General features: G+C 41.9%; 1 protein-coding gene and 1 long non-coding RNA gene across 5 annotated transcripts; one reads left to right on the top strand and one right to left on the bottom strand.

The window, feature by feature from the left end:
• Positions 1-79,122: 79,122 nt before the first annotated feature.
• IRS2 (insulin receptor substrate 2) lies at positions 79,123-111,361 on the bottom strand. Of its 4 annotated transcripts, XR_012833045.1 has the most exons (3): positions 107,300-111,361; positions 105,893-105,988; positions 103,238-105,200 (listed from the first exon to the last, which is right to left on the bottom strand). XR_012833045.1 is itself a non-coding variant. In XM_075740317.1 (2 exons), exons 1-2 carry the CDS (start codon positions 110,814-110,816, stop codon positions 81,579-81,581), a joined length of 3,522 nt encoding a protein of 1,173 aa, XP_075596432.1. In that variant the 5' UTR covers positions 110,817-111,360; the 3' UTR covers positions 79,123-81,578. The 4 variants fall into 4 exon arrangements, 3 of the variants coding, with proteins under 3 accessions (XP_075596432.1, XP_075596413.1, XP_075596424.1); XM_075740317.1 differs by lacking the exons at positions 103,238-105,200; positions 105,893-105,988 and adding an exon at positions 79,123-81,583 and having other exon boundaries at positions 107,300-111,360; XM_075740298.1 differs by having other exon boundaries at positions 103,238-105,988.
• LOC142599478 (uncharacterized) lies at positions 110,164-142,529 on the top strand. The gene is made up of 6 exons (XR_012833048.1): positions 110,164-110,258; positions 127,778-127,919; positions 128,685-130,101; positions 134,152-134,267; positions 135,776-135,900; positions 142,296-142,529. It is a non-coding gene; the product is annotated as an uncharacterized LOC142599478 (long non-coding RNA).
• Positions 142,530-144,179: the final 1,650 nt, after the last annotated feature.

Genomic DNA, 144,179 nt, shown 5'->3' with positions numbered 1-144,179 from the left:
TCGCATTTTATACTATTTCAAGGAAACAGTTCTAATGATCTCAACTTTTATTCTTTTCCATGTTTTCTGTCTCTTCCAGTAATCTCTTAATTAATGGTTTATTTGGCCTAGCTTTGCAAGGCCTTTGCAAATGGAAAACCAAGCAGGTTAAAGAAAACACTTCTGAGAAGTTATAGTTCAGCAGAAACTAACTTCACAACTCCATCCATGAACTGCTTCTCAGGAAAGAAACAAAATCCCAGATATTTGCACCTGAGAACTGCTCTAGGAAGAGACATAGCTATGGCTATAAATGGCTCACTGGAAACCTTTTTAACATATCAATCAAAAAACCCAAACACACAGCTGAGCTGCAGAATCCCTTTCACTGAAATGATTATAAATACCAATTATACATTGGGGAGGGGAGGGGGGGACGTCTGGACCTAGGGTACCTGTGGTAGTAGGAACAGGCAACACTGAGCAACAGAAGATGGTTGGACATGGACCACACAACTGCTGCTGTGTTAAGTGACCCGAATACAACCCACTGGTGCTCCAGCAACCTGAGGAACGACAGCAGCTCCCCTTTGAAGGGTCCAGCGTGGAAAGAGAAGGAAAGGGGAAAAGGCAGGGGAGATAAAATATGCAACAGAGGAAAGCAGAAGGATCAGGGGACTATGGAGATGAGGCAGCCATGAGAGAGTGGAAGGGAGGTGGGAGTAAGGGGTACTGCTTTTATTTAAGTAATTAACACTCAGAAAGGTTAAGAAAAAAGAAGAAAAAAGTGATCAGCCAAGTTTCAAGCAATCATTTTAAATCCACTATCAGATTTAGGTGATTCAAATAATTCAAAGTTTCTTGCTGTGCTTCCCAGATTGCTCCTTGGAACTGCAGGCTGATCTGTTCAGAGGGCTGTTTTTTATTCTCCAGATATCAAATTTGTAGTAAACAGAAAAACCTTTTGCATAGTAAGGGCTATTTAATTGCAACGTATCAGTAACAGATAAGCGCCTACACAGAGATTACCATGCTCAAAACACTGTGGAAGCATTAACTAATTATGTTAAGTATTACTACATCCATTTTGCACATGAGGACATTGGGCTGAGAGAGGAAATACCACACCCAAGATATCAAAGTTCGAAGGGTTCGTAAGTCTTTTGACCTTACTACCTCTGCGTTTTACAGATCTGTTTACTAAAAATACGGAACATTTTTGTTTATGAAAGATGAGGATTAATAATTTACCTGGGACATTAGGCCCTTTGTACCTGTTGTACAGCAGCATGCGTTGGAAGTGTTTGAACTTTTTACACAGAACTGACAAAGTTTAAGTTGGCATGCAATGCCCCAGGCCACGCCGGAGCCATGTATGACCTCCAGCTGGTAAATGCACATACGTCTTGAGGGTACTTGTTGAGGGATGTTAAAGACAGAGGGAAAATCTTCAATTAAACTGTGTTCGCTGTCCCATTTAATAATGGCGATTGCACGCTAAGTTACTCGGTGATCTGTACTGTGTGAGGTTTAGCTGCACCTGTCTTGTGGGTAAAGAGGATTATGAGCTTAAACATGCAGCATCCTTCTGCTTTCTTCTTCCGTCTTTTTGCTGAAATACATGCAGATACCAATAACAATATCTATTTCTAGTTATCTGTGTTAAAAGTGCACTTGCATTGTGCATCAGCTATATTGAAACAAACTGCTTTATTTCATTACCACAGGCTTTTCTGTCAATAAATTGTAGCTTAGATCAAAAGAACAGGGTTGCCCTCTGTTTTCTAATTCATCTACTTTGTTTGCTTTCCTGAAGTCTTAAAGGATTTCAATAGGATAAATTATTTGTATATTATTCACTCTTCAAGATGCCAATATATTCTAGTCAAACAAGGACTTTATATGTGTGTATATATGTACTTGTGTGCATGTGTGTGTGTACGTACATTACAAATAATATTATTTTGGTGACTGTCTAACAAGTGATCCCAAAGAGAACATTTTTATTATGGAAAGAAAAACTCAAACATTTTCTTCATCATCTGCTTTTCTCATCATATTAAAAGCCTGATTTCTCTAGATGTTTAGCTGCTTCTCTCCAGAAATTCCAGTTTCCTACAACCTGGAATTTGCCTCCTTACCTGGACTCAGTTGCTCCAAATCTGTCTGTCTGAAGTCACTCTTAAGTCCTAGGTGCTTTCCAAAATCAATAGCTTTTAATAGACCTTCTTGCATATTCTAGGCTATGTTGCTTGACCTCTAAAAACCAAAGAACAGATACTACAGTTATCTATTATAGTATTGCATGTGGACATTTTCATCAGGCTCACTCTTTCTCTATCCTCTATGTAAATTTTTTTTTTGTCTGTCTTGCTGTTTTTCTCTAAGAGTTAGAAACTTAGAGATGAATACTGATCTCCTGTATTCTAGCTGTTAGTAAACCAGCACTGGCAGGTTGCTGGATCTATTTTGTGATGAGTACAATATTATGATGGTGATATTTTATAAATCATAATCATTCACATCATTATTTATGCATCACAAAATGCTCTTCCAAGGACCATTCTTAACAACATAGATCTTAGCTGTATAACTTAGGTAATGAAATTTCTGAAAACCATCCCATGTAAAATCTGTAAAGAAGGAGCAGCCCCACATGAATCGTGGCATTGTGACCACCATCTCCTGTTCAGTATACACACACACGCACATTTATACACATACAGATATAAAAAAGCTTCTTGACAGCATATGTTCCTCTCAAAGTCCCAGCTCCTGGAATCGAAGGACTACACGAGCATTTCAGCTTTCAATTCTGACACAAAGTTGCAAAGGCAGACACCATGACCAAAATATTTCCTATGAATATTAGATTCCCCAAACCAACACAAAATAAAATCAAATAGCATCTCTGAGTTCTTTCTGTTCTTAGTCACCCAGTGCATGAGCCAGTCACATGATTTAGAGACCTTACTTAATACTATGGCATGTTTAGGGCCAGATATACTGTGGTAGAACTACTGCTATGCCTGAAGTTAAGTGTATACTTTAGTATTTTTTAGGTTTACGTCTTTACACATATCTGCACATGGTAAACTGTACTAGGAAATGAGCAGCTGCACTGCACTCTGGCTATCCTCAGGGAAAGAGCTTCATTTTCCCTTCTACATCTATTTTTCACATATAGACAGCCAGCTCCAAGGTGCCTGTATACTAGAGGGAAATCTTGGGGTTTCTTACAGTCACAGGGATGAAGAGCCAGAGGAAATCCTCAAAAAGCAAGGCTTTTTTCCACTAATCATGTTGGGAAGAGGGAAGGAGGCTGAGAGTCACCCCATATGGCAGCAACCACTGCCCCGAACATCCTGTTCTCAGTCTCAGCAGCAGCAAAAGGAGAAGACTCTCAGACGGGCAGAGGAGGGAGATGAGTAGTTAAGGGTAAAACGAATGTTTCTTGTCTTCATCAGAGAAAGCGGGCTTCAATACACTTGGAATTTGCTTTCCTGAACAAGCGTGTGCCTCTGGCAGAAGCACAGATGGAGAATGAGGAATTTATTTTTTTATTACCTGCTACTCTTGTACAGGGACAACCCAGATGTGACCGGCTGAGACACAGATAGAGGACTACGTGACACATCAGTGCTGCTAGTAAAGATGTTGGAGGAAAGCAAGGCATCTCAGCTTCGTGGATTTCCTCAGTAAATCTGGGCTTGTGATTTAACACCTCTGTTAATGGTTGCACCAGGTGGGGAACTTTAGACATCTGCATTGTCAACATCTGTACCAGAGATAGACAGTGTAGGCTCCCCTTCTATGCAATGAAATGCAGTGAATTGTGTGGGCGGTCCTAGGCCACAGTTTCTCTCACCAGATACTGATGTCTACCTCTGGTCAGATGAGTTGCACCCACAACACCATTTTACTGTCTAGTACTTATTTAGAGAAGGTGCCTCAAAGCTGAGAGGCAATTTATAGGCACATAAGCTCAAGACGCACGGCAGGTGGGGTGAAAAGGGTGCCTCACTGGGGAGGGAGCCAAATCAAAAGGTGATGCTGGTGTCTCATCCCACCCTCCTGTTAATCACCAGACTTTGTGTACATGGACCATGGAGTCACCTAAGAGTCCTCTACTGCGTACTGGAAACAGGTCCTAGTGTGTCATGTAAGGAAAAAGGTGGGAAGAAAAGCGAGTCTCTCTCAGGCTCTAAAATGTCTCAGCTATGACCTTGAAGATGCGCATGAGATGATACCTAACCTTTAGTAATAGCTTATCTGCAGCAGTACTTGTCTGACGAGTCTCAATATCTTATCCCACAGAGTAATTAGTGCGTTTGTGACTACAAACTATGAGCATGTTGTAACTTGCAGTGGGATGCTAGAGCTCAGAGCAGGCTGACCTCAGATGCAAATGAAGCTGATACTGCGCATTAGGAAACGATAGGCACTGGCTAGTAGAAAGAAGGTGAGGAGGCTAGCTCCCATGGGAGGTTCTCAATCCTTGCAAGCCTCCACATCCACCCAAAGGGCCCCTCTCACTATGAAACCAGACTATTACTGATTACAGACTAGGGTTCATAAGTGGACCTGCCTGAATACTGAAACAAATGTTTGTTCACAGTTCGCGATCAGATGAAAAAAGAGTACAAAATTGCTACCTGAATCTTGATTAAAAAGTCAGATAACATCTACACTAAGAAAGTTATGGTACATGACTGCCTCTGATGATAAACTGGTACAGTTGCCTGAACTTTTTAGGTTTACAGATTATTTCAGTGGAAATAATGGCAGTGTATTCTTGTTCATAATACTTTTCCACTGTATTTGATTTTTTAAATCTAAATCTAATTCATAGTGGCAGGAAATATGCCTCATAAAAAATAAAAGCATGTAATTAATCTCCCACTTTTATACAGTGAAATTCACTGAAGAATGGTATTTTTTCCATCAGACACCCCTAATTACTTAATGCTGTGTATTTAAAAAATGACACCTAACCCCTTTACAGGGTTTCTGATCACGATATGCCAGTAAATATAAAAATAAGTAAACTTCAACTGTTCAGTGTGTATAAGAAGCAAGTAAACTCTGTAATACCCAGACTTAGAAGTCCCTCACTTTTTAATGAGCTGTGTACATGATGGAAGGATGCTGTCTGAAAGCAATTACATTCTTAAGCCTTGGCAACATCATATCGACGTTCTGTACTAGCTACACATGCTGGTTGTTGTAAATGACAGTCTCCTCTCACCCTGGAAGCAACTGGTCTTGAATCCAGGGGATTTGTATGGAAAAGGGGAAACACGTTAGCTTTTAGTTTTTCCGTCTACCTTTCTGGATATTTTAGCGGACTCACGTTGATCTTTGTGCAAATGTTTGCCTTCCACAAGCAGCTGTAGACTGAGCAATCTTCACTCAAGAAACTGGTCTGAGCGTAGTAAAGGGAAATATAGTGTTACAGAAGAGGATTCGTGGAGTTGCATCAAAAGTAAGCAAGCAATGGATCAATGTCAAAAGAAGACTTGGCTCCTAATTTTGAGTTTTCAACTCAAGCAGATTGGATGAAAGTTCATTTTATGTCTTTCAAAAAAAAGTCAATATTTTCTTGAAATACTTGAAACATCTCAAACATACTATAATTTCTGTTCTACATCTCAGCAAACCATTTTTTGCAAAAATTGTTTTCTGTTCTCAAGTAAGGTGTTTCAGGAGGAGATGTGAAAGCAGAAATGAATCACGATTTAGATGATTCTAGTGAATATCAGTGTCCTTGCACATGAACATAAAAAATGGAGAAATTCAATGAATAAACCATATTATGAGCCTCTGAATGGTGCACACACTGCAATTACAGCTAGATTTTTTCACGTGAATTATTAATATAATTTAGTTCATTTGAATGAATCAATTTTCATGCAAAGATTATCAATGTCAAATGTCCTTTTCATTTCAGTCAGGTTTGGCCCAGACAAGTCTGCCCAAATATAAAATTGGGTTTTCAATACTAAGCCATCCATTATTGAATTGGCCTTTTTTTTTTAGAGAACGAGCTCTATTCCAGCACTTACACAGGTTTAAAACCTAAAACAAGAACCCTCTCCTTCAAGACTCTTCAAAGTATATTTCAGCTCTCGGGCTGAAGGTTCCCAACCCCTTGTGTAACAGAGGATCTCAAGTGAGGAAAAGGCTAGAAACAAATGCAATTAGCATTTGCTATTCAGATGGAAGTGTAGTTAAGTGAATGCAGCTTGTGGATGCTGAATTCCTGAGGAGCAGCAGAAAGAGCACGGGCCTCTTTGAGGCCACAGAAGGAAATTAATTCATCTGCTTTATTTGAGGGTACTCGCAAATGAGAGAAAAAAATTCCACATAGCAGGCCACCGCAGCCTGACAAAACAAGACAGACTAAGTGTAGTACGAGGGTCCAGATAAATACCAGCCCTAAGAAATGGAGCATTACTGCAAAATATGCAAGACGTATTATCCTGCTGCAGGTATTCTCCTGTTCCCAGATGTCTGCTGCATACCATAGCTACAAAATATGTGTCTCTATTTCCATGAACCCACTCATAAACGTTTTTGCTTGGCTGATTTTTCAAGTTAATGATAGTCAAGGCACTTGGGAGAAAGATTTATGTCAGTGATACACAGGTTCAGCAAATTGTCAAAGAGTTCTGCTGTCCAATTAATCATCTTTTCTCCATTACAATTTGTAAGTGCCAAGCATATACACAGAACCATTTTTATAATATAGATATCACAGGTGTGTAAGTATCATATGAATCAGCTATTAAAAAAAATAAATAAATACAAAGAGTGCTTGGTACCACACGGATTTGCAAATCTTTCTCTGCATAAGACACCCCTCCAAAATTGTGGAGGCTGTCGCATTTAACTGTCATCATTTTTATGACAGTACTTTAAGCAGATCTGCATCTCAGTTATATCTGTGCTTCCCAAGCTGCTTCATCTAGAATTACGTACATAAGGTGTTGGGGTTTTTTTCCAGAGGGAAGCCACTCCTAGCGGGGAAAAAAAATTACCAGCAGCAGCCCTGAAAGATGCCTTGATTCAGAAGGAGCTTCCCAATTTTTTCCAATGCTTTCTGTGAGATACTTTGGCGGCTCCAACTTGTTCTTTGAGAAGCAAAAGAAGCTTTCCTCCTTTTCAGGGAGAGGTACTCTTACAGTCCAAGGCCCAAAATTAGACTTCTGAATGGCGTAGATACAGATTCCTAGGTCAGCCTGATTAAGCCACCTGCCTGCCACTGTTTCACCTTCTTTTAGAAGTCCTCAAAGTCAAGCTCCTTATTGCTCTGCATCAGCATAGGCTCAGAATGCAGCTTCTCATAAAGTGTGCTAATAAAGTGAGTAAAACTGCAGATTGGACATCCTGACAGCCACGGAGTTCCAGGAGAAGCAGGCTCATCTACAAAGGCATCAGTGCTGTGAGTGCTCACTTCTTCCTCCCTCCCATCACTTTCCCTCTTCACGCCATTATCTGACAATTACACTCATTTTAGAAGTCACACCCTCAATAACTTATTGCAACTGTTATGCGCAATTTCTTTTTGGAACGCGAGAATACAAAATATGCAGATTATTAGTGTTTATTACCCTAGTAACTTTTGGAAGTCGGTTTTATAACGTGTATACTACAGCATTCCACACAGATCAAAGCAAACAAACTGCTCTAATTGGGTTTTGAGATCAAATACACCAGGCTTTACATTCACTGAGCTGCATGTGGCTTAAATTATCTATATGGTACAATCCTGGACTGCATATTTCATGTTGTACAGTAAATAGAGCACACGCTGTTTGGAGTGTATCTGCTGTATGCATTAGTGCTCATGCTATCCAACAGGATCACCTAAATGCACTGTCAGGAGCCTAATAAAAGTTGATTGTGATATCCAGATTCAGACCTGATGTGGACAGACCCCGATTCATTGATTTCAGTGGGGTCTGTGGGTGCTAAAAGTAATCTTGAGCCTTTTATGCAAGGCTTCAAACACCCACAGACAAAGAATCAACACAGCACAGAGCAAGTTTTGGCCTCTCTTTCATCAGTGTACTGAATTACTCTGGATTTACATGAGCAGAACAGGTATCAGACTATGTGCGTGCATGGATATTTAGGTTGCAGAATTCCGCCCCTTTTTGTTTCAGCCTTTTTTGGTACAAGAAATACAGAGTTCACACCTAGATATGAGTAGTTTTTTATATTAATCCCAATAAAATAAATATATTCAAGACTATGAAAATTTTAATTTATTTCAATGGATAAACAATTATTTTATTGTGTTTCATTGACCATATTTCAAGAAGATACAATGAAATCACCTTGAGCAAACTTGGGTACCAAAAGATACTTGAACTACCTAAATAAATTAACATTACCATTTTGATATTTTTTGTAGCCATTTGTTGTATTCCAGAACCATATCAATTTGCCCACAACATTGAAAATTTGAGTGTTTTCAACTACTCAAAATGAGTAATATTTCAAACATTACAGGAAATTGTTGATTACTAAAGTGCAGCAGAATGTAAAGCCTGGCATAGCCAGAATATATGAGTGCAATTTAACCAGTTTTCTCACTTTCCAGCACTTTTGGCACCAATAAACCTAAAGGCACGCTTGCTAGAGAGCTGTCACTAACTTGTCTCACGGTAACAGCCTTCACAGCTGACTCTGGTGAAGTCTTTGTCAAAGCATCTACTGACACGTGTTTCTTGACGCTGCACTGTTTGGAAAGAAGTGTAACAGAAACAGAAAGGCTTGGGATGTTTTTGAAGAGGGAATGCAGAGGAGATGCACAGCTGTAACTGGACATCTGCTCGTGCAGCAGGGTAACATAAATGCAGGAGATGAATTCCTCATTTTTACATGGTGCATTATGCAGGAATTAACCATACAGCCAGCAACGCTAAGGGACAAAATAATATTCTAGGTCAAGCTATAAAACATTCTGCTACCATTAAAATAAAATAAAAAAAGCCAGAAAGTGGTGAAACCTTTCCTGGAAAGAGTATATTTTTCATGTGTTCTTATTTCTGAGCTAGGAAAAAGACTGGCAAATACCAATGTTCCAATACTTTCTGCAATTTGAGATGGAGGAGGATATTATGTGGGAGGTTGGTGCGTTTGAAAGAAGTGTAGATACGCTCACCAGCAAGCAGGCTTGTTTTTTCAGTCAAGGTGATCACTCTCAATATCTACTGATTTCAGCAGAGATGGAGGTGAAATAGCTGAATATCCTACAAACAGTTGAAGCTTTTTGTGCCCTTGGACGTGAACTGAGGGAACGCTTTAGCATTCCAGCAGAGCCTAAGGGATTCACCTGGAGAGAATGGATTTAAGCACCTGAGCAAACCAAGTACTCAGCCACTTTCACAATTAGAACTGTGCTACCTGGCTGCAGTGCTGGTTTCACTGATTATAACCTGCTGATTGCTTCTCCCTTCTACTGACAAGACTCAGATAAATCATCCTTTCAAACCATCTGGACATGGAAGAGTCAATAATGGACTTCAGGCTGGAAAAAAAGAAAATGGTAGTTGTCTTTGACTATGTCCATGCTGCCAAACGAAGGAAAGGGCAATCCACAGCACTAAAATCAAATGGCATGGGTTTACCCATGCCCTCGCTGTGTAAGGCTCTTTCTGCATATCAGACTGATTTCCTCCACACAGCGCAGTAAGTGGCCCAGCATCCCTTCCGGCTCCTGAGTGGTGTCCCAGGCACCCTAAGGCATGAATATTATTCTAAATGAGTCTGTTTGTTAGTTCCAAGGTTTCTAAAATGGTGTGATGAGGGCTATGTTGCAGCCCACCCGGGTGAGTGAAGCTCAGGGTAGGTGTTGCACGACCCAGGGTGTGACAGGAGTTTGAGACTTCTGGGATGGTGTTGAGGGACAGACTGATCCACAATGCTTTGTTTAAGCAGCCCTTGGAGCACAGTGACTATCGTCTTGGGCGAGCTAGCTGGTCCAAACCAGAGCCAGAGGATGAGCTGACCATTAGGCCGTCTGGATGCTTGAAAGGCCTGTGCTCCAGAACGCTGCTTAGCCTGCTTTTATTCAGTAAATTTACTTTATTCAGTAAAGAGCTGTATGTAGTAGGGAAGTATATACCAAATATCATTTAATGACTATCATGCTAAATAAGGAGGGCAGAAGGGCTCTTCAGTGGCAGGCGGGTGGAAGCGTCTGGAATCCACGTCCCAAGAATGCAGGCAGAAGGTTACGGATAAATGATGTAGCCTTTTCTCTGCTGCTGGCTCACCAGGGATTTATTCTGTCTCTGGAAACACTTATGTTAATGCATTCTTCTGTAATTCATTTTTGTATATATTTTCCATATTTTCTCCCCTATTTTATTTTGTTACCAAAGGTTACTTACATGGAAACAGAAATATTTTGAGGGTTTCTATTTAAATTTTTCTGCTAGTCCTACATCAGTTTTTTTGCTTAAACTCTCTTTTAAACTCTTTGGCTATCCCAGCCGGCTTGCTTCTGAGACAAGAGCATTCCTCACAGACAACTGTCCGACAAAGAACAGGATGGCTTAGTTGCGACAGGGACATTTACAGAGGAGAAGCTGTACGCCAGGCAACAGCAACATCAATCCCTGTATCAGTTTGCCTTTTCCTGCGTGGGTCTGAAGCATTAGAGCTCAAAGGGCACTTGAAATTCAGGAAAATTTGTCCAACCAATTTCAGCAGATATGGACTTAGCAGGCGGTGCAGGCAGGTTTGGGAGTCCCTTGTTTCTGCTCCCTTCTGCTGCAGGTGGAGAGAGGCCACAGCAGCATGCAGTCAGGTGGGGGCTGTGGGGCAAGGAGAAAAGGAGAGAATCTGCAGGTGTATCTGTGTGTATCTGGTTCTGCTCTCCACAGAGTTAATTTTGTGTCCCAGTAGCAGGCTTTTCCAGCCTCGTTCCCCTCTCAGGTAGAACTACATCTGCCTTATTTCTCTTGTCCCTTAGCAAAAGACAAGAGAAATGGTAATGTTCTTTTCCTGATATCTGCCCCTTGGCTTGTATTGCATTACAACTCTGTCTTAATATATGTATTTACTTTTCTTTGCTCTTTTCTAAAATGAAGACTGAAAGCAGTAAGTGTACTAGGTCAAACACAGTTGGGAGGAAACAGCAGTGCAGATACGGGTGGCATCCAGAAAAACTGCAGGAGTCATGCTCAGACCACCTACCTACCTTATGCGTCAAGACTGCTGCAGCATATAAATTCAAGACAGCAGCATGCAGGTCCTACAGCCTGCTATCCAGAGCTGCCTACTATAGGTCGCTCCTGTATATAATTCTAGGCTAGGGTTAATACGGCTAGGTTTTATACAGCCCTCTGAATTTTTACTGGTGTTGAATTTGTCTTCACTTGTATACAAGATGAAACACTCTAAGCCTCCCTTTCTTTGCTCCAGTTTATCTTTTCATTGTATTGATTTATTTCATCTGACAATGAAGAAATTAAAAAACACCCCTTAGCTTGCTTTGTTGCAAAGAAAACTAAGACATGATCAGTTTTCTTTTTTCTTTTTTTTTTCCTGCTAGCTGAAGTTTAAGCTTAACTGTCTCTTTAAGGTTTTTAATAGTAATTTTTTATTAAACCACTTGTTGTTTTTTTTTTCTTGAAGATGTTTACTGGTTCAGTTTTAGAAGTGTGACCATGTCTACCAGTAGTTTATTTTAGGAACTCTAAAGCACAGGTCTCTTCGGCGAATCCTGCTACATTTGTAGTCAAATCACTTAAAAAGCTTCATTTTAGCTGACTCAAAGCTAGGCACTTAATCTAAGCTAGTTGAATCAACTCTCTTTACAGTCAATGAAAAAAGTCAAGCATATCCAAGAGACAGTTCACGTCTCTATCGATTACAGAAATAGTAGAAGAGTCTCTACTAGACTATAAACCAAATTTTTAGTTGGCTAAAAGAGATCCCTCACTTTATAAGAATCAGGGTGCAGTCATTTTGAGAACAAAGATTAGGAAAAAGGAAGTTGTTTTCTGAAGAAAGGCTTTGATTTAAAACAATTGCACAGGCTCTGACTGCAATATTGCTGCTCATGCATATACATTTCATTAGAAATAAGTGATTTTGTAGGAAGAAAGAGTTTCAGAACAGAGATATGTGCAAAAGTCCTATGAAGCTCTCTTCCATTCCTGAGATATTTTACTACACACAGAGTAGTTTCTCCTGAACTATTACCCACTGCTTCCCTTTCCTCTCACAGTACAAGATAGCAGTCCTAAATGGGATAATGGCAGTTTGGAAGGTAGCAAGACTGACATGGGATGTTTCATCCAGCCGTCATCCTGGGATTTGGAGGTCATGCCAGATCAGATTTCTGCATGTGTCCCTACCGGAAATATTTGAGAATTGCTAGAGCAGTTCATTACTCCCATGAGCAGTACCATCAGACTGAGAGAGACTTCTCACAGCGTAAAAGGCTGCACAGCACGCGCAAGAGTTTGTTTACTGTTATTATTTTCTTGCTATCCACCTGGAGTTGACCCTGCCTTCCTTCATACACTCCCTCTCCAGTCTTGTCATAGGTATTGGGTCTCTGACTGCAAAGCTTCTGTGCCTGGCCCCAGAGCATTGTGGTGAGAAGATCCCTCGGTGTCACCTTCTAGCCCTTCCCATCTCTCTGCTGCTTGTGCCACATCTTTCATTGTGCAGAGAACTGTGAAGCAGAAATGACAAATGATACCTCAGGAGAAACTCAGCACCCCAAAACCTGCCTATTTGTTTATACTCAGTTCAAGGTTAATTCTTGGACTATTCTTGTCTACCCCACCATCATTTCTTCTGACTCCAGAAGCCCTAAACATACTGACACGTTATTAATCTTTCTTAAACCCAGATTTACACAATAGCAACATAATCGGTTCCAGAAGTGCTATGGGATGCACCTCATTCACAATACTTAGCTGCACATACCACGTTACTCATAAATAAGGGGACAGTGTCCTTAAATACCAGATAGTGAACATCCTAGACTCAAATAAACAGAAATTGCCAAAAGAATTCATATAAATGGCAAGCGCTTTTGTATTTGAATGTTAATGATTTCATTTCCAGTAGAGCAATTGATTCTGCAGATTTGATTTATTGTTAGCTCAGCTCAATAGCATTGATTTAGGTATTGAGCATGATATGTGCCACTGCAGTTATTGTTTCCCTGAAATAATTTGTTTTGATATATATACATTGATTATTTTTTTACTATTTTAATAGTACCAGTCATCATGGTACTGGCATGACACATGAAAACACAATATACTGGTCTTTATTTCCTGAGCTAGTGATATGACATGGGTCAGGCTTACCAGATGCTGTGCTTTTTACTGTTCTGTATCACAGCAGGCAGCAGGCAGCACCCACTGCTACACCAACGTCTTATTATTTTTGAAAATCAAATAGAAATCACACATTCATTACCACCTGATGCAGCCAGTTAATACAACCTGATAGAGCAGGGAAGACAACTTGACAGTCTCCAAAAGGAAAGTGTTCCCTCCCTTTTGTAGGGCACATTGAGTAACTAATGCTTCAAAATCCCAGGTCCTCTGGTGTTCTTCTCAAAATGTCCCCCTCCCCAGCCTGACTACTGCCAGGGCATCTGTCCCCTGGACCTGCACGTGTTGTTTATCCATGTCCCTTTGCCTTCCCGGGAACTGGGGAGGGAGGTGTGATTTTCACAGGCGCTTGCATAGCATTCTGGACAGTACCAACAAACTCTCAACTTTGATTCTTTTCATTGTCTTCTCATTACTTATGAAAGGAGAATACACACAGTTATACACACATTTTTGGTACAACTAAGAGTGATATAATAGATTGCCAATTACTCTGTCTTTGAAAACTGGAATTGTTTCTAGGCAATCTGGAACTATTAGTTCTAGCATGAAGGGCAACCAGCTTGTCCAGATACTCCTTGACTTCTGATTTCCTTACATCACCAGCTTTTGCAGCCACTTTCCTCACAGGGTGGGAGTCATCAGATTTTTTCTCTTTTCAGACAATTCTCTGAACTGATGATCTTTGTGATATTCTGTGTATGGCTCTCTAGTAATTTGCCATGTCTTTTTCTGTATTAAATAAAGAGTCTGCAGGGTTTGCTTGGGATTTTCTGGTTTTTGCTTTGCAAAGTTTCAGCTGTTGCTCAAAATGGAGTCCCTTCCCCTTGACAGTGTCGTGCACCTGCCCTCACATTTGCTACAAGCAGGTATTTGCCCTTGTTATCTGACTCTCTCTCTTTGTGTGCAGTTTCCATTAGCTGCACCTTAACTGTTCTTAAGCACTTGCACTTTAAAGAATACAATCTTCACTGCAAATCTTCACTTCTACCTGTTCTGAGCAACATCATGTCCATTTCTCACAGGGAATGCTTTGCTTTGATCTTATTGCCAGTTCTAATGCTTTTAATTTGATCTCTAATTATTCCCTGTAATAACTGTTTCAGTTCATGTGTCTCAGCTTTAATATAAGGGTGATTAAGCACTCAGTGATCCTGCTTGGCAGCCACCTTCTAGTAAAGAAACATACCATTCCCTGACAACGTTCCTACAGGAGTCCAAGTGCTCTTAAATTTTATAATGATTTTAGGAATATATATCCTTCTTCATGTTCCCAGGGTCTAAGGTATAGCTCACCCCTGTGCTGAGCCCGCCATAAATACCCACGTGAAATACTTCTGGGCTCTGTAATTGCACTTGCTTTGCAGTGCAACCGCTTTTTCTTGATCTGCCTTTCCAAGTTGTTTTTAAACATTAAGAAAGATTGTGCAACACATAAGAGTGCTCGTTTAGAGAGAACTTTATATCCTGTTTTTCCCAACCTTTGATGGACCGAGATTGCAAAAGGTTATGGCCCTCTCACCTGGTGGGAAAAACTCCACTGACTATTGGAACACTACGAAACATTGAACTACTTACATTGTTATAGATGGGAATACCATAAAGAATTGAATTAATTATATCTTGTTAACTTTGTCAGTGCATGTTTGTGGAGCCGTAGCTAATACTGTATCTTTGACATAGAATAAACAATTGTAAGTTACAAATGGGAATTGAATTTGTGCAGCTGTTAGAAGGCACAGAGCTGTAATTTAGACACAAAATTGACTCTCTTTTTTCCTTTTTGTCTGGAAAGTGGTTTCAACTTTCAAAGACAGGGAGAAAATTTCACTTTAAGGATGTTTTCCCTTGTAAGATTTAAGAAAATATAAAATTCTTTTACTTAAAATTATAAGCATAGAATCACACAAGTCGATCAAATATATTTATGCAGATCAGAGATACCTTTATGCAGAACTATGCCAAAAATATAGATAAGGGTATCAGTACACATATTTATTTTTTAAGAAATCATTTTGTCTTTATAATCATTCTAAGGTAGATGTCACTGGATTCATATTGACTCTATATCCTTTCCAAAGAAATGATTTTTCTAAAAGCTGCAAATCTATTCGTAAACATTTTGAAACACCATCAAAGGAAAAAGTTACACATTCTAACTTTGATACACTCTTTTTTTTCCTAGCTCAGCTGCAGATTTTAATTCCCTTTGTTGATAAAACCCTTTTGTCAAACATATCCAATGGGAATTTAAAACAGACACTTATTTCAATACAGGTTTATGAGGATATGATAGGTCAAGGCAAATAGATTATAACAAGAAATAATATTGGATTAATGGCACCTGTTCTCGTAGATGAATTCCATGTTTGCATCTCAGGGATCAAGATAAATTAATCACTTCTTATACATTCTACACATTTCTACGTGTTCTTTTCAAGGGAAGACAAGAGTCAAGATTTGTCAATATTTAATTGTTTCATTGTTGCTGGATATTTCCCTCAGTGAAGACTGTACAGCAGGAGAGTTGTAAGTACGGCAGTAAGCACCTGCGCCTGCTGCTTCACCAAAACTCTTCGTTACCATTTATTCCTGGAGCCACAGGCAACAGACACCGTGCCCTTGTGGGGCTTCTGTCTGTCATCCCGCTCCATAGCCAGGTGATCTTCCCTCGTAAGGTAGCGCGTGTACCTCCTCACTCAAAGCCGTGGGGTGCTTTACAAGTTGAGGCAAATCCTGACCCTCTTTTCCAAGCCTCTGTCAGAGGGAAGCTGCAGCCCTGAGAACAAACACAGCTTTTAGTCTCTTGCCAGCAAAAGCAAAACACTGAGACTCAGAATCAGAGGTCAGTTCAGCAATCGGTGAAATACTGGAATATATACATGCTTTTAAGAGGCATTTAGATTATAACTGCCATGCTACAAGGACCATCTCTTTGTTCTGCGTTCGTATGGCGCTCAGCACCACAAAGTCCCAGCCCATAATAGCAGCCTGTAGATGTACAGTCTGTTGCGATAGAAGGGTAATTATTCTCTTAATGACAAGTGCCCAAATTGTCCCATTGACCTTCCTCAAAGCAAATACATGGATAATATATTGCTGCTCCAGTCTTTTAGAAGGGATGGTGTCAAGGGCAGTCAGCACTTAAGGAAGGAAGTGCAAAACTAGTCCATGAGGAAAAAGAGGTACATAAAAGGTGATTGCACAGGCCAATTAAAAGGGCAGGTAAAGATCATATCTGGCCTTGGTTTTTACAAGCCTATTCTACATGTAAAGGCCAGTATTGATGACCACAGAGTTGGCACAGTATTGTAAAAGAGTGGCACACATGTAAATGTTTCCAGAGAAGAGCTCACAGACCCTGCAATGGCTGCTGCTTAAAGGAATCCTCAGTTAATCTTTAAATTTCACCTTTGCAGTAGCTGCCTGGAAATGTTCTCATATCCATCTCTTTGATGAGTGTCTGGATTTACAAGAGCAAACTTCCTCTTCCTTGGGAACTTCCTGGTTGGGCAGGAAACTTTCAGACCCATCATGTTGGGATATGTCTATTATTTTGACTAATTTTTCTCTTTGTGATAATCTCTCGCCCATTCTTCTGCTTTCATCTCTTTTGTCAGCTTTATGGAGCACATCTCTCCAACAGAAGAGAATTTCAGTTCTCTCTCATGGCTTTTGTGCTTCTGCAATTATTTTGTCCCAGACCTTTGCACCTCACCTTCCCATTTATGTCCTGTTGCATCGTGTCATTTCCCTATTTTATATACTAACGTGCAGGTTGATTTCCCAAGGTTTTCATAAGCTTCTTTCTTTCCACATCAGATTCAGGTTCCTTGCTTCTGTCTTTGAGGTCATAACACTCTGTCCTGTGACAAGCCTGGTTTTACTTTTTTTCTCTTCCTTTCCCACTATTTCACTTTCTTATCCTCCTAGCCTGCTTTTCAGCTTGTCCATGTTATTTTCTCATGTGTTACAGTTTATTTCAAATTCAGCTGGATAGGAATTTTATCTTCCTGTGGTTGTAAACTGCTCTTTACAGATGGAGATATAAGCAGTGTAAATATTTATTAATACTAGGTGTTACTTATTCATCACCTGCATGACCAAAGTCTTCTGCATTAGCAATACCAGTAGGTCCTGTTCCTCTTACAAGCTGCAAATAAAACTAGCTCATCATCAAATTTTTTTTTCTACAAGTCTTGAAAATTTTAATTTCTGATTTCATCCTAAAATGACACCTCACCTTTTGATACTAGCTTTGTAAAGTTCAAACCACAATTGCATTCATATGCAACCTGACTCAAGTTTCACTTGTCATGACTATTTTTGTGTTCTAAATTCATCCAGAGAATGTGACTGTTCTGAGCAACCCAGCAACAGATATCATTCAAGTGATCCCTCATTGCTGTTCAAGTAAAATTTCCCATATCCTTTTTTTTACAGTATCTGTCTAACATCAATGCATTAAATTTCAAGGAGATAGGTATGAGAAACAGCCTCATCTATTTAAAAAGATGGTAATTTGTTTGTTTACAATGGTTGGGTTTTGAAAAGGAGTTTTCCCCAGGTCTGCACCAGTCTGTCAGAGAAAAATGAACATGTAGATATTTTCTAGTGAACAATATTTGTTTGCCTTTGTATATATGTGTATAAACAGTCATGTCTGGAATAAGTTTACAGTGTGCCTGCAAGGCTTATTCTGAAATGTATGGACCCAGTCTGGGATCACTGCTTAACTGCAAGAGGAATAGTTTTGCAGCTAAAATGACATCTCTAGCATTTTGCTAGCTAGCTTTCTAAATCTATATTTGGTTGATACCTATGCCCTCTTGAAACTGGCAGAGAGTTTTTTGAGTGGGCACAGTGCCACCCCAACAGATGGTCATAGGCAAAGGCATGCCAGAGAACCAGTATGTGCATCACATTTGAGTATTAAGTGATGGATTTCCATCCAAGAATGTCAAAACAGCAGTCAATGCAGAACATCTGAGCCTATGGTTAAGGGGATATGCTGACTATTCCTGCTCAGAACTGGCTTAACTTTCAAAATCATGATTTCTTTAGGGGGTGGGAGGGGGTTGGGGGAAATATATAAAGAAGAAGAGAGAAAACCTTCTCCAGCTGTGAGATTTCGGCAGTAACAAATCAAGGATAGAAGGAAAGAGAAGTATTTCATGAGATACCCACCTTTAACAGCTCCTACACATCAAGCACCTGAAATTTCTCCAAGTAAATAAAAATAGGCTTCCATGGCATGGCTTAATTTCCTGGTGAATAGTCTGACTGATGGCAGAAATTAGACCTGCAGATTATACATCATGGTAGCCACGTCTGCTTTCTGTTAAACACAGCCCAGTCCTGTTCAGGGTATGTCACACATCATGTCAATTCAAATTGGCACATACTGGGGAATAATACTGTGCCAAGAAGGTTTAGTGCATCTATAACTGATGACACTCTTTGCACTGGGAAAATTAAAATACTAGTGTAAAAAGATTAATTCTAAATTACGTATTCTACATCTTTCTGTTCATTTCTTATACTCATCTATAGTAGAAGTAAAGCCCTGAAAGGAAAGAAAGGAACATATTGAGTAGTTTCAGTTGGATCAGGATTAGCACTTATTTTCAGAAAATAAAGACGTTGCTAATAAACAAGTTGTATGGTTCTAAGGATTACATTGTGAAGGCAAAAGCTGATGCTGTTTGGGGAGAGAAATATTAAGAAAGTTTGCATATTCTTCTTGCAGGACTTGCAAACGAAATTATTTTGGGATTTTATTTTAAAGTCAAATCAAATTTGTGGGTAAGAGAAGATGCTGAGTGCAAGGATGAGAAGAAGCTGCCATTAACTACTGTGGAGGCCTACAGCCACTGAGGAAGGGGGGCTACTGTGCACCCTCTTAGGCTACCAACCCTGCATCTTGCCTGGCTTGTTTTTTCTGGCATCTCTGACATTTTAGGCTGTATCTACACAGGAATATCATGCTGATCTATTTATTTCAATCTAGTTGTGGCAGCTCAACTCTAATAAACTGTTCATTTCACTTTGCTATCTAACTTGATCTACTTTCCTTGTTAATCACAGTGTCAATGAAGTTTTGTGATTATGCTTCTTAATTGCAAGGCCTTTGAAAAATAAACAAACAAACAAACAAACAGAAAACAAACAAAAAAAAAACCCCAAAACAACCAAACAGTGAAACTATTTGGTTCTGCCAAAAATCACTGCTTTGATTTTTCTTGCCATTAGCCTTAGCATGGGTACCTACAATTATGCAAAATTGAGGTAGAAAGTTAGGCTAACAAACTGCCTGATTGCCATTATTTTTGCCAATATCATTTCTGAACTACTAAAGTGTAGTGGAAAACAACACTCTGCTGAATGTCATCATCAGCATAATCATTGTTAAGAACTGGATAGAGCATTCAGGTCCGCTGAGAGCAGATTTTTTTGCTACAGAAAGCAGAGGTAAAGTATTGCTTTCTCAATGTTAGCCTAAACAATTAAACAAGAACAGGATTCAAGGTTTAAAGCGTAGCAGGACTATGGGAGGGAAAAACAAAAAAAGAGCACTTGCAAACTCCTGTTTGTAATGTATCTTTCCCATTACCCACAGCGTTAATGTTTGGGGTTGATACTAAAATAGACATCCTATAGGACAATTCTATAAGGTGTGATCTCTGTATCATGCAGGTTAAGGGAAAATTAACATTAGGTTTTGTCCCATGCAGGAAAAGGTGCTCCAAACCAACTGTTTACATAATTCTCTTCTACCTCCAGAGTGATGCAGGCATTTTTCACCTTTTCCATATTCACTGGAATAGTACCCCTTCACAATCCCGCTTTCACAGTGGTCTGCAACCCTGGCCACCTAAGTTCCTAAAACAGCTCTTCAGCTGCTTTTCCTCCTTCCCTCCTTCTCTCCCCTACAGTTCATGCTGTTTGAGATGCTCTCTATGTGATAACTCTCCCCTTGCACTGATTGAGGGCTGGCAAGTAAAACGGCAAGGAATTTGGAAAAACAAGTACCCATTCTAACTCCTTGTGGTGGGTTGACCCTGGCTGGGGCCAGGTGCCCACCAGAGCTGCTCTATCACTCCCCTCTTTCATTAGACAGGGGAGAAAAAGTACAATGAAAAGCTTGTGGGTCGAGATAAGGACAGGGAGAGATCACTCGCTAATTATCGTCACGAGCAAAACAGACTGAACTTAGAGAGGGAATTCATCTAATTTATTACTAAGCAAAACAGAGTAGAGGAATGAGAAATAAAATCAAATCTTAAAACACCTCCCCCCACCCCTTCCATCTTCCTGGGCTCAACTTCACTCCCGGCTTCAACCTCCTCCCCCCTCAGTGGCACAGGGGGACGGGGAGTGGGGGTTGTGGTCAGTTCCTCACACGTTGTTTCTGCTGCTTCTTCATCCTCAGGGGGAGGACTCCTCTCTTCGTTCCCCTGCTCCAGCGTGGGGTCCCTCTCACAGGAGAGAGTCCTTCACGAACTTCTCCAACGTGGGTCCCTTCCACGGGGTGCAGACCTTCAGGAGCAAACTGCTCCAGCGTGGGTCCCCCATGGGGTCACAAGTCCTGTCAGCAAACCTGCTCTGGCGTGGGCTCCTCTCTCCACGGATTTACAGGTCCTGCCAGGAGCTTGCTCCAGCCTGGGCTTCCCATGGGGTCACAGCCTCCTTCAGGTGTCTCCACCTGCTCCGGCGTGGGGTCCTCCACGGGCTGCAGGTGGAATCTCTACACCCCCTCATCCTCCCTCCATGGGCTGCAGGGGGACAGCCTGCCTCACCATGGTCTTCACCACGGGCTGCAGGGGGATCTCTGCTCCGGCACCTGGAGCACCTCCTGCCCCTTCTTCTGCACTGACCTGGGTGTCTGCAGAGTTTCTCACATCTTCTCACTCCTCTCTCCGGCTGCAAAAGCTCTCCCTAGGTTGTTTTTTTCCTTCTTAAATACGTTATCACAGAGGCGCTGATTGGCTTGGCCTTGGCCAGCGGCAGGTCTGTCTTGGAGCCGGCTGGCATTGGCTCTGTCAGACACAGGGGAAGCTTCTAGCAGCTTCTCACAGAAGCCACCCCTGTAGCCCCCCCCCCCCCCCCCCCCCCCCCGCTACCAAAACCTTGCCATGCAAACCCAACACACTCCTGTTCCTAGGAAACATTTGCATTACAGTCGAAAGATGCATTTACAGATAGATACACGTGGAAGTAGTTAACACAGGTACCAATTCCAATGAAACGCTTCATCCCAGCAGTCACTGTAGGAAGGAGACTGACTTTTAGCCAGGGTGCAGATGAGATTTTCAGCTGAGCTCTGTCCTGCCGCACAGCTTGCCATTTGCCGTGCCTGCAATAGCTAGGCTACATGAGCTGCTCCAGCACAGGCATCTGCCTCATCTTTTTGCTATGATGGCAGTTTTCATTTCTATAGATTTGGCATGCTATTTCCTACTACTCCAGAGGTGATAATTTCCATGTTAATTCTCCCAGGATAGATTAAACATTTGGGAAATTCTGTTGATTTTAGATAGATGAGATAGTTGGAAGCAGCAAGACAGTAATTGCGTACATAAACATATAAGTTGTCTTTCTGCAGGAAGATATTTATTACCCAGAAAACATAAAAAGATTCAGACAAGGCTTTCAGCTCTCCCCAAAATAAGCTGAATGCTTAACAGAAGTAGTTTTCCTTGCAGTTATGCTGTGAAATAGCATATAAATAGTAGTTTTCCTTTGCAGCAGTGTCTACAGAAATTTGAATGTTCATATTCACATTGTATGAAAAACAGGGCCAGGTAGCATTTGTCCAGTGGTCTACTGTTGAAGATAAGGGTGAGAACTGCTGTCTTATAAATGTCTTCTAGAAGAAAAGAATGAAAGATGCGAGATGAATATGAAGCCGTGGGAACTGAGCTGCAAGGAGAAGGAAGCTCTGCTCTGGGTTGAGTGTGATTGCCTGTATGCAATATTTCTGTAACATCCCGAGTTGCTGGGGATGTAGTTTTTGATTGCTCTGACAAACGCTCTCCTGTCATATCCCCATGTCGTGGTTTAGCCTGGGCTGGCAACTAAGCCCCACGCAGCCACTCACTCACTCCCCCCCCAACAGGACAGGGGAGAGAATCAGAAGAGTGCAAGTGAGGTAACTCGTGGGTTGAGATAAAAACAGTTTAATAGGACAAACACAAAAAGAAAAATAATATTAATAATAATAATAATTACAAAACAAGTGATGAACAGCACAATTTCTTATCACCTGAAGTCAATGCTATGCAAGACCCCCAGCTGCCCAGCCTCCCAGCCCACACGCACAAGCAAAGCAAGACAAGGAATTCATTCCCCACTTCCCAGGGGCAGGCAGGGGTTCAGCCATCTCCAGGAAAGCAGGGCTCCATCACATGTAACCCTTACTTGGGAAGGCAAACACCATCACTCTGAAGTCAATGCTACGCAAGACCCCCAGCTGCTGTGCCAGGGCCCCAGCTAACACACCTCTCAGCCCACCCCAGTCATAAATGGGACATGACATCATATGGTATGGGATATCCCTTTGGCCAGTTTGGGTCAGCTGCCCTGGCTGTGTCCCCTCCCAACTCCTTGGGCACCCCCCCTTCTCGTTGGCAGGGCAGTATGAGAAGCTGTAAAGTCCTTGACTGCTTGGCAACAACTGAAAACGTCAGTGTGTTATCAACATTATCCTCATCCTAAATCCAAAACACAGCACTATACCAACTGTCAGAAAGAAAATTAACTCTATCCCTGCGGAAACCAGGACACACCATATTGAATAAAAAACATTGAGAAAGCTGTGGGCAGCTTGTTGAAGGCAGGCATTTTGCATGGGGGGCTGACTACAGTCTCTGTCCCTGTCACAGCACTCTGCTTTGCAGATGGCAGCATTTGACAAAGAAAGGTCTCCAGTTCCTTGTAACAGGCATATTATCAGAGCTCCTTTTCTGCCCTCTTCTTTCCTAATTCTCTTCTAGCCTTTTCCTTGCTCTTCCTGCTCCTTTCAAGCAGTGCCTAGCTCCAGGGGTGCTTCCGCATCTAGGTTTGCTTTGATATACCAGCATCCACATCCTACTGACTCTGGCCTAGATAGGACTGAATGAACAATTCTCAGAAGCCCAGGACTTCCAAAATAGCCTAGGTCAAAGCACATGGGAATTCATTAACGCATTATATCCAAAAAAAGGGGGTTTCTCGGAAGTAGTTGGCAGTTGTACACTGTTATCTGTGAGTCCCTCTGAGTTCTTTTCTTTTTCACCAGTTAGTACATTGTGCAGTTTTTTCACATCTCTACTCAAAACTGAGCACCCTGAAGTAAGAAGACACTTGAAAGAGCAAACCTTGAAGGTTCAAGAGCTGATATTAGCCTTCTGAAACTCTTCCCAGAGATTTGACTTTTGATGAGGACATTGTCCTCAAATCAGATACCACTCGTCATTTGTCCAGTGTCCTAATGTTAAAAAGACAAGAGCTACTCCAGAGAAGTGCCTCTTTCTGGAGGGAAAGACTGAAAGAAGAAAAATGAACGTGAAAGAGAGTGCACTGAGCTGCAAAAGGGTGATTTCAGGATGTGTGTTTGTGTTTCTGAGGAGCTCAGAAAACTGGAGAAAGGAGTAATTGAGTAAATGCAACTGCTCTTTCACTTGGAATAATGGGGGGTCGTTTTTTCCATAAATAATAAAAAGATCTGATATAATGGAAGCACATATCTGTTTATCTTACTTTCATGTGTTAGACAGAAAATGAACCTGGCTCCCCACTGCAAAGCTCCAGTTTTACAATAATATAACTCCACTGATTTTTCAAGAGGTTGGTAACACCCTTGAGTAAAATGGTTGTGGAACAGATCCAGGGTATGTATTATTTATTATCCATAAAGGACTGTAAATGGCAGCGTATACATCCTTGCAGAGAGTGGGGCTGTGTAAAGATTTGAATAGTTTTCATAACATTTTCCCAGTTTTGTTTCTTACCTTTCAGGATTTTTGTATTTCAGTAAACATTCACAAAACAGTAAACTGCCTGCAAATCCCTGCGAAGTCAGAAAGATCAGTTATAATGATTTAACTTGAGAGCTGACACACCTCTGCTGGAAATGATCCACTTTTAAGATGAAAACTATGCAAAAGTGGAATTCATTTGCAACAAATGCCAGTATCCTCTATGTTTGAGGGGTTTGAAACTGAATCTGAGCAAGGACTTTCCTGCAAAATTTGTGTATTTACTGATCAAACTGTGTACATGATTTCCCTACTCCTCCCTTGTACCTACTGATACTTTTTTTCACTACAAAAATAAGAAAGAAACATTGTATCTGTGCTTTATTTATAGAAAAAATAATATAAAAGCAGGTGTGAATCTCTGCTGGCTACTTTTTGGGTTTTTTTTTTCCCCAAGAACTTTTGGTTGCTAGTTTCTGAGCCATTTATAGTGTAACCTACTCACAGCACAGAATCACAATATCTAAATCCTGATATGTGAAAAAAAAATTCACTTCTAAAGGCTTAAAGTGCCAGCATGCCTGAGGGTGAGGAAAACAGTATGGGTCCAGTGATTTAAGGGATAAGAAAGTTTTTTTCTGGATTAATATGTAGTGTATGTTTTTTCTTCCAGCATTATATGCCACTTGCCAGAACTGTTTGATGCTGTGAATTAGCTGGGATTTTTAATTTCATGAATAATTCACAACTCACTGCAGTGATTCCAGAAAGTCGTAACACCTTATCATACATTCATATCAGTGCTCAACACTGAAGGGAATACTGTTTTGTTTCTAGAAAGTGTTGTGATATCTTGGAGAGTAAGTGTAGTTCAGTTAAACATTAATAAAAATTCTTGTGTGTTTACATGCATTTTCTTCCATCTAATCTTCTGTACAACCCACAGGTAAACATCTTTTTTAACCGCAGCACCCAGTCCGAAGCTACTCCATGGCCCATGCCCAGGATTTCATCACCTGTTGTGCACTTCAATGGCATTTCATCCCTTTTCTTGAGTTACCAGAATTTTGCCTTCAGGCCACCACATAGTCAGGTACTGTAGTAGCTAAAGTGGGTTTTGCACATCCCATCTGAAACTAAATTGAACTTCAAAAAACATTGCTGTCACCTTTCCTTGCAGACATCAACAGAGAACGAGAGACCCAAGTAAGAAGGCAGCCTAAACCAGGAGAGAAAATGATCCTGAAGTAGAAGTTTTACCAGTGACAGGGCCAAAATTTTATCTCTGATAATGATAGTCTGAGCTAGTAGGGAACAGCTCTTCAAATACCCAAACAACGTTTCTAAGCCTTCCTTTGTGAGATACAGAAAATCCATGCTGTTCCAGGGCAGGAGGAGACTAGATTCGTGCAGGACAGGACAGGAAGCATCGCCACAGAGCGTGTGTGAAATGAAAACTTACTAAATGTAGTTATGGACCAAAGGGAGAACCCTAGGAATCTGCACCCTCACAATACTTATTTGTCCGATATCTTGGACAACTCCCAGAGTAGGGAGGCAGAAATGTATTAACTCAGAGCAACTCCAGACTGATGGCTTCAGGGACCACAGATGGGGCTTATCACCATGTGTTGTGACAGATCAGCTCCCCACCACAGACGACTTGCTAAGTTCACAGTAGGTCTCAGAAGCCTGAAAGTGAGAGAGTCAGCTTTCAGCATTCAAAGAAAGACTTGTTTTTAACTGCACATCGGGGAAGAAACATGGATCTGTCCTTCTGCCACAATACCTGCAAATCAGGGTCAATGGGAAAAGTACAGAGGCCAGATTATCTGCATTTTGCTGAATCACCTACAACTCAGCAAAAGGAGGATAAAAGGCGACTAAATTGGAATGGTAGCATTTTGTGCTCTTTTTGCACTGGTGCCAAAACAAAGTACAAATAAATAAAGGGTTTAGTCCAAGATATCTAGCTAAATACCTGAAATCATTAATACAGTATCTTAGAATCTCTTAGTTGTTCCTAACTCACTGTTGTGAATAGCCTTTTGACTGTTGTCCAAGGAGTCCCCTGTGTTTGGGGGGTCTTTCAACACTTAAAATAGTTTTGATATGGTATGATGCTAACACAATAAAATAAGGAAAGTTAATGGAATTATTTGCCATTGATGACTATGAATAAATTAGGCGCTATTTGGAGTAACAAATATCCATACTGGTGGGTAAATGGTAGTGAGTTTCAGGGTCCATGTAAATTAATTGATGAATAATTAGGAGTTAGACCACATTTTTAGTCAAAGCAGACACAGGTTTGTGTAAGAAATTCAGAAATGCTAGAAGAAATCTACCTGTAACACTGCAAAACTGTTCATTGGAGCTAAAAAGACTGACTCAAACCAGCAGGCAATTGAACTATTATTCCTTTGAAAATAAAGGATTAGAAACTCGTGCAGCCAGATGTGGTTTTGGATGAAACAGGGAGACAGAATTTGGTTTGATAGACAGGGAAGGGAGTGCCTCTCTGTTCCTGACTCTAAGTTAAATAAGCCCTTAGAATAGCATTCGCGGCAGGTTTTCTCTGTGCCTAAGACAGTGATAATGATGAGAATAATACATTTCCCTGGTAGGGTTCCACTTAGAACACAGCGTTCTGTTCTTGTCAATTCAGATTAAACAAGACATTTCAGGATTTGAAAAGTATAGGGGGAAAGTGCAGTGAACTATAAAGACGGAATTGTACAAAAACAAGTAAACACACGTGTCTTAGAGGTTCGGGGAAAGCTAAATAGATAACATCTTGAACATGTGTACAGGAAATCTGACAGGTGTGACGATACAGCTCCTGTAGCCATGTGTGAATGTACCCATCCATAACAGTGTTCTATAAATATTATAGACAGAAACTGAATACAAATTATGTTTAAGGTTGCCCAAATACCCATTATAAGGTAATGTTTTCAGTGAATTACTAAATGAGCCATTCAGATATACAGTTTAATGTTTTTTTATTTTTTAGGTATAGATTATACACTTGCCCCATGAAAGTATCAGGGCATACTTCTGCTAAGGGTTTGACGGTTTCCAAGAGCAATAATACACATTTTTCCCTATTTAGAAAATAATTTTAAAGTAATTTTACTGTCAATCTCTAGTCTCTTTCATGTACTTCAGAGTGAAGTACCTGAAATGCATTTGAGTTGAGTTGTTCTGCTATCTTTTGCTATCCCCAAGAAAACTTTCACTGTGATAAAAGAATCGGGGAAATTTTGATCTTAAGAAGACTGCATTGCTGAGGATTATGATGGAGTTCAGTAGCTTTGGATGGACTAAGAGTCCATTTTCACCGAGCTTTTCATCACAGGTCCTCCACGTGGTCAAACTATGTTTGCACCATTTCGCAGAGCAATGTAACCGCTGGGATCACGGCTGGACTTTCACCTGCAAGTTGGGTTGCTGCACTCCGCTGCAAGAGGCAGTCCCTGGTACAGAGTGAGCTCCCATTCCTTCTTCTCTTGGTGCCCTCCAAGTGTGGAGGAAAATGCTGCCAGATAAGGGGTAGACAAGCGGCAAGTGGAGAAGCTCTGCACATGGAGATGTGAGCTGGGGGTGGGAAACAGAGCTGGGGAGAAAGGCAGGGGGGAAGAGTGGAAGAAGATGGCCAAAAGTGGGCCAACAGGGAGTCTGATTTGCAGAGAAGGAAACTGAGGTGGAGAACAGGAGTGATGTTGAATGATCACTGGGTAGGAGGAGGACAGGGATGGAGACATGCTGTTTGCATAGGAAGGACTGCCTATGGCGTGCTCTTTTTCAGAGCTAAAAACTGAGCCCAGAGGACACATCTGTGCAGCGTGTGGCAAAATACATTGTCCTGTTCCATACTAGTCTAATCAGCTTCCTAAACAGCCGTTAAGGGCTCACAGTTGCCACTGGCCTTTTCATTAGATGATACAACAGAAACCTAGGGAGCCAGGACTCTGAACCCTGCTTAGTAAATCCCAGACCAGAACCCAGTATTATTCAGTCTGATGATTAGATATCCATGCAAAAGGGGCTGCTTTTTTCCTGTGGGTGTTTTATCTGCTTATTTTCAGGTAAAAAAAAAACCTTACGCCTTTTAAAGAATATTAAGCTTGCAAAGTCAATTCAAAGGTTAAGAAACCTTCCAAGAAGCAGAACTAACACTGCTTGTGCAGTCTGATTTTTACAATATCTTTAATTACGGGATCACATATCATCTTCTGCAGAGCCCTTGTCTCAGCCAGGATGGACATGGTATGTGGATGAAGGGGGCTGTGTGGGGATTGAGTTATGGTGCCATTAGTGTCTGAGTGTGGATTCAGGCCACCCTGATTGCAAAGCAAAGTACACGCATTTAAGACTCTTGCTCTGGGAGCTGAAAGATACTTAGTGATGAAGGTTAAAGGGTGAAGATTAAGCCAGCAATGTATAGTAGATACCTTTACTTAACAGCAAATATTCCCATATTTGAATTAAATTAATGGTGTACGTTTCAGTTTTATCACCAGGCCGCCTTCCTAACCATCATTAACCGTCTCATTTCCAGAGTCACGCCAGCAATTGTTCCTGTGGAGAGTTTTTAAGAGGATATCCCATTATACGCAATAGCAAATGTCCATTAAGTCACTAATTGAGAAGACTTCTATCCAAATTGTTCATTTCTCTTGAATGAACTAACTGTTTTACCTAACAGATCCAGAAACCTTTACCCAAGTCCTGCATGTATAAAACAGGTTTTCTTCTCGCTTGAAACGGAATAATGAACTCCAGGAGCTGAGTTCAGCTTCCAGTTATCTTTTCTAAATTAAAAGAAATCACAAATTAAAAGAAAACACAGAAAGAACATAGAAACTCATTTCTATTTTCTGTCCCTTTCTATCCACCCAGCTGTATTCGCAACTACAGCTGGTACAGAGCCCGCATAAATGTTGCTGCAGAGAAATATATCCATTATAGCGGAGTAGCTTGTGTGATTGCTCATAAATGCTTTACAATAATGACAGCCACACCTCGGAAGCTATCATGGTCTTTTTCCCTGGAGAGCAATATGTGAACCATACTTAGTGTTTAACCTTTTCTGAGAGGGCAAATGAAGCAGGAGTCAGGCATAATCAAGAATTAGAGGGGGGAAACTATATAATCAAACATTCTTTTCAAAAATGCCATTCAAATAGTTTTTTCTGGTTTGTTTCAATGGGTCCTTTTCTTGGTTTTGGTGGGGGGCACGGGGGTTGGAGACACGGACGCTAGTTGTGAAAACGCTTCTTGACAGATCCAAAAAAATAAAGCTTTTCCACATTCATTTCCATATTGACCAGACAGTTACCTCACTCAGCTGAATCAGGGACCTCCCTTTGGAAGGTCTTTTCCCCACACGAGGCAAAGGGAGAATATCAGTTTTGTACAAACACATGCCCTCCACCTGCGCGTGTCCAGGTGCTACAGCACACTGGGGATCTGCTTGCGCATTTGGCCTTGCAGCAGCAAAATCTTTGGCAGCTCTTGCAACTGATTTCAGTGCACGCAAGATGAAACCACTCACAGGTATGCAAAATACCCATGGACATCTCTAAACTTGAAAGAGCTCAGCCCTTAAATAAGTGAACCTAGATTCATTTGTAGTGTACTGTAGTATCCTACGTTAATGGGAGTCTGTCTTTAATGCTAAAGAGCACATACGAGTTTCTAATCTGAATACAGATCCTTTATTAACTCACTACTGAGCATGAGCCTTTGTGTCTGGAACAAAGTGTTGCTGCAGCAGCCAGATACATATGAAAGACCTTTATGCTATAATGGCCACTGCTAGTGTGTTTTACCCTCTCAAAAATCAGAGCTATTGCTATATATTTAGCGCGTTACAAATACATATCTCACATCTAATTTGACATTAAAATTGTTGTAGTCGTTGTACTGGGGGGATTTTATTTTTTTTTCTTTAAGTGCTAGGGAGGTAAATGAGAACATAATTACATTGTCAAAGTCAATAATAGCGAGCAGCGTCTGTCAGGTCTTGCTGTGCTCAGCACTGTTTCACAGGAACTGCTGGGGAGCTCTTCCGCCACCAATCCATTTGGCTCCATTTAAGAACTGAGTACAGGAAGGTAGTTATTGTACAAGATTAGTTTCCTGTATGCTGCAAATTGGCAGTAGCAGAAAAATACAGGATGAATTTATTAGCTTGCAAGGTCAGCTAATAAAAAGAAAACTATGTAACTCGGACTGTTGTTTACTTTAAGTCGGCTTGCTTATGAGACTTCATGCAGAATTTAAGCTAGTTAACTCCTGCATTTCCAGCCTGCAAAATCATCACAGAACAAAAGCAAAAAAAGCTTTAATATAAAACCTAGTCTGGATGTTCATGCTCAAGGAATTAAGCAGGGTTATAATGCCCTGCTCTTTAAAAAAATCTGTACTAAATATACAGACCTTAAGATCCACAGACAACTGCGCCAGTTACGTTTTGTCACTACTACATAAAGAATACAATGATAAAGATGTTCCTATAATATTTCATTTGTGCAATAAGCACTAGTGTCAAGTTTTATATTTGGGAAAGATCGGTGTTGCTAATGAGATTGAGATTTTGGCCTAGAACTCATTTTTAATTCAAGTTCAAGGGGAAAAAGCCCCATCATTTTCAGACAAAAGATTGTATTTGAAGATGATAATAGCGTGGTGATATTCCTGGGGAATAATATATGATGTAAATTTAACTTATTGGTGCCTTTTCTTGCCACAGACTGTAAATGGGCTATGATAAAACAGTACCACTGTTTTAGAAAAAAAGTAACTCTATGCTTCAAACAGCAGATAATTGGGGTCAGATCAGCTTGAGTTTTCTCCAGAATCTGAACACACACACACACACACACACACACACACTCTCTCTCTCTCTCTCTCACACAAGTGGAAACCTGGATAAAAAGAGGGATTTTTAACTCTGTTGTAATACCTGTACAATGAATTTACTCCAGATTAGCAGTCAGAAATTCCAAGTACTTAAATTGCTTAACTGGATTTTTTTAAAGCTCCTCAATATCCCAGGTAGCCATGGCAGTTAAGTGCCCAACTTACTTTGAAGCACTTTGAAGTATATGAGGCACCCATTCACATCACTTCTAGGGGGAAAGTTTCCTAGGGGGAAGATTTAGGCTGAAGCCTTTAGGCATCACTGATGTGGGCACTTTTCAGGGGCCTGGCGCCTAACCAGTGCTCCTCACCGAGGCATTGCGTCACCTGCTCGCTGGGTAGGAGGACAACAGAACTTAAACTTTCCATACAGCCAAGGAAGGACCAGCAAGCACTTCTGAAGACACTGATCTGCCTTAGTTAACCACTGATTTCTTGCTGCTGGTTATAAGGTGGAAGAATAGGACACGTTACCTGCTTCCCTTTACTGAGTCCTTCTCTTCTTACCCAGGGATCAGCACTCAGGTCTCTCTCTTTTAAATAAGTAGGTCTCTGCCTCCTCTGCCTAGTACAGGCATATTTCCCTCTGCGTGTCATGGATGCATCCCTGGAAAGGGCAGTGGTTAGAGTTTTGACAGATAGAAAATCCTTTTTTTCTTTTTTCTTTTTCTTTGTCTTTTTTTTTTAAATAAGAATGTAATACAAGGGATGCGTGCAGGAACTTAATGCACGGTTTAAATACACATGTGATGGAGAGGCAGGATCAGGATCATCAAGACCGTCAACTGCCAACTCAACATCTGATAACAACACAAGAGTTGTTAGAGGTGCTGGTTTGTGGTCATCGGCTTTGTGGTGGCCATAGTGCACTGACTGCTTTTTAAATGAAAAGACAAGGAACGCCTGCTTGCAGGCCTAAAATGTTGACTGGTAGAAGTCTTAACTGCATGAGATCAAATTTTGCTATGCCCTGGTGATCTTGTTCAACTGATCGTGCATCAGAAGGTTACTGTGAAAGGTGTCCTGACACCAAACACCCAAAGTCAATCTTCAAGAGCAAACATTTTCTCTGCCTCTTTCTAAACAGAACCATCCAAACAGTTTGTCGTCTACCTCAGAAGCTCACTGCTCGTCAGATTCAATTAAGTCAATGAAGGGTGAAGGATGGAAAAATAGGGTTATGATGACAGCTAGCAGATCAGAGTACTAAATGAAAGCAGTAGATGGTGTGGGTTACTGTACGTGGCATACTCTTTAGCACTGTGGGAGACTGAGTTTTCCCCTTCTTTAGGCCCCATGTCCCAGCAGGGTGTTATAACAGGAGCCAGAGCACCCTGATCCATCTTTGGGAATGGAAAGCTGGGCACCCTGTAGCCAAGACAGTGAGACCCAAGGCAGAGAAGGCAAAGACAAGGCTGACTTTCAGTGGGAAAGAGTAAACCCAGGCTATTAACCTCTGCTTTCTGGGTGTTAGCATCAAAATAATACAGTAAAACAAAACCAGACATTTTCCTGGGAGTAGGAACCATCTCCCTTTCTAGCTGAGAAAAGCTGAGATTTCAGTTGCTTACACCACTGTCTGGTATTCTGTTCGGTGCCTACCATTAGGGAAAAAAAAAAACAAAAACGAGTGTGGTGAAATGCAGGAGGACAAAGGCACAAATTCCTCTGTCCTGTTTAAACACACTCCTAGGCTGACTTCCCATAGCTGATGAAAGCACATAGTCTTCCTGTAAGGTAAATGTGCACCTTCCTTGCCCAGGCAGCCTCATTCAACTTTACTGTCCAGCCACATGCAGAGGATCTTCTATGTGCCCAGTTACAGGGGCATGCTGTGGCTGTGCCCTGGCCTCATCTCTGACTAATGCCCACCTCATAGTGACACCAGCCTGCAGTCAGATGAAGGAAACCCAGGTGGGACCCACATCATCAGCGAAACAGAGCTTTGATGTGCACTGTGGTAGAGCCAAGCAAGTAAATCAAGACTCATCCTCAGGAACCCCACTAACCCTCCAGAGACACTCCCCGCTCACCACCACTGAGGTTCAGTGGTGAGGCCTCCCTGCCTCACTTAGAGGTCCTCTGAATCACCCTCCCCACCTGAGCCAGCCCCAGGGTGGGATCCAGACCTCTTAAACTGTGACTGGAATTGACTTCATCTTCTTTCCAGCACTGCCCCGTTCCCCGCAGACCCCCACTCCCACGGAGGCAAGGCAAGGGGAGGGGGTGGTTATTTTCCATCCATCCAGTCTCGGCCTGGGTACCCAGCAATGAGAGTGGCAGGGGCTAGCAAGAGAGTAAAGAAGGCACTGTTCCAGTACTGCTTGTGCATTTCTTAATTAAATGTCACCAGATAAAGAGCATCAGGAGCAGGGGCAAGAAACCAGACCCTCCCTTCTCCCAGAGGAGTACCTTCAACCTTCACGGCTACAGTCTCAGATGCCTTCTTGTTTATTAATCTCTCCCTTCAGCTCCAACAGTCCTTGGCTGCCTCAACCATGAAGCCTCAGCCATGCCTCATGCACTCTGCGTGCCCACCCTGTATGATTTAGTCGTGAAGACTTGGCCAGGCAGTTTCAGATTTGCTGATCTCCTGTGGCAAATGAATCAGAGCCAGAGCGGAATGCGAATCTGTGGAAATAAGTCACCTAAAATGCAGTTTTCTGAAATGTTTCAAGCCACCTCTAAAAAAGGCAAGGAAGACGAATGCAAACTCTTTTGAGAGTAAGGAGTGTAATGTACAGCATCAGATAGAGGGGCTAAAGCAATTTGCAGCACATAAGACTTCAGTGCTGAGTCTCTATTATCTGTAGTCAGCAGAGGCAAATGCTGTGCCCTTAGCACTATCGTACTGTGAAACTAGATATTAAATGGAATGGTGTCAGAACCAAATACTGACCCAGGATTTCAAATTGTTCAGCAGACCAAAAGCACCAGTCACCTAGGGTTTCTCATGGGCAATCAGCAACTTACTTAATTCAGGATCCAAAGATTACAGTAGTCTTCAGCAAAATGCAGCTTTTCCTTGTCCAAGTCATCTCTAGGAAAGGTAAAAAAAAAAAAAAAAAAGAGGGAAATTCTGTTTGGTGGCACATAGTTACCATAGATCAGATACAAATTCACTGACATAATAAGATTATTCACCAATGCCAGTTCATACTACCTTATGATCTGGACTGGGTTCCTGGGATGTCCAACGCCTTCTGGAAGATCTTGAGTGAGTCACAATGTGTCAAGAAGATTTCATCAAAAGGGATTTTGGAGGTTACATTTTTAATGTAAACGAAGCAGATTTAGGGGCTTTGGTAAGTGAGAGCAGTCAAGAAATGAGGTAACTTTCATTTTCATGTGGGTCACACTGGGAGGAATATTGAAGAGTGTTTTGCAAAAGCTGGTCCTGACCCAGAAAGCTTTTACTTACATACATAGTCCTGCTCACTGAGGTTCCCTACCAAAAATAAATGAAAACACTCATTTGAGAGTTACCTCTCAGAAGGAGAGTTGCCCACAGCCTGCTGTCTGGCAGGGCGGTGTGGAAGGCAGGAGGCTCTGGAAGGCAGGAGGGCAGGTGCTGCTGCCTGCTTCTCTCCATATGGCAAAGCGGGAGCCTTGGAGCAGGACGGGGATGAGCAAGTGTGCTCTTCCTTCCCCCATTCTCTCCCAGAGGGAAGTGAGGTTGCATCTTGAAACCCTACCTTGGTGGCCCACTAAGGCATATAGGATTTTAACCTGTAATTTGATCTGGGTAAGGTTTAGCAATGCAGCTGAGCTGGTCTATGGCAGGAAGTAGGGTAGGTTGCCTTGAGCCATGGTGTGCAACAAAGCAATTCCCTGTTTGGGTGAGAGGAACTGGTGTAAGTCTGCGTCCTTCGGAGAGGAGAGTCACAAAACAAGTGGTATTGCCTGGTTTCCAGGATGGTCAAGTAATTGTGAGCAAGCCATGACATGATGCTGAGCAGGAAAGGGTTTGTATTCACCTGAAAGAGGATTGCACAAAGCTTCCTTTCTACTTTTTAGTTATCTTGGTCTTTACAACTAAAGTAAGTGAAAACAGGAGCTCTGAGGGAACAAGAATTTGATTTGGTTTTTAATCCTAATACAACCTGCCTTTTAAATCACAAATCAAATCCAAGTTTTATCAATCTCTGCCCCACAGTCTTGCTGAGATTTTTCACATTCCTTTGCCAGCCAGTTTAATTAGAATTTTAAGGCTTTCATGTTCAAAGTGTCCACTTTGAACCGATGGGGTCAGAAGAGTTCAAAGGAAAGGATGAAAAACCTCCAAAGTCTGAAACAGAAACAAGCCCCAAGCCTTATCCCAGCTTCACAAATGCTGAGAAAGTTTGGATCTGGAGGCAGAGATTGCAGTTTGAGTTTGTAGGCAGAAGGGAAAGTCATGTTTTTCACACCATGGGGCATCTCCGCATGTTGTGAAGCTGATCAACCTTTCCACAAGTCCTGAGCCAACAGGGCTGCTCCAGAAATACTTAGTCCGGAAAAAAGAACATAGCCACTTCTCTTCCTTGCTTAGTCCACCATTAGGCTGAAGATTTACACCTAGAGAGTTTTGTTAGGACTACTGAGGTACACATATTTATGAGGGGGCACTTGGATATAGAGGGTCATCATATGTGAGAAAGAGCGCTATCTTCTTGTTTGTAATTACGACTTGTCATGTTTCCCACAAAAAATGAAAGGTAACATTAAAAAGTCTAAGAAATCATTAAAAAACAGAATATAAATACAAAAATTAGCTTCTACAATGTAGTGCATGTTCAGCGACCTGTTTGCACACACATACCCAAATTGTTACAAGTTGCATGCCTGGTTTTGAAATTCCTTATGTTTATAGAGTAATAAGGGTGAGTATAGAGTGATAAACTCAGGTTACAGCATTTCTATCTAGTATTATTCAAAGAATACAATATAAAGATTTATTCCTACCCACTAGTGCAGAAACACAGAGCTAAATGAATAAAAGAATGAATACACACACTGTAAAACACTCTTCCCTCCAGGCGAGATTAGATGTCTGGTTAAACTGTTCTGCATGAAGTCCATCATGCATAGCCATGCACGCTCTGCATACAAAGAAAACACTCTCCATCTCCAGCAAAGAGGGGGCTGAACCCTACCGGCAGGGTCTGGGTCACCACCCAAGACAGTCAGGTTTGGGAGTTTTTTACCTGTTCCCAATCAGCCAGCCTGCCAGTTAGAAGTGGATATACCTTGTGTTTACTCCGAACCAAAGTACATGAGGCAAAGTACGAAGTGCCATCAGTACATAAAGACCAGTATGTTACATCAATATACACTTGCTGTAAATGCTGAAGTTGTAGCAAATGTTGCAGTGGAAGAGTAAAGTTACACCCCAGAGCTGGGGTCAGAGCAAGTGTGGCCAGGATCAGTGTGCGTATGCTGAGGCTTTTTGGCTTTTCCTGGCAGGGTTGTGTCCATCAGATATAACACTTGTTGCTGCCAGAGGTGTTTATCTGGCTGGAGTCCATAGTGTTACCGGGGTTAAGAACAGAACAGCCATACCCAGGTCATCTATCCGGAGATGGAGAACACCCAGAAAGCTGCAGTACAATTACTGTCATCCCGGTTTTCCTGATCAGAGGGTGTATAAACTCTCCCAGCTTGTGAAAAGAAGGACACTCAGAGGAATGCACCTTCTGGCCCTGAAAACATACACAGCAGCCAAAGCCCAAGAAAAGGAATTGGAAGTCTAAGGAAAGATGTCGATTGAAAAAGATATTGGGGAATATTTGGAGCAGAGGCAGACTGGCAGAAAGGGAAGTAGAAATACTCTTGTCACAGTCTGGACTGGTCACATAAGACCAGAAAAAGGGATGAGGAAAATATGTAAATGGTATTGGGGAAAGGGATATGGTTTTCTCCCTTTGGATCTATTATTTTCCTCTTCCTTCCTGTGTCCTTTTTTTTGTTTTTGTTTTCCTTTTTTTTTCCCAATAGATTATTGTATGGACGTGATGTCACAGATCTAAATTTAAATAAAAAGCCAAATCAAAGCAAGGTTTCAGTAACTGTAAAACCGATCTATCCTACTCTGTGGATAACTCTACATCAAGCTGGCCCCCCCTAAAAATACAGAGAGCTGTGAATCATGCTCACAAGCATTGGCTGATCAATGGAAACTTTGATGAGTCTTTTGTAGGTATTTGTGTATGAGAACATGCACATAAGAGAGACAAAGAGCAGGAATGTGTTGCTATTAGATACCTCACTGTGTCCTGATGAATCTGATGTGTGAAGGTAGCACTTATTCTGCACTCCAGAAGGCATGCTGTGTTATTCCTCTGGTACAATTGTTTTGGTCCTCTTATCAGAGCATATGTTAATAGCTTTATGCTACTTTTACACTGAGAGCTGGAAATTGCTAAGAATTTCAAAGCTCCATCAGGGAGGAAGTAAGAATGGTAGATGCCCCAGAAACACCCTACAGAGAGATTTAGCTCCTAGCTGCATTTTTACCTTTGGACTGTTTTTTTCAGGCACTTACTATTTTCCCTCAACCTGCAGAGACACCTATTTTCAGTAACATCTCCCAGTGCAGGAAAAAAATGCTATTCATATTCACTTATATTAATTAACTGAGAGTAAAATCTGCTTCTGAAATAACATCAAATTAGTAGAGCAGAATAGCATATTAGCTTGAACACATCAAAGCGCTGAATGAAGCTGTTCGGCATCTGTAGTAAAGCATCCTATATGCTTGCTTTGTAAATCACAATAAAGAAAAAAATGATTTGTACAGTACTTTTGGCAGCTTTTGTGTTTTCTGTCATATATTTCACCTCTTTATTCCTGTCACAGAATACTGTATTTATATTATTGAAGCCTTTAGAATAATGAAATATGTATCAGGAAATATCAGTAAATGCAATTAAACACTACACAGTTGCATTAGAGCACTTTTGCAGAGAATTAATGAAATAATGTGATGTGCAATGGCATATTTCTTTCTGCCTTTTCTTTTCAGCATTTCATGCTTCTTGATCACTCACTGCAAAAATCATCCCCGGGAGGAAAAGAAGAAAAAAAAAAAAGCTTCTTCAAAAAGTGATGAATTTGTGAGACATTATAACCCCTCTGAGAGATTTCACGGATGTGAGTTTAGAAACACAGTACAGGCTAACAATGTCAGCTGATGCAATATGAAAAAAACCGGTTAATGATTCCAATTCTGTCAGGTTTTAGGAAAAACTGGGAGGCACATGAATGCTGTGCAAGAGCATTATCTGTGACTGCGGTGGATAGAACAACCTCACATGCAGCTTCCTTGCATGGATTACTTCTTCTCAGTGCAGAGTAGACAGCGTTAGATCAGGAAAATGGTTTTCTTCTCAGGTAGCCTGTATCTCTGTTCCCTTAGTTGGCCTTCACAATCTCCTGGTTTGGCTTTGGGTTTGAGTGCACAGGGGGTGGGGGGTGGGGGGATCCACCCTCTTGAAAGGCAAAAAATGGGGTGAATTGCCATCTCTGCTGAGGTCATGCTGTTTTACCAGAAATCTTCTTTGACCAGGGTCAGCAGCAGGATCAATTTGCTCTCTTTTAGGAAATCCCTACATAAACTATCAAATGAACCCTCCTGGGGCCAAGTTCAGACAGTTGTGGCTTTGATGCACTGTCCATATTATCTGACGCAAGAAAACAAATGCCACATCAGGAATTGCTACAGCAGGGGGGTGAGTAACAAGTGAAAAGAAAAGGGTTGCAGACATGCCCTCAGGTAAATCTGTACCTGATAATTGATCTCCTCCACCTATAAAAATCCATGTCTCCTCCATGCTCGATAACATAAATCCATGACACCACTGCATTTTGGAAGCTCCATGCAATTCCAGGCCATGCCCCTGAGAAACGATGAGGTGGCCCAGGAAAGGCTCTCGGAAGGAAGACAGGGACTGGGAAGGGTGTGGAAGGGCTGCTCTGCGAGAGGGAATTAAGTTGTCTGTGACATCTCCGCCTGGGAAGGAGGCAGAAGAATATGACAGTAGTCTTAGGAGACAAGAGTGGCATAAAGGACTAAAGAGGGAATGTTAGAGAACAAAAGCTATTGTTTCTTCAAAACAAGTGATGTTGGTTGTTTTTTTTTTTTCCATGTGGCACATAATTAAACTGTGGGACTTTTGGCTGCTGCAGGATGGTAGAAAGCAAAAAACATACATAGATTTAAAGCTAACTTTGCAGACTTACAGAAGGAAAATCTATTGTGAGCTACTAAGAGGCAAGAGATGGCCTTTGTGCCAGGTGGACCCTAGCCCACTGCTGTTGAAAGGTACATATCTAAGGACCATTCATTATACTCTGCTTGTTCTTACACCCTCCCCTCATCATCAGTTACTGGACTGTGTCAGAGAGGGGATAGGGAGCCTATCAGACCCCTATGGTCTGTCTCAGTACAGCTTGTTCCTTACATCCTTACATTAGCTATATTTACAATGCATGAGCTCGGCTCCAGCCAGCTCCTGTGTCAGTAAAGACTGGCTGTTGCTTGCACGCTAAATGACCAGGAGGCATTATATCTAAACCCCTACGTTTTTGGCTCTCATACCATCAGAAATTTCTGGTATTGAGAAACATCTGTATATATACCACATATATACACCATATATGTCTATATACCAGTTACACCTTCGACTCAGAGCAGCTGATGAGTGTGTATGTAGCTCCAGGCCAAGCACGGGTGCCTGTAGTCCATCAGACAGCAAGCTAGATCAGGTGAGTGAGCGCTGAGAATGAGGAGACAGAAGGTGATGTAGTCACAGCAAAGCAAGGGAAAGGATATGGGTAGGAGCTGTGGAACTGCATTTTGAGGAAAGCAGATATTTGATGAGAGTTTGAGGTTTTGTGGTAGGAGGAGCTAGAGCTTGGAGCTGGAGTTGGAGAGTTTAGTTTGTTGAATTAGTATATTTGCAATTGGATTGATATTACTATCGCTAAGAAAACAGGACCAAATCCTAAGAATATGGAATTTATCACCAAACCATTGGCTAATTTAAGTCCATTTAACATCTATCTTCATCAATTACCCTATCTGTGAAAATGAAAGAATTATTATACCTCACTGTGACATCATTCTGCTCAGCTCCTATCTGTTTTAAATATTTTTGAGATTTATTGTGTTTACTAGCATTGAAAGAAGCTTCATGCAAGTGTAAAATAACTAAGAAGACAGTTCAGAACTTTAGAAAAGAGTATGTACTTTATTTTGTCCAAACAAACACTTTGATACATTTCACATTAAAAAAATAGCTTAGTAACTTCCCTGTTCAGCTCAATTTTCTTTGAAATTAAAAAGCACCAGAATACAGCTGACAAAATAAGATCGAGCTAGTTGTGTTTTGTTTACATTTTATTTATGTGGATCAGCTGCAAAACAGAGTGTTAATGCTATCCATCTTTAATGAACCTTTGTACTAAGGACAGGGAGTTTATGAGGACTAAACCCTGCGAATAATATTGGACTTCATAACTAAGTCAGCACAGTAGGACTAAAATGCTTTATTGGATCTTATTCACAAGAGGTTTATACTCTACCGCTGATATCTTCCATTCCACTTAATCACTTTTATGAACACGAGCCGAGCCCCTACTGCAAATTGCCACCAGAGAGCTTAGAAGTCTAAATGATACTTCACTGAGGCTTAAGAAAGTCTCTTTGTTCTGCAGAAAACATACTAAATCACAGCAACCTAACCCTCTTGGTTTCTTATTTGCTTTAGAAGGTATTTGTCTCCACTCTTCCTTGGTGGGATCATATGCATGAACAGAGACGTTATTGAAATGTATCTGTTGTTCATCTGTATTGCCACAGCCTGCATTGTCTTTAGGTAACTCAGTAAGCGCAAGGTCATTTATTTGCATTTCCTCAGGGCAAGAAGTTTAGTAATGAGGTTTTGTAACCTAGGTGACTTTATATTAGCAATATTATTGCATTACTTTTATATTCTATAGGCACCATTATGGCACTTGTCATTGTCACAAGTGTCAATAGTTATCTCCCAATTTATGACAATAGTTGGACCTGTAAAGTAGTTTTTACTTACCCAGGCACTCCTTTACATCAGTAGCAACTTGACTCCTTGTGTGAGCCCGGGTCTGAGGGATTTGACAGGACAACACATCTGTACTAGGGAATTAAATATGCCATGAGCTGTACTCTGGCATCGAAACCAACTGGCCAACAACTGATTGTGTTTATAAACCTGAATGCTCTTGGCCTCCAGAAGAGCTTGCCCACATCCAGACTGCCTATGGGAAATGATCCCAGCCCCATACAGCTCCCAGGCGGTTCACAGAGACTGGGAGAGTGCCAGTTGATTTAGCCCAGAACCAGGGCAGGAATCATAGAATCACAGAACTGTTTGGGTTGGAAGGGACCTCAGAGATCATCTAGTTCCAACCCCCTGCTACAGGCAGGAAGCACCCTAGCAATTCACCGGGGCAAGCAGGTTCCGACTGCTAACAAAGACACGAACTTTGGTTGCTCTGAGCTTGTGCCTCGGTTCTCTCTTCAGGGATCATGGTACTTCACAGGAACATTTTGAACCTCCAGATAATGAAGATCATGAGGTGCTCAAATGCAATAGTAATGGGAAGAGGCAGCAGGGGCATAGAAGTACCACAAAAAATAAGACGGTCTTTCCATTCTGACAAGAGATACACTATGCCTTGTAAAAGTAATTGAGAATAGCAATACTGTCAGCTTAGAGCTTCTTGGTAGGATAGTGAAAAGCATCAGCACGCTTTAACTTGCGCAAGGGTGCAGGAATGCATCTCTAAGGAGCTATAGTGCATTCAGATCACAAAGGGAGTACTTCATGCAGTGCACCACTAAAAGATTTCATTCCCTGTTGAAGGGCAAGAAGAAAAAAAATGTGTACACTATCGTGAACAGAACCTTCTTCACAGAAGTATTCATTTTAATTGGCTTTTCGTATTCATTCTCTTCAAACAACACTGAAAGTGTCTTCTGACAGTAGCAAAACTGCTCCTGCATTTATTAATTGATGACAGTATAAAAGAAAGTAATTAAAAATTCCATGAAGCCATTCATCCTGACTGTCCCACGTGTAGCAAGACATTCTTTCCCACTGTGCTAAAATTAACTGTTTCAGAGAAACGTATAAACAACGTGAACTACAATCAATAACATCCTCGTCTGCCAGCAGCATTGCCAAGTGACAGACAATCTAGCCAGCACTGGGACTGACTGCTTAGACTGCTTTCAGCAGATTGAGTTCTGGTGATCAATACCAAATATTTAACACTTGTACCTCCTGCTTCGCTCAAGCACTAAGAGAAAAGACTGAAACTAGTTTGCGGTATGGTGCTCTCTCATCTCTGTATGTATTTAGTCACGAGCATACGTTTTTGGTTCCCAAGAACTTCCCAAGTTTGATCCCCACATTCCACAGATTTCACAGGGAAATAGCTGGTGAAATCTCTAAAAAACCACATGTGTGAGGATTATTAACATATACTCCCAAACCCTTATGTGTGCTTCTGTATGCACTGTGAGTAGCATGCACTTTTTATTTATTTATTTTTTGATAGTAATCCCATTACCTTTTCTACTGATCAGGGCAGTCTGAGTCTGCCCAGCTGATTAGCTATTATTATGTCAAAATACTTTGTAATCCTCTCTGATCTCTTCTTAGCAGCGATGCCAGGGCAGTGATACTCTCGTTTGAATATGCTCAAACATACAATCATAGGAACAACGCAGCACGCTTACCAATTTTCTATTTTGATTTCTTTACGTCCAGAATCAAAGGTCAGCCTAGAAAACAGTATTTGCTGCTTCTGACTTTCCACAGGGGCAAGACAGACTGGGAGGCTGCTCCAGAGCTACCTGGGCAGGAGGAGAGGGGACTCAGAGCTCCCTAAGTCTCTGGTCCTCAGCTGCCCAGGTGTTCCCTTTCCTTGGTTAACAACGTCTGGGAGATGCTACTCACACATGCATTGCCTTGGTGTAGAGCTGGGCTCCTGCTCCTGGATCCGGGATGTGGGAAGTAAGCTCTGATTCCCTAATCCTTAGTGTTTATATTTCTTGTGCTTCTGTGCTTCAGAATAAGTAAATCAGTAGCTGTCCTGCCTGGAAGTTACTGTTGGGTAGCTGCATCCTGGGTCTTATCTTAGCCACAACAGACAAAAGATGTAACACAAAGGGAAGAAAACAAACAGAAATTAATATTAAATTTAAGAAGACAAAAACACTGCAGTGCCAAATTCTCCTTTGGTAAATCAGCACAGATTCATTGTTGTTTACATCAGCTTAGCAGAAGAATGGAAACTGCTGACAGAATGGGAGCTGAGAGGCACATGAGTCACCATTCATTGAATTTCCATACTCTCGTGACCTAGTAATGCTGTTGGGGCATTCAGCAGAAGATGCTGCTTAAGATGTTTTTTCTTCCCAATAAATGATTTTTTTGCATTCAGGGTGCATACAGGAGATTTCCAGAAAGCTTTCTAATAGTGAAGAAACGAGTCAGACTATCAGCTTGGAATCAGTCAGCCTGCATCTCAGGCAAAAGCTACTTGCCAGGGACATCTGCTAGGGTAAAACAGTCTCCTGAGGGAAGCAGTGGAAATTTCATATCTTGACACATCACAAGCTCCCTTGGATAAAGCACTAGTACATACACAAGAAGAAACAATCTTGGTTTTCACAGGGAGATAAGTTCAAACATTGAGCTGCTGAGATACTTTGGAGACAAGCGTGATGTGACATCTAAAATAAACAGAGCACTTCATTGCACTATCGGTAATGAACTGTAGAGAACTATCCTGGTTGCTGTACTCTGCCAATAGGGTTCTATCCTGTAAAATAACAAACACCATAAATTCTTCTTAGAGAGAACATACAGTATTTTCTAGGGGAAAAGAAGAAAAATCTCTGCAATAAAAAACACCACCAAAAAATGACTTAGGTAATCACACTTCTGGAAAATAACTAAAGAGCAAACACATGAATTGAAAAATCCACCACCAAAAGAGTGTTATTTTAAAAGACACTCTTCTCTTTAGTGTACATGTCGGTTGCCTTCATATATACAATTCAGTTGCCCTTAGTTTCAGCATGTTGTTTCAAATGGGATTTATTGTCAGCATGAATACATTTCAATACCTCCTTTTAACTGTTTCATAAAGATTCTTTCAATGCACAAAATGTTTGCTGTAATTTGGGCTCAGCGTTCACCATTTTTAGTAGGTCTGACTCTAAGTACCTCCAGAAAAATTTCTTCTGCTGCAGAAGTTGGAATAAACATTCCAGCAGTTTCAAAAAATTAAGTGAATAGACTTTGAAGGTAGAATATTGGACTGGCTCCTGAAGTACTTACACATAGTTTGCAGAATTTCTCAATTTAAAACATTTATCCTAAAATCTGCAAATCCATACCAAGTCCTCTGTTATTTTCTAACCTTCAGTAATGCTTATGGTTGCCTGAAAAGCCTTTCAAAGAACATGGGCAAGACAGAATAACATAACTTTTGCTGTAATTAAATGTGAAATCAGGAACTTAAAAGTTTATATATACACAGGAGAGAAATCCCTTTCCATTTGTTCTGCTTTGTCATCATTTTTCTTCAGATAAGAGCAACCTTTCTTACCAAATAATTCATCAAGGATTCTTTACTTATACTTCCTGTCATAGGCTTTGGCACATACAAAGCCTACTGTTCCAACGTAAAGTTGTAACATAATAACTTCGCGCATATTGTGAAATAAATAGAAGTAGCAGTTAGGCTTCTCCTTTGCATCATTCATGATGAATAGAGAACTTCTCTGCTAAGGAGCAAGAGACTGAAACGGAAAATATTTCTGAGATCCTTTCAGCTGCAGCATATAAGGGTACAATCCTTAACATTTCTATGCCGTCATCACGACAAATTGAAATAGCCCCTGAAATCTTTCAGTCTTGCTCAAAACTGGCTTAAGCAGTTCCCTCCTTCCCCATCCCAGACCACAGTTCCCAGCCTTGCACTAAGGCTCATTACTCCCCTGGTTGTGTCTACACCACTGTTTCTGCGATGACAAGGTACTGCAGTTGCGTCAGCAACATAAGGACAAGAACTAGCAGTAACAGTCATGTATTTCTATGGCTTGAGGCATCCGTAGCCACATTAAAAAATATTCTCTCAAGTAAATCTTTAATTACTTTTTTTATTGAAAGAACACTAATATCATGTTTGCAATACATAAAGCCCCATCCCCAAAAGATGTATCATTCTAGCCATACATGAAGCTGGGAAGTTAGTCCTTCATATTTCCCATCACAATCAAGTGCTCTATTGGCATGACAGCGGATGAAAATATTTTTATTGCCTTTCCAGCAAAAAAATTTTATTTACTGTATTTCGACATTTCTTCCTATAAATTTTTTCTCAACTTTTTTTTTGGAGTCACATTAGACGTATTTTAATCATCTGCTCCATTTGTATGCAGGCCTACATCTGACAGTCTGCTGTAACCAACTGACACACTTCTGTATATATTGTGATACGTCTTATGATAATCACTGCTATCTGATCCATGCAAAATCACTTCTCTGCTCCTTCCACAAAGTGACAGCTTCTGCCTTTTGGTGGGTAAATCCTGGTTTCTCATCAGAACGTGGCCACTGAGTCAGTGGTCAGTCACCAGTCCACAAGAGACTATAAGAAGTCAGCCAACTGAAAATACAGAAATTGTGCCTCAGCTCAATCTCAGGTCCCTGTCACTTCTGTCTGGTTTGCATTGCACAGGACCAATTTATCCCAGATACTATATATAACAGCAAGCAGCCAGTATTGTTCCAAGTTTTTAGCCTGTGTTAGACGTGTGGAATGTGGCAATCTCCACATACCAGAAGTTGAGCATAGAGGGGAATCTAGTTGCAGTTCTCCTGGGCAATACATTTCTAGTTTAGCTTTTCATAGTTGGGCAATGATTTGATCATTTCTGTATAAGACCTGCAAAAAAATATAACAATTTCTGGGTTTAAAGGAGTTACATAAAATATAAACTGCTTTTGGCTGTGATCAAATATATAGACCTTGATTTCAAGCCATAATGTGAGTTTGATAAATGAAATGGCTTAGATCAAATCAGTCAAATGCTGCTCTGACTGAATGAGCACTCCTAGTACCTCCCTGGCTTACCCCCTGTTCCCCACCTTGCTCTAGCCAGATCCTTCAAGCCGCATGTCAGCGTGGAAACTGGGACACCCTGACTGCATATTTATTTTACAATTAATGTTTTACCCCTGTCCTCTTCCACTCTCCCCATGTCATTGCCTGGAGATGCAGGGGAGCCCATTTCTCTCTCCAGCTGCACCCGGAGCTCCAGACCCTGCAAGGAGCTGCAGTTCTGCCCTAGCCATGAGCTAGAGCCAGGTGGAGATTTCCAGAGAGCCCCAGTAAAGATCCTCTCTTAAAATATCCCAACTCTGACAGAAAAAGCTGTCTGGACACCACATGTCAAAACTCTACCTTGCACACAGTACTCGCTTCACAACTGACCCTCAGTTGCCCTGGTTTGCTCTTTATACAGCCATTAACATTTTTTTACTTTTTTTTTCAGAAGTTTCCTTGCTTGCATGAAATTTCTTGTCTGGATTACAAAGCAGAACTGTGAAGCAATATTGTGTTTTAAGCAACAATCTGAAACATGAAGCCAAATCCATGATTATTTTTTCCAAAGCATTTAATTCAGTGTAATCTTCAGACAACACAAAAAGAACCTCATTTCTTCTCAGCTTGGTAGTTACTTTTTGTTAAAGGATTTCTCCAGGCTGAATTTTGCACTTAGAGCAACATTTAATCAACACTTATATTCCTTAGCATTGCACTGTGAATGTCTGTTCATTTGACTGACTAATCCAATCTTCTCTTTCCCTGTGCAACACTGAAATGAGGGACATCTTTGAAAACAGGGGAAGGCTAGGCCCCTGAAGGGCCCAGTTCAGAAGAAAAGGCCAATCTCTTAGTACTGGCAGCCCCCCAAGAGACTCAGCTGGAGCTCTGGAGGGCACCCCACCTGAAGAAGGCACAATGTCCTCCATACCGTAAGCAGACTGCTACAGCAGCAGCACAGAAGACGTGCTAGCTCTGTTCCTTAGCAGCCTACAAACTTCTGATGGTGGTCAGGAGGAGAGGTAGTGGGAGAGACCTCTTACTCTGCCTTCTCATCCTTCTCTCTAAGATGCTAGCATCTACTGCAGCGAAAGACTGGTGTTCATGCAATTTACAATTAAACAATTCAGTTCTGTCTGCCTATGGAATTTTTTTCACCCGGGTGATGAATCAGACATACAATATAAAGTGGTTTGGAAAACTGACAGACTCCCATATGCACACTTCTGTACAGGCACGTAGAATCACAGAATTGCACATGTAGGAAGGGATTTCTGGAGACCATCCAGTCCAAACCCCTGAGTTTTGATTATCTCCAAGGATAGATTTCCCAGTCATCGGGAACCTCCCCCAACTGCCATGATCTCTCAAAGATGACAGAGAGGGACCTCACAATGACACCAAACTGCTCCACGAGCACCCTTGGGTGCTTCCCATCTGGTCCCATGGACTTGTGTATATTCAATTGGCTTAAAGGCTCTTTGTCTATATCCTCCTTTGTGTTCACTGCCGCAGACTCTGCAGGGAAAGGAAACAAATATTTCTTCATTATTCCTTCTGACGTAAAATTGGGAGGACAGAGCTGTGAATGGGTTCAAAAAGCGATTAAACAAAGTCATGGAATAAAAATCCACCAGGACTGATCCATGTTGAGATGCTGATACCACCACCTGATACCAGGCAGTCCTTATTCCAAAGATTGCCAGACAGTCAGATGCCAAACATGGGAAACCTCACAATACGGTAGCCACACTGCTTCTCTTTTCCTTGTGCATCTGTGCCTGGTCACCATTCTTCTTGGCTTACACTGAAGAAGAAAAGATCTGAAAGACTTCCACGTCACCAGACAAGATCCTGGATTAAAGGACTTTTGGTCCAACCCAGTAAATTCTTACCCAGTGTGTTTAATGCTTTTTCTCTGAAATTTAAAGCGTAAGTTTTAAAGCTTGCACTTCGGGTGAAGAGTAGTATATTACAAGTACTCCAGTGATACAGGCCTAGATGTGAACGCCTGGTCACTCAAATGAGCAATGCTGTTAAAAAATGCTTTTATTGCCATAGCTGTTCACCAACACACGCTACATGCTAACAAGATTATAACAGTAGAAAATTCAAAACACTTTAAAAACAGGTTTTAAACAGCCAACATAAACTGCACTTGCAGCACATGCAAACACTGAAGCCGATCGCGGTTTGCTGTAGCCTCTTCCGCCACTTTCTCCTACCCTAGCAAGGCTTCTCGCGTACGTGTTATCAGCCATTTGAGTGCTAGGTAATTGCAGAAGGATCTTGAGTCTTTAAAGCTATCTGTTGATGCCTGACCTCAGCAAAAACCACACAAGATTTAAATCCATCTCCGCTTTAAAATATTGTCATAGCCTCAAGCAACAAGTGGGAAGCTCTTCTCATCTCAAAGCTAGTGGTTTCGTGAGGATGGCAGAAAGTGGAATATGAGGTTGCGGTTCATACAGATAATTATCTGAAGTCATAGTGACCTTTGTTGAAAGCTGCACTGAAGAATAAGGCAGCATTATATAAACCAAGCATCCTTAAGAGAAGGCAAAGGTACATAATGGCATCAAAGTCCATTAATTCCTAATAGATCCTGTCACAAAGGGGACCTTTGCTATTAAGTGACTAATTCAGTCCACTGAGTTATTTTTATCTCTAAAACTCTACCTTAGCAGTCATTCTCATACAAAAAGACCTATTACTTCTGATTTTCAGGATTTTTTTAATGCGTATATTTAAAATCTCATTAATATTCTGAGGGCTTCACATGTGGAGGTCAGCAAGGGACTGTGCTAGCACTGCCCTCTTTAATATGTATATTAGCCACTGGTGGTTGGGGAGATTGCGAAGTGTTCAGCATAAGCAATTTGCCGAAGCCACAACTCTCTGCTTCCCTGCCATCGAATGTAGATGAAACAGGGGTTTTCTTTACCCTGCAAAACAGACTCTCTCTGAGACTGGAAGTCAATCCAGCTAAGGAACGGGTATTAGAAAGCTGCAAAGAAAATGACAGTGAAAGACGTACAATGAAAAATAGAAAAACAGTATTGGTGTTAGTCAGTTAGCTATATGTTATTTATTCTCTTCAGTATAGGTTTCATTGCAACATTGACGGAATACAAATGGACACAAAATTCATGTAAATTTATGTAAATGCATATATAAATGAGTTGCAGCCCTCAGGCTCCTGGCAAGTTGCCACAGTGGCTCTGAGCAGAGCAGAGACTTTGCACCACTGTAGTACTCTGAGAGGTATTATTGTGAATTAGAGTGCGGTTTTCTGAGAAACATTAGCAGCTTTATCAGTTTCTACATGGAGTTTGCCAGGGGCGAAAGAAATACCACTTTGTGAACTTTTGGCTTCTTATCTGAGTTAGTAATAGCACCGAACCTAAAAAGAGCTCATGTGTGACCATTACAAACTCCTTCACTTTCTCAGCAGAGTTTATAGTTACTATGAGACAGAAACATCCAGCTCATGAACATGATAAACTTCACTGGCATTTCTTTGGAATCTGTAATAGCCATGAACTCAGAAATAGCTGGTTCATGACCATTATAAACTGCTTTGGCTTCTCAGTGGAGACTTTCTAATAGCCATGAGCACAGAAATAGCTGGTTCACAACCATTAAGATGTTTCTCAACATGTCCATCGGGAACATAACGGTTGTGAGTTCAGAAACAGCTAGTTCACAATTTTTACACATTTTTTTGGCTTCTGCACACTGAAACACAGCCATGTAGCCAATAATTTGCCAGTAACAAATAATGCCATCATACGGGCTTACTTAGGCATTCAGGGATAATGCAACAGAATAAAATATCATACATTAAGGTAAATGACAGGACTAGATTTAAGCAGCTTTCCAAAGCTTGAGGCTAATATCTGATGATTTTCCATCTATCTGTCATGGTATTCATGAAATCCAATCCCATCGCCATTCACAAGGGGAAAGGACAGCTCACAGACAACACCAAGAGCAAGGATGGGGTGCTGGCCCAAACGCTGTTCAAGGGGGCAGCTCTTCTTACTTTTCCGTAAAAAGGATCTCAGCATGAATATGACACTTCTATGGCCTGTCTACAAAATTACCTATGGCCAGGTCTGTAGAGGTAATTGCTGGATTATTTTAACTAAAGACCCATTGAGTCAAGCTGGTTGGTTGTTGGCCGTACAGGCAGATTCAGATAGCTGACATGGTAGCTGATAGTCTGCATGCAAACCCTCACCTAGGCCCTTAACAACCTACACACAAAGCCTATGCTCAGCCATGGCGTAACTGGAAGGGAATCTGCTCACGGCCCTCTTCAGTCTCCACAAAACACCTGGTCTTTCAAAAGAGCCTCCTCCCCTTCAGAAGTCTTCTAGAGCAAGTGTGGGAGGCCTTCGGGGTCCTCACAGGCCCTTCGCTTGAAATTCTGCATATTTACAAGCGCCTACATGACAACTGAGTATCACTTGCAGGTTTCTACCACATGAACAAAAATACCACAAGACCTAACTTCTAAATCTCAAAATAGAAAGGAAGCGTTGAAGCACTTTTCCTTTGTGACCCTCCTCACAGCCTCTGGCTCCACACCATTTCCTTCAAATTCCCCTATGTGACCCCCTTGTCACTGATTTCCCAGGGTTCCCATCCAAAAACATCTCTTTTATCAGAGAGAGGAGATTTTCTGGGGGCTGAAAGTCTCTCCAGTTAAAAGGACTGAGTGGGGACAACAAGGCATAAAGGTACTGGTGGCACAAGGGGAAGCATTTAAGTATTTATACACTCTTCTCCTTACTACTTCAGGGAATGTATTATTTGTTTTAATAAGAAGTGTTTGTAAATCAGCCCCTCTGAGGCCATGCGGTTGCAGTCTTGGGACCTAATTCTGTTCCCACTGAAGTCAGTGGCCAAATCTCTGTTGATTTCAAATGAAGCAGCCCCGGGCTCTTCGGTGTTTTCTCTGTATTTCCAACTAAGATACTGTTTTCTTTAAAGCTCTGACATCACATGATGCAACCCACTGTAAAAATGGTGCTCGTGGTGTGTATAGATGTACAGAAATGGAGGAGTGATTTTTCAGTTGTAATGATAATTCTCTGTGGCACAGCGAGCATGGGAGCTGAATCATTGCAGGATAGAATGCCTCTGGAGGAAGCATGTACTAACACATCAGGCTTCAGAGAAGAGTCATGTTCTAGCAACTAAACATAAGAGGAATCAACCATTTTAATTAATTTTACCTGAGTTTTCACTGTTTAAAAATCCCCAGCTTTTGGGAAGGAAAAGGACAAATGGGGCTTTCAAGGAAGTTACGGGATGAAATAAAAGATTGAATGGGCAAACTGGCAGGAAAACAATAAGAGAAAGAGATGCCAAAGAGTGTTGTTATGGTGGTGCTGGGAAAGGACATTAGTTCCTAGAGAAGAGAGGAGACGATCAAGGGCCTGATCCTACAAATCTGTATTTGCTTATGTGAATGATCTCATTGATCTTAGCTGGACTCTGTGCCTGGGACACTATTTGTGGAAGCAGATCACAGAGTGTTAGAGAGCAAATGCTACCTCATTCATTGCCTAACCTGCAAACATTTAGCCAGAGGGACAGATCAGGGGCTGGAGGGAGAAGGAGGAGGAGGAGGAGAGGGTGTTGGAATAAGAAGAGAAAGCACAGCAGGAGAGATTTTGCTCTCCATGTTAGCAGAGCGATGTCACTGATGCCACCTTGCCACCCCTTGATCTGAAAGAAAGGGGAGATCCAGGTACTTAAGAATGTATTTTGAAAATTAAATGCAGTTCCTGGGTTGAGATTTACTTCACCCAAAGCTTAGCCCAAGGAAAGGTCTGACATTAAAGTTATGAAAATCCTCAAAAAATAAGAAATGTTGATACAAATATATCTAGTCTGGTGTAAAAGCCATATCCTACTGGTTTATCATGCTAGGTTATGATGTGTGATGAAACTGCTAAAAAATAAATATCTTCTAAAGAAATAAACCTGTCAAAGTAAAATTTTTGTGTTAAATATTCATTTATTGCATTTCCCTTGTACTGATTACAGTAGCTGCAGAGTCCCAAATTCTAAAAATGTATCTGAATGCCTGATTCCTACTGAAACCAGTAGGAGTTAAAGCACTTAAATGTCTTTGAGGACTTGAATTCTAGTTCACTAGTATTATAAATTTAACAGTGCTCTACCTATTTTCCCCTAATGATGCTTCATCCAGTTTCTGATTGTTTGTTTTGTTTCACAGCACTGGTAGCACATTAATAATAGATATTTATATACAGGAGCTATCAAAAATGTTTTCCAGTGAAAAAGATTTTCACTTCCAAAAGCTTTGGACTGAGTAATAAGTTACATACACATTAGTTACTGCAAAAAAATTGTATTTACGGCAATTGGTTTTTCTCTAGGACCATGGATCTATATTTGTTGTTAGGTGCTAAGGTGCTCCTGTCCTTGATGATGTAAGAGGTTACTTTACCAGCCTTTAGAGAAAAAGCAAAACGGTAGATGCAACGTCTTCTATTCTATTGCATAACCTGCTGCTAATCACAGAGCAGCTTAATTGCCACAGTGAGAAAGCTGATGCTTTTAGCTCTAGCATTATAGACACAGCTGTTTTTCAGAAAAGGTTAGGGAAAGGATTTCCAGAAATTCAAAGCAAGAATAAAATTATACAGAGGTTTTTCTTAACAAAAAAATCTGAAAGTTGCTTAATTTGACTATAGGATCTGCTGTGCAAAAATATATCTATACTGAAACAATTGCAATCACTTGCTGACGTGCAATCAGATGAAAGGCAGACAGAACAAAACTGTATCAACTATTTATAAGTCTGGGAAATAAAGAATACGCACTTCTAATCTTTTCCGTGTTGTAGGCAGGTAGGAAGGTAGACAGAAAACCAGGAAAACAGAGGTAGGTGACAATAGCAATTTCTTTTAATGTCCTGAGCAGTATAATTTTTTTTTTCCACATGTAAGTTTAGTTTCAGAGAGAAATAGCTCAATAATGACATCATGCCAGAGAAGTCTGTCCTTTCACCACCTGAAGCATAATTTAATCTGTCTAATGCCATAAGGATCAGATCTATTTTTAGTAAACATAATGCTAAATAACTTTCTTTGCTTTGATCGAGCTCATTGGACTAATCACTAGAGAGAGGAGAGCAAGGTACAGTTCCTTAAGAACTATGACTGTTGTAAATATTGGCAATATTGGCTGTTTTTTTCTAAAATAGAAATGTATACTATTATTGATTCTGATCTCTCCCTGGTTTTGCATGAATGTAAATGTAATTCTGTGGCCTCACTAGAATTTCTCCACTTTTACTCCAGCATCAGTAAGATCACAAACAGACTTGTTTGTTTACCATTCTGAGAAAAATATCTGGCTTTTCATAATGGCAGATTTTATTTTTTTTTTTAACCAATATTTTTGTGACTAAACTTCTTTTATGAAATATTTAGGGTCATACCAGGAGGTGCAAAGTGAAACCCTAAGACACAGTCATCACTGAGATCCCAGAGCTAGAATCATATCTAAGAGTCGTACCATTTCCTGTTATTAATGTGAATAATTATTTGGCTTTCTCTTCCATTATAAGGTTTTGACTATTCAGATTCAAGATTGTCTAAATGCATGAAGTCTGAAAAATGCAAGAATCAAATTCTGACACATTTCTTTCCCAAATTCTTGTCATGAGGTGTTTTTTTCTTAAGGTAAATTTTGGAGGTTTTCCCCACCTCACCTATCTATCTTCCCTTTACTCTTGCCAATAATTAAAATATTTTGCAAAGGCTCTGTAGGGCACTTGCCCACGAGTCCTCCAATTTAGGAAGGGGTGCCCACCACATAAACACAGGACAATGCGTACTTGCAACAGATGCTCTGGGAATAGTAAGCAGGAGCGGGTGCAGGGTGAAGGGATGGTGAGGGATAACCACGGTAATAGAGCAGCTTGCTGTTTAATTTCTGTGAAGGTGTATCCCAGAGTTCAAAGGGAGACACGGCTCCAGGAGCCCTGGCTGTGGTAAGTATCAACACCATGTTCAGAGTTGGTGGCACAGAGCAGAGCTCCACGTGATTGCCACCAGAAGTAGGCACACAGGTAGCAGCTTTTTTTTTTCTGTTGCCTAATAGGTAGGACACAAAATGACAAAAACGGTGAGTTACGCATATGCAGAATAGTTGTCTGTTGCCAGTCATATTGCAGGTGAGGGGAAGTATAAAATAGCAGATTAGGCTGAAAAAGCAGGTAAGAAGGTTGCGCTTTGAGGGTCAATATAGTGACCAACTGTGCACTTAAGTGCTGAGAACATCCACATTTCCTGCTGAAAGCTTATTCGGATACCTGAAATGTTGCTGTTCCATATGTCTAGAGGGGCCGCCATTGTCGTGGTGACTGGCATCCGCTCAAAGGCTCTTCGGAGATCACTTGACTAAGCACCAAACTCTTCTCTGGGACCCAATCCAACCTCTCCCCACATGTCCCTCCTTGACTACTCAGAGGAAGAATTGATGGTCCCCAGGCATTTTATTTTTTTTTTTTTTAATAGCCAAGAAGTTAGACTGCCTTTCCAGCTTTGTGGCAGGAAATTTGGTATTCTCAGACCCTACTTAATCAATACAGTTATTTGCACTTATTAAAAGAAGCTCATTGTGCTGAAATGACAGAGAAAGACTTGTGCTGAGCAGGAGTCTCCACCTCGAATTAAAAATGTCTCATTCTCTCTGCATGCTGCATAAATCTGACGTGTATTTTGGAAATACCTAATATGTGTCAGTTCCAGCTGAAGCTTGTAAGGTAAATAGGCATAAGAACATTTGGCAGATAACCCAAATTACAGCTTCGCCACTGCGATTTCATTAGAAAACAGATATATTAGAAAACTAATCTGCTAGGAGGTGTGGAACAAACTGACACTTGCCTTTAAGCTCTTACAATGCCTGAATTATAGAATTTAGTAGTTGTAGTAGTAGTATCTTAGCATATTTAAATTAAAGTCAATCAAGTATGTATCTGAACTCTGGAATGAATTATTATCACTGTGTCACTGCCATGAAATCTGTTAATTATCTAGGAAGGATCCTTTTGGAGACTTGCTGCACAGATAGATATGTACCATACGCCTGATCTAAAGACTTTCACCTGTCATTTAAAATAAGATTAATCTCTGGAATACCAATACATGAGTGCAGGGTCATGAATCTGAATGAAATGATTCTAAGGCAAACTCATAATAAAATTAAATTCCAGTTTCTTTTTCTGGAGGCTAAAACGATAAACAGACTTTGCTGTCAGGTCTGATGTTTGATTTAATCAGTAATAAATAAACAGCCCCTATCACAAGAAGACCAACTGGCTGCCAGCTCAGACTCTGCATTGGTCTAACACCTGTGTGCAGAGTACACCTATTTTCAAAGTAGTTTGCAAAGAAAGTAGCTTATAGGACATGTGACAAAGAGGGATAGGGAATTAAAGTCTTGCAGGGATCTACAGTATCTGGGGACATTAACCACTAGAGAAAGACTGGGAAACATCTGCTCCGTAGTGCAGTTTAGGACATCCAACAAGCTAAGCATTCAAGGGGAAATCCCAACTCCAGTCAAGTCAGCAGCAAAGCTCCCTCAGACTTTTAAAGGCCAAGATTTCCCCTTATCTCGTTATAAGGATCTGTGAGCCCAACTTTGTAAGACGATGAACACCCAGAAGTAATGACTATTCACAGTGACTGCCGGAGTTATGACTTGATTTCTTGTCTCAGGCATATCTGAGACATTTCTTCATACCTTATAGGAGAAGAGATGCTCTGTACATGTGAGAACAGGTCCTTTATAAACTAGCAGTAAAGCCTGTCTTCCTTATCAGGGTGTTGTTTTGTTATCCAGAGAGAGGAACAAAGCCTCAAAGGAAGGAAAATCCCCTACACGCATTTCTTCCATCTACCCCCTCTACACAGGAGCAATGACAGAAGTTCCTTTTGTTACCTGTACAAAGCAATTTTTGTAAGAACCTGTATTTTGAATTTTCCTTTAACTAAGTGGAAAAGGAACCAACAAGACAATTTACATGGTTGGTTACTAGTCTCCTAATTAAAAAGAAAAAAAATAAATCATAGGACAGGAGTACAGTAAGGAACAAGGAAATAAAGCAGCCCAGCAAGGAATAACAAGCAATAAAATGTTCCTATTGATTTTGTAAAACAGTTCCAATTGTTCTTGGAACCTGATTCAGGGTCGATTGTGAGTTATGGGAAAGAAAAAAAGGACAAAGTCCTAGTAAAAGATAGAAAACTGTTTCAAATATGGTCTTTAGACCCCGGGAGAAAGGGGCGGGGGGGGAGCAAAGGATATTATGCAAGCTAAGAAATCATGCATTTTATTTAAAGGAGAAATATGATGGGTCGATTTCATTCATTGTTTATATCCCTGGATTAAGCCAGCAGGATTCTATAGATGTTAATTCAAAGCCACGCAGAACCCACTTTTAAAATCCATTAATTTTTTTGAGTGGTTTAAACAATTTCCTAGTAATATTGTAATTTCCTGCTAACTCTCTCCTGAACAGCTTTGTCAAGAAGATGTGCAAATGGGGTACATTTTTTTCTGCGTTCCTACTCTCACATCTTCGTCTGCTCTTACTTCCTGAATGTTCAGTCTTATCTCTATTCGTTAAATCTTTATCTCTATCTCATCTGGGGATTTATAATCACAAACACCAAAACTTTCTCTTCTAACAAGGTGTCTAATGTGGAATATTTATAAACACAGGAAGATAGGAGCTAGAAAGAACCAGAAAGCAGTAGTAGAACCAGTTTTGACCAGTCATCGGCAAAACAGCAAAACCTCTCTCCCAGTCACCACTGGAGCAGCTTTCTAGCACCTCCTCCCCTACAAAATTACCTTCAGTTACGGACCTTGCTAAAATCCTATGGTAAACTAGGTATCACCCAAAGTAACTAGGCAATATCCACGTCTCCCCACATGGTTAATATCTCCTTTGCCTTACAACAAAACGTTGATTCTGTTATGTTTCTGCACGGGTTTGGCTAACGTGACCTGGTAATTCTGCAGTAAAAACACACCTCTCCGTCAGCGGCGACAGCCTTAGTGTTTTATGTTCTTTCCCATCAGAGCAGCATCTGAGCGCTCTCCTTGTCACATCAGTCGCATTAGGAAAATAAATCTCCTGTGAACCACACAGTTGCAGCCGCTTTTTTTTCCTCCTTGCTTTGAAGTTTTGATAGCACATACTTTATATCTTTACTAGCTTTTGGTGATGACTTGCATGTTTCTCAGGACTTGAAAAATAAGTCTTCATAGCCCAAGAATGCCCACAATAGTTCAAAGCAGCAGACCATACACATCTTTAGAAATAGCCAAAGAAATTCTTCCAAGAACTTCTAAGACAGATGAAATAACCTTGCAGACACTGTTTTTTTCTGAATTCCACCTAGATAACAGAGATCCTAAAGCATTAGGGTGTCTATCTTTGATCTTTTTTAGTCTTTACAATGTCACTACCATGGTTCTATTATTCATAAAATTACAAACCATATTATGACTCCTTGGAAGCTCTTGGTTTCTACAAGAAAGAACTAGACAGACCTGTTCAAACAGAGAGAAAATGAAGTCTAACCTCCACAGAAGCTTTCCAAAATGATTTTGCAAAGGTTCAGGTACAGATCAAAATTTAATCTTAACTCTTTTAATAGACATTAGTATATTGAATAGTGTAAGATAGCATTAGAAATAGTCTGAGATAACAATATCAGTACCAACTTAGCAAAGCATCCGTAGCAACTGTAAACAGTGTGTGCCTAGCTTAGCTTTAGTCATGGTAACAAGAAATAAGACGTCTGGAAAGCATCAGTAGTAAGAACATTCAGATTTTTAAAGCTGAATGAGAGCTTTCAATGGATGAAGGTCAGAAAGCAGCTCTGATTGCAAACAAGGGAGAGTTCTGTCCCCTCTGGCACTGAACCTGTACTCATAGAATCACAGAACGGTTTGGGTTGGAAGGGACCTCAAAGATCATCTAGTTCCAACCCCCTTGCCATGGGCAGGGACACCCTCCACTACAAGGATTTCTATTCCTGATTAGATTCCCATCTGCACAGGCCCTAAAACCTTCTTGAAGCTCAAACGCTGAACTGAGCTTGTTAGATAGAATGCATCCTAAATGTCATGATTATATATATGTCCATACTTTAGATCCACTCAAAGACATTTTTCTTCTTTGCTTCAAATACTGCTAAAATGCTCCATGCACACTATTCTTAGTATGAAACTCTTATGTTTCAGAAGAAAATCTTATTGAAGGCAAAGACTCCTGTTGAGGTCATATTCAAACTCAAACCTTTACCCCACCACAGATATCTGTGATCTGCAATTTAATCAGAGTGATAATTCTGACACTTCTCCTGAAGGGTTATTGGCCCTCCCTGCCTAACTCTGAGACTTATTAACGTCCCATTCAGATAGCAAGGTGGAGTTATCTCTCCATAAGCAGGAACTTGCTTGGGACTGTTTCTGTATTTAATACAAACAAGTCATTAACCCCCTGAGGACACAATGTTCCCTCCTGCCTGGTGTTCAAAGAATTCAGCCTGCAGTGTGTATATTCTTTACAAATGAAAATCTGTATCTCATGCAAACATCTAAGCTGACAATTGTATTTTATACAAGCATGTACATTATAGCGTGAGGTGGCTTGTTATGTGTTGTTGATTGAGGGTGGACATAATACTAGACAAAGATACTGAGTTTGAAGGTTTCCTTAGTCTGGACTTTGGAGAATATCATACTGTACTTCACCTTCTCCTGTGCCAAGCAATCATGGCTATGATAATGAGCCCTTCAGAGAATCATAGAATCATAGAATCACAGAATCACAGTGATTCTTTGGGTTGGAAGGGACCTTAAAGATCATCTAGTTCCAACCCCCCGGTCATGGGCAGGGACACCCTCCACTAGACCGGGTTGCTTCCTTCATTCCAAACTTAGAAAACATTCTTTATTACATATTTTCTAAGTACAGGTCAGTCAGGTGTAACAAATAAGGCCCACAAGCTCCCACAGCAAAATTGCTTCTTTGTTCAAGTTGAATCCCAGAAAAGGCTGAACTGTTCCCAACTGGCACCAGTTCTCAATTTATATGATCAAAGCTGAAAACATAACTGTCACCTTGATGTCCTTAGCCTTTTGTGGTCACTGTAAAAATTTGTACTTACATCAGTGGTTAGAAGTTCTGCTTCATCTGTTGCTGAACATTACGCATTTGTGTTCAGTGCAGCCTTTACCGTCACCAAAAACTAAATCCACACGACTTAGACATTTGTTTTCTCTAGTGGCAAAGCAGCGTAAAATAGTTCGTCGCTCCCCTGTCCTGTACACTTGGTTCCCTCCTTTGCACGCTCAGCTGGCACACTCACAGCTGCAGGTCAGTGCCCTCCCAGCTCTGCTGACTGAACGGGCTGTAGGGCTGCTTCGGGCTGGGCTCTGATCATAATCACCAGAAGGATATTTTTTAATTTATTTTTTTTTAAAACTGCTTTTGAAGAGGGATTTTGATCATTTCAACAATCCAGTTTGCAACACATCTCTACAAATAGTTGTATCAGCACAGCTAAGAAAGTATAGGAGAAACATGGCAGAGAGTGGGAACAGGTAGAGGAATAGGAAAAATCGGAACCTCTTAAACTGCCTTTGCTGATGGGAGAAATGTTACTGGAAAGATGTTACTGGGATGAAGGTTTTGGGGTATGGCTTTGTTCAGTAGGATGAGCTGAATAACTGTTTTGCAGCAGGAAAAGAGAAAGCCTGTAGTCCCTCGCCACATCTGGACACCCACGCCTGTCGCTTAGCTTGTGCCAGCTGTGCTGTTTGTCCGCTAGCACGGAGGGACAACCAAGAAGTTGAGTGAGAATTCCGTTGACTAAAATGATACTAAAACTCGGTGAAACAAAATAAGTAGGGTTGTTGGGGTGGGTTTGTTTTTTGGGTTGTTTTTTTTTTCCTGGCTGAGGGAGTTAGCTTAAAGAGGAAAAGGGAGTTATGAGTGGGGAAAAAAATAAGAAGATGGGGGAAAGAGTCAGGGCAGGAAAAAGAAAGAAGTGGAGAAGGAAAAGGGTGAAGTGAGGTCAGCCCCTTCAGGGACAGCAGTTATTCATTTGGCTCAGCTGTGTTATGAAAAAACAGGAGCACTAATAAGAAGATAACCATTGCAACCAATAACAATTATACACATTGTAGTCGGGCTGCTTGTTATAAAGACAGAAATGGGGCATCATTATTAAGCAAAACTCTTATGTGTGATGTTATTTTCACACACGTGTGTTTTCATACTGCTGGCACTTCAGCAGGTGGAGATGAGAGGCTGCACCAACCCGGCCAGGCTGGACTGTGGAGCAGGGGATGCATCAAAGCTGTAAATGTGTCCATTGCCTGACATAATTTTTAAATCCATCTGAAAGGCAACTTTATGACACTGAATCATCCTTCAGGGACTCGTCTTCCTTTCAGAACTTCCCAGCATACAACATGCATTGCCTTCAAATCCTCCTAACTTTCATTTAAGCCAGTAGTATTTGTTGCACGTGGCTCTAAAGCAAGAGCAAATAGCAGGATGCCATTGCCAGAAATCACTGCAATGCTGCTGTTCAGAGAGGTTTTGTCTCCTTTGCATTATCTACACGATTCAAAATAAGGATAGAACAGGCTTTTTCCTTTGCAATAGTAACAGCCTTGCATAGGAAAAAGGAGTAAGAAACCTGAAATCACTGACTTCTCACTGATAAGAGAAAATGTTATCATTGATAAATTACTAAAATTCCTGACTGATACATACCTGCCATTATATGAAAATGCAGTTGTTTCTGATTTTTGCCATTTTCATAGAAGAGACTTTTTTTTTCATTGGCATGCTTCATTTTTGTACTCTGTTGCATTGGAGTGAATCCCTGATGGAGCAAACAGTAGTCAAACACACAGTAATTTAGCATGGGGTTAAGAAACCCAAAACAGATGACAGAGCCTGAGAAATGAAACTAAAGCTTTGTTTCCACAAAGAAGTAAGGCAAAGAGCAGCAGGGCCAGTAAATTACTGCGTCCTTTAGTAGGACTGTGCAAAACAGCTTTACCTATTGGCAAAATTGCACCTGCAGCTCATTAATGATAAATCTGGGAGTCATTCCCTAAAGCACTACCTCATCCTGCCATTGGGCTTGATTCTGAGAGCATCGCCTAATGTTCTGCTGACCTCTTTGAACTTGGGGTGCTCAGCACTTTTCTGAGCAGAGTCATAAGCTGGGTAATGTTCAATGGTTTTACTGCAAACAAGCCTGTCTTCTGCTGGATTATTATTATTGTTGTTGTTGTTGTTGTTGTTGTTGTTGTTGTTATTGTTATTACTGTTATTATTGCTATTATTAGCCTGCATCCTTTAAAAAGATAATTTTCTTCCTGGATGAAGTAAACAAATCCCAATAATTTCCTCTGTTAGGAAAAATGTCTTCATTCTCTTTCTTTTGTCAGCACGCATCTGACTGCTGCTGTGGCTGACACTGATAGCCTTTGCTCTGTTTACTTTAAAGAATAAGCCACTGCTATTTGATTTAGTTTTTCATTTTTAATGCCTAAGCCCTCTCTTGATCCTTCATTCCAGAGAAAAGGAACCAGAATTCCTTTAAATATCATACAGGGTGCCTCTGAATTGTTGTAGATGTAGAGTTGTAGATGTAAATCTCCCTAGCAAATTTATATAACTGAGATTTATGGGGGTTGGGGGGGGGGGGGAACAACAAACCAAACATGTGAGCACCAAGTTCCCCTGGCAGCATTAATGTGACAGGTGTACCTCAGCTCAGCAGTCACTTTTCATTTAACTGTCAGTACACTTGTTTAATGCTTCTAGCTGCATTGCACCAGTGCAGCTTTTTATTCTAAAGGTCAGCCATCCGCACCAAAGTTCAAAAAGACATTTAATGCAAATAAAAAATTAAATCAAAGGTGGCTTTCATCAGACCTGACTCGAACTAGCTAGGCAAGATGAGGTTCATTAATACATAGGTTCCAAATTGTAAAGAAAAAGTTCTTGTCAGGGCCATATGAATTGCAAAATGAATAAAATATAAAGAGCTATGTTCATCCTTATGCTTGTATCTGTTTAAAGAATCAGAATATCAGTGTTACAGAAGGAGGGATTTGTATATTTGTATATGGAAAGAAAAAACACTGAAGAACAGGACTTAACATTTCATTCTTAAGGGAGAAATAAGGACCCTGATCTTCTCTCAGGAAACTCAGTGCAGTTGATTAGTGTGGCCAGAAACTGGTTTTAAATTATCATTTATGAACCCCCAAGCCCAGGTCCCTGATCTCGAAGGCACTCTCCAAGGCATCGTACTGGAGGTGCCTAAGGAAGCTGTGACGGCGGCTCCGGCATTTAATAGCTGGATGATGAATCCAGAGCCCTGCTATCCGAGGCTGCCAGCTCCTTCCCCCGTATCACTGAGAGAGGCAGAAAACGAGCTGCAAGGGCAAAGCTAGATGTTGGTAGAAGATGTCTCTATATGGCTCACGTAAAGCCAGTCTAGAAGGAAAAAAAATATCCCTTCCCCTTCTCTTTCCTTTCTCATCCCTGGAAAGAGGTGGCAGAGGAAGCAAAACAGCACTTCCCAAAACCTGGGGACCCCGCTAGGTGAGAATATTCCTTCTCTGGCCAAATTGCCTGGGGTTTACGCTGCCAGATGAACAAAGCAGCCACTATGTCCAAGAGAACTGGAAACAGGGTAACAAATGTGAAATTAAATAGGTTTTTGTTTTGGTTTAGTTTTGTACAGGACCAAAATACAGCAACAGCTGCTCGAGATGTAAACACAGTCCTTTTTAGCATGGAAACCACTTATACAAGTTGTTTGAATTGGCTGATCTTCGGCAAGGGAAAGAAGATGTTTATATAAATACTACACTTCATCCCAGATAACAACATGGCAACATCTTAATCCAAATGACACGGGGCCTGATCTTTCAGACTCTTTGTGTGAAGACCTCCTGATGAATTCCCTGTGTCAGAAACAGGTTACTCATCTATTTCTAAGTGCATTCGTCTGATGCAAATATTTACGGTTCTTCATCGGGCGGCTCCAGTCCTTGGGGCCCTTAACTGATTTCATGATACCCTGCCCACATGGTGATCCTGGAAACACTTGTAGGGATGTACAGCGATCCCTGACATGTATCTCACTATGCTAAAGTAAAAGGAACAGATTTTCAGGTGGGCTTTCCAGTACTTTAAAGCTTATGCGGTCATTTATAGCTCCAGAAAGCAGGCATTGCAAACTGCCCTTCCTAAGAAGAGTAGAAGAGTCCGAACAAATCTGAATATTTAACTCAACCAGGCTGAAGATGGGGAATTGGACTCTGTCTCAGGAATCACCGTATCTGATCTTCAAACCTTTCAGGCTGTTTTATATACCGCAAAACAGGAAAACACAAACAGACAAATAAACAAACAAACAAACAAAAACTCAACAGATCTTTTTCTCGTCATTTTTCAGTTTAGACCTAGGGTCAATGGTCGTCTTTTTTTTTCTTCCTGGGTAAAAAAAGAGTTCAGCTGCAATTTGCTTAATTTTTCATGTGTTGTGAGAATGAAAAGAAAGATTCCAGTTGGAAGCTTGGCTTTGAGGAGTTTATTGTTTTTCTTCTTGTGGAATGTTGAATGATATGAAATTTTGCTATCAATTGTAAAGCCATTTCCGATTAAAAGCAACTTTTAGTGTAAAAATGTCACCAGTTCCCTTTTCAATGCAAATCTTCAGAAAGTTTATACACCAATTCTGTGCATTTCAAGGTACAGTCATATTTCTTCACGTCCTTCAATAAGGCTAGGCAACGGCTTAACTTTAAGTGTTTGTTCAAGTGTTTTGCTGCAGAGGAGCCTCTGGGACCTCGATGGCAGAAGGCATTGTTGTGGTGATTTCAGACCTCGAGGCAGGAAGGAAATTGCACATGGGGCATCTTGCGAAGGGCAGAAATAACACTGGCTTTTTGGGAAAATAGAAAAGCAGGCTTTTCCTTGGAATCTAAGTGTACAAATTAACGGTCATCAGCAAAGGCAAGGAAAGAACAAGAAAAATGATAGAAAATGCAAATAACAGAAGAAGAGATGTATTTCTCCCTACAGGCTTTACTGAAATGCTTTCTAACTATTGCCTTTGGGTCAGGAAGAATTCCTGAATGATTTTGCAAAACAAAGTAGAACTGCAAACGAAAGCAACACTGACAATCAAAGGAGATATTTCCCAACTCAAATATAGTAAAACAGAAGGGGGGGGCGCGGAATGGGAGCAGGGGGAATGTGGGACTCTAGTAAAGAAAAGAAATAGAAGGAGGATTTTAGAGGACTGGAAGTGGCTGTAAAGATGGGAAAGCACTTTTATTTCCTGACGTTTCAGTGGTATTCCTATATTTGCAATGTTTCACAACCCTAACATTGACTGCTGAGGTTTGTAAGAGAATTTTTGTTTTCAACCTGCTGCCGCTATTTTGCATATCAATTAAAGTGTTTTCCTCCAGCCTGATATCCATACGCTCATCTTACTGAACAAAGCCAGAGGACAAGACCAGTCTCCCACTGGTGTCTACAGAAATCCAAACCTGTTTGCAATGCCTTCAAACATATCACCTCCGTGCATCTGAGATGCCTGCACTTCAGCTGAGCTGCACTGGGCTACCCTCCCACCCATCGCTCAGCCCGCCTTTGCTAGGGGCTGTCTGCCACCTACGCTATGTCCTCTTGTGAACACGGACTCACTTCTTCATTACCTTCTTAAACCCTTACCCAGCCCATAAAACCCATGATCCATCCCTAAATATAGGTCATCATCTGGATTGTTTTTTTAATTTTTTTATTTGGGATTTCTGAATGAGTGATTGTGCAATGTTTGGAAGACTTCCAGTCTTGTGCCCAACTGCACATGTTTCCACTGAGGACATAACTCATACGCGGTCACCTCCTCTCTCTGAGGCCTTGTACAAACAGCTCTAGTCTAACTGTGTGGGGCAAAAGCTGTGTTTACCCGCACATAAACACCACTAGTAAAGCCAGTGAGTCCCTGAATCATAACCATCCAAGCACCTGACAAAACCGTCTGCTACTGCAGACCCTTGCATTAAACTTATTTTTCCTTTTGAAGTGGAAGACCATGGGAAGAACCACGGCGAGAAGGGCAGCAGCCAGAGCACCTTTCAGAAGGGCGGTCACTTCTGCTGCTCTCCGGTTGTCTCCTGCCTGCTACACACATGCAAGCACACCACACCGTAGGCTTCGCACTGGGAAATACCCAAGACCCCAGCAGTCATCACCACAGGTCACTGCTGATTCATGGGGACAACGAAGCTCCCAAAATACTTGCCAAAACCTATGTGTTGGTCTGCAATATCTCAGTTTGGAGTGCGAGAAAATGGAGTTCAGCCTGACTCAGTCTGGAAAAGACTTGCTGCAGTCAAGCGTTATACAAACTTCCTCAAAAACAATAAAAAAGAAATATATTTATTGCCTGTATTCCAGGAACCTGACTGAATAAGCAATGGATGTTGCTTACCGTAGGCCAGAGAAAATTCTCTGCCAGAAAAAGATTTTATTTGTGGTTTAACTATGTTAATTCAAGAGATCCAGACCTGGCACTCAGAGGCTTTAGTTCCACAAACACTTTGGTCCAGCACTGAGGCCAAAAGAAGCAGACCCATTCTCCCATTGCCTTCATTTTTTTCTGACTCAACATTGCCCGCTCCCTTGTTCTGGCATCAGGAGGTGGGTGTTGACGCGGTGGACCAGAGCGGGGAAGGGGCCCACATTAGAGCTAGCCAAGCCCCTTTTCCTGGCACAGCTTTCTCCTGGATGGGTTCCCCTGCCCAGAGCACTGTGCAGCTCCATGAAACCTCGCGGTGGCACCATGGACGGCACGGCATAGGGTTGAGGGGGAAATATGCACAGGGGCAAGGAGAAAGCAGGACTGCTTATTCCAGCGGCAGTGGCTTCTGCTAGCTTAACTTGGCTGCGAATGGCTCTGTGGTGTCTCTCTTGCTGTAGCCTCCAGATTCACTGACCTGTTTCGGAAGTGGATCCTCCATGGTGCCTTGCTGTAAATGGGTAAGGGGATGTTACTTATACAGGATATTTATTAAAGTGACTGCATACAGCTTACACAAAGAAAATATACAGAACATGCAGAGAGTATGCAGCATACATATTACAGAGGTTTATAAATGGTTTTAACTATGTTAATGCTGAACATCCAAATCTGGAACTCAAAAGGCCGCATTTTACAAACACTGGCACAACAATGTGTGATCCAGAATGGAAAACGGACCTAGGTTATGACTGATCATTTAGTTCTCCCATAATCTATGGCTACCAATAGATACAGCAGAACTGCTGCTGAAAAAGACCTAGTGACAAATATATGCCAAAACAACTAATCTGATTCTAACAAACAGTTTAAATAAAGAATATTTGTTTTTCTCAGCTAAGTTCTGGACAGTCTTTAATAAGGGGGAAAAAAAGAAAAGCAATATTTTTCTGGGACCAAAAAGCAGCAGTTCAGCTGCTGGCGAGAGTCCCTGTAGAGTACACAGAAGAAGAGTGAGGCATTAGGCTATGCTATTTTAAAAGGCTGCTTTCATTGACTCAACTTTATTCACTGGACTGCAGTGCATTAACACCAGGAGAGCATTTGACAATTTTTTGCAGTTCTTAGAACTTTCATATTTCCTAGTACTAGTCAGACTAAATATTATTTCCTCGGTGATACTGATTGTTCTGCTGTGCTTCTTCCTTTGCCCAGGATGGACCGATCTGTTGACAACCAACTACCTAGGCGTACACTTGGGTTTACACATTGCCATCATCTTTCATAACACAGGTACTACCAAATGCCATGTTGCAGGTGGCTCCCGGTGAGAACAAGAGTTTGGTTTCTCCTCATTGACACCTCTGTTTTCCAGAAAATGGGACTTTCCTGGCAGACTTCACTCTGGAGTAGAGACTGGAGGGAAGTAACACCATGAGACCTGCACCTCCAGTGCTTTCTCTTCTTCTTCCTGTCTCCTTCTCTTTTCTCCCCACACCTCTTTCTTTCTCTCTCTCAGCCCAAGGCTTACTGAATTCCTCTCTTCCAACCTGGCCTTCTGCTTTTCTCCTTCTTCTGGAAACATGGCCCACCTTACCCCCATCAGTCCCTCTGTCCCTACAGCCTCGGTCCCCATCAAGACTGATCCTGGCCCCCCGCAACACCCTCTTGGAGAGTGCACCAGTGACATGGTTGGGGGACAAGCAAGGGCACCCACTTCCAGTCGATCCCCATCATGCTTACAAGGCAGAGGACTGCACAGGATACATCTTACAGACTCAAAGGTGTAAGACCAAAGGGGGTAAGGGTGGGGAGAATGGCACTGAGGGCAGGCTGTGTGGCTAGCACATCACAAAGCAGCAGACTGGTGTTGCAAAGGCTACACAAGCATCAGCACCTAATAATTTTTGTTACTACTTGATGCCATGCATGTTTAGAGCTGCAGCATGCTGCCTAACACTTCTGGAAATAGGGGAGGGGGGAAGAGTTGTTGCTATTGTTTGGGATTTTTACTGTCTTCTAACTGTTTTTTATTTTCCCTTGTAGTGAGGAAGTAGAGTGCTTACTGTACAACATAAGGCTGACTATTAAGTGACAAGTAGGCACACCAAATCTGCTTCTTGTCCCCTCAGGCACTGGTCCCTAACTCTTGGCTCGGAGACAACACGTTGAGCATCAGATTCCTCAGTGTTATTTGCAGCCATCAGGGAAAGCGGAGTACAGCATCAGACATCATTTGTGGTGCATTCCTTCTTCAGTACATTATCCCAGGCTAGTGGAAGCTGGGGTTCTCTGCCTGTGATTAGACATTGGACAAAAGACATCAGAAAGAGAAAATAAGAGAAGATGGAAGAGGAGTTGGGTAATCACAAAGATAATCTTGCCCAGTACCTGAAAGCTCATCTTTTCACTGCAGCAAGCCCCAAAAAGAAGACTGGGCAATTCTTCGCTTCCAGTGCCTTCCAGAAACTCCTTCCTCAGGTTCATGAGAAGAGACATAACATCTCTGCACTAGTTACAGGCTCCTGGTGCCCCACTACATTTCATGGGGTAGCTAGGAAAGCCACGTCTTTGTTTATAACAAAAAAACCCCAACCAACCAAACAAAAAAAGTCTGGAAGCATAACAAAGACATTCAGATTACACAGAGCTATTATAAATTATTTAAAACATTCTGGAGTTTGGACTGGCCCCAAACATCTATTTATGTTTTAAGTTTGAGCAGAAAAGAAAATTATCCATGAAATACCAATTTGGTTGCAGTGTACTGCTGATCCACAGCCACTGATACGGCAAATTCCCACTGACCAACTATATTCAAGTACAAATGATGATGGAAACAGGCTACCTGTTCCTCTGGTGTAACGGGCAACAGCAGTAATGCCTATTCAGCAGAAATGAAGGGCTGTCCAAGCAAAGAAGACAGATACACATGTTAGCCTCGCAGATAAAATAATCCCAGTCAGCCAGACTTGAAGTGAAACACACATTTATGGACGGCATTGTGAGCGTGCATGTGCCTGACACTCTCCAGATTTGGATTATAAAGGTTACACACAGATGAGTTAATCCTCTTCACTGCACAATCCGATTGTGGCTAAGAGAGAGATGATCTATCTTAAGGGATCTTAACTTTGAATCTCTACTCTGCATTCAGGAGTACTCCCCAGGCAGGGCTAACAATCTTGTATAGATCTCCTGCATGGAAGAGGAGGAGAAATACCTTTACTGGCTTCTTGCAGCTATCTCACTTGGGTCAATGGCTCTCTTCTCAAGCATAATGGGCTCCATCAGGTTCTCCCTAATACACCGACGATGTGCTCTCCTTCCTACCGAGTAACTTTTTAATATCCCACTCACTCCACGCGTCTCCTGGTTGTGCTGCGAGCCGAGTACCTGCAGCAGCACAGCTTGCCTTGCAAGTTGCCAAGGCTACCCTGAAAACTCTTCCCTCCTTCTCTCTGCTTCGTGTATCCTTTTCCTGGTACGCAAATGTCAGCAGTTGTAACCTACTGTAGGGAGGCATCTGGCAGCGATGGCTGCCACAAAGGAGGAGGCTCCTGCCGAAGATGTACTGCCAGCAGCGTTACGCAGACTCCCCTTCTCAATTCACATTTTCTTGGCACCTACACCCCTGTCTGACTGACTTTTAAACAGGCAAAGAGTCAACCCAACAGATGGGCCGGGTGGCAGGCAACCAAGATGCTATGAATGTACATTGTCTGGGAGTGGAGAGTCAAATTGCCAGTCAGGAATATCCAAGTAGCTGCCCATCACACAGCTATGTGACGACAGCGCAGAGATATGCCGTGAATAGCCAAGTTTGAACGTCTTCCATAACAGCAGCAGTCATAGACAGAAAACGTACAGTGAAGCGGCGTTGCAGCTGACCACACTGGGGAAGAATCCAGGAAGGAATTGCGATGGAGAGGCGAGTCCAGCGGAAGAGCGACTTTCCTCTCACGGAGAGACTGTTGCCGTCCCCCGTCACGATACCTTCCAGCATCACAGGAGATTTTTATACAGGGCAAGGCGAGCAGCAGAGAAAGTTTATCTTTTGTCTCTCAGGAGCCCTTTAAAATTAGTACAAAAATCTAATGCATTAAATGTTTTTTTGCTAAACGGCTCAATAAGCTTTGGACTGTATGTGGTGGCCTCTGCATGCATGGTGTGAGCAGACTAGCCTAGCAAGTCTAGTTACCAAGGAAACGGGTTCTAAACTTGAAACATAGGTAGTCAGGATGACAAAGAGATCTTACACTTTTTTGGAACATGTCTCTTTTCTGAGGAGGGAATGTGGAAGCTGGCTTTCAAAATCCTCCTCGCTGTGGTCACGGGGCCAGTGGAAAATGTTGTTGCATTGCCAACCCTGACTCACTGATCTAGTAGAAAAGGAAACAGAATATATAACAAAAGATCATTATGCAGCATCGCCTAATGCTTTACCTTAAAAGAAAGCAAATGGGGGTGTTAATTAGACAAGGACTTCCTTTCTTTGAGAGAGCCGATCAATCACATTTTTTCTGTCCTGAAATGAGGAGATTTCTTCTTTTTTTTTTTTTTAACATAAATCTTTTAAGCCCCAGTGCTATGGCTTTATAAGAAGAGGAAATTGATCTCAGCCATTCCCTGACAGAGTAGCACTGAACATAAAGTGTCTTTCTTCCAGAATGTATTCATTAGTTCCTTCTCTCAATCTGCCCTTGAACGCATTTGATTAAATGATTAAAATAATTTCATCCCGAAACGACAGTTTGTAGGACAAATTTAATTAAGCTCCGGGACTAAGGAATGGAAAAGTGTATGCTACGCTTCTCGCTTTGTATGAACTCCTACGCTTAAATGACTACGTGAGGGCCATTGTAAGCCCCTGCAACACGCCGGGCGCCTGGCCTCCCTGGCTCCCCTCCACCTGAGGGGCTCTCCAAGCCCAGGCACTGCCCCAGCCACCACTCCCTTCCCTAAAAGCAGCAACTCTACCTGCCCTGCGAGCAGAACCGCTCCTCAGCATCTTCTCATTCCACCGCCCCTCCAGAATACACACACGCTGGCCATGGAGAGCTTGAAAAATCATTTGGTGCTTGTAACAGAAAGGGAAGGGATTCTGCTAACTTCATTGTCATCTCATCATTTAAAAATACAAAAAAGTGACACCCTCTGTAGGATAGCGCAGTGAAAGTTGCAAAATTATTACTTTCTCGGCACTTTGTTTGATCAGCCTGTCTGCACCATCAAAAACCGGAATCTGATTTCTCTGCTAAGATAGCACCACCGCTTCTGGCAGTAGTGTAATATTAATGCAGATTGCAATCTCCAGCATTGTTTCTTTTAAATTTCTCAGGTTGTTTTATTCTGGCAGTTTAGAAATACGGAGCTTCATTTGCTAATGTTCACATTGCGTCTAGTCCTGCTGCAGGGCCATCGATGCTGGCAGTGGTGGATATATCACATAAATACACCCTTTTGAACAAGGCTTGAGAGAAAATTACAGTGGACCTTAATACGATGCTCAGTCATAACTAAGCAATTCTATTGACTTCAGTGGGGCTGCATAAAAATAACTGTTAGCAAAACTTGGCTCAGAAACTTAAAAAAAAAAAAAAAGAAAAGAAATCCTTAAGCCACAAACAGTATGCGGTTCATTTTGCAAACAACTACTTAACTCACCAATATACCAATGGTAAAAACAAACCTCCCCCATTCCCCAGCCAACAACAAAAAAATAAAGGACTAGGAAAGCAAAATTGCTTATGCAGGGTAAACGACACACAAATAAACTAGAACAGGAAAAACATATTAATGAATCTTCCTTTAAGAAGTAAACAAAATGCTGGCTTCTCGCCAAGGAGGCACGCATGGAAATGAAGCAGGGGATCCCAGAAAGCGCAGCAGAGCAGCCGATACAGCCCCTTTAGCGCTGGAAAGGAGGCAGACACAATCTGAGCGATGGCTATGCCACTCTCACACACACACACACACACACTCCCACCCCCACCCCCTACCCCCTCCCCACCCACCCACCCCGGAGGAGCGAGCGGAGGGGCGAGCAGCCCATTTCGGTGAGAGCACAATGGTGGAAAGAGTTGGCCAAGGCTGAGTTTGATGTGTTGCGACACTCATTCCCCACTGGCACGGCTGGTTGGAGCTGGAGCAGCTTGAGCGGAGCCTGGCAGATGATGCATCCGTCCCATTAGCCCTCCCCGTCCTGGTGGCCGGGGGTGGGTGGGGACGGACACGACACACGTCCACGTCTGTACCCACCACCACCAAGGGTTCGGGGTTCCCTATATGATGATGATGCACGCCGCTCTGCACTTAGCTGGAGGTTTTTATTTCTTCCCTTGAAAGGCCTGAAAAAAACCTGAACAGTGTTTTTCCCTTGAAAAACCTGAAATGCAAAAGGAAATACAAAAAGTCACACTTTTGCTCTAGTCAGTCACCTTCCAGAGCCACCTTGCAGATTCATGCGGTGAGACAGGGGTGCAAAAAGAGCTTTGCAGAGCCCTTGCCCTCACTACGTCTCATCACATGGATTAATGTGACAAATTAAATGGATGCGCTAAGAGGCGCACAGCCGGTGATTCAAGCTCTGAGGCAGAAAGATGAAGTCTTTGGTGGCTGACAGGCTGACAAAAGTTGGAGGTCTGTCTGAAATTTCTGTTTTCATTCAGGGAACAATAGATTTTCACATTCTGGATCTTCTGTGCTAGAGGACACATACAATAGTCACCCACTCATTAGCAAAACAAACCAACCAACCAACATCCTCCAAATACATGTCAATTGGTACACCGACATCTGTCAAGCTATATTTGAATTCACACAAAACATGAGATTTCTGGTGTAGTAACAAGTATAACTACACTTTTATCTCAGTATCCATTGATAAAAATGGAGTGCTGCTTCTGCAGAAGAGGAGAACCAGAGCATTTCGCTGAACAGCATGGGAGAACTTCACCCACAGAGTAATGATACACCTCACACATTGAGAAGGTACATCACTGCTTTACACATCGAGTTGAGGACAATCACAGTGTAAAATGCTGGATCTTATGATTTGTAGTAGGACAGGCAGTTCAATGGCTGGAGAGTCTAAAGGCAAGTCCAAATGTAAATGAGGTGCTTCTGACTATGATCTCCGGAGTCCTGTGGCCAGTTCTGGGCTCCCCAGTTCAAGAGAGACAGGGAATTACTGGAGACAGTCCAGTGTAGGGCTACAAAGATGATGAAGGGACTGGAGCATCTCTCTGATGAGGAAAGGCTGAGAGAGCTGGGTCTGTTTAGTCTAGAGAAGAGAAGACTGAGAGGGGATCTCATCAACACTTACAAATACCTAAAGGGTGGATGTCTAGAGGAAGGGGCCAGACTCTTTTCAGTGGTGCCCAGTGACAGGACAAGGGGCAACGGGCACAAACTGGAACACAGGAAGTTCCATCTGAACATGATAAAAAACTTCTGCACCTTGAGGGTGACCGAGCACTGGAACAGGCTGCCCAGAGAGGCTGTGGAGTCTCCTTCTCTGGAGATATTCAAAACCCGCCTGGACGCCATCCTGTGCAACCTGCTCTGGGTGACCCTGCTTTAGCAGGGGGTTGGACTAGATGATCTCCAGAGGTCCCTTCCAACCCCTGCCCTTCTGTGATTCTGTGATTCTGTGGATGTTTCTCCTAATCTGGATGTCTGTAAATGAAGAGCAAAGATGACAGATATAACCTGCCAGTGGAGTTCTCCAGGTATATCACATAATAAATGTGCTTGTTAAACAGTAAACAAGTAGGTTTCCAAAATGAAAATTATGCTGTCTTCAATTCTTTTGCAGTACAGCATTTCTAGTTTTGAAGGCATTGGCCTACAGCTGCTCAATTAGAAATCTCATTTTCTTTCCTTTAGAACAGAAAAATCCTGGGGTCCGTTACCTTCTGAGAAATACAGACAAAGTCAATAAAGTAATGAAATGTTTATATTGTCCAAATATTTCCTGTGAAATAGTAGAACCATTATTTGATTAAAATAATATAGAATCCAGCACTGGGGTATTAATCATGCTGCATCAAAGGCAGAGAAGGAAATTATTATTCCTCTTTTGTCAAGTCTGTTACTAAGAAAAGACTCTACTCAAAGTAGAAACACTTCAATATTTGTTCTTTAGATAAATAAGATTAAATTTTAACCTTTACTCTTCTGAAACCCTTAGAGAAACATTCATTTACCTGCAGCTGAAATTAATATTGGATTGCTTTATTGATTCATTGGCTAAAGGCACAGACTAGCCATGAAAATTCCTCTCTGCTTGCATTGACACATTGAGCAGCAACAAAAAAAAAAGTCATTTAAAAGCAGTTTAGCCTTAAGAAAATGGGCAGTCACTGAGAGGTTTTGCGTTCTAGAAAAAAAAAAAGTTCTTCATGTATCCCACTTAAGAATCAAGATATTTATATGGAACGGCTTGATAGACATGATAAATAACTGACTATAATTACATTTCTTGAGGCATTGCTCGAAGGCAATCTTTTACCACAACACAGAAAAGCCTTCAGAGGACATAAGGTTTAAAAAACCCCAAAATATCAAAAATATATAAACAACCTCCCAAACGACTCTGAGTCAGAGCTTCAGTTGCAGTAAATCACCATGAATGCAATGGTGGCATATTCCTAATCGGCGGCCACTGAGACCGGGGCCCCAGGGTTTATCTTTGTGCAGCAGCTTGTGATATTTAGACCGCAAATTGGCAGCAGTAAAAGGGCAATTGGTGGGTGTGTTGTAGGTGATCCGGGTGACCCTGCTAAGGGGTGAGCTTGGTGTGAACTTGCTTCCCAGTCTCCGTGTTTATACCCTGATCTCATGGCAAGTGTGAGATAATTCGAGGTAATCACTGCTGCATAGGGAAGGGGTAAACACCTCACAGTTACCTGAGTCAGATTAAGTAAAATGATAGATATGGCAGTGTAGTTGGTGTATCCTTTATTTCTCCCCTATCTCCATAGCTTGTTTAAGTATATACACATTTACATGAACCATGACAGCTCCACCTAGGTTTATCACACCACTGAAGCAATGGCATAATACACCACCCCCCGCACTTTCTGGTCCTTTTGCAGGTTGGCAATATTTGTCTGAAGGTTTGATGAGGACAGGCTGCTTTATCACACAGGCCAGCTTCACTCCTAATGCCCAAGGAGGGGTGGGAGCCCTGCTCTGACCTGAGTCTCCTCGTCAAGGAGAAGTTGCCCGTCTTCTGTAACATGTGGGATGGTTCCTCTCCTGACATGTGGAAAGAATTGGTGTCTCCTGATATGAAATGATACTGCCCGCAACTGTCAGAAAAGTCAATAGTGGTGTTGCTTTGGGTTTTTTTGATTCATCACATTGAATAAGGAGTTTCATCTGCAGTTGGAGAAGAGCACTCTTGAGCAAATGATCTGAGTTTTAATTGAGAGTAACCAGTCTCACCAGTTCCTTTGTCTTCAATATCTGCATCTGAATCAGGTCAATTGCCAGTAAAGGGCCGATGTTGTAGAAATTATCATTATTTTTCTCCAGGAGTAACTGCTCAAATAAGGTCATAATGTATTGTAGCACCAAAAATTTAGACTACTTCTTGGAGACCTTTTAGGAGATACCTGGGAGACCTTTCTACAATCATTTAGTGTACAAATTTGTCCAAAAAGCCATTATGCCTGGGTGAAAGAAAACTTTTAAAAGTAATTAGGAGCACATATTAACTCTACTGTTTTAAGGTCAGACTTTTCACACAAAAATATTCCAGGGGAGATGTAGTAAATTCATCCCTTTATACACAAGCTTCATCACTTGATCTGATATTTTGAATTAAGGGTACACTTCAGTTCACTTTTTGGGGGAAAATCTAAGTCGTATTACAAGATCGAAGTCTGGACCCTTTTGCTTGGGCAAAATTTCCACATCGGAGTTTGTCTGAGGCAGAATGGTAGGCCTGGATGTTCACCTCTGCAATACAGCTTACTCAGGCTAATGAATGAATGGGGAAGTAATAACTGCATTGTTGGGTACACCCACACTTTCAGACAGGATCCTTACTTAATGAGAAGGAAAACTATTTTTAGGAGCAGTAGCAGAAATTTCAAAGGTTGAGACAGAATAATATATTAATGTTTAATTCCTGTCAAATGTGGGAGTTCAATGTGCCTGGTCCATCTGCAGCAAGCATGTTTCCAAGTAAGGGAATCCTGTTCCTTTATCTAGACCCTCCTCGTATCCGTATTAATGGATATTTCACAGTGTGTCTAATTCCATCTTCTGCCTCCTCCATTTACAGTATGTAAACATGGCCTGATGTTTATATCCTCTTCCTTGCGTAAGAGCTAGTATTTTGGCTGTAGTGCCCCTCACCTTCTAGACATGCCTTCTACATTCAGTTTAGCACTTACGGGCGCATTTTTATGATTGTGTTTATTGCTCACTTTAAGCAGAGGGGGAAAGAGAAGATGCAGAGAGGCCCTGCAAAGAAATACCAAGGATCAAGTAGACTTTTCAAAAACTTTTGGCAGCCACACATTCAACACATGGCACTATATTGCCTAATAAGATGAAAAAAATTATGAGGCTGTGGCTCATATGAACCAATGTTATGTGTCAGATCCATCCCATAGGCCATAGTTTCTCCATCCCCAACTTCAACATTGTAAAACATATGTTTAGTCTGATATATAGATTGGACACATTACAATAATAAATAATAAAAAAACCCCAAACCCAGGGATCTATATTTTCAAAAGTGAATGGTGACATTTTCTGTCCCTATTATTTTTGTAGGCCACTGAGATAGTTCAGATTTCAGAAGCCAGATTCCCACTAAATGTCAGAAATTGTACACTTAAATAAGAAATATCTAAGATCAACTGTACAATAAATATTTAGGGCTGCTAAAAAGCAAAAATCTCATTCATTAAATATAATGTCTGTCTGCAGACCCTTTCAGAGGGTCCCCCAGGAAAAGCCAGGCCCAAGTCAGGTAAGGCTTGCAGTGCATCTTGATGTCTCTGCAAGACCTGGCTGAAGTTCCTCAAGGTGGAAAAGCCATCTGGGAATGACTGAAGCAGTAGTAATATAGTAAAAGATTTGGTAAGTGATTTGCCTCCCACAGAGGAAGGCTTGCACCTCTGGCCAAATCTGTTCCTGTCGCACTATTCTGCAATGGCTTGCCCAAGATCAGACTTAAAGTTGCATTTCCTCAGAACACTCACAAATGAGTTCAGGATTAGCATAGCAAAGATGTGAACCCTTTCTTCTTCCCATCCTCTTTGAAAAAAGAAAGCAAGTTGAATGGTAGGAATAGGTGCTGAAGAAGGCAACTTGCTTGTCCCGTGTTCATTATTGAAAAGATGATGCCTTTTATAATAGTCTCAAGGGCCACTCTGAACTGGAGAATTTGGGAGTGCTTCTAAGCTCCAGGGCACAGGTAAATGCTCAAGATAACCTCATTCCACGTTGGGGTGACACCTGGACATGTATCAACCCTTTCCTGAACCCTGTACCACAAAAAGTAAACCAAGGTTCCCAAGGAGGCTGGAAGCCATGGACTGCTTTGAGGTCCTTGAGAAGGACAGTCACTGGACAGAGACTTAAGAGCACCACTCTCAGGTCAGTGCGAATGTCGCTCTGTTTGGAAGCAGCCTACAACACACCAAACTGTGCTGTGGGTGGTTTCCTTTATGCTCTGATTATCAGAAATGGAACCCACCAGAGAATCCGATACTGGATTTCCAGATGTCTTATTAAACACATTCTTCTTCTTCTATGGTATCGTAAGGTACCACTCACAAACCCTGCTGACAGCCCAAAAGGAGAAGATAGTTTTGGAGAGCTGTATTTCTCCAGAGCGATTTCAAAGACTAAAGCAATTGCTCTTTCTCTTCAAAGTTGTAGGCACCGTAAGATCCACAATATTCCAGTTTGCCTCCCCTAGCTAAGCCTGCAGCTAAGATGGTCAAGACAAATGAGAGAAGGAACTGAATGTTCTCTCTTGAGCAGCATACACATTATCTATGATTTATGTCCGCACTCTGTGGCTTACATGGACACTCCAGCAGCCACAAGATGACTCTACTGCAGCAACAGACAGAATTGCTCTTTTCCATTCAAGCCACTTTCAGAGAAAGAACTTGAGCTTGCCACAATGAGCCAGGTTTTGTCCTTTTAAGACAAAATTGTACAAGTATGGTCCTTTAACCATCCCCAAAACATAAGGTAACCATGAAAGTACCAGCCCACTTACCGGTAGATGTGGCCAGGAGAATATAACATATGTGTCCCAAGACAGGATTTCACTCCAAAATACTTTAAACGTGGTACACGGAGAGATGATGTCTCCTCCTGCACCAGCAGGCCTTGCATGTCATCAACAAAGATGTGTCACTCAGACACTCCTCCGCTGAAGCAAAGGAGATTTCAGCAAGGCTCTGCTGTGAAACGGACACCAAGCTTTTTATGAACCTACTGTTGTCGTCCCCTGCCCTTCATCACCACAATCCCTGTCACAAGTCAGGGATCCTCACACAGGTCATTTAACTAGGTGCAAGGACCATTGCACCTAGGCGTAAGGGACATTCCTACTGACCAGGAGCAGGTCCGGCTATGGTGACCCCAAGGTGTCTACAACTGTGCCCCAGAGCCCCTGCACACAAGCTAGCAGATGAAGATAACTACATAGAGCATCAGGTTCCCATTCACCTTGTACCAGTGTAAGTAACTATACAGCACATATAGGGCAACTCTGTTCCCACTAAGTAGGCTGCCAGAAGGACTCCCATAGTCTTCCACTCACTTTTAAAACTGGAATTAAAAATTAAGACCAAATTCTGCTCCTAGTTATTTCCTCAAATATACAAACTTTGCCTTTATAATAGTGATCTTTTTATTCTTAAATAAGATTTAAAATTATTTCATGATTATATGCATTAAAAGGAAATCAGGTAAATATGTGCACAGCAGTAAGATTTATTGAGAAAAAAAGTATTTCTGTTTAAAAAAAAAAAAGAGAATAAAGTCATTTTATGTAAAGAACCAGAAAAAATACCCCACCCCTAGAGAAAACAGGCACACAAATACTTTACTCCTTTCATAAATAATGTATTTTATTGCATATGGCTATTAAGGAGAGCATCCATGATCAATACAGACTAAATACAATACACTACTCTAGTTCCATTTATTCTGGTCTCCAGCAGCATCACATTTATCCTTATATACAGCGTGTACATTGGAAGACACAGCAAGATAAGTTAAGTCTCTTGTCATATCACAATAGCAAGAAATATATTTAACATCTTGATATCCAGAAACAATACGTACCCAAAAAGAAAACACTGCTTAATAACTGTTAAGGTTATATAGCAAAAAATATTTTAAATTTAAGGTAAGTCAGGCAAAATGTACAAAGACCCAATATACATTGTGAAGTTTTAGCAAACATAACATTTATACATTTTGGTTCCATTCTGTAAACTAAATTAAGAATGTAAGTATTGCATATGCCTTTGTGAAATATACAGGATAGAGAAGAATTGACTATATTGTCAAGTTTTTGTTTTGAAGTTGCCGTATGCATTTTAGCCATTTGTTTTAGTGGCATGATTTCTTAATTGGTACAGAGGGCTACTTCAAAATAGAAGTTCAGAACATTTAATTCAGCAGGTACCGCACTCAGTGCTATGGGGGGTTCAGACAGAAAATGTCAAAAGTATTTGCTTTTTTAGTTCCAGACTTGAACAAGCAGTATTTTAGAGGGTCTTAGAACCATTTATAGTATTATTATTAAAATTAAAAAACCAACCTCAAACAGACAGATTAGATATTTAAATTTATTTTAGATCTAATATTGTATTAGCCTATGCATTGCTGTGATCTAAGACCCCAAAAATTACACTGAAAAATGAAGTGTGTTGTGGGGTAGGGAAGGAATTAGTTTACATTCATCTTTGTCTTGTAATACAATCCTCAGTTCTAAAGATTCAGCATGTAAGCAGGAAGACCGCATTGCCATTCATTATATTTGTAAGACATTGACTCTCGTCTTCCTCAGAAAAAAAAATCCCAAAAGATAATGCATTGTTAATAGTGAAGTACAGGTTCCACCTAGCACAATGATTTAAAAAAAGAAAGAAAAAAAAAAGTTTCACGTAAGTCAAATAACTTAGTAATACTTACATGTCTATCAGAGCAGGCACTGGGAAGGTACCCTTAAAAGCGTACACAAACTCTTCAACAAATTTATCGGAGGAGAAACAAGGTGGCATGACATTCTGCTAGTCTGATGCAACAGCTGTATGTGATGTTTGTGACGGTAGCCACCACATCACTCGGATTTTCAGGCTACTGGAAATGCGATGCACGGGTAGCCTCGAAAAGAACTCAGGATAAGTGACTGCAGTGGTTCTTCTTCCCTGTGATAATGCCTGCAGCTGCAATGGTGCTTTCCTGGTAAAAGGCAAACATCAGGACTTTCTAGATGGCAAGATAATACTGTGTTAATATTAGCGCTTGAATCTGCCCGATACCCCTTATCATCCCTGCATTCCTAGCATGCCTATGTGGATTTTTGGTTACAAGAAACGCAGCTAAGAACAGGGTTAGCTGACAAAAGTGAGCTTGTAAATAGGAGAAAAGGCTTTTGCAATCTGAAGTACCTACATAAACACCTACATAGAGAGGATTAAACAAGTGTGTCAAAGGTAAAGAGAGATACCCCCAATACAGTTTGATGGTTTTAACTTACGTTGCTTCAGTTACACATTGTTATTTTTTTTATTTTTTTTAACTACTCTGAATCCTCCATCCAAGTCCGATTCACAGAGTTTCATCCCATTTTAGGCTTTTCGGGGCCCTGGTTCGGCTTTGTCTGAGAAGTAAACCCTGCGGCTAGTGATTCACGACCCAGCAGCAGCAGCTGTACGCGTTGCAAGTTCAGTAAGGCTGACGACCGCTCTTGAGAGAGACTCAGCATAGAGATAAAGGAGGTTCTGTCGTACACCAACACCGCAAATCTGGCTTTACTTTGAACTGAGGTAGTACTGTGGTAGGCTTGAAATTACGCCAGTAAATACCAGATCTTACTGCTTGAGCAGGTGTTACAGAATCCCCTAACATGCCGAAGAATAAATACAGTTTGTCTTTGCAGAAAAAGGAAATGAAGGCATTGGCCATTTGTTAAAGAGGCCGGCAGAAAAGTTTCTACGATCTAAAGAGCATCTCCAACTTCTGTCGAAACAGCAGCAAAATGATACCGCAGATGCCGTGGACACGTAATGAGTTAGGCAGGTTGCTTTCCCTTCCTCCCAGATTTGTTGCACAGTTTAGTCCACGACAGTTAAGTAACTGTCCAGACCAACAATAACAACAACAACAACAAAAAGTAAACCTTAAGCAGCTTCAGTTACGGGGGGGGGGGGGGGGGGGGAAATCAACAAAAAACAAACTAACAACAACAACAAAAAAAGTATATGCCGAGCAGCTTCTTTGAATGTTGTACTCTGTTGTTTGAGGTCATGGTGAGAAAATTAACTCCTTCACTCTGAAAAGAAAAATGAAAGAAAGTCAATTAAAGCTTAAAAAAAAAGTAATAATCATATTTACGATTTAAACACCACAAAAAATAGCATAGAGAGATTATTCAGAATGGGGTTTCGTGGGAAAAAACAACTATGCAATAACTGCTGTTACATTTGTATACATTATAAAGTATTGCAGAGGCAATAAAGGGAGCACTCCCCAGTCCAATACCACCTCCTTTTTTTAGAACTTTTCAGCTGTGGCTCTTCAGACCAGCAAACCACAGGAGACAGAACCGGTTAGAAAACCCGACACAAAATCCCCCCAGTTCAAGTTGTGACCATCACTGTTTGCATCAGTGGAAAGGAAAAGGGGTTGCAGAAAGTAGGTACAAGATCAACTGGGGATTTTTTAGTCAGCTAGGTGTTATCAAAAGCTGTCCATTTCCAGACATTAAAACCAAGTTTCTTGAGACTCTATTGTCTTTAGGGAAAGAGCCTTCTAAAAACATAAGTGAAGTATAGAAAGAACCTTCTTCTAATTCAGTTATTTGATTTACTAAATAACTATTATTCCAGACGTAAAAGAGTGGGTAGGTATGCAAGTGGAAGGAATCTTCTTCAGATTACTGACTACAAAGCTGCTTTAAACAGTCAAGGTGAATAATGCAGTAAAATAGAATCTGATTACAAAGTGACCCATCCTATTTTAAAGAATGCAGCTGGCTCCTTTCGTCTTTTTTCACTGCAAAGAATTAACGGATAGTATGTGCCACCACCATAAAGGGACATTATTATATTGATTAACTCACAACATTAAGATGATTTGTTAATGTGGTCATTAAAAAAGAAAAATCAAATTTTCCTTAGCATGTTGCTTATTGCTTAGATTTTTTCCCCATTTGCTATAATATTTGGAAAGCAGCAATGCACAAACAGTAGTGATTAAAACACTGAGACTGTAAATTTTACATGACAAAGCCTTGACACCTCATTTCGAAAGGTGCCAACTAAGTGGTAAACCCTGATACGACATCAGGTTGAAATGTTACATTCACGCCAAGTGCTATTAATAGTGTCTAGTTCATTTAATAGTTTAGAGCAATTTTTTTTGTTGTTGTATGTTGTTGTTCCCAAGTTTACAAGTTAGATGAAAATATTAATTTGAAGATGTATTGCACAAGTTTTCCTAAAAATTTAAATTATTTGGAACACTTTGGGAACTAATATTATTACTTAGAAAAGTCTATAAAGGGCATAACCCATTAATTTTGACTGTATTGATACAAGAAGTCAGTATTCCTGTATATTTTTAATTCCTTTGGGACCATAAACCCAAAATAAATTATATATGAAACCTGGATGTCAAAGTAAGCATGGTGCATATCTGTGCAAGTTTCCACCCATACAAGCCTCTGATTAACCAATACAAAGGCTTTTCCTTCACGTCTCCACAAAACCAAAGGTTGACATATCTTGGCATGTATGTGAGAATTGCTAAATTGCTATTGAATCTCTCAGAGCTAAGGTTTACTTAAGAAATTAGACCTGCTGGAGTCAATTTGAGCCACTATATGATCAGATACTTAGGATATTACTTAGGATTTTATTTCACTACACAGCTCGAAATGAATTAATAGCTTGCCAAGACCAAAAGACTCATTGTCCCCACCCATTGACATTTATTTGCTGCCACTTTTCTGATCAGAAACTAAGTCAAATCTATCCATTCCATCTTCAGAAACGAGCTTTCGTTGTTTGGGCTGGGAGAGTGTTTCAAATTAAGAACTTGAACTGGCTTACGATGCAATCAAGGGAGCCCCAAAATTGCCATCACCATCCAGTAAGGCTGTGTGGGAGAACGCGTGGCAGGATGGATGGCTCTCAGAAGGGAGCAGAGATTCCTCGTTTGAAGAAGAGCTGCCTAACAAGCCACTTTGTTCTGACTTTTGTTCGGGGAAACAGGATAAATGCATCATGAGTGTTTAAAGAAACATGCTGACTCCGTGTTACTGCTTTCCTCCTCCAAATGGAAACTAATCTAACAACTAAGTTTAGGTTCCCAAAAATGGCCACATCATAGTGAAAGCCAAATAAAGTTTAAAAAAAAGAAAATAAAATCAATCACGTGCTCAGATAGGGAAATCGGAGGAAGATATTTTTGTACGTGCAACGAACACAAACAAGTATCTTTCCAGAAGTATGTCAGCCTAGGGCGGTCATCAGGGAGGATTACTAGCAACTGAGTAAACCTGCCATAGTTCTTACAGCACAATAGGTACTTTCCAGCCAGAATTAAACTGGAGCAGATGAAGTGGTCAGTGCTTCAAAGCACTTACAAACTTGGTTCACAGGGTTTTGTAGGTGGACGATGGGACTGTAGGCACAAGCCTAGGAGCCTATGATGCTATAAACACGTCATCTGATGAGTCTGTAATGCTGACCTATAATTCAAAAACTAACCCAAACATAGTCTTCAATAATTAAACAATTTCCTCTGACTTCAACAAGCTTTGAATCAGGTTTCAAATAAGCTTTGAATCAAGAAAGGAAAAATAACTATTCCTAGCACTTAATCCACGTAAGAGCAATGTCAGGTTCAGGGGAAGCCTACTTGCAAGAAATAAGTTCCATGCTAAAGTAAAAAAAAAAAAAAAAAAAAAATTACATCAATATCACTGTTAATTTTTACTTCAGTGATTAGTATCTTTTACTTATTTCAAGTGTCAGGTCAACATTCCACTTACACAGCAAGTCACACCATACGCTGTATTATCCAAGAACTAAAAGAAATTCCTACAGGACACAAATACATTCTTTGATAACTTCATTCCCCATGGGCCCACACAAATCAAAATACAAAGTGCAGCACTGTGTCAATACTGAAGTTTCCTATTGGTTTTGGACTTTATTAACAAAAGGATCCATGATCACTGCTGAGTTTCCAAAACTAAAGTCATCTGATTCTACCAGTGCTTCTTGGGGAATAAATCAGATAATAAACACACAGACAAATTGCTAGGAAACTACCAAATACTCAAAGACTTGTTTAATATACTGTGAAGAGAATACAATGGTTAGTCAATCTAGTCTGCTTATTAATTTTCAAAGTCAGTAAGCAATGAATAAAAATTTTCTTAATTCCTAAAAATAATTCTCATCTGCTAACAAGCACGCAGACAGAAACAGCTATTCATGTGGCTCGTGGCAAAACGCGTTGCTGGTTATTCATAACCAGTAAATTTATTCCACTGGCAGCGCGACTGCCCGAGCAGATCAGGCATCGGGCACAGAACACCCAGCTCCGCCACGAGCTTCTGCCCCGACTCCGGGCAAATCACTCGGTCCCTTTGTTTCACCTCCCCACGCTGCCTGCCAAATCGATTAAGGCTCTGATCCCGCTAACTAACTCTTCCTGGAAGAGCAAGCCTATTGATACAACAGAATCTGGAGATGACACCATGTACATCTGCGGGCATCAGGCCAGGCCACTAGACGGCACAGCCCAAGGAACCGAATCCCACCCACAGGGAAAGATCTTTGCCCCCCCCACCCTCACCCCCCCCCCGACACTGGGGAGGAGGTGCGTGGCCCTGGGCGAGGCAGTTGGCCAGCCAGAAAAGGCAAGTGAGTCCCCCCCGCCAGCAAGCCACGCTGCCCTCCCTACCCTCCAGCGCCGTGCATGGTACCCGGCCGGGCAGCCCGCAGGAGATGGCGCAGGGGCACCTCAGCAGCACCGTCCCTACGCCCAGAGCAGTCCGTGCCAGCAAGCAAAGGGGGCAGGGAGGCAGGGGCTGAGGGTGGGGAGGGACGGCACAGGTCCCGATGTCGGTAACACCGTGCCGACCCGGCACCGACAGGAGATGGTCTGAGCCGCAGTCTCCGAGGGCTTCTTTACGGGAAGGATTGTAGGATGCACACGTTGTAAGGTCACAAATTTGGCCAAGCATCCCAATGCGAATGCAGCCTGCCTGCTCCTCGGGGTGCTACCGGGGAGGTGCACAGTAAGGAGCCAAATCCTGACCTGGCTCTGACTCTCACTGAGCAATTTAATGATTTCTATATTTTAATATTAAGCACATAGGTAACCCTGCTAAAGATAACAGAACTCCTCACGTGCTCAGCTATGGCTCTCCACAAGTAATTCCAGGGAATCTGAGCTCTGCTCAGCGGCACTGCTCGTACCAAATAAAGCCGAGCGTGGCCATCGTCACAGGATAACGTTTCCATCAGAGCTTAAACATTCGCCTTAACAACACTTCGCAGGAAAACATAAAGTAGCACGCTCTAACAGTTTACAAAGCTTATGAATAATATCCATCCAAAGTAAAATGTTTCCACATTGCATGGGAAAACCAAGTTAAACCATGAAATGAAAAAAGCCATGTTATTGTTATTATTTTAAACAAGTCATGGCTGGTCATAATTGGAGACATGCTGCCCCAAGTAGCTAGGCTCTTCTGGTATATTATTCCACTAAGAAACTACGTAATGTTATTTAGGTACGTCTCTGTTGTTTTATGAATTTAGAAAAGTGAGCATTGGGTCAACATAGATTCTTCATGACTGGAAAAAAAAAAAAAATCAGTAAATTTCTTTAAAGTAGGGATTTTGTGGCCACAGTTATCTATATTAAAATGAACTTCATAGTACTTTTAACTCTTGTGTCAAACAGTTAAAAATCATAACATCTTGAATTGCATTAAGATAACCCTGGTGAAAGATATTGTCTTCTAAAGTGGGAAACAAAAAACTAGATTATCTGAAAAAGATGCTGCGTGTCAGCACTTTTTTTTTTTTGTCCTAGCATAAACATGAGAGGCTAAAATCTTCATCTGATAGCATGAACAAACCCCCACAATTTATAGTGAGTGTCAACTTTTATACAAAGGTACTAAAAAAAATAAAATAAAAATCAAAGTAATCTGTATTTTACACCATATATTTACACAACTAACACTTACTTTAAAGCCTGCGATCTTACACTAGAGTTTAAGCAGCTGAGTCTACAGTAGAAGTACAGTTGATGACAATGGCTGTGCTTAGTTGATTTCAAAATTTGGTATAATTTGTGTTTCATATCATTTTGTCAAGGTTCTTATAGATTTTGCAGTATGAATAACTAAACATTAAAATGTAATTATCTGGAAAATAAAGGATTAAATTTACAAATGTCATTATAATGAATTTATAGCTAAAGTGCTGGTCCAGAAATACATTTCCCATATCAATTATAATAAAAAATAGGCACTTCAAATTTAAAATTAAGAAACTAGACATGTTCATTTTTCCAGGATTAATTTAATACAGTTGCTATTATATCTCTTAATTTCAGAGCTACAGCCACTGTGTACTATTAAACAAGTTTGCGTAGATGTGATTTAATCCCATGATTAGGGATAAAAACAGACAAACCCCTTCAACATAGTACTATCTGAAATTTGTTCAATTATCCTCTCCCTTGCAAGTTGGGTATACAACCGTTCAAAAACATCACATGAAACTAAACAAAATCAAGCTGCTTTCACTGAGCAAACAAAATGCTAGAAAAAAATGTTTAGTCCTTTTGGCCTTCCATTGGGAGTTTCTAAGAGGGACAGAAACACACACGCAGAAGCAGATGTGGAAACTATACAGAAAATTTGCCACGAAAAGATTAGTCCGTGGCAGCCAGCCAAAGAGCCACTCGACAGTTCACACGCACAGGATTTAACCATCCTGGACCACGAAGGCAGGTTCTTGGTTGATGACCACTATCACACAACTGGAATTGCCTCCCAGCTTAAAACCATCGCACCATTCCTTTATCAGTTCGGATTCAAAACCCAGCACTGCAAACGTGGCCTCAATTAGGCGGTTGGCTTGATTTTTACAGCTCCTTCCACCACCCCAAGGAGAGAGCACAGCTCTCCCCAGGAGCAGACTGACAGCAAGAAGCACACTCCAGCGACACCACTTTGCATACAAAGCGAGGCTGGAAGTTTCTTGAGAGACACAATTTTTGCAAAACAAAGCGCTCACCTTACAAGCGATGAAGGGCGAGGGAGGAAGGGACTGGTGACTAATACACTCAACTACCTACCAACCTCATCTTTGGAGACACAACAAAAACAACTGAATTAGCACGTCTGCTCCTTCAGCATACACTAGGCAATACTCAGCTAATTCTGCCATCCCCAAGGTGTACCTCTACATCTCTGACCTACTCACCCTACGAGGAGCTAGTCATTCTAGCTCCTTACAGTCAAGAAGAAACAGGCACTTCTAAGCAACAATCCTTCTGCCCTATTTCATGTTAGGCTCAGATGAATAAGAGTTATGAAAGATCTCCAAGTCTGTGAGGCGTATGACTTGGCATTCATTTTAGGAGCTGAGACCATATGCTTTTACAATTGCTGGGAAGTTTGCTCAGCTGGGATGTCAAAGCCGTATTTGTCCCTCTTCTAATACATATCAGTAGTCATTAACAAGGGCAACAAGGTCTGGCAACAAAGAAGAGCTCTTGTAAGTAGAGCTTGATATTCTCATACAACTGTCAACTGCAATGTCGTCAATGTTGGTGGACCTATTTCAGGCTGATAATGGCAAGGAGGGGGGTGGGAAGAAGTATAATCAGACTTCTGGTTAGATCCACAAGCAAGAACCTGACTGCTATTCTAGATATCAATGGCCAATTGCAAAATCCAATAGCTTCATCTGAGCCGCTAGGTTACCTCCATCCACACACGTGAACACACAATGTTAGAATGCTCTCAAAGAGCTTAAAAGCATGCTTTTTCTCTCTCTCACTTGGGAGAAAAAGCAATCTTTTCCAGTGATTAAATTGAAGAATTATTCATATTAAAAATTTAAATATTCATAGGAACAGGGATAAGGACTCATGTAAGTTGTGGGAAGTCATGTTCACTCTCCCTTACCATTACAGTGGATATCTAATTATTCCATGAAGACAGCTTCAGTAAGAAAGAATGAGAGCATTCGACCAAAGAATATATGACTAAGATGTGCTAGGGATGGGGAGGGGGAAAAAGAGGATTGAGATTTCTTTTTTTTTTTTTTTTTTATCAGCCAGAAAGGTACTGGATGCTGGTCAGTCCTGGTTGAGTGCTCTAGCCATGTAAATATTGTGGGCAGAGGAACAGAAACACTTCATCCAGGCACTCTTTGAAAGACTGCTCCTGCCTCCATCATTGCCAAAAGGGCTTAGGCACCTAATATCAAAAGAGGTTTGAGATTTACAAAGATTTATGGAGACTGGAGCATTCCTCCATCCTAGAGGAAGACATTTATCTTTCAGAGAGCAGCATGTTTTACAATACAAGGCTCTCCTCAACTTTCTTAGTCAACTGAGAAACCCATGCAAACTGACTTTCAGACTGCTTACCAAGGAGACCTAAAAACCCCTGGCATTACATACATTCCTTTATGCATCTAACTGACATCTAAACACACTGGATGGTCCCATGCTAAACATTAGGCTGGCTGCTGCAGCTTTTGGACTTTCAATTTAGGAGATACATCCAGAGACATGCTGCTTCGCACAGAAGAGATACATGGGGAGCAAAGGGAGAGAAAAAGAAAGCAGGGAAGGGCTAAGAGGGACAACCTGGCGTGCATGGGCAGGCCATCTTTTCCCTACTGCTTTCTCTTGTCACACCCTCGCTTAAAACTCTGAGCATCTGGTAGTAGGATAGAAAAAGATTTTAAAGGATTATTTTCAACTTCTGTCAATGCTTTTCTAGAAATCTTTTGTGTTCTCACCGTTGTCAATGTGAATCAGTATAGAGAGGTGAGGGAAAGATGAAGCTAGGCAAGAAGTTGCAGACTTCACGTGTGATGAAAAGACACCACCACCCCCTAACCTGCCCAAAACCATTTAGTGAAATGAGCAATACAGCACAAAACAGCGACACGGAAGCAGGCTAAAGATTCCTCTAATCCAGTTTGCTCTCTCAGACAGTGGGTCAAAAGCAGCTGCTTAAGCAAAACTATAAAACCCAAAACAAGCATATGGAAATACTTCCCAAAATTCTCATGTAGCTTCTAATGATTTACCTATCAAGGACCTCTTGCACTTCACCTCCCTTCATGGAAACCTTTAGTACCCTGTAGCCTGGAGTTTCACACCTGAACGACAGGGTGCAAGAAGAATGATCTCCTTCTGCTTGTTCTGAAGCTGCCACGTTAGCTTAATGCCCCCAATAAAGCTGAAGTCTTACTTTCCACCTACAGTTTAGTCTCACAGTCCATATATCATGACACGTTGTCCTTCTTTTACTCTATATATCGAGACACGCAGCAACGGGAACTGCAATTCCCCCCGTATGGACGTTTCCTATCTACAACCTGAGAGCACAATGGAAAGGCTCAAAAACATGGTGCCCAAGCATTTCTATACCACCCTGCAAAACTGGGATGAAAAACCCTGTGCAGCTGGCCAATGCTTTCTGCAGGATTCTTGGGAGAAGAAAAACTGTTACCTGAACAGGTTTCTAACACTTTGATGGGAAATCAGTTGCACTGTGTATGTGGACTGCAGTAGAGGAAGGGAAAAGAAATTCTCTGTGAGATGAGAAAAAGAAGTATCCACAGATGTGCAGTGTTACTCAAAGGTCACTATTTTGGCCATTTCCTTAAAGTCTGCTCTTTAGAACAAGACACAAAAAAAAGGGGGGGGGGGAAGAGGTGTTCTCTTTTTACATAATTTCCTAATAGGTTCTCAGTATTTGACAGAGATAGCTCCTACAATTTATTTTCACTTTAACCAAAGCTTTCTCAGTATGTTTTCACAAAGAAGATTGGTTTTTTCTTTTTTTTTTTTTTTTTTTTGGGGGGGGGGGGGGTTTGTTCTGTCCAAGTTTAAAGAAATTTTTTTCCATGAGACCAGGTTAGGATCCTTTTTTCACACTGAAAGAAGAATGAGCTGATGTGTTTTGGGTAATATTGCTTAGAAAATGTAAGAACAGTTTACTTTCTCAATTTTGTATCTTTTGAAGTATCATTACTGAGTCATTAAACAGCTACATATTTCACTTTATCTATTAATCTTGTTACATGTAATATTACCTCTGTTCATTTAAAACAGTATCTCATAGTTCAGAGTTGCTAATACAGTAGTACAAATCAGGTTTAACCCTTCACCTTTTTGCTTTATTAATTCCACTTAAACAATAATTGAAGCTTCTATATACAAATGCTTGGATTAAAAAAAAGTAAAACATTTCCATGAATAAAGCCAGAGTCTCCTTATTTTAAAGGTTTTTCATTCCATAAATTTTAGGGGTTTTATACTGCTGTTGTTAGAAACCTCTATTAATGCAGCCTATAGTTCCAGGCACTGTACATGCACAAAAGCACAATATATTTTTCTACTAACCACAGTAAATTAACTGAATAGCATTGTGATTATGCCTTATCAAATATATTGCTCCTGTTAGCAACACATAAAAGAACTACAAAAACACCCCAACACTCCACAAAAGTGCTTAGAAACAAAAATGCAAAAAGAATTTGGAAGACTGAATTTGTGAGAAAAAGCTATTCGAACAAAACCTTGTGGAAAGGTGAACTTCCTCCTACTACCAGACCACTTACAAACCTTTCACAATGAGGGGGCACTAAAACCAAAGCACAGCCTTACCAGTTCATCACACATTAGGGACGCGGCTTCCAGCTGCCACCCAACCCGTAACCAGCAGGTTTTCCTCCAAGCAGAGCAAGCTGCTCCTCATTGCATCACCCCTGAGCATGTTCCTTCACTTCATTTGCAACACACCTGGGTACTTACTCTGCTTGTGACACCCAGCCACCAGCGATCGCCAGGTTCAGTACTCTGGCACGGACACACTCACAACACCAAGATGAGAAAGTACCTATTTTCTGTGAATATTTTTTTTTTTTTAAGCCTTAAAATATTTCTGCAGGAATATTATTTCTAACTGTTTGAATAACAAGTTTAGCTTATCGCTGGTCAAAAAGATTTCTAGATCTATTTCTGCTCGTTAGAGTATTACAGTTGCTATTTTATAATGATCTATGTGTCACCTGAAACGAGGCAAGTGGGCTTGGCCAATAGCCCTGAAGTCCTGAGCTGTAAGGAAGGTTACTCTGGGAAGCCACCAGAGAACCCACTGTGGTGCTCAGGGACTCCCTCCCTGCCTCAGGTGGGGTTCCCCCGTAAATGAGTATCATCAGAGGGGCTGGGAGATGATGCAAACCTGGGCCTTTTTCTGTCACCTTCCATGCAGTCAGCAGGTGACTGGAGTGTCCATGCCATGAACCCAGGGCCTGGAAAATGTCCTGGTCCCACAGTTCAGACATGGGATTTGGGAGACAGATCCTGCCCAGGAACAAAGGAGTTGAGTTTAAGCAAATACTTTATAATACCTCCATGGAGATCGATCAAAACATCTTACCCTTTTCTCAGGTGCACAACAGGGCTATGATCATCTCTCCAGATAATGTTTATAAAAGGACTCACGACCATGAGCAGAGCTCTCCTTAACTTTCCTTGGGACTACAGGCTTGCACCCACAGCTACGCTTGGCACCACGGTTACTGTCTGAAAGCCAGATTCAAATATTTAGCCAGGTGCCCCGTCCCTGTTGATTTCAACACCTTCGTCCATTTGAGCCTTAATACTTACCACTCTACAGCAACCCACTAAGTCTCCTTGAAAACTGCCACTCTTTCTCTAACACAATCCCCAGCAGATATTTCCTGCCATTCCTTCAATAAACAGACAAACGCCCTAGTAATCAAAGCAAAATGATGTCTCAAAGAACATTATTTGTAGATTTCTCATTTACAGACTGGATTGTATTCTCCCTTGCATCAAATGCATTTCTGAGAAATGCTAGACAAACAAAACAAACATTTTTATGTTGCATTTTTAAAACCAAACAGGGGCTCCTGTAAGTTCCTGCTCCGAGTTTAATCTTGAGATGAATTGGCATTTCTTTCTGAAGCTGATACGGATTGTACTGCATAGAGAAGGTAGTATTATGTTAAGACATGAAAGGGGAGGATGTATTTTTCTCACATGGGCATCATAAATATCATCCACATATCACTCCTGGAGGCTAACATACTCTGTTGGAAAGCAGAGGCAAAAAGCTTAGTAAACTGTTTGGAAAAGTAATTTTGGTGGTTAAAATTTATCTTCCGAGAACACCAGTTTCAAAACCGGAAGCTGATCGTAAAAATAACTTGCAATAGTAGAAAGCATATAAAGTAATTACCTCCTCTGTCTTACTCATATTTTACTTTCTTTCTCAAGCAAGAAACACAGATTGTACTGAATGAATGAGATCGTTCTCAGCTCCACTGGATGTGCCTTGAATCCTCCCCATCTAATAGTGTACTGCAGAAATGAAGTGAAGCAAGCCCATACTCAGTAGCTCCGCAAGACCAAACGGATGCTAAAGCTTCACTTTTAAGAAAGGCAGCTAAAGAAGGTGAATGCAAAATGCCAAGTTTTACCTACCCTAAGGAACAAGAATATCTGAGGCATGCAATGAATGTCAGCTTAGAAAACAGCACTTATTTCATTGTTTTTCAGCTGTGAGACCTGCAGTACAAAATGTTACCTTCCCCATGGAAAAAAAATTTGTTAAAATACGACAAATACTATGCTGTCAGAGCACTGTGCGATTTCACAGCACTTTTCTCAAAACTTCCAAGACTTTTTTAAAAAAAAGACCAAAAAAATTAGCATCATTTACATGCAATATTGCTAACACCAGAGCAACACACGCTTTCTTCTGTAATTATGAGAGCTTAGTAAATATTTACACAGAGCTGTGCTCTACTGTTTCACCAGTTCTGTTTTTTCCTCCTCTCCCAAGTGCTCTCACACAGGTATCTTTGTTTTGTTTTATGGCTCCCCCGATTTGTTGCCAGTAAATATGTTTATAAGCAACCAATGACACTTAATTTTCTTAAAAAGGCTCACTAGTACCTCATAGAGCATTTTTGAAAAATACATTTTACTTACAGCAACATATCTGACCACACGACTATATAACTGACACTGTCATCTTCTTGAAATTGTATTATGTTGCCAGGACTGTTTCTGTAACACAGATTAAAAACCATCTTTGTCACTTAAGACAGGATACTTAAGAGTTTGGCTCTAGCCCCGCGATGCTCAGCAGAGAATTCTCCTAGACTTCAGGGAGGCTTTCCAGTACATGTAGACCTGCATGTATTTTCTCCCATTGCCAGCATCCCAGCTCTTTAGAGCTGCTTAGGCCATCTCAAATAGGTGTGATGAACACTTCAGGATGTCACGTTAAGGAACTATAACTTTGTTTAGGATACCGTGCGGTAGGTGAGACTTTATAAAGCTAAGATGCCATTCTAGAAGGATGCTTTGCAAAGAACAGAATAGAAAAGATCACAGACAATGCGCACGAAGAAATACTTTGCAAAATACCAGTATTTCCCCCAAGGCGTCTGCGCCTTTAAAGCCTGAGTTTGCTTCCAAGTGCTCAGGCCCTGATACCGTTGCATATTTCACGTATTGTGATTGACCAGGAAATACATTAAGAAGCGCTCAGCCAACAGTGCAGCAGCTGCATAGCTAGAGAAAACACAAATCCCTTTTAATTTCACATTTACTGAACAAGTACAATACATCATCAACTAACTAGAGCACAGTCCAGGTCAGGCAGGAATACTTAGCTACGCCAGCTGATCCACACATGAGTATCAGTCTCATTTCAAGTCCTTCTCCTTAAAATAGACTCCACGCAGCAAGTTTGATCTCACAAGCCACAGACCTCTGGAAGTTGGATGTTCCATTTATGCCAAGCGTATAGGCTCCGTCTATAGTCAAGGAAGACAGGTTTGTGCACACCTCCATGTCTGGCTTTGACCAGCCTCTTCAATACTTACAAGGCACCTATATCCTTCAGTGACTACTTATGGAAGCCACATCCTTATTTTAAGACCATTTCGACAGACTCCTAATGAGGAGCAAAGGAGGCGTCTACAGACTGGGCCAAACCTCTCAGTTCTACGTAACATGCGAGAACACTGGCTAGATGAAAAAAAACCCACCATATTCGTGGAAATCTAAAACAGGAAGACAGACCCTTAGGACATGGTGGAGACACTTGAGCTGGAATCTGCAACACAGAAGGCATTAAGCAGCTTTGCTCAGAACACCCACACTAAGGTCCCATAAGATTTTGAAGTCCTGTGGTCATCCTGTGGCCTCAGATGAAGATATTTTTGCCTTTTAATTGTACTCGTGTCCATCTGACCAAAACAGGAGCCCAGCATAGCTGAATTCCACAAAACCTGTTTGGAAAAACACAGATAAATGGCATCCTCTGAAATATCTTTCCTTGGCTTGCAAATAATCCCATCCCATCTGTGCTAAACAATCCTACTAAAACTTTTCTGCAGCTATCACAAGATGCCTGCGTACGAGGAGGAAAACCCAATCAACCAACGTGAGGCACTAAATAAAAGGCACAACAATTTTAACAGTGTCTTCCACTTTGATGCCTTAGCCTCTACAAATGTGATCAAAAAAGTCTCTTAAGTAAAAAAAAACCAACAAAAACCGAGATTCAACTACGTTTGAGACAAGAGACCACAGACACACTTCCCTATGCAGCAGGAATAAGACTTGGGCAAAATCACTTAACCATTTCCATAAAACACATATAAAATAAACCCAGCATGAACAGGCTGTAAATGACTGTTCCTCCACATCGCAGCTTCCCAAATTACAGTCCACGGACTACTTTATACTGTAGCAGAGGGCCTTACTTCCAGTAGCTATTTTTAATTAAAGTACACTGAAAAAATTAATTGAAGTAATTAATTATTACTATTCCAAAAAGGTATTATGTGGTCACAAATGGCCCAAAAAGGGACCTAAGACAATCCATGAGAAAAAAGAGAAATGGTTGCAAGCCTCCCCTATTAATATCTCATCACTCCTATGAAAAATCTTGGAAACCTCCATCAAATTAAAAGTTACCCCATTACAGAAGCAGAGGAGAAGTTTACGACAGGTGGCACCGTATACACCAAGACAAAGACACATACTAGGGAAAAAACCTCCAGTAGCATCTGATCCAATGAAGAAACAGAATTTCAGACTTAAGACAGATGGCAATGCTGTTCATTCCAACAGTTACACTCATAGCCCTACTATGTTGTATCCTGTACTAATATGGGTACCACTTATTTCCAATGTTTTTCCTAAATTCAGTCACGGGAATTTGGACAAGTGTGTCCTGCTCCTGGATTAACTGACAATTACCAAATATAATTCTTTTTAGCACAGTGCTTTTTTTAACTGATGAGAGATGTATTTTGTATCAAATACACTTTATTCCTTTCTTCCATGTAAGAATTTGCTTTGTTTGTATCTGATGCATATAATGAGTTAATATATTTTGAGACATGCCAAAATGTGAAATGTTTCTTTGACTACAGAAGGAAAATTAAGATCTTGCTTATGTACACACACATACGCACAAAACCACAGCTACACTTAACGAGTAAGATAAAGCCACTTCACAGTCCAATAAAACAATGGGTTTATGTGATTAAAAGATTGCAAAGAAGAAATTTAACATACAGTTTCAAAAAAAGACTTATTTGTCTACTGTTTTGCCATCTTCAGCAGCACTTTGCCTCCAGAGTGGAATGAAGAGTCAGCTGCTCAGGTAGCCCTTTGCAAAACGTACGCCTCAAAAAGACAAGTGAAAAATCAGTGCCTGATAAAGGGGCTGGGATCTAAAGCAAACTAACAGGAAATACCAAGAACATCTTCAGTGTTAAGATACCCGACTAAGGACAAGATGTATACACTTCATCCTGCTCATGGTGGAGAGTCTAAAGTTGTCTCCTACACATCAGTCCTCAAAAGAGCTCACTATTTCCCAGGTAAATGTTCTAAAGTCCCAGCACCCTTTTTTATTTTTATTTTAAAAAAAACCCCAAACTTCAGCATTCTGCTCCTCCTATGCTTAGTTAAGGAAACAGAGCAAGCTGCACTATAACAATATAGAAATTATTAGTAAAAATCAATGCAATTATATTCTTTTGCAAAGTAAAAATAAGTAGAATACAAGCCTGAATCTAGATGATCAAAAATATCATGTAAATAACTCTCATAAAATAGTATGGTTGAAACATTATCACCCTGCAAAAGTGACAACAGCCAATCTATGAGTACAAAGAAAATGGAAAACATCTACCAAGGAGTGAGAGGAATAGAAAATATTGCAGTATTTTCTCTTAATATGACAATGTAGCAGCCACACGGCCAGTATGGCAAGTTAAAGCTTGCCATGTTTGTGACCGATGAAGCAGACTCAAGACTTAGGGAATAATTTCAGACTCGCAGAAGAGTCTCTAAATGACCTCTCGCAACGACTCCATCAGCAGCAGCATGGTATCTAAACATCCTACATAGCTCTTTCACAGCACAGACCAGCTCCCTCTGCATTCAGACACACCAGTTTGACCGTGCTCACTCACGCTGCAAGATCCAAGTCTATTGTTTCCACTTCCTAGCATAGTCGAGTATACATTTATTAAAATAAAAACCAATCAATTTATTTCCTGAGGGCTGAATTCTAGTTCTACTAGAAATCAATAACAAAAAAGTCCAGCTATTTCACTACTATCAGATTCTGACTTTTTTTTTTTTTTTAAATAACAGATGGACTATCTCATGTCTGACAAAGCTTTTTGTTTACTGTCACTTGAACGTTCATACTAACAGAGAAAAATTAAGAGAGGACCTGGACTAGAAATTACTTACAATGCTGAAACACATTGGTGCATTTGTATCTGGAAATCATCCTATTGGCTAACATTCAACAAGCGAGTACTACCAATTTATTTGGAACCCACGCAATCTACCATTTATTTAAAAATACACCAGTTATGGTTAAAGTTAAAAGCTTATCTTGACAGGATTTTCATTTGACATTTAAAGATTGAAACAGAACAGTGTACTAAGTTACCCTTCTGTAGATATCCAAAAGAAAGTAGTATTATCATAGCACTCATTGGTGCATGTTAGAATCTCTCGCTGGTATTTGTGAGAGTAACTGCTACCTATTGGGATTATAAAGTCATAAGTACTAATAATTTTAAATTTATGGCCAATTCTCTCAAGTATTCTGTGCCTCAGGATCATATAAATATGGACACATATGTTTATCCCTAATAGTCCTTCACATAGTCATTTTTCTGTAACTACTGTTAAAGTCCTGAGCACTAATTCTCTAACTTCACCCTTGCATTAAGTTATAGAAGTTTGATTTCCAAATCCAAACATAAATGTTCAAAGTTTTACGCTAGATCAAAACTAATTAGTTGTAAATAATTTTATTATAAAGTGACTTTTTATAGTTCACAACTTTGATAAAGATTTTGATGCTGATTAATAGTTTCTGTACAAGATTGTTACAACAAAGGCGTAACTTTTCTTTTTGTTATGTTAAAGAGACAGTACATTATAGTTATATTTCATTAATCTTGACAGAAATAATTGTTCAGGACTGAAACCTGTTGTAAAAGATGCAAGTCCACCCTCTTATCAAGTTCTCCAAATTTTTACATTGTAAAAATGAATGATGTTACAACATGACTGAGTGCATCTGCCTTACAGAAGAATTCTACCTCCACTTTCTAGAGCCAAATCTGGTAATTCCCTTGCAAGAAGTCTTTTTTGGGGTATCAATGAAAATTTTGGTTAGACACGTCACCTGACATTTACATGCCTCTTAAAGTAAACTAAAACCTCTCACTGGAGTTTTTAAAGAAATTCAGTATAAGAGAAACTGGCAAAAAGACTACAGAAGAAATTCACACCATAACTTCTCAATAATTCAAGCACTGGAGTGACCACGATAGTTGAAGCAGTCAGTTTGGTGATGTAAAGGGGTTTTGCATGAACTAGAAAACTGAGGTTTTCATGTGTTTGTCCATCCTATTCTTATTTCTTTTACATAGTGCTAAACTGTAGCATTAGCAGTTATTATACGTAACTCTCTATAGCCTGTTATCTCCATCAGCGAAGGCAGACTAAGCCAGCATCATTATTGTTTTCTTGTTCTTGAGCAACTGTTCAACACTACTGTCTCCTACGTAAGAGTTAAGCCTAACTCTCCCCCAAAAGACTGTCAGATGTCTTGCTCAATCAATCTGGTGACTTCTGGTGAGCAAAAGCCTAGATCCAAAGGGAAAAAAAAAATTTAAAAATCTTCAGAGTTCTCATTCCATACATTAGTTGATTCAATGAGGGGTTGAACTGGACATTAGGACTGTATTAAACACTGTTTCTTAAATAACATACTGTCTGGGAGGACAGAACACAACAAGCGAATCTAAAACTGCTTAGATCTTATTTCATTGACATGATTTTCCACTGTTACTGGAATGATTTACTGGATTGTCTTTGAAGAGAAGCAAAGTCCTCTGCCTCAAGTTGCACTGAGAGTGTTGTTCTTACTCTAAAGTCTCTGTGAAACAGATTTGGAAATTGAGACCAAATGGAACAATAAGTTTCATTACCTTACACTCATCATTGCAGCACGCATCATACAAATTTTACTAAAGCATCACTTGGAAAAGCTTGGAAAATTCTCCACTGTGCTTTACTGTTTCTAAGAAACTTCTGCTGTTTCTGGTATCGGCAAGTTTGCTATTTTGGCATCACACTAAAGCCCCCGTGCCTCCATTTCTGACCCCTTCAAACAAAAACAAGCTGCTCAACAATGTCTAATCCGTGCGTCATGTAATCCTGCTTAATACTCTACAAACTCTGGGTAATATTTGGGTAGTTTTTAAATTTAGCAAAGAACATCCTGGCCTACTTCAAAGATACCCTCGCCTTGGGTAGCGTCCCCTAGAAATGTCGCCCACTCATTTCTAAGAAGAAAAGCAAACACACATAAATGCCTAAGAGAAAGGAATAAAAGATAAAATAAGAGATCCTGGCCTAATGACATAATAAAAACATATAATATTACAAACAAAATGATTGAAACAGGAATGCATTATGCAAGCACCAAACACACCACTCAAACAATTAAAGAGACCTTCTGACTTTCTTTTTTGGCCCCATTTAGCAGCACAAGACTGTGCAAGTATGTCCAACCCCCCGCTTCCAGTGAGGGCAGACTCCGCTGCAGAGGACCATGGCACAGCCAGCTAAATCACACAAGCCTTCCTCCCATCGACACAGAGCTATTAATATAAAATCAGCTATCGCTCCGCCGGAGAAACAGAAAATCCCTTCTTTGAGACATCGTTCGCTTTCTGCAGCATCATTATCTTAAAAGTGGCTTGCAATGCAAACACTACCAAAGAGGTCTAGATTAAATTCCATTGTAATTCTTCAGTATACAGTCCTGACCGTCCTTCCTAAGATCTCTCAGACCCTCGCTGAAGGACAAATATGTTCCTATTTTGTTTAGGCTGTCAGGCAGACAGTCTCCAATCATTAGCCTCTCGTCAACAGCGATGCTGGGGTAGATTACTAGTGCATAGTGCTTGTAATGGCAGGTGCATGGCCCTGGGGCTGCCATCTGCCAGGAAGGAAGTGTTCTCCTCTAGGATGCTGAAGAGATTGACAAATAATGTAAACAAAACACTGAATCATTCCTAATCTATGGAATCAAGCCATTGCATCACTCTTCTGCAATGTAGATGTTACCATCAGAGATGGGGGCTTAGGTCTAGGGCATGGGTTGTTTTGTTGGTTTTTTGGTTTTGTTTTTCTCTCTTAACTATTTCTGTGATTGATTTACTGAGATAAAAAACACACTCTAAAAATAACTTTTATTTAACTGAGACAGGCAAATCTGTATTTGAAAATAAACAAACAAACAAAAAACCCCAAACCCTACTATCAGAGAGGTTTATTTTGGAAAGTATTTCCCCACTGTTAACTTGTAATGTTCCTCTTCCCAGAGTGTATTGCCCTTCAGTGTGTGCAAGGACTAGATTGTTTTAATTACTTTTTTTGATACACCTATACACAATGTTGGGCCATAATCACTGATAAAAAAAATTGAGACCATTTGTTTTGAAAAAAAATTTTGAAAGTAAAAAACCTGGACAGTAACAGAGCGTTGAGTACTGTCTTTGGTCTTTTAAATCAACTTCCAAAGGGAATTCTCCCGACCAGACTGAACGTCTTTCCTAAACGGTGCTAGTTTAACGCCCGTTTTTCACCTCAGCTACCAAGCAATAGCACAACTCCACGCAAATGTGCACGCACTTCCCAGACCAGTCGCTGTGATCATTTCTATTCCTCAGGAAAGTTATTCACTACTAACTGGCAACACAGCGGAGATTGCATACTACTGCTGTCTTTGAGCCAGCCTCAGATGTTACTTACAAATGAAGTGTATTTTGTTAGGTAAGCCTCCGTAAAGATGTAAGCAATCTTTACATTGATTCCTCTGTGTTTTGGATCAGGCTTGTAACGCCTAAGTCTTAAAAGCTTGCTTTAAATACAAACCCTTACAACCCTACAACTAAAGGATTCATCCTACCTAAATTAATGTGGAAACTGCAAATACAATCTAGACCAGCAATCCTGGCTTCCTCTGTAACTGACAGAGATGCAGGGGAAAAATTTATGGTACTTTACAGCTTGCATTTAAAAGATGTGGGAGCCGTCACCCTTGCTGGCTCTTTACTGCTGCTGGCTCTTGAGAGCGCCTGGAGGACCGACTAACCTGAGATGCTCATGTGCTGGATACACTCATATTTGTCTCAGCTGCCTTTAGGTAAAACCCCCTTCTCCCCTGCCCCAAAAAAAAAAAAACCCAAACAAAAAAGCCTCCCCACCACCCAAAAACAACCAACCCAAAAACCCAAGGAAAGTTTTCCTTTGGAAAGGTTGATGGAGGAAAACCAGCCTTTTCAACAACCGGCAGCAAGGGGACTGCTCAGCTGAACTTGGCTTTTCAAGGCTGCCACTCTTGACCCCCTACATCCACACGCACAAAAACTTTAAAAATAGCTACACGCCAGATAACAGACACACAAAACAAACATATCTGAACTTCAGGGTCACTACACTGGCTTCTAAAAACTTCAAGGGATGCTACTGATTACCATCCATACAGATAGCTTCTAAGCAAACATTGTAAGAAACAACAACAAAAAACAGAGAGTTGTCAAACCCTCCTAATTACGTGTCCGAATTTATCAAATCGGTCACTATACTCGCTTTAAATTGATATTATGCATGTAACATTTAAACTTCCACAAACCCTGCTGAACTATATTTTGACTAAAACACAATACACCTACACACCAAGAGAAAACATATGGATGACCAGTACAAAAGCATGCTATACCTCAACAAATTGGAGAAGAAAAAAAAAAAAAAAGAGACCCCAGATAGAGCTACTTCTTTATGTGTTTATTACTTTTTTAAAAGAAACGTATTAATGATGCTTTAGAGAAAATCTGATATATAAACAGAAAATACGTGGATGTACCTACGTTGTCATTTAACTGCTGAATAGAAAGAGAAGTTAGATTGCATCCACTAAATCTAGCTGAATTTTTCTGTGGATGCTTGGTGTGTTTCAACTTTTATACCACTTCAGCATTCCAGTGTAATTAATCCTATTTAAAAATAATAGTAAAGCAAGTGTAAAGAAACCCATGTTATTCCCTCCTTATTAAAAAAAAAATCACCACCATGTAAAACACATCCTAATCTCTTTGTGTTCAAACATTCCTTTACCCATTTTACTTACAAGCGAACATTAGTCTCTGTAGCTATCTTGAAAGAAATCAAGTAATCAGAAGCAATCATCAACCTAAGCATTTCCTCTGCCTTGAGCAATGACTGTACTGGTTCATTTTAGAACAAACCCACCATTCACTTGGCCTATAACAATTTATCTTAAATGACTCAAAGTAACCATGACATTCTTTCTATGAGCTGTATAGTTAAACATAATTTAAAGTATAAAGGAAAATAAAAGTCTAATACATGTTACACATTTTAATATTCTGTCTGCTTGTAAAAAGCTGACATCCATATAATCAACATAATTAAAAATATCAAAGGCATTATTTAATCTTAGATAACTTCAGTTTACATTTCCTGTTTCACATATGGCACTGCTAGGTTCAGACTTAGCCATCTTGGTTTGGTCACCTCTGAAATATAATCTGAGCTACAACAAATGCATTTCTAGAAGTAGTAAAAGAAAACATATTTTTTTTAATTCTAAGTGTAAGAGGTAAAAAAACCCAACAAACCATGTAAGGTATTATAAGTAGTTCAGTTCTTTCTGCTTTAATTTTGATGTTCTCACAGAACTTATCAATAAGAGAAGCTACTACACTTACAACTAATTTATTCAAAAAAGACTGAAAGTTGTATAGATTTCTAACACAGCATATAGGGTTTTTTTAATACTTTTAAGAAACCATTTTAAAATGAATACAAGTTTTATAAAAAAGACAATGAAACATTCTCATGCTCCCCTGAGAACCAAAACTTTATGACAGTTGGCATATTAGAGGGGGGGGGAAACCCTAATAATATAATTCATTGTTCCAAGTAATCCCAAAGCAAAAAAAAAAAAGAAAAAAAAAGAAAAAAAAAGGAAACAAGGGTTATGTCTTCAAGAATCTAAAATGCCATTAGAAAGACACAGGAAGAGATTTCTTAAGATAGGCTTTTTATTGTTTAGGTGCAATCATAAAACTCTCACAAAAGTAAGAGCTAATTGACAAGGCGAGGGGGTCATTATTATCGAAAATCACCTTATTACGATCTTAAATAGATGCATTACAGATGACGACTTCTTTAAATAAATCAAGACAAAAGAAACTAACACAGGAGGAAAACAACCCTCAGGGTTTTGGAGGGGTTTTTTGCACCATTACACATAGTATCTGTTCAATTTTAGAAAACTAGACCAACTACTAGAAACATTTACAAGTTACAGAGCATTTTGTTAATGGAAAAGAAAACAAAATTAAAGATAACCCACCCAAGTCTGGTGTTTTCAATTAAGCAAAATTCCCTATTACACACCCAGTAAATTTAATGGGAATTTTACTTAAGAATTTCAGTATTACACACCAAGGGTATAATCTTAACCCCACCGAAACAGAGACAAAACTCCCATTTGATTTCAATAGAACTAAGATCCACCATAAAACGTCACATCATTATTGGGTGTAAACTGTCATAAATATACTGGAATAAATAATTTACACTATATGAGAAAAATGAGTGTAAACGTCTCCATAAATAATGAAAACCATACACAGTTCATATGTTTTTAAGCAAAGAAGCAGTCATAATTTAAGAACAAAGGCTAATTATCAGCAAGTAACAAGTTTTAACCAATCAGCAACAGTATTATTTTATTTATACATCAGGTGAAGGCAAGTGTTTCTCCAATTCTTAAGTAGTTGCACACTTTCAGAACACAGTAAAACTAAACGAACCAGTAATTTCAAGCAACCTTTTAATTCTTCTGTTTTGACAGCAGTTGTGGATGCACTTGCTTGCTCTTGCCACGACAGGGTAACATGGACACAGATTTCCAAAAGCACAGCACTCCCTACAGCAGAGGCAAGTTACTGATAGAGGGACAAGCTACGCGTGAAAACCAGCCACCTTTAAATGATACAAATAATTTCCCTTTATCCCCACGAAAACACATCTACTGCTACAGGCCTTCAGGAAGAATTCAAACTGGGTTTATACATGTATTTTACACAAATAGAAATAATTAATTTACTGAGAAGGTAATTACGAGGAGCTTCTTTGTATACCCTGTATCTCTGAGACTCTTCTGTTCTAACTATTAAATAAATGTGAATTCTCCATTGTTTGAAAATTGCTAGAAACCTCTCTTGGTTTGTGAAGAAGTTCTGAAGAAGTAAAGCTTCTCACTTTGCTAATATAGTCAAAAAACAAAATTTGAAAAAAGTGCAAACAACTAAGTAAACAATGCTGATTATATATAAGCTATCTCTTGTGCGAACCATTAATTTTTATGTATTAGATTCTCTCAAATCTACCTGAATTACTACTGTGTTAAAATAATCTTGCTTATGCTCAAAATACAATTTTCTTTCAACTGCATACGTGTTTCTCTGTAAAACAAGAAATTCTTAGTAGTCTCCCAAATCACCACGTTTGAAATTTAAATACACTGCCACAATACTTGGTGATCTTTTTCAACAGTGGCAGAAGTCTTTCCGTAAACAAACTTCAGTGTGAAATCCCAATGAAAACCAGAAGAGAAACTAGGAAATTTGCAGAAGTTAACGACTTGCTTGGACTCACACCGATAGTCCTTTGTGATGTACTTCTCCTTCCCCGTGCTGTGACTGTTCCAGTTCGCCTGCCATATGCGCAATTAACCCGAAAACCTTGGGTTTGGTACCTAACCCTGCACGCTCCTGACTGATGATGCTCGTGTGGGTTTTTTTCCTTACCGCCATGGCCCGATACCGGCCACGGTCATCCCCGAGCCCCCCGACCCTGGGTGCGCCCAGCAGGCACGCGCGCTTCTCAGGGAAGCGGGGTGATGGAGAAGTCGGCCAGTAAATCTCAACGAGCTTCCCCAGAACGCTTTTCCGATGTGGTCTGCGTTTAAAAAGCTTACGGGAAAAGAGGAAAAATAAATACGCATGCTGATTAAATATTAAAATAAGGCAAGCTTATAACCACCCTTTGGCAAATACAGAGCCAGAACTGAACCCTCTCCTCAGTACGCCGCGTACCAAATTAACACGGCTATGTTTATTGCATTATCCTTTTGTTTACTAGATGGGAAGGACAGCAGCCGGTTCCCCCTGCTTATCTGCTCTTATCAGCTCTTTCATTCCGGCTCTGCTGACCGCGCTCCCATCCACTCCAGGTTTTCTCGGTAACTGGTGCCCGCTCCCCTCCCCCTGTTCCCCCCCCCCCCCCCCCCCCCCCTTTCCCGCCTTAGGGTCAGCAGTTTGGGGAATGTTGTGGAAATAGCTCTTTCCCAACATGGGGCTTGGTTTGCAGTTGGGGCCGTAGGTGGCTCAAGAAAAACTCCTCGGTTTTGGCGGGAAAAAAAAAAATAAAAAATAAAAAAAATAAAAATACGAGTTTGCAGAGCAAGGGGCGCGATAGCTCGTTGGCGCCCGGGACCGCAACGCCAAGGCCGGCGGGGGAGCGCGGTAACGGCAGCATCCGCACCGGTCCGGGGCAAGCCACGGGGATCCTGCAGACGAGCCCAGCAAAACTAACAGCAACGGACAAATAACGCTCTGCCCTCAGCCCTTCCGGCCATTCAGAATAAGCCTTCATCCTTTCAAACTTTGCCATTTCATTCAACAATCCTCTCGTCTTAATTAGGCTCAAAGCTTGCTCTGCAAACGGTGGATCTTTCATCTTTTCCATCTTCCTGTACCTCCTATCAAAAGAGAAAATATTTTCTTCTTCAAAATCAACTAGCTACTAAGAAAACCGAAGAAAAAAAAACCTGCAAGTGCCTCTTACAAACTGTTGCTCTTTGCTTATTCCTGATGACCTCTATCAGCACTGTGAATACAGAAGCAATGTGTAACTCACCTCCAAGCAACTACTTTTACGTGGTATGTCATTTCACCTCGCTAGACCCATAAACATCTATTACAGCTATATATGCATACGGCTTTAAAGTACCATGTCTTGCATAAATTCAAAAGCAAAGAGAATCCCTCCGGTGTTTCATCATTAACTTTTAATCCTTGACGGACTGGCTGTTCTGTGCCCTCCTCACACAGTTGGTTGTGTACAAACTCTCACTTGCTAAGAGGTGGGTTACTATATGGGGGAGGTGGGGGGTGTATTTCTTTGTTTCCGTCTTTTTTTTTTTTTTTTTGACAGCATAACTAGCACCTCGACAAAGGAACAGCTACATAATTAAAACCTAAATTCTCTCTCACCCTAAGTTTCAGATTTCTTCTGTTTGCTTTTGTCTTTGAACACCCAGTATTTGCAATCCAACCAACTGGTCATTCACGCTGGGACGGAGCTGCCAGCTGGAACGTACTTACAGACCACCGTAGGGTGGGCCTTTAAGGGAAATGTGCAATGCAACATGCAACAGCTCATGCATATAGTGAGCTCTGGAAAGATTTTATTATTTTAAACTCACATTCCATGCTCACCATGATTTACTGTTAAACTTTTGCAAGAGATAAGATATTTCAAAATCAAGATATTAAATTTATCCTTCTCATTTTGGTATGACTGACCTTCCCAACTAAAGAGCCAAGGATTTTTTTGTAATTTGATGTCCTCGGTCCAACAATCCTGTTTTTTTAACTCAATCACTTTACATTTTTAAATAGTATTTAGAAGCTGCATTAACATAAACTATTTTGGTCACATTTTTCCAAACACTTTCCAAAATCTTACATAAGAAAACTCTGAAGTACAGCCCAAACATAGTAACTGTGTAAACATTAGCTTCTATTGGGGTACCCAGAAGTATACACTCGTAATAATAGCACAGTAGAATTCAAACGCGAACAAATATCCCAAAATTCAACTTTTTCTCATACAACGATCCTCTTGGAGTTCCTCCAAGACTGTTTATTACAGGACATGTTGGGGGGAAAGAGATTTTTAAGAAAGCGAGGAGGGAGAGCCCTCTACCCAGCAAAACACAACCCCGCGGTGAGAAGCAAACACCAAGCACAAACACGCGTGGCAGGCACTGGCAGACGTAGCTACTCACCTTTCACAGCACTCGCTTCTTTCAGGTTGTGAGACAGAAAGTCTATGCTGGCATAGGCGCTCATCTCCACTCCGTTGATGCCCCCGTTCAGGACATGCCTGGCTTTCGACCTGGCTTTGTCACAGTTTGCCAGGGTCCCGTCCACCACGTCGATGGCAATGTAGTTGAGGCCATTCTGGAAGCCAGCCGAGGTCTCCCGGCACATGGGGCTGCTACCCTGCTCCTCCTCCAGGCCTTCGCTTTTCCTGAGGGACACGTTCTCCACCGAGGCCGAGTTGTGCCGTTTGGAGTTATGCGCGAAGGAGGGGGACACAGGGGTCACAGTGGTGGTGGAGGAGAAAGTTTCCGAGCTGTGCCTCCTGCGCCCCTGGGGATCTGCCCGGATGACCTTGGCCCCCCGGTTCGGGTCCGGGGGAGGGCTGGAGAGAATGAAAGCCTCCACCCCAGAAAGGGTGAGCCTCTTCACCCCAGCCGTGGGGCTGGTGACCCGGGCACTTTCTGGCTTCTGAACGATGGGTTGAGGTGGGGTGGTGGCCATCCCAAAGGTCATCTCAGTGTAATCCCCACCATCGGATGGGCTGGACAAACAAGCCACCCCCACAGCCGCCTTCAGGTAGCGCCCATCGGGCTGGCTGGTGCTGGACGAAGAGCCTGGCGAGAGCGCTTCCAGGGAGCCCACCGAGACCGTGCCTGACTGGGAGGGCGACTGCGACCCAAAGTCAATGTTCATATAGTCAGAGAGAGGGGAGCGCCTCTGCCCTGTGCCCGAGCCCAGGGAGGAGGCTGGGCTGTCAGCGGGCAGCGAGGGGGGCGAATAGACGGCAGCATCCCCGAAGTCAATGTTGATGTATTCGCCAGGGCTCTTGGGCTCGGGCGGCAGAGGGTGCTCGTTCATGCTGGGCAGCATCGTCCGCAAGGTCTCCAAAGAGAGGCGGCTGGGCCGGGGCACCCGCTGGCACCGCTGGCTCAGGAAGCTCTCCGTCCGGCTGTGCCGCAGGGGCGAAGGCACCGTGTGGCTGGAGGGGGTGAAGGGGCCAGCGGGTGACTGGCCCGCTCCGCACACCGCCTCCTCTGGGATCATCCTCCCCGGGGAGTTCATGAAGACATACTGGTCGCTGTCTTTCACCAGGCCCTGGCTCTTGTAAGAACGGGGCAAGGAGCTGTACGAATAGCAGCTGGGCTTGGGGGGCTCGCTGGACCCATGCCCCGAAGGGCTGAAAAAGAAGTCTGGGGGGGTAAGGGAGGGAGCCTGGGGCACATGCTGGGGGTCCCGAGGGGACATATTGATATAGTCGCCGTTGCTTAGCCTCCCGTCCGAGCTCTCCACAGACAGCTTGGAGCCGCACCACATCCGCATGTACCCGCTATCGTCAGGGGAGCTCTCACCGGGTGAGCTGGTCTTGTAGCTGCTCCCGTTCCCGGGGGACCCGCCACCCACCCCCGCCCGAGGCTGCAGGATCTGCTTGGGGGCGGACACGCTGGTGGGGCTCATGGGCATGTAGTCTTCGCTGCCCCGGCTTCCCTGCCCTAAGGCTGTGGCCACGCCGGGGGTCATGGGCATGTAGCCGTCATCATCTCCCCCTCCTCCTCGTCCTCCCCCCCCTGCCGGTGGCCCCAGGTTGGTGCTACTGCTGCCGGAGCTGCGGTGGGAGCCGATCTCGATGTCCCCGTAGTCCTCGGGGTAGGGGGTGTAGGTCACTTTGGGGGAAGCCCCGGCTTGGCAGGAGGGGAAGAGGCGGCCGGCGCTGCCGGCGAAGGTGGCGCGCATCAGCGTGTACTCGTCGAGGGAGGCGGAGGAGACCTGCGGCGGGGCGGGCCGCTGCCGGCACGGGGTGGTCAGGGAGTAGGTCCGCTTCCGATGGCCCCTGTCGGCCGCGGCGTCGGGGCAGGGCCGGTAGCAGAAGCGGCCGCTCGGGGGCCGCTCCATCGCCATGTAGCCGTAGAGGTCGGTGCCGCCCCCGGGGTCCCGCACCGGAGGGGTCTCGGCCACCGACTCGGGGGTGTTGCTGCGGTTGCTGGCGGTGGAGGAGGAGGAGAAGGGCCTCATGTCGCCGCCCGGGCTGGAGCCGTACTCGTCGAAGGACATGAAGCCGGCGTCGCTGGGGGAGCCGGAGACAGAGGCGCTGCCGCTGGACGGGCGCTGCGGGTGATGCGGGTGGGCAGGCTCGGAGCCGAGGCCGCTGCTGGAGGAGAGGCTGATGGGGCTGGTGGCGGAGGGGGGGGAGTGGGAGGCGGGCATGGACATGGAGCGGCTGCTTTGGAGACCGCCGCCGGCCAGCACCGGCAGCAGCTTCCCCGCCTGCCGGCCCCCGCCGCTGCTGAGCGTGTGCGAGCGGCTGAGGGGGGTCCGCACGGGGCCCGGGCTCATGGGGCTGCCGGCCACCGAGCCCACCCGGCAGCCGTCGCCCTCGCTGGCCGTCCGCACCCGGCACGGCGTGCACTTGGTACCGGCGCCGGCGGCGAGGCTGTCGGTGCGGGAGCGGCGGAGGAGCCCGGTCTGGCTGGGAGGCAGGTTGACCAGGTGGTGGTGCCGGCGGCCGGGCACGGTGATGGGGTGGGTGGCGGAGGTGCCGCTGCCGCCGGGCCCGGCGGCCCCCCCGGAGGAGGAGGAGGACGACGACTGGCTCTTGCTGCGCGGCCGGAACTCGGACAGCTCCTTCAGCGCCTTCATGGCCTCCAGGATGGTCTCGTGGATGTTCTGGGCCACCACCGAGTCGTCCGCCTGCATCCAGAGCTCGCCGGGGCCGGTGGCCGCCGAGCGCCCCACCTCGATGAAGAAGAAGCTGTCGGAGTGGCCGCAGCGGCGGATGTTCATCAGCTGCAGCGTGACAGAGGGCAGCTCGCAGTTGAGGCGTACGAACCCGATGGTGCGGGCCGAGAGGCAGAGCCGGTGGACGCCGGTGAGGTTTTTGCTCTGCCCCAAGCCCTTGGGCTTCAGCGTCACCTGCCAGACCTCCCGGTAGGCAGCGGTGGCCGGGGTGATCAGCCCGTAGTTGAGGTCCTCGCCGGCGGCGGCCAGGGAGGCGGCGGCCGCGCTGCAGGAGGCGGAAAAGGGGGAGGCGAGGTGACGGTGGGGGGACCCCTGGCAAGCCGCCTTGCCCTCGTTGAGCAGGTCGGTGAGAGCCCGGTACCAGCCCTCCTGCTCCTGCTCGTTCTCAGCCGCCACGGCGAAGTACTCGTCCTTGGTGTAGAGGGCGATGAGGTACTTGTGCTTGGCGTCCGCCCGCTTGTTGATGTTGAGGCAGGAGTCCAGGGCGATCACCCGCTTGGGCGCCCCGGACTTGTTCCTCCATTTCTTCTCGCTCTCGTAGTACTCCAGCCGGGCGCCCCCTGCGCCCGACGCCTCCTCCCCTCCGCCCGGGCCCCGCAGCACGAAGAAGCGCTTGTGGCCGTGCTTCTGCTTGCGCAGGTACCCGCACTTCCTCACGCCCTGGTTGTTGTTGTTGTTGTTGTTCAGGTTGGGGCCGGGCGGGGAGCTCAGGGGGGGCAACAGCCCCATCACAGCGGGGCTCGCCATTCCCGACCCCGCGGCGGGAACGCCGCCCGGCTCCTCTCGCTGCTGCCGCTGAGCTGGGCTGGGGGCCGAGCGCCGCGGGAAAAGGACGGAGGGTGAAGCGGGTAAAATGAAGTTATTCCTTCGCAGGAAGAGCGCGGCTGCCCGGAGCCGCAGCGGGGTCCTCCGCCGTCGCCTCTAGGCAGCGAGTGCTGCCGGCGGTGGCCCGGCGTCCTCCCCGGCTCGGGTACCGGCGGCGCCGCTGCCGCTCACCGGCCGCTGCTGCTGGTGCCGCTGCGGCTGCTGCCGGCGGGAGTTTCGCCGTAAGTAACACATCGCGCACCGAGTGCCCCAACTAAAGAGCAAAACAACACGTGACCGCCGCCTTACCGAGACGCTCACACACCGAGCCGGGGCGGGGCGCGGACACCGCCGGCACCGCCCCGCATTGGCCGCCGCGCCGCACGAAGGACGGCTCCGCCCGCCAATGGGACGGCGAGGCGGGCCCTCGGGTGCGAGACGGCGCCACACCGTTGGACGGCGGGAGCCTCGCCCCCCCCACCCCCCTCCCGCCCCTCCGCGGCGGGCGCGTTCCCGCCCACAGCCTCCGGCCCCCCTCAGGAGCAGCGGGACCCGCCTCCGCCCGCCGCTGCTCTCTGCGCAGGGAGCCGGGAGCGTGCCGGGGGGCGCGGGCACGGCGCCGAGAGCCAGCGCACCGGGCGAGCCCCGGTGCTGTCCCTCGCCATCCATCGTAGCCTCGGCGGGCGGGACGCGCCGGGGGGGGGGGGGCACCGGCGTAGCTCGCCGCAGCCACCAGGTGCTGCCGACCCGCCTGCTGCGGGCCCCCACCCCCGGAGCGGAGCTTCCGGGCGTGCGTGTGCGCCCGCCCCCCCCCCCCCCCCCCCGCCCAGCACACCCACACACACGCGTGTGTGCGTCAGCTCTCCTCGCACACGCACGCACGGCGGCTCCCCCCGCCGCCGTACGCGCACTCCTCCACCTGGTGTGTCAGCCCGCGCCCACGCGGCACGGCGTGCGTGGCCGCCCCCACGCTCCCCCCACCTCACGAGGCACCATTTCCCTCGCTCGCCCCGAAACGCTCGGGGAGTCGCCGTCCCCCACTCCGGGCCCGGCTGCTCCCGCCCCCCGCAGCGGCTATTTACGTGCGGCGAGGAAATGCCACCTAGGGGAGGGAGGGAGGTTGGGGGGGGGTACTGTTACTCGGTTTTAATTACATAAAATTAATTTATCCGGGCGTTTCGCGTTAGCGGTGAATAAGGGCAGCGTCCGCGTTTCCTCTGGAAACGAACCCGCTCCCCCCGGGGATCACAGCACGGCGAGGCAAATGGGGGGGGGGGGGGGGCGCGCGCCCCCCGCCTCCCCCCGCCGGGCTGCCCGCTTCCCCCGCCGCCACCCACCCGCGCTCCTTTACGCGGCGTGCGGGGTCTGCGCGGCTCCCTCCCGCGGAGCGGGGGCTCGCCGTGGGGAGCGCGAGATGTCTCGCTTGTTTACCGGGGACCCGCGCGTTAGTCACCGGGCCGGCCGCGCCCGCCGCGCCCGGGGAATCAACGGGCGCCTTTCTCCCCCTGCCGCCGGAGGGAGGTGAATGGCGGAGGGGAGGGGGGCGGCGGCGGGCGGGGATGGGGCCCCGGCCCGGGGTGGGCGGTGGGAGGGGCGGGGGGCTCGTCAGTCCTTTTCCCGTGTGCGGCGGGAGCGCGGGAAGGCAGGGGGGAGCGCAGGGGGCCCGGGATGGGGCTGCGGGGCGGGGATGCGTGGCTGTCGCCCCTCCGGAGAGGGTAGTGGCGGCTCCTGACGAAGCGTGCAGCGCTGAGCGCGGTGCGGGGAGGGCGGTCATAATAAAAGTCGGGGGATGAAGGGAAAAGGCTGCGCTGAACACGTCCAGCCCAGCCTGTTTCTAATCCCAGGCACATCTCCCGCCTCCCGCCCCGAGAGCGGCCGGGGAAGCCTCCCTTTGCACATGCCCGGGAGGAAAAGTGAGGCTGGGGTCAGGCAAACATCCACCCGCCCTTGCCATTCTCTCCCCTGAATGCGTCGGGACACGCTTTCATTTCCCGGTCTGCGACGAAGCTGAAGCAGCCGAGGTTACGTGTAAAGCCGAGGGGGGGAGGGGGGAAAAAAAAAAAAAAAAAAAAAAAAAAAGGAATAAAAACACCGAAGTGATGCGGCGCTTCCAGCAGCCGCCGTGCGGGGCCGGGGCCGGGCGCTCCCCGTGTTCCCGCTGCCGGCGGCGGGGCCTCCCGCAACCCGCACGTACCGCTGCCGCCGCCCGGCTCCGCTCCCTCCTGCCCGAAATTCTCCGCGGTTTGGGTCATAATAACCCATTTAGAAATCAACAGCTGTAACTGGGGGGGCGGGGGGGGGGTGTGATTGGAAAAGACCACTGTAATTACCGGTACGCTGCAATAAAGCAGCTTCTGAAGAAAGACCTCTCCCTTCGTCTTACGGGGAAATATTAACATTTACATATAAGGTAGAAGTTACCTGGGTTTAATTTATTATTTTTTTAAAGGGGGAGGGCGAGAAAAGTAATCGGAGATCTGAGGCCCCGACCTCTCCGCGGGAGCAAGAAGAATGCCCGCAACGTGCAACCGATCCAGTGCCTAACCTTGGGCAAGGTACCCGTGACCTTTCCCTACCTGAGCGACTCCTCACAGAGAACGGTGCTTAGAGTCTTTACTGGCCTGGTAATGTCCTTTGATTTCTGTATCTGGAAAAATGTATGGAATTGGAAGGGCATTGTAAATTTAGATTGTATGTAATGTGATTGCGTAACAGATCTCAGTGAGGCAAGTTTCACGTGGAAACTCGGGAATAGTTGATTTTCTGCCTATGACTGTAGTGGGCCAGGCTATCTGCTGTACTCACACTACGGAAGACATAAGGGGAGTTCGTTAGCTGAACAATTTCTTGTCACTCCGAGCGTTCTGGGCCCATAAACACAAAGAGGAGCCATTTGTCTAGAAACCCCTTGGAAATTTGGAAAGGTTTTTCCAGACGTTTATAAAATATACTTGGTGATCTTGAGCAAGCATTCTGAGGTCTAACATGTAAAAAAAGGTATTAATTCATCTGCTTGATATTTCCATATACGTTATTCATAGCTGTGTCGGCAATACACATTTTGATATACTGGCTGTAGCAGCAGAACTAACTTTGCAAACAATTTCTATGACAAAGGATAGACTAGAATTCAAGATTGACGTTTATACTGTTTATTACTGTATTGGCATTGATATCAGGAACATCTTTAGCAATTCATTTTTAGCAGTGGCCAATTCATAACAAGTATTTTTTTTTTCCATACGTATGTTTGGGGTTTGTTTTTTTATGCATAACGTGGGTACAGAGTACAAGAAGTGGGACTCAGGTGTGCGTAAAATTCAGGATAAAAAGTACTATTGTTTCATGACTGACACTCTAGAATGAATGACCCCGGTTTACATAGGTGATCTGTCTCATTCAGAGTTTTCTCTGAACTCTTCTGAATTGCTTTTCAAAACTATATCCCTTCTGGAAAGTTTTCCCAGTCATTTCAATGTAATTACAGGGGTGTTTAATTAAAATGAATGCACTAACACCACCCATCCATCCCACCTCTCAGCTACAGGTCACTGTTTCTACAGGCTGGAATGCCTTATGCTTCAGCTGTTCCTATGTGTTGTGTAGCATATTAGCTTTAATTTCTGAAATAAGTGGGTTTTCAGTGATACAGTTGGCTGTGAATTTGAACGGTTGAAGCATAGCACATGCTCTCTTGTTCCACCAAGTAATTTCAGGCAAAACATAGGGGTGGACAAATAGGGACAGCAGCATCTTCAGTGACTGCAATAGATTTACCAAAGGATGTTTGCTTAAATCATCTCTCTAGAATAATTCTATCACGATGAAAGAAAAAATGATCTCGTTTTACCTCTCCCTCTCGTTTTCTTCTGTCATATCACCCTGCCCCATCTGTGTTTCACCACATCTGTCTTCTAGTTTGAGGTCTCTGCTGGGAGTGCTTTGCTAATATACGAAGTAGACCAACAAAATAGTGCTAATATTAGCATCTTTCCTGCCTGCTAAACTATGCTTTTGCCAGCATACTTTGCTTCAGCCATCTCCTTTTTCCTCGAAGAAAAATAAACTCTGCTGTGTAATGGTCAGATTTATCAAAATATACTATGTGAGAGGCATTTGCCATCAGTTATGTCAGACATAAAATGTTGCCTCCACCTACCCTAAACACGCAGAGACATGCCTAGAAAACTTATGAAAACGATGAAGTTTAGTTTAGCTATTGCAAATACAGTTTTGCCAGCCCAGAGCCCTACTGATTTCACATTTCCATGCTTCGAGTACTTGGGGTTCCTTAGCTATATGTTAAAAAAAAAAAAAAAAAAAAAAAGTGTGATTGTGTCATTTATGTATTAATGTATTTAAACTCAGTGTTTTGGTTACTGAACTATATGGATAGATGATAAACAGTGGCCAGCAACTGTAAATTTTACAAGCAATGAACTTCTCAAACCATCCTGAATTTTGCTTGGGAAGACTGTTTGCCTGAGTAGTAGTTAAACGGTCAGATAAAAGTATTCCCTCTAGGGGCATGCAACTGGTTTTAGTTACGTGGGGAAGCTTGATTCCACAAGCCCAACACACGCAGGATCCAGTTATTTTGTGGTTTCCTTCCCCCCACACACACACATTAGGGGGATTGGAGTACCAGGCCCTATCAATATGTAGCTATATTTAAATACTGCCCAAAGTCACAGCCAGGCTGCTCACAAAACACTTTCTGAGAGGCTGGATGCACGAGTAGGTTGAATTTCAAAGCTTGTCACTTCCTTTAAAAATCCATTTTTGTTTGTTCTTAGTCTAAATCTGATTTTGAAGAATCTTTCAATTTGAGGATAAGGAGTAACAGTTGAAAGGGATGTGCTTGATGTTTGGCTTGGCCGTTGCCTTCTACCTGTTGCCAGGATCACAGAGCTGATGGTAGCGAAGCCATGGGAAAAAAGTGCAGAGAAAGATTATGTGCGTCAGCAACACTTTCTTATGCTATCAAGAGTACAGTTATCTGTTCCAACAAAATAGAGTGATTTATATTTTGATGTCCTTGAACTTCTACATAAACAGGTGAAGTCAGTTTATTCCCTCGTACATTTATTTGCATACTTCTGATACAGTGTCATTCTGGTTATACATTTCATAACCTTACTGTAAGAGGACATGAACTCCCATCAACAACTTTCTCTCTAACCTTTCTCAGCTCCTTTGAGTGCTAATGTACCATGACTGTGCTACTGCCCAGTTGTGAAGTCTGTGTTATTTGGAAGGGAGGACAGCCCACCCTTCCAGATAGTTTTATAAAATAGTTTGTTGACACTACTCATTTAGTAACTCCTAACAACATGCTTTATCCCTCTATAGCAAGAGTAACTCTAAGGGATACGGTTGCCTTACCCCCTTAAATCAGGGCCGCCAATTTTCTGCCAAGTTGGTTGGTTTTTTTTAATCCCTGGTCCTGTGAAAACAATTATGGGTGGCTTTTGTACGTGGGGGAAAGATAGTCAGAAATCACAGACTCCGAAAATGCTTCTTTCTTCAGTAAAGATTACTTGCCTGAGTGAATATTGCACCCACAGATTTCCAGAGAATTCCGGGTTAAATAAATTTGGGTTACAGTTATGCAACTCTGTGCATATTCAGTAATTCTTGAAGCTAATACTACTTTTATTAATTACTTTAAATATATACTGAAGCAACGTATATGTTATTAGCTTGTACATTCTTATATGGGACGGGAATAAAGCTGAGGAACATCTGGAGCATGCCTTACTTCCAGTTTATTAATTTTTGATAAAGAGTTGGATATTTTTCAGCGTTAAGATCATTTCTTCCTCAAAATTTGTATTTCAAGTGGCAAGTTCGGAATCCCGCAGTGCACAAGCAGGCTGATACCTTGGGAGCATTTTGGAGAAAACACTGCGCAAAGTTCCCGCGATCTGAATGGGGAGACAATTCTTCTTCGTGTGACAGGTGTACCCAAAAAAGGCCGTTTTGGGAACACCCCTTGATTCACCGGTGTGTCCCGAGGCGGGCCGGGGCTCCGGGTGCGGGGTCCTCGGGCCAGGCGGGGGGTCCTCGGGCCAGACCCCCGCACCCGGCAGCGCGCAGGCGGAGGGCGCCCCTGCGGAACCACCTCCCGGTGGGCTCCGCGCGTTTGCCGTCTCCCGTGGAAATCGCTGCCTTTGTTAAACCTCCCCGGGGGCAATCCCGGGGAGGAAGGGGGGAGGGCACCAGCTCCTGCCCGTCTCCTGCCCCTCCGCTGCCGGTGCGAAAATTACGCACGGGGGCGGGGGGGGCTGAGATGCGTCAGCGCGGCGCAATCATCAGGATTTTCTTCCTGGAACATCTTTTTGGTGGTGGTTGCGGGTTTTATTTTGATTTTTGGTTTGGTTTGTTGTTGGTTGGGAGTTTTTTAATTTTTTATTCCCCCCTCCACTCCCCCCCCATTCCCGCCTCCCAAGCGCGTCGGCGGCGATGGAGGAGGCGCAGCGGTCCCCGCCGCCGCGGGGGGAGCCCCGGGGCACACCCCCCCACACACACCCCCCCACACACACCCCACACCCCCCCCCCCACACACACACACCCCCCCCCACCCCGCGTTGAGCCGCCTTTGTGCGTGCTGCCACCCGCCGGCAGCGTCGCGCCCGCCGCCCCGCTGGCTCCGCGGCCCGGCCCGGGCGGTGCGAGCCTGGCCGGCTGGGCGGGCTGCTCGGATCGGGGCCGCCTCCGCCCGGGCGGGAGGGAAAGTAAAACAGAGGTGTGGGGAGCGGGGACGGCCACGGTTCCCGCCGTCTCTGCTGAGAGGGGCGTATCGACAAATGGTTTCTACATTGGGGGGGGGGGGGGCAATGCTATCTTTCCTTCCGTCTGGAGTGATCGCGAATCTGAAATATACCGTGGTTTATTTAAAGAAAATAGGCTGATAGAATGGAACCAATCCTGGTTTAGAAAAAAAAAAAAGGGGGGGGGGGGGTGGTCCTGAAGCAATACAGCCAAATATTTTCAAGCAATAGATGAAGTCTATGCCCCTCTTGCATGTGAGAAGAACGTGTAAATATCTGAGAATGATTGAAAACAATGCCTGCCCTGTTTTTCCTCCTTTAAAAAAAAAAAAAAAAAGATTTTGTAATGTACCTTTCTGACCTGCATGGATAGCCAAGATCTAGGCTCCTTCAGGGTGTTTCTGTTGAAGAGACCGATGATAGAATTCAGTATTTCTTTGATGCAGTGTTTACAGAAAATTTGCAAAGACCTATTTGCCCAAACACAATAGGACTCCAACATGGTCTGCTTTTTCTAATGCTGTTTCTTTCCAGGTAGCAATCTGTTTGAAAAAAATCTGTTGGTTTACTTCTTTCCCTAGGCACGTTACTCCAACCTCTCTTTCTGTTTGTTTCCTACTGCTCTTGGAGGCTGTTCCCCAGCAAAACAATCCCCGGCATTCAGCTGTCCCGTCTGCCCTACAATTCATTTGGCGATTTGTCTTTGTTTCAGATGGCCTTTGCATCTACTTTAGGTAGTAACTCTTTTTCCTCTGGCTTTTTTTCCTTTTTTTTTTTTTTTTTTTAAAATTCAGAAGGGAGTCTAACTTCCTCCGCCGTTTATCTTGACGTCAGGATAATTTTCCTAACGGCAGGGGTAATGCAGTCCTGGAGTAGATTGTCAAGGGATTTTTATAGAGTCCCCATCACTGGAGCATTTTAAGCTGCGCAAATATTTATCGGGAATGACACAAGTACAGTTGTCCTGACTCAGGGCAGTGTGATACTCTAGATGATCTCATGTTTAATTCCAGTCCTGTTTTATTGCATTTCTATGATATATACACATTATAAATAGCCCCAGGATTATTACTACTGAAAGGGAAAAAACAATCTTCTCTCTCTTTTTTCTTTGGTGGCTTTTCTTTTTCTGTCTACTTATTTGATTGTGCAAAATAAAGAGTGTCAAACTATGATCGTGAATTGTTGCTCTTACTGTTTGGGATAAGCTGTTGGTGCAACTCTTACTCATGCAAAACATTTGCTGGTCTAATTTATGCACACACAAGACCACCAGGAAGATAGAGACATTTGGGGAAATAGACTCACTGCAGAGGAAAATCTCGCCTGCTTTTTTCAACGTACCCCTTCAGTGGAAGTTTTATGTGAATAAAATGAGGAAGGCTTGCCCTCGAAATGGGCTGACTGCTTTCAAGGAGAATTATCATCTATCTGCATTATTTAGACAGTGTCTGGGAAACTCACTGGAGCCTCAGGCTCCCGTTGTGCTAGACATTGTGTAGATGAGTAATTAATGGTGGGCCTCCTGTTTTGTTTAATGTATATATTGTACATATACAATGAATTGAGGAAGATTGCCGATGTGGGGAGTCAAACGGGAGGAAGGCGATTCTGCAAGCAGCGGCTTCAGCTTGCCAGTTGCCTAACTGATGGACACTGGAGGCATGCTCAGCATTTAAAGAACAACAGAAAAGTGTTAACCTTCCATATTTTGGTGGGCTCATATGCATGGGGAAAGCACAAAAGGCAAAACGTGCTGAAGGGAGAGGTGAGGTATCTTTTCCAATATATTTTGGAAGCATATTTTTTCAGACATACAGCATAGGTGCAACTATTGATTTCAGAAAGACTGAGCGTTGCAACAAGATGAGTACAAAACTGTTGACACTAGAAATGTATGCAGTTTCATGTGCAACCTACAAGAGAGGTGGAATAAAACCTTCTCCCAGTTGGTGGGCATCATGGCTCAAACAGACTCTGTCACAGATAGCTGGATTGTGGGGCAGAAGAAGAAGGAGTGGCTATCTCCAAGATCATTGTTGTAGCAAGCACTACTGTGGTTGGAGGCAATTTATTTCTCTAAATAATACTAATAACTTGCTAAAAATCACTGTCAATTAAGACAAAGAAAAGAAAAAAAAAAAAAAAGAAAGATTCATGCATATTCTGCTGAGCGCTCATGGACACAAAACAAAATGGTCACTTAATAAAATATTCATGTGAACATTACATTTTCATTAGTGAAGTGGGAGACCACAAAATCAAATACAAGTGAAGGGACTGCTTTCAGTTAAACTGCTGATTAAGCAAAGGAACAGCATTTGTAACAGGAGAGAATGAGGTAATCACAGCAAATGAACATGTTTTTAATTTCGTCTGTTGCATTTAATCATACGATAAGGGAATGTTTCTGGGTGCCTCACTTCATTCCTACACACTTCTGTTTTTTCTGATCTCATCTTTCAGTTCTATTCCTCACTTTGTCGTTATTTTCTTCCCAGTGACTTTATTGATACGCAGCAAAGGAGGTTTAGAATATTTTCCCCAAACCCCACAGGGAATGGGAAATGTCCCTTGGATCACTCCTTAGTCTGTTCAGATATCTAATAAGGAGGGGTAGGCTGCATATTGGAAGTTCAGCATACATTTGGGTTTAGAAATTCAATTCTTTCTGTGACATGATGGGAAGTCTAATTGGTTTTGGCCAGGGAATTGCTGACTTGTGAAATCTTTCGAGGCTACAGAAGTAGATTTTTTAAAGGTGAATAACTCCAAACGCAGATGTTGCAAGAGTTGCCGTCATCTCTCGAAAGTAGCTGTCATGGAAGCGGGTCAGTGAGCTGAGATTCAGTCCACTCCCTTATGGTGACCAAGCCAAAGCAAACCCTTTCTTCAGCTGGAGTTGTATAAGAACCTGGAAGAAGCCTCAGAAATGAAGCCTCCAAGGGGTATCTTTTTCTTACACCCTCCAATGAGCTAAAAAGGGCCTTTCATTTCTGGCACACAGTGTTCAGAATTTGTTTGCTAACAAATCCTTCTTCTGTCCTGACTAACTTGGTCCTGGTGAGAGATCCGTGGACTGCACCTTAGTGTGGCCTTTGGTTTACCTTTCCCAGCTGATGTATCTACCCAACAGTTTCCGCTAACGATTTCCTGGGAAGGTGTCCCTCTTTGTGACAAAATAACCTTCTTTGCTTTGTTTAGAAACGCATAAGCACAACAAATGTGCTAAACATGTAACTGTATCGCAGCGGTATAAATTACACAGATGCGATTTATTGATTGTGGAAAGATCAAATAGTTTTAAAGTCAATGGTTGGCTGTCAAGTTGTTAATTGAACATTTGCTGAAAAATGCCGATGGGTAAGCAATCTAGATATTCTTACAGGATAATCAAGTTTGAAAACAACAGTTGCCTGCCACCTTCCTGTGTTGGCTATTTTTAAAGAAATACCAACAAGTTAAAAATCACACTCCCCCAAACATTTACACTCAGACATCCTTACATTATCAATCCCTTAGACTGATTATACCGAAATATTTTTACAACCCCATTTAATGACTTGTTGATTTTTGTTGCTTTTTTACTTTAAATTGGGGAAAAAATGTAGGTTGTTCAGTGTCTCACTTTTGAAGGGTGTCTATAATTAGTTTTGATTTGCTTTTTCCACATGCAGGTTCAAATTTGTAACCATGCTGCGCACACACATTAAATTAACATATTACATTAAACAAATATCTTACCTCCAGTTGGATTTCAAGAATTTAAAAAAATCTTAAAATCTTACAAACCATTCCGTCTGAATTATTTCAGTAAGATTCAGGAACACACAACAATTGATGAGGCTCCCTTCTCTTTGAAAACAGCTGCATAGAACTGACAATATTTTGTCTAAAGTTCATTAGTTTCATTAAATTAATTTCTGTCCCACTTATAAATAAGCTCAGGAGAATACACTTTTTAGTGCTGTTATAGACCAGGGGTATTTTACATAAATGCAGCAGCTGTACTCTGCCTTTCCAGCAGTGATGTTATAGCTCTAGAATGCCATCACAATCCACAAGACCTACTTTCTCTCAGTAAGAACATTCTATTTTATTGTTTTTTTCTTGCATAAATTTTATACTTTTTCTCAGGCGTAACGAGTCACTTAAGAATAGATATTCACAATTCAAGTTGTATTTGTTATAGCAGAATGGATTTTAACGCAGACTGTAGAGAGTTCAGTGATCTGATGTCCTCTACAGCACAAATAACTTGTAATTGAACTAGATTATAATATTTAAGTCTCCTTTATAGGCCTCAAGTGGCCATTAAGTTATATCTGTAAGTGATGGGATAAATGAAGAGATGCTGTAAACTCAGCTGGATTGAATCTCCCTGTATATTTGGTCAGGTGGTGTTCATCTTAGCTAACCATAGCTATCTAGAAGTAGGATGACTAATGCATTTTAGCCTCTAGAGTTCCTTCAAAAGTGATGGAGAGTTATTCATCCTTTCTTCAGATAGATCTGAACCCTAACAGTGAGTATGGTCACAATATAGTGAATCTATGTTTATGTTCCTGTTAATATTGGAAGAGATAGTACGTAGCCGTATAATGTAGGTGTTGATTTGTGCAATTGCACCTACTAATTGAAATTTTTTAGAGTTAAGACATTAACTTTGTACCTGGAAGTTTATGCGCAGTCAGATACCACCCACTCTCAGCACTCACCTTCATGCCAGTTAGGGCATCTCTAGAGCTTCTGTAGGCAACATAAAACCCTAATGCCAGTATGGACTCAATATTGTGGGCTCTGCTCATTTAACAAAAACATTCAACTTTTGTTAAAAGAAATGTTCAGGTGATGTTTAATATCTCTTTTGTTCATTTGTGTGCAGCTCTGGTGCTGATGATCAGAAAACAATGGCCTAAACCAGGTGTGACATATTGCTGTAAAGGGACTCTAGAGAACCAGCTGACGCTTGCCTCCTCTCTGTTAGATGGCCAAGATGAATACATGCATTTAATTGCTTGCCTGTCTGGATACAGTGTGACCGCTTTGGAATTTATCAGAAAACTTCAGGAAACATTTTAGGCATTATGGGGCAAAACTCTGATGATTTTTCTGAAAATCAGAAAACTGGAAGACATTTCTACTTCAAAGTTGCTCGTTGCTGTCTGAGCGCTGTGGGACAGATGCTTAGTCAGCAAGGGAAGCGAGCAGGGAGCAAAATGGAGACATTTAATGTTTTCCCTCTCCCTCCACACAGACGGTCTGTCAATGATGGTAGAGAAAGAAGGAAGACACTAGCTGTTGGGTCATTGTTTTAGAAAGGGCAGAATTACAGGCTATTTAGAAGACGAATGAAAAACAGAAACCCACACCCTTAGTGTGGTGGTGAAGATGCTGAGGGGCAGGGTTGTTATTCATCAGTACTTTATTTATAACCTATCCATTTAATCCCTTTTCATCTGTATTGATCTTCACATCCCATGTGAATGTCAGTGTTTCTTAGGTGTTTTTTTTACTCCTCCTGTCTCACAGACCTGATAACAGTCCTGCCCCACATTTGCCTCTCAGTTCCCAGTCTGCCAAATCTCATGCACTAACCGTGATATTTGTACACTTGCTCCTGCCTGACACTTCTCTCCATTTGGCCTACATCTCACACATTTTTGCTGCAGGCTTTTCTGCTCCATGAACTGATGTACTAGATGCAGCTGATTGACAAACCCCTTGTTTTACTGATCAGATATAGCATCATGTGTAAATCAGAAAGGAAAAGCTGCAGGACTGTAAGGTAGTGAGTCACCAAAGATACTTTGCACCTTTAGGTGTGTGGGGTATATGCCCGTGTTGCAGGGCAGCATGAGGGCTGCTGCCTCACAACATGACCTGATGCACCAGTCTGATTACCCATCACATTGTCAGCCATTGCTACTATCTTATCCACAGGCACTGAGTAATACCAACAGATATGCATCTCCCTGCTTATTTCTCTCCAGCTTCATCTCTGCTTCCCTACAGCAGCCTACCTAACCCTGCCAGGTTAGCAAACCCCAAGCAGTTTCTTCATCCCAAGCTGAGACTCAGGTTTTGCTACATACAGAAACAAAGCCTAAACATTGAGTGGCCTGGTCCCTTTTCTTGCTCCCTGGTTTCTATCTAAAACCCTAGCCCTGGAGACTGGACAAGACTAAGAGATCAGGATCCTGGGGCTGGCTGCGTGCAATCCAGTATAGCTTCTCAAGTCAGCATCAAACTCCTTTTGTATATGCTTTCCTCTTTCCAAACTACAAGAGCAGGGTGAGACCTACAGAGATTCTTTATCATCTTTCCCTTTTAAAGCATTCCAGGAAGGAAAAAGGAGTGGAAAATTAGTCTTTCTCTGATGCTCCTGGAGAAGGGAGACCCAAGGAAGAGGGGGGAAATTGAGGGGGTGGTGGCAGAGGTGAACAGAAGGCTCTGTCCTCCCATGCCAATGACAACTGCCCTGGGGGGGACCAGGGGAGAATTCCACCTCTTACACATCAAATCCCTGGGGACCAGGAGACAGAAAAATAAGCAGGACACTGTCAGGATGGGTTTCCCTTTAAACATCTGAAAAATTTCATCACTGTCTCGAGGCTCTTGATTCACTCTGAGACTTGCTTTGTGTTTACTAACATCAAAAAACCCAAAACAAAAACAAAAACACCACAAGGGCTACCAAAGTTGTGCAATCTTATTTACAAATAATGCAGCCAAAGTCTTGTTTCCCCAAACACAGCAAGGAAAAACTCCATGCTGTTCTTCTGTGTCTTATTTATGTAGATGTACATAACCCCTGCTAACCATTTCTCCATGCCCTGCAATATAAATTGTGTTTGCAATATATCCCAGAGAAATTGCTCTGTTTGTATAGTCCAAAGCAGAGTAATATGTGTTTGTTGGGTGGTACCTTTCATTGTTTCTGTCTTTCTCTATGGAGAGCTTAATTTGGGCTGACCACCATACCTATTGGAGGACCATCTCTGACCCCTTCCAGAGTAAAACTGTGGATAACATTAGCCAACTTCATACTATTTTACACTAAAAAATTGACCATCAACCATTGCCTTCCTATTTTTTTAGAGCCATTACACTCCTTAGTCCTGCAAGTGTAATCTATATGTCCTCCTCCCCAAATAGATAGACTTTAATTGGTAATATTCATAGAATCGTAGAATGTTTTGGGTTGGAAGGGACATCAAAGACCGTCTAATTCCAACCCCCCTGCCATGGGCAGGGACACCCTCCACTAGACCACGTTGCCCAAAGCCCCATCCAGCCTGGCCTTGAACACTTCCAGGGAGGGGGCATCCACAACTTCTCTGGGCAACCTGTTCCAGTGCCTCACCACCCTTACAATGAAGAATTTCTTCCTTATAGCTAATCTAAATCTACCCTCCATCAGCTTGAAGCCATTACCCCTTGTCCTGTCACTACACTCCCTGATAAACAGTCCCTCTCCAGCTTTCCTGTAGGCCCCTTCAGGTACTGGGAGGCTGCTATAAGGTCTCCCTGGAGCCTTCTCTTCTCCAGGCTGAACAACCCCAACTGTCTCAGCCTGTCCTCATAGGAGAGGTGCTCCAGCCCTCTGATCAGCTTCGTGGCCCTCCTCTGGACTTCTCCTACAGTGGGTGGTTCTTCATTCTCCCAGTCCCTGCGTTTGCCTTTTGCGATGTGGGCTGTGTGGCTAGAGCACTTGCCAGTGAAGACTGAGGCAAAAAAGTCATTGAGTACCTCTGGCTTCTCCATATCCTGGGTAACCAGGTCTCCCTTTCCTTCCACAGAAGGCCCGCATTTTCCCTAGTCTTCCTTTTATCATTGACATACCTGTAGAAGTTTTCTTGGTGCCCTTGATGTCCCTGGCCACTTATGAATACCCATATTGTTTCTGCTTAGCTAGAAAGTTGTCTAAATCACTTCCTGCTTGTAATCTGTCCTCATAATTTCTCTCCTTTTGTCATTTGCATCACTAGAAATGTTATGTGAATTTAGTTTTTTGGGTTTTTTTCTCATGCCACAGGGAAAAGCATTGACTTGCACTGTCTCAGACATGAAAGGATCTCTGTAGCACCACACTGGCAATACTCAGTAAGTTCTAGTTAACAATTACACATTGAATTTCTGGGTTATACAGTTTAGTCTCATTTAATATATGTTTGCTTGGTTTTGTTCTGATGCTAATATTTTAATCAGGGTGTCATGTGGTATCAATGCTTAACAGAAGTCTGAAAGACATTGTTTTGTCAACATAGTTACCTTTATTAAACAAATAAAACAATCAACAGTGTTATCTCTTAAAAGTACTATGCAGTTTGTTTAACTCAACCTGTTTTGCATACAGTCATGTTGACTGGCAGTAATTATGTTACCATTTTTTATTTCCTTATGGACAGGGTCCCGTATCAGCTGTTCCATTCTTTCACACGGAACCAAGGTCAAGTTAACTCGTCTACAGTTACACTGGTCATCCCATTTACGCTGTTGAAATATCAACACGGCATTAGATTTTTCCAAGCCTCTTGGACTTCTCCAGTATGCCAAAGCTTTTGGTCAATGAGCAGCAGTACGAGATTCCTTTTAAAAGATTTAAATCAAGTTAGCCGGTCCTGCCAATTAAAAAAAAAAAAAAGATGCTCTTTACCACCCACTTAGAAGAATGTCAGAATAGATGATCTTTTGGCAATGCAGACTTTATTTTCCTTTCTAAATGCAAAACAGAAATATTCAATGAATGCTTTTTCTTTTCCACAGCTAGCAATGGAACTATGTCATCGCTAGCATTTCTATTGTCCTGAACAGTCCTACAGAAATTCAGAACAAACCAAAGACATGTTCTTGTGCTTATTTCATAGATATATTTATTTTGCATACCAATATACTACATTTGTTAATGTATGAAATTTATTAATTTATATGACTGTTGGCTTCGAGTTTTTCTTCACTACAGTTATTATATATAATTGTCTTTTAAGCTTTCTATTGGTATGTGTATATACACTAATATACTGATCTACTGCTGTATGCACTAATACACATACTAATCAGCACTGAATTCTGCGTGCACATCTTCAGTTAGATCACTGCTATGTACTTCTTGGCAAGTGTCAGTTTTAAGTTTAGTGAGCAATCACTTTCATGAATCAAAATGAAGGCCAATGCAGTATTAAAACATGTTTTCCTTTTTGATAGAAATTTCAGTCTGTAAGTTTTAGAGTATCTAGGGAATTGTAGGTAATGTGGAACAAGAGCTTTAGCACATATCATTGTATTATAAGAAGCCTTTTTACAGAGGCGATATTTCTTTCTTTATAGATATTTGTTCATGGTCACAAAAGTTACATGGGGTGGAAATCATCTCACCTTACTTGATAACATAGATATCCACATCTAAGCTAGCGATTCCCTAGGGTGACCATGCCCCTGTCCACAGAGAAAAACAGACATTTTAGAGCTAAATGAATCTGACCTATTTTAGATGCCTACATTATGATGGTATGAATCATGCCTTAAAGTGCTTTCTCTTTTTTTTTCCTTTCTTTTTTTTCTTTTTTTTCCACAGACAATAAAAGGAGCCCAGGGTGATTAGTCCTGATCCAGTTCTTTACACTGCAGCACTGCAGACTTCTACATCTGGCCACCCATACTGCATTTTTCTTTCCTAACTGGAAAAAAAAAAATAGTTTGTTACATAATCATGAGGAAAAGAAGCAGCTGAGCCTCTGAATCTTCAAGATACAAAAATTATTTAAACCCCTTAATTTTCTTTACTGAAATTGCAAGCTAGACTATGATTCTATGAGGTTTTAAAATTATTTTTAGTTAAATTTGATGAAAGAACTTAAAGTTCTTAACTAAACAGCTTTACATGGAAGTAATGATTATAAGTAGATATTTAAGGTTACCGTATGTCGAATGATTCAGACTAAATAAATCAAGGCAGCATTCTCTAATTCGGGTAACTATTAATTAAATTCATTTAATCTCTTTTTATTTGCTTTACCTAAATGTTATTTTTTATTTTTACTACACTTGAAAATGTTAGTCTTAAAGTTTTTAAGGATTTAAAATGTGTTCAAAACTTTAAATCTAAAATGTATTTGTTTCCTTCTACAGTAAAACCATAATGGCATGGATGATCCGTAAGAGAGCTATCTGAAGGGATATGTTGAAGCTGATTCCAAATAACTCGTCTTAACCTACCAATCAATTTGGCAAAAGATTTCAACATGCTGACTTGGTGCAAATAGCTAGCTGGGTACGGAGATTGCTTCAAAAAGACTTTGACTAGTGGGTGAAGAATTTCTTTTGCATTTGAGGATTCTGCTCTAGTGACAAAGAGACAGAAAATCCTCAAACTGTTTTTTGTAACTCAGGTTTTTAAATTCACTCTTGGGCTCACCAAAATACTTTTGATAATCATAAATGCAGCTATTAAGCCTGTAGTTTGAACAAAGAGTACTCTTCTTGGATCATCAAGTATGAGACCTCCAGAAATAACAATACATTAGAAAAAAATGTTTAAGTGAAATTCCAGTGTTAGAAAATACTTTTTCTATTGATGCTATTTGCTTGTCTTCTCTAGGGACTGTAAAACATTTCAAATAATTTATTTAAGGCATTTGCAATATTGACCAGTTTCCCTCTTCTTATGCCGGCTATGCCAACAAAACCTGTGGACAAGCCAAAACTTTCTCACTACCTCCCACCGTAGACAGGAAATCATGGCATGCGGGCCTTTAAATGAATGCCCCAAAGGCTCAACCATGCACAGCATCAGAGGTTGTTCTTGTGAATGTGTCTCTAACAACCAGGGACTTGAAGCAACAAACAAGTCATAAAACATGTATCATTTGTTAGAAATTATGCAGCTATGCCAATTGCTTGAATACCTCTGATACCTTTTGAAGCATAAAGCATTATACTAAGGGCTACCCACCTATCCGAGTGGTGTAGATGTCAAAAGTAATTGAATTTGTTGATGCACTTACAAAGTACAGAATTCTTTTGTTTATACAGCTAGCTACTGACTCCTGATTCTCTCGGTGTTGGCAGTACTTATGCTGGAGCCTTCATGTGCTAATCTGGTTATGATCGTACTGCCTCTTCCAAGGAATATGGTAAGACTAATGCATTTAAGAATTAATGCATGGCCGTGTCTCATAAAGACATGTTCCTTTATATCTAATCTACGTCATTTCTACCATAATAGATGCTTTGTCAAAGGTTACGAAATACATACACATCACCATTTTACACATAGTCTTCAGGAAGACTTTTGCACATCTGTATGGCCTCCAGGACTAGTTGGAGTGCTCATACCTTTCACAGTTAGGAGTATTCAAGGGATAGTATGTGCATCCTAGTATCTGATCATTTTTGGTTCCTTGACTCAAATAACATATTCCTCACTGAGTTGACTGCAGGTAGACTTCACCACAAATTCACAGCGGTTCCTGAATTTGTTTCTCCTGATGGATATCAAGACATCCATCCATCTCTGACTCTCTAACACGTGGCCTCCATACTAATGTCATCTTCCTTGAATAGCTAGTGTCTTACGTCACTATTGTTTAATGAAAGTTGACACTGAATTTTCTTTTCTGAAGAACCCACAGTAGAAGCAAAGCGCTTAACTTCGGAGTTGCATGCTAAAGTACCTCAATGTACAAGACCTCAGTCCCATTTCTTAAAAATGTAAAACAACCCTTAGATGAAGTCTGCTGAAGAGCCCTTCATCATTGTTGTCTTTCTCTCCCATTCTGCCATTTACCTCAGAGTCATACATATCCAAGGTGGCAACTCTATGTGGCCTAACAAGTAGAAGGCAAGTTTATTGTAACAGCAGGTACAAGATAGAAAAAATGCTAGAATAAATTCTCTGGCTTATTTTCATTATGCCTTCAGCTTTGGACTAAGTCGTTACAAAATAAATCACCCAACTCTGACTACACAAATATTTTAATAACTGTGGAGACTCTAAGCATTTTTTATCTTTGGTGACTGCAGATCCTGTTTATTTAACAGATGACTTTATACTGACCTACGGGTATTAGAAAACAAATCTTCAGGCAAAGATAGTACTCTATTTTGGAATGGATATTGCGCAATTAAGGAAAGAGCAATATTTTATTATTCTTGGCACAGAGGCTATTTCTTGGGCATGACTACCTGTTCCTTTTTATCTTTCCCACCCATGCCACATTGCAGCAACCATGGCCGCAGGTGCCTACGCTGGATGAACACCTGTCCAATCTACGCAAGAAGGAAAGGAAATCAAGGGATGGCATGTTTACTGATTTTATGTGCACAACACAACAGTGTGATAAAAAAATGGAGAAATGGAAAGAAAGATAAATTTAGCATGATTAAGAGGAGAGAGAGTAGAGGAAAATGGTCATGACCTTTCAGAAACAGCTTTTGCAGGAGACCAAGAGCAGGTAACTCTAGATATGCTTTTTTTAAAGACAAAGCTCCACTCTCTGTGTCTGTCAGCCTTTCTCTAATAACATATCTGCTGAGGTAGCACCTTTAAACAGCAGTTTGTAGGTACAAATTTGTCCTTCCACATTCCACGTTGCAAAGCAATAAATAAAATGTGCATTGTGTGAGACCCTGTAAACTCATTCATCTGTCCAAAGAGGTAGTGTATTTCTATAGTTCCACAGAATGTTTTCCCCTGCTCTCTTTCCCTAGCTAACTTACATCTTCTGTTATGATTTTCATAACATTGCTTGATTTGCAGAATTCAATAAAATCCCTGTGTATGATATATTAAAACCTGTCATGTATACAAATTTCCCTACTGCCGCCCTAAGATGACATCCATTTTGTTCATAAATCTGCACTTATTTCACATTTGAATTGTAGGGCATGTAGGCATGTAGGAAGACTGTTGTCTTCCTCATCAGATGGAGGACTGCACCTTCACTACTTTTTTTTACTACGCAAAATGCCTCAGTGTTTCTCTATTTACTTTGCTGTGAAAGAATCTGCATAACCCAGAGAATGTGATTCTCACATGAGGCAGATATTAGCAATCAAGCATCCAGTTTTTCAGTATTGTTAATGTACAATCTAAAATCACCTCACTTGGTGATTCTGTGTTTCATCCGGTGAAAGGCTTCATAAACAGGGGAAACATGGGTGTATGGGTATGCCAAGTCTTTCAGACAGACAGGAATAATCATAGCACTGTTGTTTTCTATATGTGCCCTTAAAGGAAAAACAAAAAGCATTGAATAGCCCAACGTTTCTAAAAATGTAGGTTTGTTGGACCTACATCACATCATTCTAATATTAGTAAGTCTCCCATGATGATCATCATAGAAAAATGCTGCTTCTTGTTAGGTACAATCTGAAGTAAGAATAGCCTTATCAGTCACATTAATGACCTAAACACAATTAGCTACCTTCAAATACTTAAACTCATCAATAAATGCCTGTGCATTGCCAACTCGTATAACCCAGACAGTTTTTTAGTTATTGCACGTAACTTCTTCACAAAAATCCTGACCATATTCCTGTGGATTTCTTTCTGCAGAAATGGTTACCAAATGAGAACGGTGAGCCTTCAGATAAAAATGGATGAGTATATTTCACTGTGCTGAGGGAAATTCTTATGACATGTTCCATTCCTACAGTTGTGGGGCAATTTCTGTGTTTAAGGCTCTTGAAAGTTAATATCCCCAAATCCTGTTGAAATTGCCGGCTGTCCCTGTTCTGCATCTCTACTGAGCCTCACCATTTCATGCGTTAGTTTGGCCAGTTGTCTCTGCTCAGCTGTGCACATGTCCCTGTCCCTAAAGATATGCAAACAGCACCAGGAACCTCCCAGTGGTCTTCAGCGCTTCTTGCCTGATGCCCAGCAGTCCTTTGAAAATGGAGCTCACTTCGAATGTTGTGATGAAATGAGAGAAATCGTGGGAAATACTCCACCACCTTCTGGTGGGATCTTTCACAATGAGCAGCATGGAAAAAAAACAGAGGGGCAAAGCAATAAACCGTGGAATCTTCCAAGAATGCAAAGTAGCAGTGTTGTAACAGCTGTGTAGACATAGGGATTCCAGAGCACTGTGTAGACATGACTATTCCAAATGCAAATTGCATCACCAAGGATAACGAAACACTCTGGACATACCGCTCCTTGTTTCACAGGACTTCTTGTAGATACAGATGTCCACAGCGAATTTCAGTCGTGTGTAGAATTTAGGTCTCTTTGGTAACCTTTGTGCTGTGTGGAAGGTGGACTACAGAATTGCTTCTGAGGTAACACAAAAACAGATTATAAAGACTAGGTCTTTGCTGTTAAAAAAAAAAAAAAGATATTTTTGCATAGAAATCACTAATATATGTCAGATATGCCAAACTGGAAACCCAGCCAAGTGCTGGATTCTTTAATTTTGCCACAAGGTTAGTTCAGCAAGGTCAGCCCTGTCCTCTTGCCTGGGATTGACCTTGGAAAATTCACCTCAGTACAAAATGAAAGCACCTTATCTTGACTATGTTTTTAGTACAGGAGAGCTGATGCATGTCGGTTTCTCTGAGGTTAAAAAAATAAGTTAGTTAATCTTTTTAGCAGTATAGAAAAGTCCAAATCAATAGAGTCATCTCCATTAGAGTATCTCTGCAAAACCATGTGTTACCTATGGTCTTCTGTGTGTTAACTATTGGATTAGAACATGATTAGTAACCACGGTATAGAGAAAACATTGCATTAGTGTGGCTGGTGATGGCTTTATGCAGGACTAGTCTTGAGAATGGCATAGCATAAAATAAGGTAGATGTGAATTTAAACAGACATAGAGGTTGGTGTAACAAGTATCCTTGGCAGCTGTACAAGTGGCCAGTGAGGTGCTTTGTCTTGCATCCTTTTTATACTGGTAAAAGTACGATGGGAGACCCACTTACCGGGGCACAGAGAGTGGTACAGTTTATTTTGCACTTTTGTGCTGCTGTGTGTTACGTAGGTAAAGGACTTTTCTTGCTCATACAGGCTCTCCCTGTCTTAAGAGGGCTGGCTGGGAAGGCTACTTTGATAAATCTTTCCTGGCGTGGATTTGGCCGTAACTTTGTACCAGTGCAAACTTTCATGTGTACACTTCTAAGACAGAGTAATAAAGATTTTTCCCATTTGTCTTGAATATATTACTGACAGGTTGAAAATTAAAAATGTCCTCCTATACCAAGAAGGTACATAACATGGAGAGGCACCACGGTAACTATACTGGCTTCAAAGCTAATTAAATTTACCTCAGTGCAGCTTTCCCCCATAGACAAACCCAGAAGTGCCAACCCCATCAATCATTCCCTCCTTCACCTCCCTGACCTATCTTTAAAACTAGAGAAAAAGCTGATCAGCTCCTCTCCATTTCAATTTTGTGCTCCCTAGCCTGAAGATCTTTTTAAGTCCTAGCTTCTGGCATGATGCCTTCCAGTCACTGGTCAGATTCAGCAGTGCCAGCTGCTAGCAGAAAATCCTCCTATTCAAGAGATGACCTTATGTGCTCCAAACGCTGCTTTCTCATTCTGCCTAAATCGTTTCTCCATGTTCAATGCCTGTACTAACACCATGATGCAGATAGATAGGTTGCAAGTCTTCTAGAGCAAAAGATATTATTTGAAAGATAAGAGATTTTATATTTTAAATTCAAAAGGGCCGTGAGACAGTCTTTTTACTAAAAGAAATTAATGAAATTTCACACATAGCATCCAAATTTTATTTTGCAATCAATGCCACAGTATCCATCCTGATTCCCTTATGAAAGATCCACTGTAAAATCCTGTAATGCCTTGTGAATAATTTTAGTGATTCACTCCCATGCGAATCTCTTATTTTCCAATGCAAATATTGCATAAGGGTAGCACAGTACTCTTAAACATGAACAAGACATAAACCAATTTCATTCAGATTATGTTTGTGTCATAAATAAGGCTCTGTATCCACTCAGTTCAAATCGGCCTCCTTAAGCAGGCTTGCACTCGTTAAATCCTGTCTATGACCTCAGGCAGCCTGTTCTAAATGCATGACTCTTGCATGTGAAGAGAGGAGCTTGGAAAATAACACTGAACTGAGCTAAGGCTAAATCTATTTGGATTCATTACATCTATGACCAGACTGTCTTTGTAAATAACACTTATTTACATATATTTTAAGAACTGACAGTTTTGCCTATGGAAAACGGAATCACGAGAATTTGAAAAACTCATTCAAGTATAGGTGATCCACAGTCACCAAAAAAATAAATGGCTGGTTATCCCCTCATATTTTACAGAAAATACATAGTCAATGCATGCCTACAAATATCACTACATTTCTTCCGTCCCTTTTTTCTCCCACACTGTTCGTTTTTGTTTTCGGCTCATCATAGTAACTTGAGTGGATCTTACATATGCAGTTCTCTGTGTGTGCGTATGTCTGAAATGACTACTATCACTAAGTGACAAGCCAGTATCCAGGCACATTTTGATGCTTTTTTTTTTTTTTAAAGAACTTCAGGAATTTTCCAGCAGCACGAAGTATGGGAAAGTAAAAAAGGTTACATACAAGAACATGACTGGTTTTAAACAGATGTCTTCAGAGAGTTTTCCTCACTAAAGCATACCTGTAAGGTAAGAATTTTTCTAGATGGTTTTACTCCTGTTTGAAAAGATTCAGTTCTGTCCGTAGTTTAATTTTTAAATACGGGGCGGGGGGGGGGGGTCCTACTTTAGGCTTTGCTTAGGAGACCCAATAATGTGCTACAGCTAAAAATCTTCCATGGTCGCGCTGCCACAATTAAGGGATTTGACTCATGCTCACACAGGGCTCTGACTCAGGAGCCAGAATGGCTTATGCTGGCACGGCTGTAATGTTTCCTGCTCACAGTCATCTATTTTGATCTAGCTTTCTCCCCTCTTTTGAGTTTACTCACTCCACTGCAAGATGGGCTAGGCTTTTTGGGAAGCTGCCATAACCCCAAAGTTTTTAGGCCTGTCAAAATAAACCAGCAGTGATATGCGGTTCTTTAATTCATGGCCATTAGCAACTTCATTTACAACTTAGTCATCCCTGCAGTAAAGGTGAGAACAGAGAACTGTGTCTGGGAAACGCCTTATGGTGCCCAAGGTTGGTCACTCTTGCTCCTCAGTTTAAGACCTTGGCTTGTGGCCATGCATCCTCTTCTAGGTCTGTCTGTGGTGCCTGAAATTACTGTCATCCATAGCCATGTATTGGCAGGTTGTGTTAACCAAGCCAGTTTACCTAAGAAAGATTAAAGGAGGTAATGGGGGAATACAGAGGGGTGCCTCTCCTGAGAGGATACCGAGGATCTAGGAGATTAAAACATTATCAGAGTGTGCTGCTGTTTGCAAAACAAAGTCCATTATAAGGAATGTCATGACCTGTCTGACAACTGCTCAGCCAGAAAACCACCTCCCAGCCAGGAGTTAGGTGGATCAAATGCAAGTCCACATGTTACCACATCTGTCCAAAACCTGACAGTTTAGTTTAAGTTCACCTGTATCAAAATTTTACACTGAGCTCACTGACTCTGCCGTAAACTGGCTGAGGATCATTCACATGTTCTGTACTACCATTCTCCTGAGGCGGCTGTAACCTTGGTCAGGGAAAAAAAAGGAGAGGTAGAGGACCAAATAGCTGCAGGTGACGACCTCCTTAAATGCTACAGTTCACTTGTCATCCCTTTAAATTTTCAGTGGTGAGAACAGGATCAAATGGACATCGCGTGACTGTGTAGAGGTCCTAAATCACATTGCACAGTTTTAGTGTGCAAGCTCCACCCTCTGCTTTTGCTTTAGGGTTGCAGGGCATACCTACACTGGGGCAGATAAACCAGTATGAATTGTCTTGGCCTAAGGGCTGACACCCACCATAAGAATGAGAGATTTTTTGGCCAAATTTAATAGGTATACAGGTCAGTTCTAAGTATAATCTTAGACAAGTCGGAATGCATTTGTATAGTCTAGAATTAAGAGTAACTTGGCAACTTAGGTAAAACTTCTTACTGGGAAAGATAATATATGAACAGGATGGATTAAATTGCTAGGGAAGATGAATCAGATAACAGCCTCTAGAAAATGTCCATCTTAATTTTGTTCTGTGCCTTGTTTCAGCAATTTACTAAGAAATAGACCTTTTACACCGCTGGTCTTCTTATGAGAACATATCAACCTTCTCAGGAAGAGGGCTCATTAGAGCTATTATGCTGGTAAGGCCCTGAAAGTGAAAGACAGAGGAGGTAAGAAAATACATGTGATCACTCTGTGAAGGTGATTTGATTGTCCAGGTCACCACATGCACCATTTATTTCCCACATGAAATGCTGAAGACCAAGCCACAGACTCATTAATGCTAACCTAATCCTCAGAAGAGGGTTAAGCAAAAGCCTATTTTACTCATAAAAACCAGTGAGTGAACTGCATAAAGGTGCCTTAAAGTAGGGTGCCACCAGGAAACCTTTGGTGATTCGTGCTGGAGTGATTTAAGCAGGTAGTGCCCCCGCCGTCGGATGCGCCTCTCCGTGGAGGTTACCACACCTACAGCAAAACCAGCGTGTTTGCTTCAAGCCATGCCAGCCCACAGCTCAGCGCGTTAGGGTTCGCTGGGATGGATGGCCATTTGGGGTAGCATGCCACGCTTGAGGCTGTGGCAGCCAAAGAGCAAACGCTGCCTGTTCTCTCAGGTTTATGAGGGGGAAATGATTTCTTCCAGAAAAGCAGAGCAGCCAGCAGGAGCAATATACTATTCTAAGTTGCCCCAATTCTGCTTTCTTTTTAAAGCATTCTTTTATTTGCTGCTATTTTGCATTTTCAGGTGGCATCACTTACCCTTTCCAAGTGATACTGTGTAAAACCAGCTACCGTTGTTGCAGTTGGTGTGGCCATACCCAAGCCAGAGCGCGGGTCTAGCACTCTGCTCTCAGCATAACGGCACCAATGTGGAGCTGTGCAGCTGAGACATAGCGGAAGGTACGCTAATATCTTCTTCCCAAGAATTACAACAAGCCTTGTGTCCATTACACCATATGTTTTGACTGGGAAACACTAGGGAAATGGCCACTGCTGTGGAAAAAACCTTTCTGTAGACCACCCGTGGTTACTCTGTTGGCTAGGTAGTGGCCACCTCTGAGCTGATGTATTTAATATGTTTCAAGTGGTTTCTCTCTTCTTCATTGTGAAGATGGAGTGCTCCCCCCCTAGTTCCCTGGATAGGAACATCACGTATTTCTTCAGATTTAGGAGAGGGGCAAATCTTTAGCTAGGGGTCCTTATCAGGCGTTGCTTCTGAGAAATCAGTGGCAGCATTCCTTAAAACACAGGCAAACAAAAAAGCCTCCAAACCTTCTTAAAACTATCAGGCAGGTTTCAATCAATTAATTTTTTTTTTCAATTCAATCCAATGGATTGGCAGTCCATGAAGATGAATAAAAGACTCTTCTGGCAGAGGTCCTATTACCTTCAGGAGAAGGGCTCACTGATGCATCAAAACTCCATTTGAAACTCCTCACACAGTTAGAGGAAGGTGCTGCTGCCACATCAAAGGCCCATTATCATCATCAGTTTAAGCCAGTTTGAAAAGTCATGGCCACTGATGGGGCAAGTCCTTCCCCCTTGCCCTTGGCCACATGTACCTGCTGGCACACAAGGTGACATGGATCGGTTTGCTGATGTCACTAAATACTGATCTTACCAAACAAAAAAGGTTGTGTTTCAGCTGGATCGGAGGAGGAGATGTGAATGCGTTGTCAGGACAAAATCACCGCTTTTGTGAATAGCGCAGTCTTTGATCACCACCCCAACAGAATGGCTGATTAGTGACTGTGTATTTAAAGAAATCCGGTCTGCCTGTGGTTAAAAGTTCTTTAGAACACCTTTAAAAAAAAAAAAAATACTCTGTGTATTCAAGTTGCTTTTTATAAGCCCTATGCTTTCTAATATAACAATTACAGAACTCATAAAATTTTCTAAAAATTACTAGAATTCTAAATATTCTAAGTCTTGGAATATTTATGATGTTGTTCCACAATAATAAATACTATGCCTTCTCTTTGTTATATCACTCAGTGAAGAAGATATGATTTAAATCAGTTGTGGGCCCATGATCGTAACTGTTGAACTACTGAGAAAAAACTAAATGGCATTCAGGCTGACTTTTATACACGTGTGCTGGCTTTATGCTAATTGTCAGCAATTAGCTTATATAATTAACAGTTGTTAAACTACTCTCAGATCAATATTGAGTTCGTAATAATATTGGTAATTCTTCTGTCTAGCATATCTGGTGCCAGGAGAGTACTTCTTTAGCCTTGATAGATCAGAATTTCATGACAGGAGTAGCCAAGTTGAGAGAGGCTTGTCCTTTTGGCCCTGAATAAGGCTGGCCAAAAATATATTAAATCAATAATATATTGCTCAAAGGTACTGTTACTTCACAAGGAAAATGTTTAAATAGGTTTTAATTACTATTTTACTGTCTGAACACTGTTCAGATTCTCATCTATTAGTCATTGTTGTGCTTAATACTGTTTGTTCTGTGGCTTAGAAACTTTTATAACGTATAGTCTAATTGAGTACCTGTGTTTGAGTTAATTTCCCCACTGTAAAAACTAGCAGTATAGACACGGGAATGGAGAACCTGCCTGTGTCTTCTCCTCAGGATCCTCTGCCATCACAAAAACCTCATCACGATTCTCAGGTAACACTGTCACCCATTTTATATTGGCATTCTTCTTCAAAACAGTTTAGGTTATTAACCCAACTTATCCCTATTAGAATGTTGTTCCAGAGCCTTATTTTTCCAATGGTCCTGGTAACCGTTTGATTTCATGAAGATTGATTTCATGCTGCAGATTGCAGCACATTGTCCCATTTCATTGGGAAGACATTGCAGTATTGATGTTTTCTGTGATGAACACTATGAATTCTAGTTACCAGAGAATTTTAGGTGAAGTTGAGTTACAAAAGAACTGTAGCAATAGCAAGACTTAAATGTTAATGCATTCATCAACAGCTTTTTTATTATTATACCTCTGTAATAAAGTAAAACAACTTGTCAATTGTTCAAAACAATGCACTCCATCCAGCTTGCATCAAGTTATCTCTGTTGAAAAGCAATGCAAATGAGGAGTGCGCAACTAACGACATAGGTCTTTCCTAATACGAGGCTGAATTTTTCATTGGTAAATCATAGTATGCCTGGATCGCTAATGGCATAATAGGGAATTACAATTCAAATTGACTTTAAAATTAGTTATTTCCTTTACACTTTAAATCTTCAAGTAATCATTTGTATTTCATTGTCCCTCCTTTTCAGTAGTAGGTAAGAAATAATTAGAAAGCTATCTTCTTTGCGGTTCCTTTTATTTTAAAATAATACCTATCATTATGTGTGTGATCAGAAGTAGAGTGGGATCATTTTAAATATATAAAATTAAAATTGAATTACATCTGATAGCTCCAATAAATTAATAAAATGAACACTATGACTATTTTTGCACAAAGATTCCTTAAAATTACTCTAAAATACAAAAAACCCCTCACTCTTCTATTACTTTTGTATTTTATTCTGTTACTTGTATTAGAAATATATATGTATATTTTTAGGTTATTTTTGCCTTATTAACAAAATATTACTGTAAACTACAGAAAAAAGTGATAAATTTAATGTGTATCTATCTCATAAATATATTAAAAAATTTAACATCAAAAAATCTTTTTGAAAGACAAAGCTAGTAGTTGCAATTTCACATTTATGAAATAGAAACATTTTGTTGAAAACGTGCTAGTTTCAAAATGAATGCAAAATTATTTTTTTATATAATTAGCATACATACTTGCAAAGGTTCAGATAAAATTAGAATTCAGTCAAGATGAAAAACTACTTAACATGCACAAAAAGGGACCCACAATTAGAGACTGGAAAGGGGTTAGGCACAATGGTGGGAATACATAATTCGAAATGTCACTCAGCAATCTACTTTGGAATAATATTAGTTGTACGCTGATTCTCCTGTTTGGCAACTCAGAACATACTTTGGTTCAAAACAGGAAAATAAAAGGTACTTCACATAGTTCCATTTGGGAGGATGGCAAAAACTGGAACATTTTCTGACTCTTTCAGGAGAGATCCCTATCAAATTAAATATGGCCATTGTCTTTCACTTGGCTCTCACTCAAAAACCATAATACACCTGTGCACAAAATTCAGTGCAGATTTCTTAAACTCCTCAACATATCTGTCCCAATGTATTAGCTCATTAAGTAAAAAGTAATGCAGCTTTACATAGACTAGTTTGAAACAGAGGAAAACAAAATGCAGGGAAAAAAAAAGAAAAAGCAGAGGAAGCGAGTTAAATTAACACATTATAGAAACTCTAAGTCTTTTCAGGACACAAAAGAAAAGGTGCAGTTGATTTTTTCTTAGTTTTGAGTTTTATTCAGCTGTTTCATCAAGGCTTTCAGAGAAGGAGAGTTGGGAAGGAGAAAGAAACACACTATGGAAAATACAGCAGAAAGGACAGTATATGTGGCATGAACGATTACGGAAAACTGGCAGATAGTAACAGGAGAGTCAATTGAAGAGAGCAGAGGTCAGCATAAAAGAAATCAGTTTTAAGGCCCTGAAGCATGGAGAAAAAATGTCTACGCACTAAACAAAATTGTTTACTTAGTTTTGATTTATAGCTGCTGCATCGTGAATTTTGGATACAGTTAGCTGCATAAGACAACTTTTCTCTTCAATATAGAGCTTGCCAGTAAATGAAAATATCTGATTTTCAAAACAACCTTTCAGAAAGAGGTTATTAGGTAACATAGGACTGATGAGTAACTATAGTGTTATTAAAATTAATCTAATCTAATGAACTCTCTAAGTCAAATAGTCAGTTCGTTGTTCTACTCTCAAAAGCTGAAATGAAAAATGAACTGACCAAAAACAGATTTAGAAAGGCAAGTTTAAAAACCCCGAAACATAATATAGCTCCAAGCCTTGTCTCATGTTTGCAAGTAGCAATCAAGTTACTAGCTCGTTGGTGGCAAGTGAGGTGATTGATCATTAACCTTCCTGGATGCTCTCAGACATTGACAATGCCTTGAATCCTAACTAGTATCTTTGGGTACCAGCATTTGAGAGCTCTTTAGTTTCTTGCAGCCATTCCACATTAAACTGCTCTGCAGCCACAGATACTTGTTCAAGCAGCTGTTCTGGCCAGAGATGTTCCTTCCTCAGCTTGTTATTTCTGCCTTTTACCCGTAACTTATCAGAGAAGTAGCTCTGGAGGGTTGTTGCACTCTCCAGACTGACTTTGACAGAAGTTAAAGAGCGCTCGCTCACACCAGTCCTTCTGCAGACAGTGTTACAATGGTGGTAAGTCAGGGCCCTGCTGGATTTAGCACAGTAAAAACCAGAAAAAGTTGTCTGCTTATAGGCTGAAGTTTGCATTGTGCATATGGGATCCACTTAATAATTCAATCATTAGCGAACTAACGTAAATACAGGTAGATAATGGCTGAGGGAAGGATTTTACAGAAACCTTTGTCTTCATTTTTGCAAACCTGTGAATAGATGAGAATATAGAGAGTGCCATTACATGTTTTGGACATTAAACAGGTGGGACACACCTCGCAGACCTTCAGGAAGATATAAAACAAATTCCAGCATTTAGAAAGTGTTTCTTCAGCACACTGAGGTGGTTGGGCCCACTGGGACATGGAGAGATGATCACTGCAGAACACGTGGACTTAAGGTTTTTTCACTTTCTAGATGCTTAGCATCACCTCTCTATGAGATATCACTTCCATGGCGGAACAAACCGTGTGAGTATTTTCCATCCACTGCGGTGCGAAGCCATTTAAACTAATTTAAGCTGTTTTTTCACTGAAGCAAGTGAGGTGTATTCATGTAGTCAGTTCTAACATTGCTGAACACTAACTTCCAGTAAAGCTTTTTGACAACCAAAAGTGGTGACTTTTTAAAATCAGTCCATTGAAATTCGGGACTGGTGATCCAGTCTACAGACGATCACTTCCTGCAGGTCACTGCAGAAGTGTAAAAACCAGCAATGTCTTAGCAATATCTAAAAGTAGGAACTTATGTCCTTGGCAGTTCCCCCTCTACTCTTAGAGATTCCAAAGGTGACAACTGGAAGTCACCTTGCCTTGTATTGAGGTGGCTTCTGAAGACATAGTGAATGCTGAGCACCAAGGAAATATCTCTGATAATGTCTCCTTTGGTCAGCTCTTTTATTTATTACTTTGTTTTCAGCACTGATTATAGGATGCAGTAGACCTGCTTAGTGTAAGCAGGTGGCAAAGAATTTGCCTGATCAGGGATACAAGAAACCTAAGTGTTTAGAGAATGAAGAAAACAAATGAAAGGACCAGCATAAAACTGCTGTCTTGAGTTGCTGTTAGAAAATAAAATGGAGAACTTCACCTACCATAAAAATTTTATAGAATGAATATTAATGTTATGAAGAGAAGTAGGGTGGATTTGCATTATGTATTTGACTTGTCCCTGGAGCGCAGAGACTGACACAGACTTGTGACTGCATTAACTATTGCTAAATTTTAATTGAAAATGATTGATTGTTGAGCATTCTGTTAATTAACCTCTTTATTCTGTATTTTCTTACAGAATCTGAAATGTCCTTTCAAAGTAAGTTTTCCAACCTAACCATCAAAAAATATGGACGTGAGCTTCACTGACAAAAGATGCCTTCTAATATCAATCCAGGAAAAAGAAAAGAACGAATAGCAAATACAATACAACTGGATTTGTGTTCAGAAATGATTTCATGAAAACTAAAAAATATTTAAATCCAGGCTAGTTACTTGTGATTTCAAAGCTAGAAGCCCAGTCCTCAGAAGCTCATAATACAGAGGCAAGCTCTCATAGCTCCATTTTAATAACCAAAATACAACAAATTAATTAAAAAAAAAAAATCATGCCCAGAAGAATCTTCCCCCCCCACCCCCGCGCACCCCCTATCTAAATGCAACCAAGTTTCTTTCCTTTGAGCTTTTATTTCTCCCCTTCATCTTGGATTTAAAATTAAATACATGTTCAACCACAAAATAAAATTTCTTCACCGGTTCTGCATTATTTGCTAACAGGTTTGTGCAATATATCTGATTTCTCATCCTGGCATAATACGAAGGTCAGATTTGTGATATGAATGATTAAAATAATTTGCCTAGGATAAGAAAGGGTGCTTGTTTCCTAACGCAGACAACCTCTTTCTAAATCACGTACTTTTCTCAAACAGTCGCATGTACTATGAAGGAGCCTTCTACATACAGTGACATAGAGAAAGGGAGGGATCCTTCTCCAGTCCATACCAGTCACTCCACCACTCTCCAGCTGTCCCACAAATGGCATCTTTGAAGCATCTTGTCAGTGACAGCCTAATGCAAATTTCGGCACCTTTACTTTACAGTGCAAAAACATATCATGATTCACAGAAAACTAGAAGGAAAACAAGGCAGTTAAAATGATTTACTTGTTTTGGGATGGCACACTGTACCGTTCGGATTCAGATTTAGGGCAGGAGTAATCTAAACACTGAAGTCATCTCAATGCTGGAGGACTAAACCAAATTGTTTCTCTGCACTCCCTCAGTGTGTGTCCAGGAAAAGAGATAGACACCACCAGACGGTGATCACCCCGTCCTAACACGGGTGTCAGAGGTAGCGTGATTAATTGCTTCCTAAGGTACCTATCTCTTTTCATTGACTACAGGGGAAGCACTGACTAGACATCTTATTTTATAGGCTAAAATTAGGTGAGATTCAGGCTACCCAGCTGCTCCAAAGTCAGACAGCATTTATTTTCCTTTTACATACTTCATGGGAGGTGCAGATAGCAGGATCAGGAGAGGATGAACAGAGCTCAGTGAGTGGTAGTTGTTCAATATTTCTGTTTTAGACTCATCTCTCAACGTGTACCCCATCCATTATTTACTGTACACCATCCAAAAGCTGCACTGAATAGAGAATCACTCATTTTCTCATGGGCTTTTCCATGCTGCTCTCATTGTAGTACTCTATTTCTCTGCAAATATTAATGAATTTATCTTCTCGACACCCTGGTGGTATTATTATCTTCCTCTTACATGTTGTGAGTGGAGACACTGAAAAAAAGTAAAAATGATCCTCTAATATTGTTTCCCTTATGTAACATGCTTTCCAGCTGGATTTGTCAGAGTACTCAGCAATTTCAGGCCTTCATAAGGTCAAAGTACAGTTTCTGTTCACTTCTGCTGCAATTATTGGTGCTTAGCATTCAGCTGAGCAGTCTCTAGGTGTTTTAAGATGGATACCCAGAAAAATGAAGAAAAAACAGGGACCCAAATGCTTGTGTTTGAAGTTCTCTGCCATATTCATGACACACTGTCCAATATTTGCAACCAAGCAGATTCAGGCTTTTTTTCACTTTGACTCATTCCCTGTCTGAATGCACCTCCTGGCTGGGAGATCCGTGACCTTTTGGGCTGCTCGTTGCTAGATGCTTCATGTATCC

The sequence above is a fragment of the Balearica regulorum genome, chromosome 1, assembly GCF_011004875.1.
Source record: "Balearica regulorum gibbericeps isolate bBalReg1 chromosome 1, bBalReg1.pri, whole genome shotgun sequence".
NCBI lineage: Eukaryota > Metazoa > Chordata > Aves > Gruiformes > Gruidae > Balearica > Balearica regulorum.
The sequence above is the reverse complement of the archived record's forward strand: the minus strand, read 5'-3'. Positions and strand labels throughout refer to the sequence as shown.

Excerpts from the sequence above, each read along its gene's own strand:
- IRS2 (XM_075740298.1), bottom strand. The coding sequence starts at position 110,816 with ATGGCGAGCCCCGCTGTGATGGGGCTGTTGCCCCCCCTGAGCTCCCCG. Across the intron at positions 105,989-107,299 it reads AGAAGCGAGTGCTGTGAAAG|GAGGTACAGGAAGATGGAAA; the intron begins GTGAGTAGCTAC and ends CTCTTTTGATAG.